General features: G+C 34.0%; 1 protein-coding gene across 1 annotated transcript; it reads left to right on the top strand.

Annotated features, from left to right (window-relative positions):
- Positions 1 to 64,334: 64,334 nt before the first annotated feature.
- Positions 64,335 to 129,804, top strand: LOC110374308 (octopamine receptor beta-3R). Its single transcript, XM_021331971.3, has 4 exons — positions 64,335 to 64,561; positions 119,871 to 120,980; positions 128,098 to 128,209; positions 128,515 to 129,804. The coding sequence occupies exons 2-4, from the start codon at positions 120,137 to 120,139 to the stop codon at positions 128,729 to 128,731; spliced, it is 1,173 nt and encodes a 390-aa protein (XP_021187646.3). The 5' UTR covers positions 64,335 to 64,561; positions 119,871 to 120,136; the 3' UTR covers positions 128,732 to 129,804.
- The last annotated feature ends 14,375 nt before the right edge of the window (positions 129,805 to 144,179 follow it).

Below are 144,179 nucleotides of genomic sequence, written 5' to 3'. Positions count from 1 at the left end.
ACAAACGTGTTTATAACATCATTCGATCACAATATAATGGGATAATGGGCCAATTATGCTGAAGTGATATAATAGCTGAGATTTAGCTTGAATGACTACAAATAGACTAACCGTTTTAGATACTGAAAGGCATTTCAAGCGTTATAAAATATATTTAAAAAACGACATAAAATGTGTATTTAGGAATGTTTTCAAGGCTGTATAAAAGCCTGAAATAGCCTTTAAAGAATCATGTTTTACAATTTGTGTCCTACAAGAAGAATAGAGTTTTTCAGGAACATTCTTCTTATAGAAAAAGAAAATAAAGGTTATTTGTGCATAACGTATTTCTTTTTGTAATGTTATTTTTTCCATATTCACGAAGACAGCCAAAATACAATCATCTTCCCAGCCAGAACACGCGATTATAAGATTTGTACAGAACGGCTACCGAGTGAAATAAATGAAGGTTAAAGCTGTAGTTACAGTATTTCTTCTAGCCTACTATGTTATAAGCCATAGAACTTTCAAGCGTGGCTGGACGTGTCTGTCATGAAGAACTCGCAGAGTTAACTATTTTCTTTTTTCTGTTTTAAGAAGTAATTGTCAGTAATTTGTGAACTTTATTGATCAGCCTAATGTTCTGTTTCTAAACTTTAACCGTCTTACCACAAAAACTTTTAAACGTCAGTTTATGCCTTGTCTAAAAAAATGTCAAATTATGACGTTGACATATGGTTCATTTTGCAGCCAATATTTTATTAGACAAGTGTAAAACAGGGTTTAAAGTTTTTGTAGTAAGGCCCTAAGTGTTATTTTTTGCATCAAATTTTAAGTGGTACTGTTCTATATACCCGTGTCAAAAAAGCTTTTTTCACCAAAATACAATTATTGTGAATATCTTATCGAATAATCACTTCAATTGAAAACAATAAAGAATATCTTGGCAGTCTAGTATTCACAAGAAAGTAATAAATATAGGTAATTTTGATGCTAATTATCTGGATCCCTCTTAAAATGTTCAAAACAAATTATCACACATTACGAGTTTCCACAAATTCGAAACCATATTTATCACACCGTGTTCTCGTTATACTTACGTTCTAAATAACATCATGTATAATAATTTAAAGGAGGAATCTAAATTACAGTACATTGGTATAATAATTTTGCCAGAACTCCGAGGGTAGTGAGATATGGTAGGTGCGAGGAAGATTAATGTTAAGATTTATATCATTGGAGGGCTGAAAATTTGCATTTACGGTGTTTTCTCGTAATTAGTTTTGGGGATTTGGTGACACAATTATGTAATCGTAAATCATTTAATTTTCAGCGAGTTTACCTTCTCGTATATCTGTGATGGAAACGATAACCTTAATTTTGATGGGACTCTCTTGTAATGATTTATTTAAGTAGGAAAGTTTTTGAATTTTTTGAAGACGTTTTTATTTCGTTGTGAATATATCATAGTCTTACTAAGTACAAGAATGTTAAACATAAGTTCGACATTTTTTCAGAGATGACAACTTGTTTGTAGTAGAACCACAGGAGTCAAAGCATAATTAACTGTCATTTGTATAATTTGGTACCACATAACTACTCCACTGGTCCCTGAGGTATCTGATTTTATTCTTGAGGTACTTATAATATAAAACATAGTCAATCGTTGTTTCTGGAAGACGATCTTTACCAAGAAGGAAGCAACCCACATGTAAGTAAACACTCAAGCGAACCATATGAGGTTCAAGTTGCAACATTACAACAAATTACTGGAAGCAAACAGGTACGCCTCTTCAATTACTCTGAATAACGACTTAATGTACGCAGCTCTTGATGTTAAGTTATACTAGCAGATCCCTGCGGCTTCACTCGCGTCTCGAAGGAAATTCTTCTCGAATTCGGATAAAAATAACCTGTGTCATAAAAGGTGTAGTTGTAGTTATAAGGTTGGAAGGGTCGGAAATTATTTCATCAATAGAAACCTACGTTATTTGGAAGAGCCTGGTATGAATGTTTTCCTTCAGGACGTGGTTAACACCTTGCAATACAGCTAGAAGCTAATGTTGTGTAGTTTTATCAATATCCGTTAAGAAGTTTAGCGTGAAAGAGGGACAAACATCCACACATCCAAACTCGGGTTTTATAATTAGTGTGTCATGATACTTCGTGTTTGTATGTTCTCGTTGGAGTTTGCATTTAATCATTTTGAGTGATGTCAAAGGTGAGTGGCCTGTTTTGAACTGTTGTTTTTGGAAGAACCTATAATATTGCATCCTTTCAAATCTTGCCTTTAATAGTACGAAGAATATTACGGTAATATAATACAGGGTGTTTGGCGCATGGACCGACACAATTTTTTGGGGGATTCGTGAGGCCATGTACTAGTTTTCACTCATAGACCCAATGTCCTATATGTCACTGTATTCGAGATACGATTTTTTTTGTTTGTTTTTAAAAATTACCGGAACTATCACCTTTAAAACGCTATAACTTTTCAGTCTGTTGTCGAATTTACACCAAATCACTTTCATTGCGTTCTCTGATGTATTATTATTCCAAATAAAACATAAATTCATAGCACTAGATGGAAAAAAAATACTTGTTGAGCTTCCAAAGTCTTAAAAATGAAAAAACGTATGAAAAATGTCAAATTCAAAATTAATTATAAAAAAAAGTAAAAGCTTTTATGAACTTCATTTAATAAAAAAAAAATGCCTACTTAATACCCTTTCCAACGATATGCCACATGGGTGTGAAATCATTAATAATGTCGTCACAAACCTAAAGGTACACATTAACCAGTGCCAGGGTAATGAAAACACAAAAATGTTTTAAAATGTTTTAATTAAATTTAAGTTATAAATTATGTTCAAAATGACTGCCTCTGTTGCGAATGCATGCACGGCATCTTTTTCTAATTTCTACAGTCGTCGTCCTCAGTCGCATTTCTGCTTTCATAATTTCAAAGGCGCAATTTATTCTTTCGATTAAAATTTCTCTTGTGGGTACTTCAGTCGCATACACAATTTCTTTTGCACGGCCCCAGACATAAAAATCCAAGGGCGTCAGGTCTGGTGAACGTGCAGGCCAAGGAATTGGGCCGCCTCTTCCGATCCATGAATTTGGAAAACAGTTGTCCAAATGTTCTCGCACGTCTCGCTGGTAATGTGCTGGACAGCCATCATTTTGGAAAATAATTGGTTCTCCATCTAATACTGGTAATACCAATTCAGGTAAATCTTCGAGTAAAAATTCAAATAATTTTCTCCGGTCAGGCGCTCTGGTAAGAAATGTGGACCGATCAGGTGTCTTCCAATAACCCCGCCCAAACGTTTACACTAAACTTAGTTTGAAAGGAACTTTGTCTTTTCTTGCGGGGATTTTGTCTTTTGCGCCAATGGTGAAGGTTGTGGAGATTCACAATTCCCTCGTGATTAAAATTGGATTCATCAGTCCACAAAATTCTTTTAAAAATTTGTATCATCTACGTCCGTATGCATCATAAATCGGCAAAAATCGAGCCGTCTCCTGTGATCATCATCTATGAGACCTAGAACAATCCATTAAAGACTGGTAAAAATTCACTTTTTGAATGGCAAAAACTAACATAAATTTAAAAGATAAAATTAGAAAAATAAAAGTTACTAGGTATTTATTTGAAAAACGAACCAGTAAAGCTACAAGGATATTTGTAAACGTTTAAAATAAGTGTATGGTTAAAACCATTTTAAAATACAAGTTTTTTGGGTGCAAAATTTCAGCACAATAAGGTCGAAGATAACTGGTTCAAAATTTAGTTTTACGATTTCGCCTGATAAAATAAATAAAGTACTTAACGTACCTTGAACAGAAGTGTAGTGATACGCATGCTTTCCATTTTCCCGAAGAACTGACCAAACTTTCCAAACCGACAAGTGAAGTCTTTCAGCTACAACTCGAATACTTGTCGTTGGATCCTCATCAAAAGCTTGCAAAATGCTTTCATCAATTACAACATTATGTTGCCTCACATTAACGCGAGGCTCTTGGAAATTTATGTTTCCAGTCTCCCTCAGACGTCGATAGGTTGTAGCAAACGTCTCGTGGTGTGGTATACGCCGGTTAGGATAACGCTGCTGGTAAATTCTACGCGCTTCACGAGCGTTACAATTAGCGCTGCCATATGCCAACAACATGTCAGCATACTCTTCGTTGCTGAAGTTAGGCATTGTAACAAGCACGGTGAATACACCAACAGTTTAACAGAAAAGTTCAACAAACAAAACTTAACAAAAACAAACTTTAACAAAAAACAACGAAATAGGAAAACGTGAAATACACGGACACTTCCGATAGCAGAGATAGTCAAATCTCGACTAAACAAGGATCACATAACAAACTCCAACCCAATGATAGACAAAGACAAGAGATATTTTTCATGCGTAAGAAAGAGACAGGCAGTTTACCTGCCAATTACCTGCTTACCATTGTTCTATCAAACGGGTTCGTTGTTAGAGACGTTAGAGTGCGTGTTCGTTCCTGCTCTGATTTTGACGACATTATTAATGATTTCACACCCATGTGGCATATCGTTGGAAAGGGTATTAAGTAGGCAATTTTTTTTTATTAAACGAAGTTCATAAAAGCTTTTACTTTTTTTTATAATTAATTTTGAATTTGACATTTTTCATACGTTTTTTCATTTTTAAGAGTTTGGAAGCTCAACAAGTATTTTTTTTCCATCTAGTGCTATGAATTTATGTTTTATTTGGAATAATAATACATCAGAGAACGCAATGAAAGTGATTTGGTGTAAATTCGACAACAGACTGAAAAGTTATAGCGTTTTAAAGGTGATAGTTCCGGTAATTTTTAAAAACAAACAAAAAAAATCGTATCTCGAATACAGTGACATATAGGACATTGGGTCTATGAGTGAAAACTAGTACATGGCCTCACGAATCCCCCAAAAATTTTTGTCGGTCCATGCGCCAAACACCCTGTATAAATCCAATTAACACGGCAATAAGACTGGAAATGGAAGTTCAAGTTATATGGTGTATAGTGCGATAACTCCATTAGTTAGGCATTATCCATCATTTTGTGCTATTACATTAATCACGAAGATATCTGCTGCGAACGTCTGGGAAGGAACTTCGTCTCGTAAACAGACCGACTGTTTCGGTACTTTGCTGTAGATATTTACGAGGAAAGAAAGCTATATAGCTATAAGCTGCATTATTTTTTGTTAATTTTGGGTTAGGTTCTTTTTAATTAAAAAGACTTACTTACTGGTGTTGGTTTACAAAGTATTGTGTTAGACTTATATTCACTTTCGTCATTTATTTATTAAACGTGCATGGTTTTACACTGTGGGATTTTTGTTTTCCTAATGGAATTGAGATCCGGGGACCACTAGAACCTCTCGACAGCAATCTTTATGGCGGCTTAGAACATCATACGAGTTGCTACGCAGAAACCGTTTTCAGCAGGTGAGAGGCACAATGCGCGCTCCCATATTCGGAGGTTCGCTGCGAACCGCCATTGAGTTTAGCTAAAACTGTAGGTAAAACCTCACATGACAAAGACGGAGTTTCAAAACAGCTATAAAAACAAGAAGTCCAAAATTATGACAAACACAAACTTGGAGACGAGCGTATTAGGAAGTTCATCTGTTACTTTGTAAACATACTTGCGTGGGTAATATAGTTATCACCTTTGACATACGACTCCTTGAAATTAACTATGTAGAGTTGATTTTGTGAGTTTTGATGTATCTTAGAAGTTTTGAAGTCTTGTTTTGAAGGTCTAAAGGTCTAAGGAATAAATCTATGTCTTTTTATAACAAGATATGTAACTTGCTATACAAAAGTGTCTCGCTAGGTACCTAATTACCGAAGGAGTCTTGGACCAAAACTCAAAAACCACCTACCATAAGCAGAACTTATAGAGGTAGATAGGACAATAAGAAACAAAAGATATAATTCTTTTCATTTCAAATTCCTCATTAACTCAAACCTATTCTTTAACTCAAATCTAATATATAAAATAAGTCGTGTTTTCCTTCCTGACGCTATAACTCCAGAACGCACGAACCGATTTCCACGGTTTTGCATTCGTTCATTCAGTTCATTCAAAATCGCATTTTATCGCATGTTAAATTAAGTAAATACTGTACAAATGTTAGAATTAAGTCATGCATAAATAACATCCAATCATAAAAAAATATTCAGCACTGTTAACGCTTCAATCCAATGCTTATATTGTCACTAATTTCTAAGAGCTTTAAAAATTTTAGATGAAATCCTTATGGCCGAAGCCTGCTGGGCCTACGTGGTTGTTCGAAAGAGTAACGGGCCCGCGGCCCTGGTGCATACAGGGCTCCCGAAGGAACATGATATAAGAATCTGACACTTGCTCACTGTTGCATCCACAGCGGGACGAGTCATTTGGTAAATTCCCATCAAACGAAAGGAAAATGAGAGCTTTACCATTGCCACAGCTGCTCTTTTCTCATCTAAATTCATATTATGTACAAAGGTAGAAATTACCTACAAAAACCAATAAACATTATAAGCACACTTGAATACATAAATACCGTGAAAGAAAGCGAATAAACAAATAAAACTTCAAAGAAAAACGTAAGACCACATAGAGTACCAGTTTCGACATAATATATGAAAAACCAAATTCTCAAAACTTGGATGTAAACGCAAAATATCGTATGTCAAAAAGCGAGTTACGAATGTTCTTCGGTAAAACAAACGATTTCAGATTACCTTGTGTAACTTGACTTGAGAGAATATTAAAGAGACAGTATTGTAAATGTTCTTTGATTATAAGGTAAAATGATAGTTACAACCTGAGAGCCTAGAGAATTTAACAAACTGGAGACGCCATTGTCATACTTAATCAAAGAAACGTATGTGCACTCTGTATACCCAACATTAGATAGTTAATTCAATAGTTCCCACACTTCTTTATAAATAATACAAAAACAATTATCATTAATTTAGTTACTTTTTAAATTGGAAAGTGTCACGAACGAATACAAAACATATTTCAGGATAGTTCGAATCCCCAAATTGTTCTCTAAAGTACATTAAACCTTAAAACCAGACTCCTAGAGTTTTAATTACAGTTTAAACCAGTTGGAAGGCTGCGTTTGGCTATTGCAGCAGCAATCCAAAACCGCACCCAATTTAGTGTTAACAAATTGAACGTAGTAAATACGAAGAGGTATAAAACGTAACTATATATTAAAAAGTTTCAGATGCGGTATATTTCCGAAGCTAAAAATATCAGTACGGGTAAATCCCCTCTAGCTTGGGGAAGTAAATATCCAGCAGGTCTTTTTTCTATCACCAGATCATTCATTCATTCATCTACCAGATCTACATATTATAATCACTTCTAAAGTGTAGTGACTACTGCAATTTTCCATTGTCAGGGTATTAAAAGCCCCCCGGATTACTTACAATGCCTTTTTTTTTCAAAATTAAAACCTTCCAAATGAATGCCTTTCGCTCTGTAGATAACATTCAGGGTATTTTTGTACGCAGGTGTAAGATAAGCCACGAAATCGTACTTGGGACTCACGTTTAAGCTTCACGTATCTAGAATACTGATGAGATGCCTACCTGGCTTCTTTTCAGTGAAGCTTGCGATCTCAATGCGGGTTAGTACCTAAAAGCTTAGAACTCTTTGTAGATGCTTAACGCTTTGGAACTAATTCGATATATTTTTTGGGACTTCAGGTGAAGTTATTTGGGGTCGAATAAAAATGCTGCAGTGCAGTTTTAAATAGACTTGTAAAAAAGTATTTTTAGTTCTCTGTAAATTTTGAGTATTTTTAGTGACTGTAAGGATGAGTAAAAATTCAAATACGGCAGAAATATAGTTTCCCTAAATATTGCCTAGGTAGACCCAACGAATAATGAGTCAATTTCCATATAATCCAATTTGAAATCCATTTATTTCTCAACGACTTTCAATAAAATTATCACGTCCATAATTTCGTTAATTCTGGCAAATGTCAAGGCTTCTCCTTATTGGGATGCGGCTTCTATCGGCAGCCATTTTTAAAGCTATAATGACCTCCACTGGCGGGAAAACTTCCATATTTTTAGAGATCCATATTTTACTGAAAGATTTTAGGTAACGTTTGAAGACCAATGAATTATCGTCGAAAATAAAAAAAAATCATTTTGACAATTAAATATTGTTCAAAAGGGGATGGACTCATTTCTGATACTATGAATCCAGTTTTAACGAGAAAGAGAGTAACTTATGTAGTTCCTCGTAGTTCCAATCGAGTCCCGAGAGAGAACTACTTTCCACACCCAGATAAAAAGTGGCCTATATTATTTTTCTTGCTCTAGGCTATCTGTGCGCCAATTTTAATTTAAATTGGTTCACTTTTCTGCTGACAATACCAAAAATATTAAAATTGGTCACGGGTAGAAGTTATCATGAAAAGTCTGCAGTGAAACCAATTAAAGTAATAAGTCCAGTTTGATATTACTTACTCATCAAATCTTCGTTCCGAAACTTAAATGTCAGCATTTTCGAAGAGTTATACAAAAAATATCCTTTCGCCTAAAAAACCTCTTAGTTAGCTTTTTGAAACTCAATCAAAGATATCAAATTTCATGCATGAAGTTTTTATAGGGTACTAGCATATAACAGTGCATGTTATCCAAGTTAGAAAGTGAGTCCTAAAAGCGAACATAAAGGGTAGATGGGAGTTCCTTCCCACGTGGTTGGAATATAAAAAGGAGATTTTTGGCAAAGACAGAAAAATTGCCTCTTAATATTTCATGTCAAGGTACGGAACCACTCCGAAAGTGGCACCGACAGTCCTACCCATAATTTTAATTGAACCCTTTTGAAATCGTAATGCAAATGTAATATGCCTTTTAAAAAGAAACCGAACGGTTTGCATCGGAAAATTAAGAGGCGAGTGGGACTTTTTTCTGTTTTATTTTAAAGAGAAAAAGAAAATCCCGTCCTTTGCAGGAGTTCAAAGTTGTGATAACTTTACTGAAATGGAGTTTTGATTTCTTTTTTTTCTCTTCCTTGATTTGAAATTATTCTGAATTGGTTTCGATGCTAAGGTTGAGGTTTTATGTTTTGAATACGTCTTAATTATGACAGTCTGATATTACTAGTCTTTTATATACTTAGTCGCCATTACTCAGCAGATCAGGAAGAATTTTAATATTACATAATTTTTTTTCGGAATTTTAGTAATTTAATTTTAGTAAACTAATGAAAATAGTCATAATAGTGTACTAAGTTTATAACTTCCTGAGTACCCTTTTATAAATACTTATCATTCTTATCAACTCGCTACTGGATTGAGTCGGCCATATTTCACTTTCCACGTTTAACCATTCGCTCGATAAATGGCGTTGATCGTGTATCTACATCGCGCTATGGTTTCGTTACAAGGAGTGAGTGTTAACATTAGCAGTCTCGATTTCATCAGTTGAATTTTACAAGAATAAATTAGCAGTTATTTTTGGGGAATCGTGAAGAGTAAAATCTTCATGATTTTTATTTTTATTAGTCCGTAAATTAAGAAAATTATGTAAAATTATTTATTAAACAGTACTTCATTCATTTTGAAATATTTATACTTTTACATAATTGTGTTTGTTGTACATTAAAAAAAAAAAAACCTTTTAAATTCAAATGTCTTGACAACTCTAGTTTGTCCCAGCAACTTTTCTGGATTCCTAGAAACCCTTATATTTTCTGTTTTAGTAAACCTTAGTTTCCATTCGAGAGCTCTCAAATATTTCGAGACCTGTGATGAATTAGTCGTTGCCATAGTAACGGGTCAAAATTAAAATACGAGTAATACCAATTCGTGGTAATTAATTTATTAAAACATTTAATGTTTTATTGTTTTTCAGAAAGTGTTAATTTGAGAAATAACGTAAACAAACAAAATAGTACGTAATAAAAAATATGTATTTTATGTCATTGTATCTTTATTTTTTTTTTCATTGAAATGCACTTCTATAAAACCATAAATCCACTGAATGAAATCCTATATCAAAATAATTAAGAAATAAATAAACTTGATATAATAAGCTGTAGTTCAAATGAGAGGTTATATTTTCATTTTATTTCGCCTTTGACTGGTCAATTTAGGTGGCAAACAAGCTATCCAGTCAAGTTTACCTCTATCGTAGGAAATAGCGCTCGGAATCAAATAAATAATGTTCTTTTCAATGTAATGTGCAGAAAAAAAACGTCATGAATATTAAAACAAAAGTATTTACATTCAAAATACATTAACGGTTTTCATTGAAAATCTTTGGCAGTTGTTGTCGGTAGTCAAAAGCCAGAAAGTCTGACAACCAGTCTTACCAAAGGGTGTTGCAGAACGATTTAAATTCACAACACATATGTTTGTCCATAGGTTGTTTAAGTTGGTACAGTTCGATTTATTTTTAACTAGCTTCCGCCCGCGGAATCGCCCGCGTAGAGTTCGGTTATATCGCGTTTCCTAGAAAATTCTTCAAAAGTACGGGATAAAAGCTATCCTGTGTTTTTTTTCAAGGTCAATTTAACTCTATCTCTGTACCAAATTTTATTAAAGTCAGTTCAGTGGTTTAGACGTGAAAGCGTAACAGACAGACAGACAGACAGAGTGACTTTCGCATTTATAATATTAGTAGGAATTTAGCTGTTTGCATGTTGGTCATTTGACTCCATATTTTAAAGATGTATCTTTAGATTAAAAAAGTCATCAGTAATGACTGTGTTATGAAAAGTTGAATTTAAACACTGATAATGTCCTTTTTACATCACGAAAAGTATACGTAACACGGAGTATTTTTTCAACGTTTTTCATCGCTTTGATGAGACGGAGTCGAACGGTAAAAGTGAAGACACTGCAAACAGACGAGTTTTATTTTTTGTTTGCGATGAATAGGGAAGTAGCTTTTTACCAATAGCGTTAAGGTCCGTTCACATTAAGATTTCTTTAAATAATGCAAAGTATCATTTTAATTAAGAAATCACATAAATATTATAGGTAACAAATTGATATCTGCTTAGATAAAACTAAAAAAACTATGCTTCATTTTTCGAAAAGAATAAAAAAATATAATGCAAGAAAATTCAAATTTCAAATTTTAATTCAAATATTTTGAATTTTTACTTGTTTAGTACTTACTTATGAATGCAGTGCGACGAGATACGAGAGAATTTAAAAATTATACAGAGACATACTTAAAATCAATCATCAAAGAGCAAAACCGGTACTACATGCTATTCTTAGTTTAACAAAATATTCAGTGTACCTAGCTCTTTAAACTTGAAAGCAAAGCGTGGTTCTAAAAAGAGGTGCTCTGAATAAGTTCAATTTCTACCACTGAGCACTACTTTTGCAAACTGTATTTTTTTTTGCAGACGCTCCTTGTGCGCACTCTGTAAACGCGAGATAATAATGTTATGCTGATTTTTATAGTACTTTTATTGACTCTTTATTAATTTTAGTTAAATTATTTATATCGTTTGTTGCATAATTCAAAATGTACACTAGAAATGGCTAAGTGTTGATAAATCACAAATGGCTTTGAACTTATTTACTTAACTTTTTCTAACAATATTTTTCATGATTAATATCATATCTATACATATGCATTACAAGTTTGGGATCAATAATATCCACATTCAACTTAATGTTAATTTATAACAACCAAACTTTGCCCAGGTAACTGGGTTGAGAAGGTCAGGCTGGGCAGTCGCTTCTTGTAAAGCACTGGCACTCAGCTACATCCGGTTAGACTGGAAGCCGACCCCAAGATAGTTGGGAAAAAAGGCTCGGAGGATAAACCAAACTATTTGCCAGATAAAAAACAATAAACAAACAAAAATAAGTTTTTCAAACCACGCATGATAAATACGGCTTTATTTCTAACAGTTTCTCCAACTCTACGTAACTTAATATTAGTTTAACTAAGATTATTCTAGTTAAAGTTACTTACTAACATGCAAATGGACAAACAATCCCATCCGACGTGCGAGATAAACCTAATGAAGTTTTTCAATTAGATTAATTCAATTAGAATAGTAAGTTAAACCTTAACTTACTATTCACAAGAAGTAGTCAAACATTCTAACCCGTATATATGTAGACACCGCAGCTTAAGACAAAGTTGTAAAAAACCGAGGAAGCTCCACTGTATGAAAGTGGCGTTCACGGCCGATTTCGGCCGATTCTGTTCTGTTCTCACTTAAGGAGATCAGCCAGCTGCGCAGGACATATTATAGTCCACGAGCATTTGCGCAGACACAGTTGCACTCCCTATTCCCTCACTCTCATGACCCGATGGAAAGAGATCAGGCGCAGGACCGCCATTTACGTGCTCTCCGATGCACGAGTGAATCAATCACCAACTTCCAGACTACGGGCTGCTTTGTAAAAGTTCAACAAAACCCACAAAGCGATTTCGGCCCGACACGAATCGAACACGAGACCTCGGGCACAGCAGCCGCGCTTGCGACCACTAGACCAACGAAACAGTCTGTAACTGTATGAAATATACATATGAGAAAAACCATTATGGGCAAGCTACTTTCGACCCTTTGAAGTTTTGAACATATATTACAAACATTATGAATTCTGATCTATGTGTAGGACGATAAAACTAACACTTTAGTTGTAAAGTACTGATTATCTTCTAAAGTCTGATCAAAATTCTTAAAGATTATCTTCCTAACTTATTTCCCAAGCACTAATGATGTAACTCAAAATAAAACGGTTTTTAAATCGGTTTTTCTAAAGAATGCACTCTAAAACCCGGACATACTTGAACCTTTACACAATCGGAAACAGCAAAGGACTTTCTTTGTAAACTTTTACAGCAATAGTCTAGACTTCCGATACGATACTATAAATGAAACTGTTTGCACAACTCTATTGATAAATAGTATCTACTGCGATTTAATTAAATTGGAAAAATACTTTATGAAAGAACATTTCGAATGGAGACTTTTTGCTTTACAATAGGTTGGCTGTTACCCCCGTTTATGATTTGTTTTTAATTTTGTACCAAGTCTACAGCCTCGAAACTCAACATTCGTAGTTCTTGGTTCGATCTTTGGTGTTTCAGTTCTTCCTGTAGAATAACATTCTAATGACATATCTGACCTACATTAACATTCCAAGACTGGTACATTTGCTGCAATGAAACATAGTTTTCTAAATAAACTGTAGTTACTCTACTCGCAAGACAAAAAATAAAATGTTTCCTTTACTTCAAGGTTCAAAGTAAAACTTCTCAAATGTTATTCAAAGAATATTCTCAACTATTTCGTTCTTTACGAAGTAGGTTCTCTTTACAGTCGGTATCTACTGAAAGTTCTGGGATCTAGCAATCACTTCAGATATTTTAACTTCGAAACATTTTAAGTAAATTGAGGAGAATCAGCTTGTGTGGAACAGACTTTTGAATGTAGGTATCTACTCCATTTTAACTTTGACTTTGACATCATATTTTTATCCTATATACCTAGTTTTTTCTTTGCAAAGCAGTGGGACAGCATAGGCTAATAAAAATAATCTAATTCTAATTAACAGGCAGCGTTATCGTATATAAAATACCTGTGTTATAAAACAAAGAAGAAAATCTTTGCTTATGTTGGTAGTTTAGATACTTACGTAAATCATTGACTATGCAAATTAAATTCGATATTATCAGGCTGTATTTTTTTTAAGAAATTACTTTAAAAAGTGAAAAAAAATCTTTAAAAACCATTAAGCAATGCTTTTTACACTCCCAGTTCACCAACATAGATATTTGAGCACTTACACGACGTTTTTAAAAGCCCACAAAACAATTTACGATTTAATTCGAATAAAAATAAACAACCGTAGTGGATATAAATTATGTTCGCTATCTTTCTGTCCTTGGCGGGGCTTATCTTTATTCCAAGACATTAACTCATGCTCAGATAAAAATATGAGCATCGGATGTAAGGGAAGGCGCACATTAACGATTTACTCACGGAAAAAATCGGTTTTATGAAGTAAAAGTACAGGAAGAAAAATACTTGTGGCTAATGTGTGGTCTTCCTGTACTTTACAACTTGACTAAAACTTAGATAAGTTACTTAACATCTTAATTGAACTTTATTTGGTAAATGTTGTATTGTATAATTGTCTTGACTGATTTCTCAAACTTTTACCTAGCTATATTCAATAAACGATATCTTATATTGAGCTTTTACAACTGTTTTCGACTCTAAAATAAACGTGTTTGATTAAAAATGGAAATGGTCAGCCAATGATTTTGTCTAACACAACTATCTCCTCTATTTTCTGAAGCAAAATCTTTCTTTTGTACAGTCACTTATCCAAAAATGCAGATCGGTACATCGTCAGCATTTGCTCCTAATCTCAGCAGACGCACACTTTCAGGGGTAGTTTCAAGCCCATCTGATATAAATAACATTTTTTTCTTCCTTTTTCCATCGCATTCGTTCAGATCTTTACTAGTCTACAAGCGATTTAGGGTTTAGTAAGCGATTTTATTATAGAGAATATGACAGAAAGGAAAGCTTTTTTTTGATTATTTACTATAACCAAGTTTTTTAAAGCCCGTTGTAATACATGTTTATAATTGTATTGAATAACAAGAAACCTGTTGGTAATATATAAATACTAGGTGTTCCCCGCGGTCCCACCTGCTTTCCGAGAGTTCCACATCCCTGCTATTGGATAAAATTTCAAAATCGTTTTTCAAACTGCAAACTGTCTGTGCACCAATTTCAAGTAGTTCTGGAGAGTAAGCACGACGGACAGACAAACCAAGTTACCTACATTTCTTGTAAAATAATAGTTATTGCATGTGATCAAAAATAAATAAGTCTAAGAGTACGATATGGTAGTGACATCTGTTACCGTAACTATGAACTACGACTTTCCATGTTTCAGTTTTGATAAAACCTCCTTTGACTGGGTGAGGCATTGATTCCGTAAAAGTCTCCTAGATGGCAGTAAATAACATTAACAAAGAATATTTTTTTTATATACAGCGGCTAACGAATTTCCTACTGTAGAGGTTTGTGTCAGACTTAAATGTATAGATAAGCCCTAATTTTACACTCAAGTCGAAATAAAATAGCAGGCATTCTTTCGAGTCAATCTTGAGGTGATGCAGAAGTGTCTGCATTTATTGCCAAACCATAAATATTCAAAAGACTTCTAGATAAACTTTGCAAAGTAAACAGCAAACTTTTGCGGTTGCAAAGTAAACTTATAATGAGCAGGAAGACTTTCTTTCTTAAATCCGATAAATACACATATGTACTCCAATTTAACATAACCTTTATTTACAACGTATACTAACATTTAAATACCTAATTAAGATTTTAAAAGGTCAAAAACAACAAAATTGATTCACATGTGTTACATTTCCACACAATGCCAGTACCTACTGGGTAAAACAGAAAGATCTGTCCACTACCTTTTGTGTTACCAAGATACTGTTTAAAAGCAAATTAGTACGAGTTCCATGTCACTTCAGATGCCACACACTATAAAATACATACACACTTTTTTTCACTTTTTCTTACCCAGCGGATACAAGTCATTCTGAACTTGCCACCAAGGAATATAGGGGTAATTATTAAAACCATCGAAAAACCAACCCAAAATAATACCCCAATGTGGGTAATTATATTCATAGTACTGACCAAACCAAATCCAAGCATAACTAAATATCCAATCATTGTAATAACGGTTATCAGTGAATACCAGAATTCTGTCTTCGTTATAACGTATTTCAAAACATCCAAGGCCAGTTATGTAGTCATCGTCAAATAAGCCTCCGCCATTCTGAACCCCAGCATAATTATTCACATTTTTAAAACAAATGAATTTGCCCCAGTATTTAGGCAGATACTTCGAACAGTCTACTATTTGGGTTCTGTAAGCTCGGCTGTAAAATATTTTGTAATTTTCTTTAATGTGTTGAAGATATTCATAGCCCGATCCGGCAAACCATAGACTGTGGCGCAGTGGTCGGTGTTTCCACATTAAAAATGTTCTGAAGGCATAATGATGCCTAGTGGGACGGTAGGACATTATATAAATCATGTCTAAACTATGAATTATGATGATGTCGTGCCGTGGCGAGTGTACACCTCTAGGACCATGCCAATGTTCAGGGTTCAAACTCTTGGGAAATAATCTGGTCAATCTCCAGACCCTGTACCTATAGGGCGTATTTTCTTGTCCTTTCCTTCCCAACGCCCAAATGCGAAGATCTCTTTGCCTATTAAACCAAGGATCGAGATAATTAGCAGCTGTGATAAGGGTCCTTCGATTTAGTATCGCAGCAGTACCAAGACACTTCATATCTGAAAAAAATGATTAAATACTTGTTATTTTCATTTCAATCAACTTCGATATTATTGGCAGTACCTATTTTAGGTTCTTTAATAATTTTATTATTATTTGTAATAACAGTGCAAGAACGTAGCTAACATAAAATTTTAGCTACCTATAGGTGCTCTTAATTACACTGAACGTAGTTTTAACACGTTTATGAATCCTAACTATTTGTGTATTTTTTTTCTATCACGTTTTAACGTAAAAATATTATATAATTGAAAATGTCCATTATCAAGCGAAATGTAAAATAAGACACTTATATGAGCTCTAGTACAGATTTGATACATAAACCAATTATATTTTTATCGTGTCTTGTCCTCTGACAATGATGATGTTTAGGGTTCCGTACCCAAAGGGTAAAACGGGACCCTATTGTTTTCGCTCCTCTGTTCGTCCGTCCGTCTGTCACCAGGCTGTATCTCATGAATCGTGATAGTGAGAAACTTGAAATTTTCACAGATGATGTATTTCTGTTGCCGCTTTAAAAACAAATACTGAAAACTCGAATAGAATAACTATTTTGGGGGGCTCCCATACAACAAACGCGATTTTTTGCTCATTTTCTAAATAATCCGTAATATATCGCACTGGGCCGTTTATTTTTAAATTGATTAGCACACTGATAAGTTAATTTTACTCGTACGAGGGCTATAATGTAATAAAATATATTACCTATAGATATTCCAGCAATAACGTTTAGTCTTCTTCTCATCCTGATCTCAGTCCAGTCCCAATAGTAAAAGAAGAACGCCCACACCTCTCTATGAACACACTGCCATCTGAAGAAACTTGTTCGCGGTGCTTTATCAGTTCTGACATATACCTCTGTTGATGTTCCGAGATCCCAGAACCCAGATACTTCAACCGCAATACAGCAGAACGCCCAAAAGAGTAACAAACACTTCATCGTAAAGTTTTTTGACTGCCTCGTTGGTCCAGTTATCGATAGCGTGACTGCTGTGCCCGAGGTCTCGGGTTCGATCAACGGGATAGGCCGAAATCGCTTTGCTAGTTTTTAAAACTTTCCTAAAGTAGCACGGACTCTGGGAGTTGGCGTTGTTACACCCCCGTGCCTGGGAGGGCACGTAAAGCGAGCGTCCCCCAATGCTACTCAATAGGAGTCGTTGTCACATCTCCACGTCAGAGGCCTTGAGGCGGATTTGAGAAAGCTCTGACACCAGGGCTTGCTAGGTGATTAAACCTGTGGCTCACTCGATACGAAGAAGAAGAAGATCGTAAAGTTTTTAACCTCGTACATAAGCTAAGCCAAGTTTTACACTGATCCAACGCATAATGAAAAGGACCGTCTTATATAGACAATATGTTTACAAATACCAGTAAATAATTTACACATTAAATTTTCGTCAGTGTAAATATTGTTTAATACACGAACCGAACACCGTCTAGCCGAATGCTTTTCTCATCTTACATTGTTACATGAAACGGATGTCCGGATAACAAAAACAAAGGAAGTTTCAGATACCTGAATTGTTGCTTTTGGTAGAGGATATGGTTAAAATAAAAATTACACATCATCGTCAATCGATCATAAGGTTATGCAACGCTTAGCGCGGTCGGTTCATGGATGGGCACTATCCATGTCATGTTTCGAAAGGCCCTGTGAATTGTGTTCGGCTATAATTTTTTAGAAATCTGACAACGAGTCTTACTTTCTAACATGCTAAAAAAGACTCTGAAGTGCTCAGAAACCTCGACAAAATATGATATACATACAATGTATATTTAAAAAATATTTTTTGTTAATGTTATTTACTGCCATCTAGGAGGCCTTTACGGAATCAATGCCTCGCCCAGTCAAAGGAGGTTTTATAATACCCTTGAAACTTGGGAATTCGTAGTTTATGACTAAGGCAACAGATGACACTACCATATCGTACTCTGGAATTAAGTATACTCTTTACTATTTATCACCGAATAGAATAGAAAACTATTTTTCTGTATTCCGTGTTCTTTAGGATAGTAGATAGGTTAAATCATTAAAAATATTTAAATGTTACATAATTTTTAGTTAGTACTTGGTTTGATAAATTGGACTTTTTTAAATTCTTACCTTACGCTGAGTGTAGCATGACGGAATATCATACTCTAATGCCCGTTTTCACCAACAATCTCTTAATCTAAGTGCCACTTAGAATAAGGGCTCTCCCAATTTTGACATAAACAACTAGGTATAAGGGACACCTAAACTTTGGTGAAAAAGAAATTCTTATTAAGTGTTCCGTAAATGCTCTTAGGGGTGAAAATGGGCATAACTGACTCAAACCCACCATGTTCCTTCTGGTCCCATTCTTGTATGAAGGCAGCGACTTTGTAAACAATACCGTAACCATTGAAAACCATTGTGGAACCATTGAATGGCCAAGAGTACCAATTTCAAGATGACAAATGACCTACCTACATTTAAAAAATCATAGTTCAATTTACATCTACACATTTACTCCCTAATCAGTCCCAAGTCCCCAGCCAGTTAGTTCTGCGGCAAACAGTATTCGTTAACAACTAAAAATGGAGGTAGTTTAGCGTATCCCACACCGGGATAAAATATAATCTATATTTCTCGGGTAGCCTGTAGCATTCCAACAGTGAAATTCTTTTTCAAATCGGTTCAGTAGCTTCGGAGCCTTTAGACGAAAAACAAATTGTCTTTCTTCTTTATCATATTAGTATACATAGATTTAGTCCCCATTCAGTCCCAAGTCCCTCAGCCAGTTAGTTCTGCAGCAAACAGTATTCGTTACCAACTAAAAATGGGGGTAGTTTAGCGCATAATGCTTGGTACTTTAATCTCGCTGCAACAAAACGCCGGAAACACAATAGTAATACTGTAGCTACCACTATAATATACAAGCGTAGCTGTATTTAATAACCTGCAAAGGCACTGTGTAATGGAAATTGTAATAAAAGGCTGCTGTAAATATTAAATTGCTCTGGTATTTAGTTTTTGTTTTAAATAACATTGGTGATTTGATTTTGCTGGCAGAACACATTAAGAAGTAGGTAAATAAATATAAATGGTAGTTTTCTACACACATTTGAATACAAATGAAACAGCTTCTCTAATGAAGCCACAATCAAGTCATTAAAATTAAAAATATAAACTTCCATATACACATTACGCTCCTTAATAAAAAGGATTCGCAGAAGTCGCGGTTTCATTGTTAAAGTCATTGTCCACATTCATTATTATCGTATGCACTAATGAGGCTATGATTTTGATCCACCCACAATTGAGAAGAATGACTGAAACAAACAAGAATCAGTAATTTGATACAACAAAACAAAAGCTGCGAAAACAAATGAATATGCCTTCAAAACAAAACAATGTCTCCTTTTATTTAAAAAAGTCCAAACAAAAAGTATTAATTAACTACCTATCAATCCTGCTCTATTTGACAGCGCAAAAGTATCTCAATTCGAACGTTCGATCAACGTTGAATCGCGACAAGCTAGTTTTAATCAACGAAATGGACTCGATACTGTACAACAGCCGATTGATAACTAACATAACATTTATATGTACTGCCTTTGCACTGAAGGCAAGTATTCGAAGCAGGAAATTGATAGCATTCTCGTTTGTTAAAGTGGCAAACTTTTTTAAGCAATCTTTGCTACCTTCCACGAGTGGTAGGTACCACCCACCCACGTCTTTCAAGAATTTCTCCGCCTCATGGTTATTTAACAATCTAACAGGCTATCTTACAATGAAAAGATTTTCGAAAACGGTGAAGTAGTTCCTGAGATAAGCGCGTTCAAAAGAACGTACTTATTTGGCTTTATGAATCTCATCTCAAGTCTTAAATTCAGATTGATTGTGTACATCTTTCTGACCTGCACAGTCAAGGATCGAAATAAACAATACGAAATTGCTTTTCGAGACTTGAATACAAATATCTTTATTCTACTTAAATCAATAGGTACGAATCAAATAAGAATAAAATGGGACGACCCTATATTTTAGGACCTACTAGTCAGCAGTCACATGGGAAATTCATGACGCCCCTGGACAAAAAAGTAGGATGTAGCTTTTTTTCGAGAGATGTGCTATCACTGAAGTAATGTTTTATAACCAGTCCAGTCATTCCTGCGATTATAATCATCGGCAGGGATATTGAGCCCTGACCTTCACCAGCGCAGAAGCGATTTATTGGTTTATTGCCTAATGGGTACAGTGCGCAAAGCGATCCCCACTCTTCCGCCGAGAGATCAATATCCGTGCCGCTGACTATACCGTCTACAAACAAACTCTTCAGCTTTATAATATTCATATCTATAGATTACAATATCAGTGTATATAGATAGATATTCATCTCAAGTGTCCCTGTCAATCTCATTAAGGAATTCCGCTGAAAGTCATTGACACCAGAAAGCCTGTGTTGCATAAACCAACAAGGTTCTGCGTCTAAATTAAGGTTTATGCTAATTCCCCTTTTAGTCTCGTCCCTACATCGATTTGTGTAATGGAAATATCGCAGGTCAGACGGGCTTCTAGTGGCCCTGGCTATTTCAGTTTTAGCCGACCGAAACTGTCCTAGATAAGAGTTTGTTTTGGTCGCTGAATAAAGCGAGTTTAGTAAAAATATCTTAGAATTTTGGAATTTGTCATGTTATTATTTTTTAAGAGTACAAGACAAAAGTAAATGAACAGGATCTTATCAATAAACTTTATTGAATGTTTATTAATGGGGCGAAAGTTTTGAGTTGAATTAAGGAAGGTTTTATTACTATTTGTATTGTTTACTATTATTTCCTTTATCAAATACTAGCCGTTTTCCCGCGGTTTCACCCGCGTCCCGTGGGAGCTACTTTCCATACCGGGATAAAATATAGCCTATGTTACTCGCAGATAATATAGCTTTCCAATGGTGAAAGAATATTTAAAATCGGTCCAGTAGTTTTTGAGTTTATCCATTACAATCAAACAAACAAACAAACAAACAAAGATTTCCTCTTTATAATATTGGTATAGATTTCTTTGGTAGAAGAATTACCTATAGGTAGTACAAGTTATTCAAAAATCTAAGTTCAAATGGCTCATCAAACAGCTGTCAAATTAACAACGAGGAATGAATTGGTTTTGTCGACTATTTATGTAACATCAAAAATATAGTAAATCTTGCAGTAATCTATACTTTTTTATTTACCTTTATAAGTCCTACCTATACCTTACTCAGCCTCAGATAAGTCCTAATGTAATTGAAATTCTAATACTACCTACATGATTAACATTTTGTGGAAAGGCAAGTTTTCAAGCACAAAGGATCCTTCCTATTTATCTTCAGGTCATTTCTATGTCATTAGGCTGATTACTCCTTTGTGGGATTCAAAAGCCACAATTACCTCTAGAAACCCTGTAAGATAAGATGGAGACTGAAATGATTAAAATTAATGTACCTATGTTTGATAAACCTGGATAAACCGGTGTTTGAAAAACTCATAAAAAGACAGCTGTATACTGATAATGAGTTTATTTTACTCTGATATAAAAAAAATCATAATAACCAAAATAATATTTTAGCAAATAATTTTAGGATTCCTTTATGATTTTTTATAAAGATTTAATATAAAAGAATGGCTGTTCAGAATCTAATATCCATCTGTTATTAAATAAATATAAATTACATCAAAGTAGAAGTCATAACGTCTTCAGAGGACTGACGAAGTTGGTGCGATTTAGCATTGCAGGTTGAGGTATTGGAGACAAGGGCCCGATGACTATTTGAATGCTGCGTCACCGTAGCTAACGGATTTTATAACTCGACGACTATTGATCTTTTGCGTTGATAAAATGGAGGACTCAGTTCTAAATAATTTCAGTTTTAAATACCTAATTAGTTTATTTAACGTGTGCTGGGTTAAATTGTTATATGGATTTGAAGACAGAACATTATCCTAACATCCATTCGTTCGTAGCTCCAAAAACGATTACAACACATCATAGTTAAAATTCTCATTAACTTAAAAATTTACAAACTGTTCAACGCAGAACTACTTGACTTGAAACTAGAATAAAACAACTCGACGTAAAATTTACAGAGGAATTTGTATTTTAAAAAGAAGGACATAAAGTCGAATTTTGCTTGCGCTGTGATGACGAACAGATGCTTCTGCGGGCTTTCTCGCTCAAATTTAGGTCACTAACGTTGAACGGCAGATGGGACAGGTCAGTAGAAGTTAGATGTTTACGACAAATTATAGTTCTATATAATCTAGTATACCTACCTAATACGGTGATAACCATGACTACGTAAAGACCACAGGGGATTAATGATGAAAGATTAAGGATCACCTTGCAACATGAACACTTCGGCGCGATAGTCAGTGGAAGGGTGACCATTTATATTACGGTACGTTTTCTCTGTGTTTCGGAAGGCACGTTAAATTGGTGGGTAAATAATTGAGCCTATGATCGATTGAGTCGTGTGGTTGTTACTTAACCACGGGCCTTTAAACAAAGTCTAGACCATTTCAAAGAAACAAACGTACACACACTTGAAAAACTTACGCCTCTTTGACGCAATCGGGAAAGAAGCATTACAAATAAACTTACTTTTTAGTCAGGATGAAACATACCGTATTCTAGTCGCATATCGGGCAAATGGCGTTGACTCACAATCCCAGAGTCCCGAGACAATAATAAATAAGGATTAAAGGTGTTATCCCATAAAGTCGTGATTAGGAACCATTCTCCGTGTCCACCATAATTCCAGCTTTGTGACAACAGACACATAAAATATCTTTCTTTGTGGTGTTTCTTTTGGATGCCATTTCACTCCGAAATTGTGGTGTATTCTTGCATCCACACTAACATACTTAAAGGATAAATCTCCGTTAGTATTGCATTTAAAAATGTTCCGATATCTTTAGGTTTACATTACAGTTACACACTACATCGCCGTACTGGTTTACACGAAACCACGAAAATATGAAGATTGGTGGAACGTTTCACTCAGCATGCAGTAAACATAATCTCGAAAATCCTACCTAATAATATGAATGCGAATGTAGGTAACCCTCACTATCTGTTGCGCTTATACTCCAAAAAAATAGTAGACGGATAGGCTAAAGCTAGTAATACTTTTTATCCCGGTGCAAGTAGTTTCCTTAAAACACGGGTGGAACCGCGGGGAACAGCTAGCGATAAAACAATTCAGTCCACATGAGTGTCAATGAAATTCATTTGTCGGTCCTTAAAGTACATCTCAATTTATTTTTGGATAGGCGTTAATTGAAAATGTCCGGTGCTGGGCGACACTTAACCACTACAGTTGGCATTTTAATTGATTTTCAATAAATTAAATTATTCCATTTTTTTATATAATATTAATAGGTACTCGTATATAGGTGTTTCATAAAGGTTAATTTTGTTGGCAAGGAACTGCATTAGTCATTTGTAACGCGTCTCTAATTTATCCTTTATTCCAATCAAAATTTTTCAAAAATGAATTGTGGAATTGTAACAACCATGGGGAATTTATTTATTTATTCATCTCCAAGTTACTATGCCTTTACAGACTTAAATCTAATGCGACTTAGTACCTACTTACAATTATGGAATGTTTGAATACAAATAAAAACTATATTTGAATCTCTATGTGGTTTAATCCTACAAGTATTAAAAAGATATCCTGCCTGTATCACATTATGTAAGTTAAGTGGATTAGTAAGGAAAAAGCTATTGCAAAAGGGTTTGAATAGTTTATTTCATTGGTCTTGTAGCGGTGAAAAGTGAATGAAAATGGATTTTGGTTACCGAATAAATTATTATATTGTAAAACTTGTCATCTATCTATATACCTAAGTATCAGTAAGCACTCGGTATACAATTTAAAAAACAAAGTAAAGGTAAAAAATATTGCGCGACTATAATCTGCACAAAGAACATAAAACTCGTATTTTATGTTCTTTGCGTTATAATGAGAAAAACAAAAGATACGTGAATTATTGTCACATTCTTTTTAGCTACAAATGGCTTAACCCGGCGAGAGTGTGACATAACAAACTAACGGCGAATTTCACCAACATACAGTCGGTTATGGAATCGGGCGGTTTAACCGCAATTTTTTTGATGTTATTTTTAACAATATCTTTTCAAAAAGCTACTTTTTTTGGGTCCACTTTGCTATCATTAAGCAATGAATAGATTTGTGTTTGGGTCAGATACTTAATTGTAACACTAATGACTATGTAACACTAATAAAAATGTAAAAATAAAATTAGAGTGCTATATAATTTGGAGACTATTAGTCTATACTTTCAATCTATAATTTAAAAATAATAGCTCTTAAACAAAATACTTAAGGTCAATGAAGGGTATTCACGTTGATATTTTCTTTTTTAGGGTTTCCTTTGTCATGGTTTATTTTTGTATTCGTAGGTAATTAATTAGAATTGTAATAATAACACATGTTTCAGTCAAATATGTCAATCCTCTCTTAAATGGTAACCATGTTTGGAAACGTCAAAGTATCAAGTTCAGTTGAGATCACTCAAAAAACAAATATTTATTTTTATGACCTCAAGAGCTTACAAAAAGTTGTATCTACAGACCCTTAAGTCCCCTTTTGTGGTTTAGTTTAGAAAATGCTAGCAACGAGGAATATCATTTTCCAAAGGCAAGGTTTTATAGTCAATAGATTGAAATATTGAAATCGCTACCCAATGTTTTATATTCAACGCATATTTTATTTAAGTTGTCATAATTTTTCACTTTCACATTTCGGGCTGCTTTATGAAAAATTACTTGAAACTCACTAAGCGATTTCAGCTATTCCCAGTTATCAAAGCCGAGACCTCGTACTCAGTAGTCGCGCTAGGTAACCATTAAACCAACCAAGAATGTGAAGCAAAGTTTTTATTTACGTACCATCATCATCTCCCGAGCCTTTTCCAAACTATGTTGGGGTCGGCTTCCAGCCTAACCGGACGCAGCTGAGTACCAGTGTATTAGAAGGAGAGACTGATTTTTTATTTACGCACCTAACTACCGGAACTTTAAATCTTTATATTTATATTGAACCTTCAATGACAATCAATGTGTTCACATTTAGAAACGCTGAATAATAAATGTGATACCATCGCATTGAATACCATTTGTTGATGATAGGTACATAATTATTAGTTGGTCGGTCGATATGTCAATCATATTTCATGAAGTGTAAACTATTGATTTACACACTCATCGTAAAATACAAGAGTTATTAAATGAAACGATCGTTTATCTATAAGTACTGTGTGTACCATAACATGTGTTCTTAAAATTTTGCTTTAGATTTTTTCCTTTCTTGTCCAACTAATAAGGGTTGTGTTTCTTTGCTGCACACCTAAACAGCTGAACCATTTATCATAAAATCTGACAGAGTGACAGATTCTGCAACAGGCACAGTAAAGTAAAAATGGGGTATATAGGACGTGGGTAAAACCACACACAAGAGGCTAGCGAAACTTTATAATGACCAAAATATTTGCAACAATAAATTGTCACGTAATTACCAATTTTATGAAACACAGAAATGTTTACAGGAACGGAACAGAATTTTATAAATATTTTTGTGCTATAATCATAATTAAAATGTCGACAACATTAAATATACTGGCTCCTTTATTACGGGATCAACGTTCGATAACGAAGACCTTTTAATTATTTATAAAATGTTTGTTCTCAGCACCGCGGTATTTTCAAAATATTTTAATTTGTTGTACCTAATTAAGGTATAAAATAATGATGATATTTATAAATTGAACATTGTATTTATAAAGGTATAACAATTCTAGTTTGTATCAAAACTAAAGTGGAAGCCGACCCCAACATAGTTGATCAAAACTAAAGTATGGATGTGCGTCTATATGAGTATGGATGTTTATTACTCTTTCATTCAAAATTACCTAACCGGATTTTGGTAACATTTGACAATGTTATAGCTCAAATCATCATCAGAATAACACATAAAGCCAATTTTTATCTGAATGCAGGTAGCAGTTCAATCGAGGCATTGATAAAACCACGGGCAACAGCTAGTTCAAACTGCCCACTTTATAGTTAAACAAACAGCTAATCAAAATGCTTGAACAGAAGAGATCTCGATAGAATAATCCTCACTAAAGTGTGCGAGTATAGAGACGATAAAGGTGGTGAATGTGAACGGCGCACTCCACAGAATTGAATCGACAATACGTGTAATCTGCGGCGACGTACCAACTAGGTCACTGCACAGAGATTAGATAGGATACTTAGGAAGTGTATCCTGCCTAAAAGTATGAGAACGCGCGAAGGAATCATGCAATAAAAGGTTTTGGATGCTAATTAAACTAGATTTATTGTGGTAATATTTAAAAGTGCGAATGGTCGCTACAAGTTCCACGGAGTAGAGAGAGTTAGCACAGATTAAAAAGTCTATAGTTGGAAGGCGCATAATTTGTAGTTCCACAGATTATAAAAATATTTAAGAAAAAACAAATGAAGTTTTGAAAAAAGAATATGCTGTTTGAAATTGAAATGGAAGGTGAATTGTTTGTCAAATAACTTTTCTCCTCTGAAGTCAACCATTTGTTGTTTTGTATGTGCTGTAGTGTTTTGTTCGTATTCTAAAACCTTATCTTTATACAGACACATTTTTATAATTCAAACAATCTTTACAAGTAGGCGGGTTTAATCATATGTGAAAAATTTTCGTGGCTGATTGACGAGACTGTGGTTAACGAAAATCGCTGAATAATAAAATTACGTTTGCGAAACATAATTTTTCTAAGATTTCTGATGGTCTGATAAAATATTTTGATTTGCAGCAGTATTTTTCTGCAATCTTTGTCTGGAGGTTTTTTCTTAAATATTTAATTTTCTTCTTCATACGCAGCAATGCAACTACAGTAAAAATACTGTCTACAACTTTCAACTCCTAATACTGAGACTTCCAGTTTTCCAATATTCCATCTCATAAATTTCAACATACCAATATGCGTCTATAAAAACTACACATAAAATACTGTCAAACTACCCAATCACATCCTAAACATAGGCTTACATTCAACCCTTTATAACGGCAATAAACTGTCCTACTCTTTGGCAGTGCACAGCGGGCCTCAGAAATCAATACGCGGGTAAATGACCGTGCTCAGCCCGGGGTGCAAGAATAATGCCAAGGCCACCATAGCTGTGTATCACGATCATGGCACAACGACCAACACAGTGCTACCCAACTCCCATAGCCACGTTTAAGCCTCGCACACATACAAAGAAAATGTTACTTGAACTTGCAAGATGACAAGACACGTTGCTGAATCGCGAAAATTTGCGTTGGTGAAAGTTTTGTATGTGTTAGTGTGGTTGTGAAGATTGAAGGGAGTGCGTTTATGCTTTAGGGAAAACTTAGTTGCAGGAGTCGCGACGTTGCGTCTAGCATATGACCTTGGGAATTATTTTTGATTTCGCCGTTCCGGTACGTAGGTCACGTATTGAAAGAAGGTCTTTTCAGTTATTTACGATTGTTTTCTTGCCAAGGTTTCTGTCAAGAGTCAAGGTGGACTACAGATTAGTTGGGTGTTATAGGAAAGTTTTATTTATGACGTATCGTCTCGATGGCGCCTGTTTTGTTTTTGATAAATATTGCAACGTCTGTTTTTCGTTCGACTGGGAAAATAGAATCTATTTTTCTAAGATAGAATCTATCTGTATCTTGTTGTTAGTAGTTGTGCGTTGGTTATCGTTCTAAGCAATGATTAATAGAGACATAATATCGACCTAGTTTTTTTGCCACTTTAATGTAGTTATAGTAGCTTATTTTATCAGTGCTCCCAAAGAAATTTAGTCATCATCAACATCCAGCCACTTAAAAAGGCTCATCACTTTTTGTGCATAATATATTTTGGAATTTTGTAGTGACGTTTAATTCTTTCATTTGAAAAAGAAAATACACAAAACTTCTAGGATAAACAGTTTCTCTAGAAAACAGTATTTCCTTCAGACTAGAACTTCGACCATTGTCTGTCTGTTTATCTAGTAGAACAAAAGAAAGTTTCTTTTTCACGCGCGAAGTAGCTGACTACTAATTAATTAATTTCTTCTGCGCTGAGCGCACTTTATTTTACTCTTTAAAATGAATAATAATTTCTTTAAGGTAGGTTATGAACAATTTTTTTTTGCATCAGGATGGAAAATAAAGCTGCCTCAAAGCTCAGTTTCTAAGAATATAATAATTGTGTTTGTAAGGGTTACCCAAAGGTTATTTTTAGAAGTAGGTACTACTATTGTTTACAGGATAAAGGCGAATGGTACCTTTCTTAGAATAGAATAATACATCCAGAATCAGATATCTATTGTTCCAATTGGAATATGATTTGAGTCTATTATTAGACACAGGTCTAGTTTTTGAAATACTTTCACACGCATCATCATCATCATCATCTCAGCCATAGGACGTCCACTGCTGAACATAGGCCTCCCCCTTAGATCTCCACAGATACCTGTTGTAGGCGACCTGCATCCAGCTTTCACACACGTTTCATTAAAATTTTGTTTAGAATTAAGTTTATGTGGCTCTATGTAAACCGCAGAAACTACTTCTCGCAAATAGATAAAAACTACTGCATATTATTCTCATACTTACATACAAGCTGTATTGCTTCCGAGTTTCATCAAAATACATCCAGTCGTTTAAGCGTGAAAGAGAAACACCATACAAACCACCTATTGTAATTATAACATTTATAGTGATTTTTTCTTCAGATTTTTAAAAGGTCGTTGTCCATTATAAATAATAAATAAATAAATTATTTATATGCACCGCATTGATAGCCTTTGGGAAAACAGGTTTCAATATTATAGTCTTATGTTTCTAGTGAATTATTTTACTACATCCATTGAATGTTAATGCAAAGTGTGTTATGATTACTTTATGGTCACAAAGTTGCATTGCTCAAAGAGGCTTAGAAATATTGGAATAATATTTCTGTATAATAATTAGATTGCAATAATGTTCAATGCTATTTTAAGTATTGCTTAAATACTGGCCATTCTATACTTGTTGTGGTTGCGTGTTCGAAAGATTTACCGCGGCCCTGCTAAAAAACTGTGCTTAGACGTACCCATATTGGGAGCTTCTCTCATCTCACGATTTTCCACCTCAAGAACAAGGTCTCTATATAAAACGCAATTCATAATACATGTGAATCAATTAGTACCATGAAGTAGATTTCCCACATAAATCACAACAAAAATTCTGGCTTTTTAAAAGGCATCTCTTTTGCATCACATTTTCATTTACAAACAACTGTGGCAGCAAACATTTATACCGGTACACAAATATTTGTTCAATCGGGAATCGAAGCCACGAAACGCAGCTGAAAAGTCAACCGTTACCTATGCTAAATATTTGACAATATATGCGGTTGGTGGCATTCAGGGTCAAACGTTAAAAAGGTAATGGTTTATTTCCTAACAGTAATTACTTTAGAATACTATGTATTTTTTATTCCTTTACTTCAGGCAACTGGGGTCCATAGAAACATACGTACATCATATGTACAAAACAATAACTTTTTTGGTTTCTTGTTCCATATTCATCTAACAGCACTCAGACAGGAATAAAATCGTAAAGGACTGAGATCTATTGATTAGGTACAATGTCAGCAATAAAATAATTATGTTTAACTAATAAGAACAAAGTAAGGACACAATGTTTGTTTTTCATAAATTCAGTTTGAATTACATTAGTAACGCGTGGTAGGCAGATTTTGTTAAATTAACTCATTTACAGGTTGTTCATTTTGAGACAAAAAATTCTAAATGAAAATCCTGGCAGATGATGTTCGTACAGTTAACGTTGCATATAAATTTTTATTTAATTCAATAGAAGAACCCAAATTAAACATTAGGTCTAAAAAAAAACATATATTCGAACTAATTCTTAGTAATGCTTCGTTGCTTAGCAAATTCACTGAAAATAGGACTTCTTTTTACACTCTTGGAAATTAATATTGGCACGCACTTTTGAAACAGCTTGTATACAGTTAGTAAGTTAATATCAAGTTACTAGAAATGGGTAATCTACTTAATAAACAGAGTAAGTTAGTTAGTAGCTTTTGTTGTAACTTGCTCATATTGTACTAGGTACAGATATATAAGTTTTGTCTCAATTAACTTTCTAGTTCGTGCGTAACTATGTAAGTCTGGACAACTAATAAAGAAAAGTATGGAAACATAGGATTACTGGCAACTTAATCATTTTATTTTGTGTTGTAATCAGCCAGAAATATTGACTAAGGAGAATTTTGTATTAAGTTTTAATTTATATGTATAGGAAGTATTATGTATCACAAGTACACAGACTAGCTGTTTCTCGTGGTTTCTATCAAATAAAGTCGTCTCAAGGAAATATCTCCCCATACCCAGGCAAAATATAGCCTATATTACTCGGAGATAGTCTAGCTTTATATTTATAGTCCATTTTTTTAATTTTTACAGTAGTTTCGGAGCCTTTATGGTAGAAACATCTTTCCTCTTTGTTACACAGAAACCTATAAAATTATATATTAAGTGAAAAAAAAAAAAAACAATTTCAGATAACCCCCTGTTAATATTTTTACTTTCCTTTGTTTCTTTATTATTTGGAGCAGGACAAGCTAAGTATCTTTTTGCAGACATTCAAGGTTTTCGTAATCAGGCGTCATGCTGTGCCCTCTTTCTTTTATCCTAGATTTCGCCTTCATATTTTATCCATTTGCCCATTTCCGTACTATCAAGGACTTTTGGATATATATTTTTTTCTGTAACCATTTGTTCTGTCATAACCTTGTTCTCAATACACCATAATGCTTTTGATAGCCTATGTTTGCGAAAGAAAATCTGTGTTTTTTCAGCCGGAACTAATAACTTTTTTTTCTGGACTTTAGTATGTATATAGAATAGAATTCTTATGTAGATAATCTTTATTCTGAGACGGATCTTTTAGACTTTTATTTTATGTAAGGAAAAGGAATAAAGCTGTAGACCGAAGTTGAGATTTTTTAAAATTCAAAAATGTCTTTGAGGTGCTCCGATATTATCTTTCCGCAAGATTATTAAGTTTCAATACAATGTAGTTTTTTCTTCAAAAGAACCTAATTCACGGTTTCATTCACCAAAGATCTCTTATCCTTTCAATATTGCTTCTTTCTAATACTTCTCTCACACTTCCCAAGCGTGGGACTCGTAAACAAACTATAAAGGAAAGTACAATATCCAAAACAAGTTTCCCAAAAACACTCACTCCGAAAAAATGTATTGGCGAAAGTCCTGATTGGCTCTGCGTACAAAAACACATATTACGTCTATACTCAAGGTAAATAATTAACTCTCTGATGGAGGCAAGCATATACAGGTAAATATGCTACCTACTAAGAAAAACTTGTGCGTCTACCGGTGTTAATTTCGTTCGGACCCTCACTTAATCACGATTCGGTAAGTAAGAAAATTAGTTTGTGCAAAAAGTTTTTATTGTGTTCCAAATAGCTGAATGGAATTTTGAGTTTGGTAGCTTCTCGAAGGTTGGATTTAGTAGACTTTAGTCTCTCAAAATATTTAGCTTTGAATTAGTTCCGTACTTCTTAATCATCTTCCAGTTCAACTGTTTTTCAAAAGAATTGGAATGTCACATTTGTTTAAAATTATTCCACTGATATTTGGCAAGTTAATGAAGGTCATAAAGTTGGGCATAAAATAATCATATCTGACTAACCATTTATTACTCGTAAGACCTAGTACTCGTTTTTGTCCTATTTCTTAAATAAAAATATCATTTTACATAGGCAAGTCAAAACCTCTTTTCCGCGGTTTCATATGTTTTATCGCTAAAACGAAATAAAGAATAAGAAAAAATGATATTTTTGCAATTCTACGGACAAATACATGTTTGTATATAAAAACTATAAGGTCTATTTTAGTCAAAACCACAAAAATAATTAAGCAGGAGTCTAACACGAGGCAAATAAAACCACTGGGAGTTGCTATTACTCATAAAATGTCAATAGAAAATATCAAGTGTTTATTTATCATTAAATTACGTGAATTTCAGCCACTTAGGGCCTTACTACAAAAACTTTAAACCCTGTTTTACACTTGTCTAATAAAATTTTGGCTGCAAAATGAACCATATGTCAACGTCATAATTTGACATTTTTTTAGACAAGGCATAAACTGACGTTTAAAAGTTTTTGTGGTAAGACGGTAATTGTTTACACGAGCATCAGTATTTTAGAAGGAAAACCTCATTAAAACATCTTTGCTGTTATAAGATGCTTGCCAAAAATATCACGGGTTAGAGCCTTCTTAATGAGGGAAAATTCTAAATAAAGTCCGTGTTTTAAATATAATTTTGTTTTATCATATGATTTAACACATCTTTTGAAATGAATTCTATTTACTAATTTGCGTTCGTAACTGCAGAATTCAAATAGTGATTTCTAAGTTGCGGTTTCACCAGGTCACTCCCAGAAGCCGAGTAAAATGTCCTTTCCCGTTCAGTGCCACATTAAAATCGGTTCAGTAGTTTTAGCCTGAAAGCACGACAGTTTCATATCTATGGTGGTAATGAATGAGCCTGACCAAATAAAAAAAAAACTATATTTACAAAATAACTGTCAACTTATCAACGTTCTGTTCTATTAAAAGGATAGCAATAACATCTTTCTCTATTTCTTCGTAATATTCAAGCAGAAATGCGACAAAGAATTTCAGGAATGAAACAATATAGTCTTTTATTGGTTAAGCGAAGTTTTATTTGTTTCTAACTTATTAATATACTGACAGCTATTTTATATCAGTTACCCATAAATATAGAGCATGTAATATTCTAGGAATGAAAAAAAAAAAGTGTCATGCAGTATTTTATTTTTTATACCATGGTACAGAACGATTTTTGTGGTTTGCAAAAATATAGATTCTGCGATAGTTTAGAATTGGTCAATACGTCGAGTACTTTAGAGTCGTTTTAAAACATGGTCAACTCATGTCAGTTCATTGTTATACACTGGACGTAGGGCTCTCTAAACTGAGCTGGAGCGTCAGCTCTGAATTCCCTCTTCTTTTCTACCTCGAAATAGCCAAATAAATTAGACTTAAAAGTTCATCGAAAAAAGGGCTGTTAGATGCATACACATTTTATTTCCGTTCCATTTTCCGAGGAGAATTTTGTCACGGACTTTTTCCACGATTTAAAGTGTTTCACGATTCTGAAAGCTGCCGCTATGCCTAGAAACGCCTCTGAATCGATTTCGTTTCAGAATATTTAGGTGCACTGAATGCTCCTGCATAGCTTGAGTTCCATGGGAAAAGAGTGGTGACATTGGGGTCTGATTCCATACAAAATCCTCGGCCATTTAAATCTACTTTTTGAAATAATACAACAGTTGCTGGACGAATTGTTCAACATGAGCTGTTTTGATCCTTATAACAACAAGTAAGAATCTCTTCCTAAAATTAGACTTTTTTACGAAACCTTAGCTTTTAAGGTGTAGTTGAAAAACCTATTTATTTCAGTATTCAGTAATGGCAGCCTAGTGACTACTTCAAATCACATAGTCTAAGGTTATGTGAGTAAATAATTTATTTATTTTACTATCCCTCTGAAATTTCACCAAATATTTTAGACAGACAACGTATGTAGATGTCGTGTGGAGACCAGGTTAGGCCCCGACCTTTTCAGCCGGTTCGTGTATTAAATATTCTAGTTCGACACATAGGGTGAAGATTTTCACAAACTAACGTGGCGACTCTGTGTATTAAAAATAGAACTAGCTCGCTTGTCCTGTATTCTTATACCTGTAAATTCATAATATTTTAAGGTGTGTCTCAATTGTCAGTTCTAGTTTTTTTTTTAATTGGCTATGTTGTACTCCCCCACAACTTTCTGTCTTTCTCTAAGGGTAAAAAAAAAACAAAATCAAATACAGAATGTCAAGCAAAATCTATATTCATTCGACATAAATATCAAACTTTTCCCCATAGAGCTCAAATCACACGTTATATCTTCACGTGACGCCATCTTGGCTGTGCAGACGACTCGGCGCCAATATGCCTTGCCAAGTCTCGAAGCTGTTATGAACCATGACCTTCAAGGTCTTGGCTCGAAACCTGACCTTGGCGTCTTGGCGAGTCGAACGTGTAATCTGAATGTGTTATACAGAAGTTTTGTCAATGAAAAAAGATTAATGGAGGGTGATTCGATATTTTTCGGGATGATAGCGTTGTTTTAGGTTAAGAGTTATTTGTTTGAATGGTGTTATATTTTTTTGAGAACACATAATATATGTTTCTGTTAAGACACGTCACATTTTTTGTTGGCTTACTGACTAAAACCCATCATTGTTCTTCTTAAACCTTGTATATATTAGGGTCGCGGTAACCGTATCTGGGGTTTTCTGACACTCTTCGAAGGAGTCAAATTATCCTTGCTGCAATTTATACTAGTCAGAGGCCAGACAGTCCGACAATCAGTCTAAAGGCGTTCGGTATTGCCAAGGTAACTTGAATGAGGAGCTCAGATAGGCGATTGCTCCATGTAAAACACTGGTACTCAGCTCCCTCCGATAAAATTATAAGCCGATTCAGATGTAGTTACTAAATGGCTGATACAACCAACATGAAAGAAAACGCCAATATAGGCAAAGAAAAAAAATCTATTTAAAACCGCAAACACGAGTAACCTACATTTCCGAATGAAATAAATTAAATGAACCACGGTCTTCACTCTGACTGCAAATTGCAATAAACTAAATGCATTGATAAGTTTTATTTCTTCAAGTCGAAGTTGAAATGCTACTGCAGTATATTTAATTGACGGTATCTAACTTGTTTGAAAGGAACTACAGATAATTTCATTGGTCTATCGAAGAAAATCTTCGATTTGGAATGTAAATGTCATTATTTTACAGCTTCTGGGACTTGACTTGGAATGATTTCATTTAACTCAACTCCTAACTTAAGAGTACTAGCACACAGCAAACTTTTAGTCAGGCGATGGTTTGATCGACTATTCATAAGTATTTAGATGAACGGTAGTGCGCACATTACAATGATCAGGTATTAGGTAAGGTGTCTGACCGACTAAAAAGTTTGATTTCATTCAAGGTTAGCTTCAAAATAAATAGTCAGCCAACCATCGAGCCAATTATAGCGTATCGCTTAATTATTTTAACTGTTTTCTTCCATTCAGAGAGAACTACATATTTAGTATTCCAACAGCTTCCCACTAAAAGTTCTCAAAGTAACAAATTCTCGCCATTCCAGGAAATAAACTATTTGACTATTTTGCAAACTGCTTTGAAACTACGCAAATGGGATATTTAGAATGAATTGAAAGTATTTAAAAACATGTGACGGCAAAAAGGGAACTGAAATTTTCACACTGTGTGGTACAGACCAGGAAATAAACTCTTTTGCAAAAAAAACGGGCACCTATGCGGAATCTTAGTTTTCAGGACTTTACGTGTATTTCAAAGGGTTTTAATGATTGTAGTATGTTTCTAGCATCAAAAGAGTTAGCCGAGCATGCGTGAGAGTGTATTCTAAATTTGAATTTTGTACAATTCCTAAGAAATTGGTTAAACCTTGTTTTGGACTAATCGCTAGCAGAAAGTTCGTCAGTGTTTTGAAAAGTTTTCGAAGCATTTTCAGGAAAATGATAATGTAGTTTTAATTAATGATTAATGTACTTTTTTGTTAGATCAAAACACTTTTGAAAAGCTATGCGTATTTGATAAAATTTTCACCTGCTCTAAATGGGCTATACTTATGATTGATGGCAATGTTAAGAGTTTCGGTATTTTAGTGTAAAGTGTTCTATTGTTTCGATATTGTACCCACGTGTTTTAAAATATAGCTTTTTCATAATTAAACACTATTTAAAAGAGTATCAGTACTTTGAGCTGCGACAAAACCAATTTAAAGTAAGCAGTGCCAATCATAACTCGTCTCCTATCAGACTTTGACATTTTTAAAAGTCTTGAAATTCTACAAAAAAACAGAAAATAGCGCATAGGTAGACTGTGAGCACGAGGTCTTAAGGTATCGTAATCAATGATTTTTAAACAACCTCGTCTCTTGGGAAACTCCGTAGACCTCTGAAGATTTATGAGTCTGAGCGTTCAAATAGCGTGTTTTCATCCCACGGACATTTTATTAAATAAACTTGCCTACAATGAGATTTTCTGGCATCTACAGCACTTTCCTGCTTAAATAATAAAAATAATTGGCTATCTGCTCATTTCTTAAGAAACATACGTTTGGCCAATAATTTTGAATGCTTGACTCCCTTTCAGTTAAATCGCCGTTTAGTAATTCGATACCTATGGAGTTATCGAGAGCTTCAATGCGGCAATAATTTGACTTTTTAGATAACTTTAACCCTCCTCATCATTTTTCATATGGTTAATTTTAACATCTATCACAAAATTTGGTATTTTTTAAATGTCAAAGTCCGATAGGAGACGAGTAGTGATCGGCACTGCTTACTTTAAATTGGTTTTGTCGCAGCCAAAGGTACTGATACTCTTCTAAATAGTGTTTATTTATGAAAAAGCGATATCTTAAAACACGTGGGTACAATGTCTAAACAACAGAACGCTTAACACTAAAATACCGAAACTCTTAATATTGCCATCAATCATCGGTATAGCCCATTTAGAGCAGGTGAAGATTTTATCAAATACGCATAGATTTTAAAAAATGTTTTGATCTAACAAAAAAGTACATTAATCATTAATTAAAACTGCATTATCATTTTCCTGAAAATCTATTCGAAAACTTTTCAAAACACCGACGAACTTTCTGCTAGCAATTAGTCCAAAACAAGGTTTAACCAATTTCTTAGCAATTGTACAAAATTCAAAGGATGATGGGCAATTTTGTATGAACCCTGGCCTGATAACCAATAAAGTTCTAATGTATATTAGATTATTGCTTATACCCTACAGTTACTGAAATAAAACAGTTCATGTCAAGAATCGACCGGAAATAAGTACACTCGGGCACAAAAGAGTTATACTTTATGCACCCATTTTTTTTTGTTAAAATAAAATCTATAATAGAAAAAATCATTGTATGATGTATTTTAGTCAACTTATCACTTATTTAAATAAGCCTAGGGTAGACTATCAATAAAAATCGGTCTTAATTGTTTTAATAGCAAAACAAAACTTAAAAACGTTTACTTTTATCACCGTATACTATTTTCATTATTGGAGATAGCATTTCCTCGTTCTGCGGCACCAGGATAGTCGGCCCTGGGTTGTCGAATTATTAGAAAAGTAGCGACCCACCCCAGCTTCGCACGGGAAAACAGTATTTCCTCACTATTTAACGGATGTTACTACACATACAAACCTTCCTCTTCAATCACTCTATCTTTGAATATAATAATATACTAAAAAACCGCATCAAAATCCGTTGCGTAGTTTGGAAGAATTGCTTGCAAATGGACATAGGGATATAAGGACTGACAAAGCGACTTTGTTTTATGCTATGTAGTGATACACAAATAGTAACCAACCGGGTGGTCAGGTCCACAAGGATACATGAGGGGTTTTATCAGTAGAATAAAGTTATTTAAGTTGTTTGTCAGCTTTCACAGAGTTCTCATCATATGGCACAACAGGCTTATTAGCCAGGACAGTCGAAAGTCATTGGTGATGATAGATTGATGCCAGCACACCTCCAATTCCACAGGATTATATTTCGAAGCAAGATGTATCCTGGCCATTAGATGATGTCTGTGCAAGTACTCACGATAAGTATTTGCATTAAATGGGCTACGAACTTGGCTGAACTGATTTGAAAATCTTTCAGTGGTGGAAAAGCTGCGTTATTTATAATAAGAAGCTTTATATACCATACGTGCCAAAGTGGTTTAATTCCATAGGCAGTCGTAGGCTTACAGGACTGATATCTTTTTTCCCCAGTGGTTAACAATGTTCCACCCATAACAAAAATTGAAGTTTAGGGTATAAGCTATCATTTGATGTGCAAATGGTTTTCATTGGTTATGCCGGTTAGACTCACTGGACCGGCGGAATACGTACACCTTACGTTATGAATACTACCTGTTATTTTTTTATTTTTTTAATATGGACACATGCACCTTCCGTGACACGTCCTGACTGATATTGATAATAATATAATGCACTTCAACATCCCTCCCATACGCAATGGAATGGTTCAAGGTCATGGGCTGTCCTATGCTATCAAGTGTCATAGCTTCGTTCTCCGGTGGTTTACAATGTTTTGCCCATAATAAAAAATGAAGCTTAGGGTTTAAGCTATTATTTGATATGCAAAGGGTTTTCATTGGTTATGCCGATTAGACTCACCAGAACGACGGAATACGTACACTATACGTTGTAAATACTACCTGCTAAATAATCTTTTTTTTTTTCAATAAACTTGGAAAATATGGGCACAGACACCTTCTGTGAATCGTCCTGACTAATATGGACAATAATATAATGCACTTGAACATCTCTCCCATACAAGATGAATTGGTTCAAGTACATAGGCTGTCCTACGCTATCAAGTGTTATATCTTCGTTCTCCGGTGGTTTACAATATTTTGCCCATAATAAAAAATGAAGCTTAGGGTATAAGCTATCATTTGATATGCAAATGGTTTTCATTGGTTATGCCGTTTAGACTCACCAGAACGGCGGAATACGTACACTATACGTTGTAAATACTACCTGCTAAATAATCTTTTTTTTTGCAATAAACTTGGAAAATATGGGCACAGACACCTTCTGTGAATCGTCCTGACTAATATGGACAATAATATAATGCACTTGAACATCTCTCCCATACAAGATGAATTGGTTCAAGTACATAGGCTGTCCTATGCTATCAAGTGTTATATCTTCGTTCTCCGGTGGTTTACAATATTTTGCCCATAATAAAAAATGAAGCTTAGGGTATAAGCTATCATTTGATATGCAAATGGTTTTCATTGGTTATGCCGTTTAGACTCACCAGAACGGCGGAATACGTACAATATACGTTGTAAATACTACCTGCTAAATAATCTTTTTTTTGAATAAACTTGGAAAATATGGGCACAGACACCTTCTGTGACTCGTTCTGACAATTATTGACAATAATAATGCACTTAAACATCCCTCCCATACGCAATGAAGTGGTTCAAGTCCATGGGCTGTCCTATGCTATCAGGTGTCATATCTTCGTTCTCCGGTGGTTCACAATGTTTTGTCCATAATAAAAAATGAAGCTTAGAGTATAAGCTATCATTTGATATGCGTATCGTTTTTATTGGATATACCGGCCAATTTTACCCATCATCCTTTAGAATACACTCTCACGCATGCTCGACTAACTCTTTTGATGCTAGAAACATACTACAATTATTAAAACCCTTTGAAATACACGTAAAGTCCTGTAAACTAAGATTTCGCATAGGTGCCCGTTTTTTTTGCAAAAGAGTGTATATCAATATTTGAATAAGGAAACATTTTTGCGAAAATCGAACATTTTTGATCATTCGTTAATTTTCAGTAAAACATTAACGTACCTACATAACAACTGGCCATCAGTCAGACCAAGTGACCTATTTAACATTACAAACTACAAAAACTTTTCAGTATTACAATTTGTTCCTGAAAACGTCTATATTTCAAGTCGTGACCGCAACAGCGGTGGCGTTCTGAAGGCATTGACGAGCCACAAACAAAGGGAACTCAGTTTTCAATTAAACAGACTTAATTTATGTACTACAGCCAACCATTATTCTGATTAAGTTATATTTCTTGTAGGATGTCTTTGAATTTTGAGAAGATAGGTATTCTCGTAGTCTTTAGTAATGTCAGCAAACGATTGTCAACTACCAAATCAAACGATGACACGTCAAAGTGACAGATTTTTGACACTTAAAATGTGTCGTGTGTAAGAAAACCGAATGGTAAAGCCACTGGTGTGAAAGTGCTGTTAAGTGCCAAAGTCAAAATCAGTGATTATCATAATAACAACGTTTCTTACTCAGCACTTGAACAGTTTGCAAATAGCCGCAATTCGTGGGCGATATAAAGTTTTGGTGATTAGGTATTAAGACTTACGATAAAAGTCTTACTTCCTATAATAAAGAGTATTTAATCTCCAATATTTCAGTACAAAGATAACACATAGAAACAAAACGACAATCCACATTACTTAATCCCCGAACGCATATTTAATTTAAAGATTAACAGACGAAATATTTCATATAGACGAGCGTGAACCCCTACGGAACCCTCATTACTAAGCAGCTTGTGGCTCAAATTAATTTATGTCACGTAGAACGGAACGTTCCTACTACTTGACAAGTAAAAACAGCGTAAGTGACGTTTTATTCGAATGTAGTTACGTCTTTCTTGTGCCTGACCCCGGAATGGTCCTTGAATGTAATAGAAAGGTGCAAATGTGTTTTATTTACGGAATCCCGAAATAAAACTTTATGGGTATGTGTCCTTCTTGACTTTAACCTCCGATTACTCACGGCCAGTTTCTTCATCAAAAGCTAAAGTTAAAGTAATGTCTAAAGTTAAACTAACGGTCAAATTCGTTTTTTCAAGGCTAAAGTGACAGCAAAATTCATAGAAAAATTGAATTTAACCGTTACTTTAACTTTAGACATAACTTTGACTTTTAGTTTGGCTTTAACTTTTGATGAAGAAACTGGCTGTAAGAATAACTCTCATTTCAAACAAACGAGTTGCGCAGTTTGGCAAAACAAGTGACTGTGCGATACCTACAACTAAAAAGTATATGTGGAAATATTAATACCATCAAAACAAATACTATATTTATTTGAAAACAAAATACTCATACTGCTGAATTTTGCTACTGAAATAAAATATTAAAAAACACCAATAGAATAGTTGGAAATTTTAATTATGTTCCAACATGGAAACGAAATATTTCAACATTTTGCCATTTATTTGTTTAGTTGCTGTTTTGGGTTGCTACAAAAACAAGGAAAAAATAAATTGAATATTGGGATCGAAAATATATTATTCCCTGGAAACCCACATTTTGAGAGTTAATGTCGGATGTCGGTTTATAAACATCATCCAGCTAAATAATAATTAATCTTTTACATTAGTTTTCTTTTGAAAAGTGACGAGACATGAACTTTTTTCAGATTTATAATGTACCTAATAGCTAAAGGTGCCAAATAATATAATTAGCGTGGGTTAGTGTTTTAAAATTATCATAAAATAACTAAAAAGCAAAAAGTTGGAGACACATTAAAACTAAAACAACCGTTTCTAAGTTCCCGTTATAAGAAAAGTAAACGCGTAAAAATTTTAACTTTTAAACACAAACGCCTACTCACCGACAAGTTATTTCAAGATGATAAACTTTCTGCGTTAATAGAACGTTCTATTATATAAATTCTATGTCAAGTATTACTGGTTTATATAAACTTTGTAACTAGAACAAGGCATTGCTTGCGACTTTGTCTACGTGGATTATCACTTGTGCTAGGCTAACTTTCTATCTATATCACCTAAGTATGCTAATAGGACAGTGCTAAATATTTTCTGTTTTGTTGGACTCATTTATCTCAAAAACTGCTAGTCCGATTGGAAAAAATATTTCATTATCAGATAGCCTGTTTATTGAGGAAGGTTATAGGCTACTTTTCAAGAGTTCCTACAGAACAGAGATGAAACTGAAACCGTGAATTAATTAATAGCTGTATATCCATAGTAACTGCTTCCCATAGAACAAAAGAACTACGGATTTCAGGGCGTTCTAGACTAGAAACACCATTATTAATCGCAATCAGTTCAGTCATTTCACTACAAAAGATAGACAAACCAACTTACTTTCCCATTTATGTTTCTAAGTAAGGATTTAAACCCGTCTTTTGTATACTGAACAAGGAAAATAAGTTGCGGAGTAATCTCGTCTTTATTATCACGGTTTATTATCGCGTCAAGTTTATTATTATTTAAAGGCGTAGAAAATGTTCTTTTGTGGTTCGCTATTGTGAAATTTGAGTGGCAATGCTTGTTTAGTATCATGATTTTTTGCATTCAACTGTTCAAATTGAGATATATCTTTCTTAATTCAGTTCTTTCTTTTTTATATATATTATATATTTCCTGCTTTGATCAAAATGAATATTCCATACTTCTTATTCGAATAATCACTACATTATTATAAAACAAAATCCTTCACCGCTTCTTTCTGACTCATAGCCAAATAGGCGTATTAAAAACTGCTACATGGAGACGCCTAAAGACTCCGAAACCATAGAAACTAATTTCAAAAATTCTTAAATTTTTTGGAAGCTACTGTATAAAGTTCCCCAGAGACGCAGGCAAAACCGTGGGAAACAGCCACTAATTTATAATCCCAATTCTAAACTTGTACAGCTACAATAAATAAATATTACCCTCACAGCTGTATAGAGGTCTATCATGATACTTGTTATGGCTCAAACAATTTAACCTAAAACACCCGTTTCCATACTAATAAGGTTACGGAGGTCAGATGTAGCAACCCCTGTGTAAAATATTAATATTTAGCCACATTTGATGAAGCTTATAAACCCTGAATTTATTCATAGTAGCTCTTAAAATGACAGAAACAAAATGTATGTGTAATATTGCAAAAAAATACTTTTCTTATTGCAACTCTTCGCTTTCAATTGACTAACCATCTAAATAAAATTAGGTTCTATTAATACTCTAAAACTCAAAGAAAATAACATTTCACTAGTTCATAAGTAATTAGTGAAACTTCAATAAAAATATAAAATATAGGTAACCAAAATCAACGTCTTTCTAATCCAGGTACAACTTTTGAATCAAACACGATAGCTATAAAATATTTTCGAACTACCCACAAGTTGTAAGGAAAATATTACAATTATAATACTGTTAAACAAACTTTGTAGGTATTAACTAATTACATAATCTTAAGACGAACCCAAGTTTAGAACAATTTTCCATCGTAGTTGTTTGGTATTACGACTGAACGTTTTATAAAATGTGTATTTTTACTAAATGCCTTCATACTCATATAATAAAGGTTAAGTAGGTCCCTTATAGGCTCCGAAATATACTATCTCTATTATACCGATATGAAAAAATATTTTACTGTTGGAAAGCTACACGCTTCCTGAGTAACATAAGCTATATTATAATTCATTGACCTCTTCTTTCATGTCCGCTCTCACGCTCTCATATTATCCCAGGATCTAAAGTATACCTAAACTGATTTCAATAATAACCTATCGTTGAGTATAAAAAACTAACCCGAATAAAAACCTTGTAATATGCAAAAGACCACTGCGTATTTTCCTGGTCTTTTGTCGCAAAAATTTTGTCATGTTTGAAGTTCATTCAAGAAGAAATTTATGAACGAAATTTATGAACGAAAATCTCGACGTTTCGACATGTCATTATTGCTGAAAGCAAATACGTACAGAGTGCCCAGTGTATCTTGGACCGGCGTCGGAATATGGTAGTCAATGTGAAATGTATTGAATTTGACACATGGCTTTCAGTGTTGGTTTTTCCTGCTTCTTTTTCATTTTAAGTAAGTTGGGTTACATTCTTCGGGTTTTAATAGGGTCTTTTAAATATGAATATTGAATATTATGAAGTTAAAAAGTTTATCTATTTGCTCGCAGGAACAGAGACACTAAAGAACTACTGGTCCGATTAAAGAATATTAAATTGCTAAACACTATTTATTGAGGAAGAGCGAAAGCTAGTTTATTTATATAACTGACAAAAATACAGAGAACCCGACAGCAAAGAGAGAAAATGAAAAGCATTCCTTAAACCAACTCCGTCAAGAAGAAATCTACTAAAGTGACAAGTCATGTTAATGAATGACAAACAAAGCCGAAAAATGACTGCAGAGCTTAAGTTTATTATCAAAAGTGAGTTCACTTGAGCAGCAAGAGTATAAAAATAAAGTGTGGAAAGTCATTTGGGGAAAGAAATGGGGACTAGACGGGGAAGAATTGTATGTCATTGACCTTGCCGCATCTCTTTTGTGACTTCCCGGTTAAAACATTGTTTTTGTTTTAACTTGAGGCCACATTGAATGAAATAATGTTGGGTAAGGTTTTGTACTGAGTTCAACTCTTTTTTAGGAAATAAAACCTGCAACGAAAATAAGGTAGAAATATGTATATTTAATGTGTAATTCCTTGTAAGTTACTAAGACACATCGTATTAATGCCTTATCAAGATTCTTCTAATTGCTATGTAAGCTATGTAATTGTGGTAGTCTAGCAAACCAAAAACGGTTGGTAAATTGCAAAAGACAATATTGCTCAAAAAACATGTTTGTACACGCTCCATCAAGTCAACGTATTATGTGATCAAATAATAAGAATATTTAGGATGTTGCAGTCACTAAAGTAATAAACCTTTTTGTAGCCTTGGGAGTATTTCAGTATCACATGGATCAAAGTGTCTTGTTATACTGGTTGGTAATGTTGGTATATAGTCCACAGCGAACTGCTCAAAAGACAAAGGGCGGTAAAGGAAATTTTATCAGAACAAAAGAATAAGCAATTTCAGATAACGACCGAATGAAATATGCATTGGCAGTTCTAATGAATGGCTCTTTTAATTCTCTTCTTTAGGGTCGTGGCAATTTTTAACTGACTTAAAAAAGAGGTTCTCAGTTTGAGCTGCACGGATACATGTTTGTGCGCGATTATCTCACGTTTGGCTAAAACGATTTTGATGCGGTTTCAGCATAGTATTTGTCAGACATAGGAGAAGATGTGATTCTTTTTTGACTTTTCTTATATGTACATAAATATCATATCTATTCATCATATATGTTCATATATGTACGTAAATATTTTTTGAATTCTGAAAAAAAACAAAATCAGGGAAAATAAAATCATTACTACGTGAGTGGGGTCCGTAATTATGCGATGCTATAGCACTTAATGCCACAACCAATAGCTTCAAAGTTCTATTCACAAACCTTCATAAAAAAAAAACAAACAAAACATTTTCTAAACGAGTGACATAACGTGAATGAAATTCAAAATTTTATTTAAAATTAACGAGAAAGCGCTTGTGGGCGCAAGAGTAGTCATTACCACTCCAGTTTATATCTAATGAGAATATTTCATGTGGCCGCTGTGTAATCATGACATTTTCTATTAAAATGTACTAAGTTTCACGTCAAATGTGGGAGGGCGTTTGATGTCCCGTTTTGGCTCAAATTACATGTTAACTTCATTTTATTTGGGATGATGTTTTAGGTCTTAACAGTCAGTAAGAAGTTAATTATAATATGCTAAAAATAATTGCAAAGTAAAACAGAGTTTTTATTTTAAAAAATACTTCCAATATCTACTTCCGACTTCTAGCAATAATTATTAAGTATACATTCGATCATTAATCCTATCTACATAAAATGATATAAGCTTATTAAGTATTCTGTTTGTACATGCAGAAAATTATGATAATTTATTCGTATTTAGCCGTATTCACCACACGCTCGTTAAATAAGAGTGAAACAACTTTACAGTAACCCGCATGGATTCCAGTCCGGCAACAAAACGAATAAATCTTCCAACTTCTCTAAATATCCACACAATAATTTCCCATTTCACCATTGTAATCCTAATTGAAAAACTTACTTTCCCAAAGGTCAAAACAAACGCAAAAATGTTCTCCTCTCGATCTGTTTTAATTAATGAACAAAAACTTTTTTACACTTTCTCCCTTATTTTGTTTATCGTTCGTATTTAGTATTCTGTAAAAGGTTGGGAATGTTCCAAATTAAATGTTCTTTTTCAACGATTTTATTTTGTTTTTCTTCTTTTTGTTGAACGACCAATTGGCGTTTGACAACTTCTTGACTGTTTGTCGACTTTATTATCGCTTATTTTCTGACTGTTTTTAAGTGAATTCAAGCTGACTAGTCATTAATGAAAATTTATTATACTTAACTACTAATCATACACGCGTGTGACGTTTATTTAATTATATTTCTGATAAGCAATCACTCATATGTAATTTTATATGACTGGAAAATAGACACCCGCATTGCATGACAGACCTTTAAATAAACGCATTCCACAAGTATCATCAAAATCAAATAAACATAACAAAAACGCATCTCCATATTCCATTATCGAAAGCGAAACAAATTCAATCACACATCACTAAAATTCGTAACGAACTGCCAATACAATATTCCTTTTGACGGGTCAATAATTTACGCGTACATACGCCAAGTTTGTCCATTGTCATGATTCTGCAATAACATGCTCTGAGCACAAAGCTTACCGTTTAACAATTGACAGTACGTATTGTCTGTTATCGTTCCATGTGACTGTTTCGTGTTTATGCTCTCCTGGTATCTGAGGTTCATTTGAACTCTGTCTCTGACTGAATTGGTATTGTAGTTTAATGGGAGATGTCTGTCTGTACGTTTGTCAGGCCTTTGAATGATTTTAAATCAATTTAGTGAGATACTGGTAAAAATTATGACGTATTTACACTGACCTCTATATCGTATTTACAACTAACATCAGCTTAAAAGTGATAATTTTTTGCTTTTCTGGCATCTCACTCTTCTTGTGATAAGTACAATGTTTTTTTATTAAAAAATAAATTATGTCACAAAACAATGAAAAAGTTCATTCAAATAGCACGTATTTAAAATTAAAATACAGGGCCCCGATTCTCCTAAGTTAATAATGTCAAAATCTAATAGAAATCGAATCGCAATAGCAGTTTTAACCATATCGGGCATTCTGCTACTAATAAAAGACCAATCGTATTCGATTGACATTTGATTGGTGTGCGATTGGTCTGCTATTTTGATGATTTTGGTCTATACGGTAGTTTGCTGTACAATCATTTTGCAATCGTAAATCATTTGCAGACAAAATGATTCATTATTGAATGACAGAAAAGGATAAAAACGTTTATTTCAAAGAAAAAATAGCGGAATGCCACATACGCTTCAATAGTAATCGAGTCGGGATTGGATCTCAGTCGAATCGAGTCGAACGTCAATCGAAGGTCGCTTAAGTAAAATTAGGAGAATCGGGCCCCTGGCAGCAAAAATGCAGTGAACCGATGGAACTACAGATAACACAATAGGGCTTCGGGTTGTTTGAAATTCGAATAAATTTCATTCATTGTCTGTATCACGTTTAATCTCATTTAAATATCTTCATTATTATGTGATCCTAGTACTTGCCTACACTTATGATGCCATCGACTGGACCAATAATACATTGGTTTGAAAAGGAACGGCAGTGGATGTTTTAATGATATTTATATGAAATCCTTTCAGAAGTATTATTCAGTAAATTCTCTTCAGAAATTACCATTCCTTCATATGAAATATTTGCTCTTCTATATTCATACAGCTGAACTAGAAGCCTTGGAGTTCACGAATCACCTTAAGCAGTATGCATTGGACAAACAGCTTCGACGGCGCTTGCATTATTTGACTATCTCGCAAGTCCTACTATTTCATGGCCTCCTGGTACTGAATAGACGTTCAATTTCTTCCTAGTATGTAGAATTAGATAAAATGTTATGATAAAAAATATATAGCTACGACACCTATAAAAAAATTATATGTTATTAATGATAACACCTATTTTTTTCCAATTTTTATAATTTTATTTAATATTTAACTTACATAATAATTATATTCCGTAGTATATTAATGTAATAAATATACAAACTATATTTTTAATATTTAATAACATTCGAATTCGGATTTTTTGCTCTTGATGGAAAATATTTTGAGGAAATGTCGAATTAAAAATTCCAAAATAACCAATCGATATTTGTAGCTGTAAACTGTCTGTTGAATAAGAAATAATATTATCTCTACTGGATCTATACTTAGTGTCGTCTATATGAAAAGCGTAAACTCAAAATGTGGTTTCTACGAACAGAACTAAATTATACGATTCAGAAGTTAGTGTATGATACAATTGTGTCGCTATTGTTTCATTTGCTATTCCCAGAAGATATTATGCACTTTAGTTGAAATTTATATAACCAGGTTTCTATTATAAGTAAATATGTACTTTACGATCGAGTTGCACATAGTGAGCGCCTCAATTTGCTTTTGAGCTTCCTTCATTGTTCAGTCTGATGTGCTTATCTAAAGAACTACTGATTCTATTTGAAAATAATATTTCTGTATTCGATAGCCACTATATTAAGAAAAGCTACTCTTTTATCCGTATGCGCAAAGTATAACCAGCTTTCATGTATTAGTTGCACCTGGTTATACTTGTACGTCGATTCTATAAAATTCAGACAACAACTCGCATTTCACTTCGCTATTCACTCTCACTTCGCATTCGGTTCTAAACGTTCTAAAAGTCATCTCATACTTTATCTGTCAAAATCTCGAGTTTAAATTAGTTCAACTCGCAAACACGCTCGCAAGAGTAGCGCTAGTGTAGTTTGAGAATACCAATCACGAAACTCACGACGGATTCAGATGCGAATTGAAGAATGAAGTCTTACAGAATCACACCATTGGAGTCAACCATAACATAGTTGGAAAAAGTGAAGACAGATGATGAAAAATAAATAAAAAACCAACCAACCAACATTGAATCTATCTCAATAATTGGCCTTTTAAACCCAGGGTTTTCAAAGAAACATTCATAGCAAGTTTAAACAAAACATTGGATGCTACGTTCACTCATCATTCAAGACGAAACGGTTAGCATAGCGGCTGAGAGATGGGATTCCGAATAGGATCTATGTACATACGTATATTTGTGTTCCAGAGAGGCTGTTGTTTGGAGATTGACTATTTGGTATATGATATTTGGTTTTGAAAACAAGACGTTTGATTTCATATCTATCTCCTCTAAGATTTTTTCTGCTTTTTTGTCATCATTCATTTCATTATTGTAAAGGATTGTTTTAATAGTAAAAGCTATAAGTAATGGACACACTCAGAGACTTTTAATGGTTATTTAAGCCGTTCCTTAGTCCAGAATTTCTATGAGAATCTGTCCCTAAGGTTAAGTCTTTTATTTTAAATGCTTAGCATGTGAGCCGATCAAAACGTGGCAATTTTGTCGGCCTATTGGAGTCTTTTGATGCCATATACCTATTAGTTAAACATTCCATAAAAACTTTTGGCATATTTGTTCACATTTTGAGCTGTATGCCTCAAGAAAAATAGTATATCCAAAGAAAATCCAGCTTCACAGAAACGCAGAGCAGTCAATGCATTACAAGTATGGAGCAAACAACCGCATTGTTTGTATCACTGTGTGTACATAAACTGCTTCATGCGTATGCTGCCCTAGTATTTACTGCTGTTTACCGGCTCTGGGTTTGTTTAGCCAGTGTGTCATATGTACTGGCCGGTTTCGATTTTGTATTTAGTTACGCACGTGTTAGTTACACGTGTCATGATATTTATTGAAATAATGTTAATATTGTTAACTAGCTGATTCCCGCGGTACTGCCCGCGTCCCGACGGAGCTACTGCTAGGATCCGGATGATAAGTAGCTTATGTCCTTTCTGGGGCTCTAGACTAGACAATCTGTGTGGCAATTTAAAAAAGTTCAGTAGTTTTTGGCATTATAGCGCGGAAGGTAGACTTGCAGAGTTAGCCAACTAATGTTTCATACTATTTTAGATCTTTTTAAATAATTAATCTATACTGAAAATGTTCACTGTATAAAATAAACATCATGCTTACGTACAACGGTATAACAGATCTATTACTAGCGTGTGTTGTTTTAAAGAAACTTTAAACTAAGCTCCACTGAATTGTCAAGACTATTATACTTCTCGGCTCTGATAAACAGAGTATAAAGACACGTCTCACTGTAAGCGATAACCAGTATAAATAAAGTACATGTCGTCATTGGTCAGTTGGTCTGGCCGTATTCACGGACGAAATCTCAAACGTCATAGCTACCAAGCCACTGACATTATTATGTTAGGTCAACTGAATTTCTCAAGTTCATGAAACACAGATAGATATAAAACTAGCTACAGCCTCTGCGTTCACCCTCATCCCGAGGGAGCTACTTTCCGCACTTGGACAACACAACTCATTCTGTCAATATTTTTAGAGTAATTTTTTGAGGGATAAGTGAAGGAAAACTGATCTGTTGAAGCAAAAATGCTTAGTTTTGATCAGGATAAGTTTAAATCGCTTCCACTAAGACCTAGCCTTTACAGGAGGTGTGAAGCTAAAACAATGGTGTCTAGCCTGCATTCAAGTACAGCGTTAAACGCCTCATAAATCTAAAGTTTTGTTCAAATTTCTTAAAGTTCAGCTAAGCAGACGTCGAGCGTAATGTTTTCGTATTTAATTTAACTGCAAGTTTAAAATTTATCGCCCCTTAATAAACGCTAAGAAGGTTAGTGACTTTGACGTCTTGAAGCATTTTGTTCGTAATTTGTATGAAGTAAGTGTTATATAAAAAGTGTGATGCAACGCAGTAACGCTAAAATATGAGAGCCTTTACGTCGCATTAAAAAGAGTAATTACAAAAAGTTTTTTTTAGGGTGAGTTTAGACCAAACAAATAAAGAAACTCCATACAACAAGAGGATTCTTTGCCTATCAAATTATCATCTGCCTAGCCTCTTCCGAATTATGTTGGGCTCAGTTTCCAGTGTAATCGGATATAACTGCATACCAATAATTTACATAGACTGCCTATCTGAGCTCTTCAACCTAGTTACCCGTGCAACCCAATATTTCTTGCTAAGACCGATTGTTAGACTAGCTGGCTTTTGAATAAGCTGAAACTTAGGGAAGGAGATGGGATAGTTTTCCTTATTGACTGTGACTTTTGCATTTATTCTATGAGGTTTAAACCTAAACACCTTTTCCAAGTCTTCTTTACCTTAGTATCCCTCCTTTTAGCCAAAAAAGTTTGACCATTTTTCGTGGATGATCAACCGGCATTCACTGCTTTCCGGCAACCTTGACCAGATGGCTCAGTGTATTAAAATTGTATGGTTTTATTTAGATACAGCACCCAAGTTATCAAGAAACTGACCTTAAAAACATTGATGCCATAGTAGGTATAGCAAAGTTCTAACTTTAATTACAGAACGGACTTAAAGCTTTACTTAGACCGAAGTAGCCGCTCAAGTTACTATTAAGTCCAAGTTTCTCAAGTAACCGCTGATAGAACTTAAAACTCACGAAGAGTTTTTGCTCGCTCGATTGAGTATTTATTTTCGATGGAAATGTAAAGTTTTGCGAAAATATGCTGCTATTCCTATAAATAAAATAAAATATCAAAGTAATGTTACAAAATTTCAAATAGTCAAGAATTAGTACACAGTAATGAACATATTGTTTTCCCTCATTTTTTGACGGCAACTATAATTACAATTTCGACTGAAAAAAAATACATCAACGGTTTTTGAACCTACAAAATCTCAGTAAAATATCTAAACTGACGATTTAATGGTACTTTAAAGTTTCCTCACCTTAAAAACCATACCCCAATTCAAACATAAATACTGTTTCTGTGAATCAAAGTACACTTATCACGTTCGAATAGGTGTTGAAACAAAGCATTTGACAAGCTACCGTGTACATACAGCTTATTAACGATTGTCCAAACGTATGTACTGAATACAAAGCTAAAACCAATATAACGTTGGACTGCACTGAACACATATTGACTGTATTAATGTTAGTTAGTGTTTTGTCCTGTTTTGGAGTTTATAATGATGTCGGTAAGGGGTATATTTATCAGGTTATTTTTGACAGTTGGAATTATTGATTATATTTATTTATTTAACAGTTTATGTGCACAGTTACACAAAGAAAACGGACAAGAAGAAAAATTACAAAGACACAGTTTATTTCATAAGAAACCTCTTCCAGCAGGCCCGTTATGCGAGATATTATTAATTAGGTATGTGTATTCGATTTGCTTCTCTGAGCCTCTCTGAGAAAATTCTGACATCTGACACACCTCTATGATTTGCCGTAAACGTTATTTTGTACTTATCTAACTGTACTAATAACATAAATTGCAGAGTAAGTATATTTGTTTGCTTGATCGTGCTAATTGCAGAAACTTAGATCGATTAAAAATATAATTTGAGTGTTAGATGGCCCATTTATCAGGGAGGACCATTTACCATTTATAAGTAGCCTTTATTATCCGGTGCTTAGTACTTGCCATGGGATGTGGATAAAATTGCTGGTCGCATCTATTTATGAATAGAACTTAAAAACAAAACGAGAGATAAACAAAAGAAAAACCAACGATATTGAATACCGCCATAGATCTTACTAAACGACCCTTAATTTAATCAACTAAACCGAATAAATTATGCAAAGCCATAAATTAACAAGTACTGAGGTCAAAGACAGATTACAATTCGCCCTTTTAAAAACATTTCGTTGATTTAGTTAAAACTATAGTTATAACATTGAAAAACTCATGTCTATGTTAAAACCCCGGTGACCGATCGATCATAAGGTTAAGCAACGCTTGGTGCAGTCGGTCCGTAGTTGAGTGACCATGTCATGACGAGTTCTTATATGTTTCGAAAGGCACGACAAACTGGTGGGTTCCGGGTGTCATTTGAATATCTTTGCCAGTAATTAAGGGAATTAAGAAGGCAAAAAGTCTGATAACCAGCCTAACCATAGGGTATTATGTAGCCATGGAAGAGGTCAGATAGATAGATGCTCCTTCTAAAACACAAGTACTCAGATGCATCACGTTAAACTGGAAGCCGACCTCACTGTAGTTGGGAAAAGGCTAGACAGATGATATACCTAAAACGTTGAAAATTAGCACTCAATCATTTATTAGCTAAAGCTGGCGCTCCAGTTGGAGCTACTGAATAATTTATAGCTGCAAATATCGTGGCGTACGCGACGATATAGCTACGTAATGGAGATTGGATGGTACACATTAGCACGATAGCGAGATATCTTGTTTTTGGTGTAATTGTAGCGTTGTTTGGCACGGAATCTCTAGGCTTTGAAGCTGGTTTATTATTTATACTAGTGCATTTTATTATTCTGGTAAATAAAGCAAAATACAAAGACTATCAAATATAAAATCATAATTACAACGTTCCTGTCAAAATATGTTTTCAATTTAGATTAAAAGTGGATGATAAAAAAAAACTGTTAAATCCACATTACTCTTTCAGATTATTCAAGAAAGGTTCTGTAAGTCCATAACTTTTTAATTGAATGATCATCGCTTTTAAATTCTCAAACTTTTAGGGTTTTTGTTTTAAAATTGTTGATGCAGTTAAAATGGGGATTTGGTGGAATTCACTTTGGGCTTTCTCAAATAAATGGACTTAAGATTACCCACACACTGAAGACTAAATAGTCGGCCGACAGTTGGCTCTATAGTTGGCAATTTTTTTTTAAACATATCTTGATTCCAATAAAAGTTTTCAGTCGGTCTGACACTGGCAAAACCATGTTTGTAATGTGCGAACTAATGTTTATCGTCAAACTGATTTAAGAGGCCAAACAAAATATCGGCCGACTAAAAGTTTGCCGTGTGCTGGTACTCTAAGGCTGCTGGCAGATGTCATTTGTTTTAAAGAACGTGAAACGCATAATAATAGAATAGCCTGAGTGATCGCATCATTCTTTGAACCTTTGATTTAGTTTAGTCATTCTAGAAAATAATACCTATTGCATTTGATAGCTTTATAAATGATTGCCTATAAATATAGTTCCTAAGATGTACAGAACAATTTATTACTAACGATCTTTAGTATTTCAACAAAATGCTTACTAAGTTTTATAATAAGACGTATATAATTCAGTAAAGGTTTTTAGCATATAGATTGAAAGGCTACGGCTAGGTTTCTTAATTTAAATGCCAAGCAATATGGATCTCACTTATTTCCGTCAACTGAAAAAACCTTCATAAAAAAAATAATCTTGAGAAACAAATCCACAAACACACAGAGAGATTACAAATACTCTGATTGTGCAACCTCCAGTTGGAGCTAAAATGAAAATTATTTCAGTATCTCCAAACCCATCTGACATTACCCTTAGACCCGTCAAATAAAACAACTTAATTTCGCAGGCTTGTGGTGACTAGAATTTAAATGGCCGACGATTTATTTTAACTGATATTTTTTTTTAACTTTCGTTATTATTCAAATTTTGGACATTCAAATTTAAATCTAACTCTTAACGATGAACTCAGCGATAGTTTTGAAAAGAATGGGATTACGGAAAGTAAATTGCTCATAATTTTGTTCATGAAAACTATGAAACCAGGATCGGTATCTTTTAAATTTATTTAATTAAAACTTCTTTTATAGTTTTAGAGTTTAATCAAAATCACTAAGCTTTTTATTTTAGCTTTTGTGTTTTTTTAAGGTGTAAATGAGAATATGAAGCAGTGAATTATATTTACTTTTTAGAGATATTGTAAAAAAACATTCAGCCTTCGTAAATGTGAATAATAAGATAAATGGTTGATATAAAAAGTAATGTTCTGATTTAATTTCATCTGGCTTATGGACACTATTTTTTTTCGTACCTAGGTTAGGGCCCACTATTTGGAACTTTGGAACTAGTGCCTCAATGTTAATTGGACCCTTTATTTGTAGATGAGAAATCGATAAATGACTCCCATCTCGCTGTGGGTGAACAGTGTTAGACATTCATGGCCTTACTACAAAAACTTTAAACCCTGTTTTACACTTGTCTAAAAAAATTTTGGTTGCAAAATGAACCATATGTCAACGTCATAATTTGACATTTTTTTAGACAAGGCATAAACTGACGTTTAAAAGTGTTTGTGGTAAGACGGTTACTGACTAAAATCCACTATGTTCCTTCTGGAGCCCTTTGTGTACCAGGGCCGCGGTACCTCTTTCGAAATACAAAATAAGAATTACAAAAGCCTATCTATAAATAATAACTTTTGAATTACACTTATGTAGTTGACTGACATCAATTTTTTTAAGTCTCCTACCATTTCGTCAATAAACTTGTCTTTCACTCCTAGCACAATGTCTATCAACCCTTCGCTTCCAATAAATCAAGTCGGTTCTAAGACCTGCCCATCGAAACCTTTAAGTAGTTCTATATCCTCGGAGTACAATGTACTACCCTTATCATTTGTCCGTCCGTCTGTCACTCGCTGTTTGCTCTTCGTAGGTAGATTATGCGGAGTAAAAAATTGAACGGACGTGACTTTGCGATTCTTGTGTGTTAGTGTGGTTATTTTAACACAATTTATTTACTTACGAGATTTGGTTTTGGTAGCTAGATTATGGTAGCTTGTAATGCCTTGTTATGCCATGAGGCAATCCCATCAATCATCAGTAGGAAGATAGCTTAGTCTCTCACTCTAAACCTACCGGAGAAATTTAGATTAAACTTGACAGTAATTCAGCCTAAATATCAATATTTTTAAATGTGTTGTGATTACATTGTGATACATACACATTATTTTATTTACCTCTACATCACGTATTTTATTAAATCAAAAGTTAATGATTATATCATTACTTTACGTGTTTAATTAAAAGTCTTCATAAAACCCATGAATGAAAACGAAAGTCATAAAAACAGAATGAAAATGACTTCTATTTCATTCAATTTGGGTATTTACAGTAGTGATGGAGTCATTATACTCATGTGAAAGTTATTCTTACATGTATTATGTTACCAAGTAAGGGTGAGTCGGCAGTTTTTTTGTGTGTCAAGTAAAACAGCGTATATTAAATGAGGTGGATGATTAAATAGTTTATAAAGGTGTAAGTCTATTGAAACTACTATCAAAAAGGCCATGATAATGTGGTATAATAATTTGTAAAGGTTATTTAAATAAATATTGGTCTATGTTGGTCATCCATCAACCATACCTAATGTTTGTCACTTCACTAGGTAGGCTAGGCAGAAACCTAATGATTACAAGAGATAAACAGTCCAACCACGTATATTTTTCACTGTAAATGCAAATACTTTTCGGCGCCAATCCAGTGACATGTCGGAATAAATAAAAACGTGTCCACATTAATATCATGCATTATTCAACAGCTTCCAGTTTTACTTATTAAATTAACGGAGAAAACAACGCTTTTTTGTATAAGCTAATTGTATTTTTTTTTTCTGAGAATGGCAGATCAAACTCATCTTCTTCATTTACTTATTTATTTCTTTTATGCAACACAGATGCTGAATGCCCATGACCGGGATGGTTGGCGTTCCTTGGGGAAGACCTACGTTCAACAGTGGACGACAATTGGCTAGTATGATGATGATGACGCAACACAGACGTGTACAACGTTTTATACTAAGGCAAACTAAGCTTGAAGCTTAGAGTGACAAATTCTTATACATAATGTATTTTTTATATTTTGTTCAAGTAAACATTAGATATGAGGCGTGATCTTATCATTCGCGCTAATAACTTCCTCAACGGAATTTTGATGGATTTGTTTAACTCCGAAAGTTGTATTTCGATGACTTTCAAATGCAATAAAAAAAATGTTACGATTAACATTAAATCGACTGAAATGATTTTCTTGTTGAATTAAAAAAAACCTGTACAAACAATTATATGATCTTTCAAAGTTAAGGAAAATGACTTCTACGATAGCTATAATAATAATATAATTTTTCTCTGAACCTTATTATTCTTGGCCCGCGAATATTAAACTTTCCTTCCAATACTTAAAAAGTATGCAAATACTTAGAAATAAAACCCCCGAAAACTCATAAATTTGCCTATCAACATTAAAAACTGTCGCAAAAGGAAAATATTTTCATGAAGAAAATTTTTATACAGAACAGAAATCTTTACTAATATTACTAAGAAAAGTGAGTTTGTATATTTTTAGAGTTAAACGACTAAATCGATGGTGATGCTATTTTGTAAAGAGGTAAGTGGTTGTACTAAAGAACCGGTTTAAAGAAAGATTTGGGGAACACTTACTTATCTCAGAATGCGGGTGAAACCGCGAGAAACAACTGTAGTTTCATAAAGAAAATCTTTTTGTTTAAAATAAAAGAGCAGTCGAGAATAATGGGGCGCTTATTTGAGAACTGATTGTCCCATTTTACATACAAATTCTATGCATTAGTCGCTTATATTGCAATGCAGGCTTCATCAAACAATTTAGTGTTTTAATAAAAAATGCAAATCTTTGTGACATGGATATAGACGAGGTGAGAGACACACAGACTCGCAGAATGGCTAACAATTCAAGACGTGCTTTTACACACTGGAGGATTATTATATTAGTAAGGTAAGGTAGTTGACTAGCGGGTGAAGAGCCAACATCTCAAATATACAGGCAAGTACCAGTGCAACTTTTCTAACCCAACATAGTTGTGAAAAGGCCCAGGAGATGATGAAGGTAAGGTAGTTTCCAATTGTTCCTATCACTCGTATGCGCGCGACACCGCCACCGAAAGTAAAAACTGAGCGATAATGTCAGAAAGAGCACTTGTATGAAAACGCTCTTAGACAAACAATATTAAAATCTCTATTATTATTTTTATTAACAAACAGAAACGTTACGTTTCTTTACATTTTTAAACAACGTCACAACATAGTGAAATGTTATAATAAAAAAGATATATCGACGATTTAAGAAACAAAATATTCAATCAATATATAAAATAATGTATTAATTGACGTGTAATGAATACATATTAAACAGGTACCTATGTGTAGGTATTTAATGTTATGCATACAATGCACGGAGGACAAAGTAAATAGATACAATGGCTTTCTACAGTTTCATATAGCTAATCATTTATTTAATGAACACATCATTAATGAGGTCTCAGTTACCAATCAATGCTGTCATAATTATTTTCAAGATATATTTTTAAATTGAGACTTGAATGTATTGTTCAGAAAACCGATGTTTTCAATATATTGTAAACTTTGAACTGACAGTTAAACAATGGTTTAAAAATCCCTTAATTATTTGGGGAGTATTATTTTTAGTAACTGATTTTCTTTTATTCGTTTATTTTATTTTAACTTATTATTTTCAACTAGTTAATAATGTATAGTACCGTATATATTACTGAAATTAAATAAAAAGTATTCTGTCATCTTTATCACAATATCAATAAAGATTCACCAATAGAAATCATTCGCTCCAAAACAAAGAAAGACCTAAGCCACTATCATTTTAATTTTCCAAATAATAAATTGAGCCGTTCTAATAAAACTTAGTGAATTGAACCTGATTTATATGACAAACGGACGTCCAATTTCGCTAAATTATTAAGAGCTTAATTGAATTAAGTCCATAAAATATGAGGTAGACAGCGGCTATTTTAGGAAAATCGATTTTCATGACGAATGTGTGTAATTAGTGACCATTATTCTTACACTAGCTGATCCTCATTGTTTTAGCCGCGTTATACAGGAACTACTTCCCACAGCAGGGTAAACGGTTAGCTAAATATTGATTTCAGTTTTTCATCCTTTCAGTAGTTTTGTTTCATCAAGAAGTAACAAACAAAAATTTTTGCCTAAAAATATTTATTTTATAATATTAGTAGTATGTTTTGTATATAGTATTTTATTTTAAATATTGTATATTGTATTTTTATTTAGTAAAGTAGTTTAAGTTTGTAAATACTGAAAATAAACAAATATATCTAAATACTCTAGTCCCCTAGAAATAAACTTTTCCCTTAAATAAAAGCAAACCAACTGCAGTGCTTTTTAAGCTTGTTTTCTATGAATTCCCGTAAAAACTTTTAACTGAATGGCCGTTGGATGTCGAATAAAAAACGAAAGTTTATGAATCCTTTTCGTGGAAAAAGTTAGAGATACTCGTCCTTTTCACTGCCGAATGTTGGTAAATAGAAAATGTAAAACGTGGAACGAATACTGACAGTAATAAACTTTAAAAGTACGCGCACAGTACAAACTTTTAGTCGACCGATAGTTGTTTTGGGCTCATAAATAAGTATGGAGATGAATGGAAGTGCGCAAATTACAAGGATCAGGTTTTTGGACGGTATCAGATGGACTAAAAACTTAGATTGAATTCACGACTTCCTAAAAAAATATATTTTTCAACCACCGGCCAACAGTCGGCCGACTTTTTAGTCTGTATTGTGCGCGTAGGCTACATGAAAATTTTAAAGTTACACTGGTAGGACCTAAAAATTTTATACATAATACCTTGAAGGCTTTTGAAAGTTTTCGAAAAGTTTTAGGAACCTCTACTTTCAAAGTACATGATATCCTTCTCATTTACTAAAATTAAGAGTTGGTAAGGTTGAAAATTTCTTACTCACTCACTCCCACGCAATAATATAACACGTGCTTACTTACAGCATTTATTTTTGACTAGCTTCCGCTCTTGGTTTCATCCGCGTCCCGACGGAACTATTTCCTAGAAATGGATAGTAAAAAGTAGCCCAAATGTTATTCTGATATATAAGCTACTTACGTATGTTATTACCGAGTTCTATCGAAAACAATTCAGTACATAGATACATACATTATTTCTTTACAAACTTTTGTATAATATTAGTGAGATGCTTTTTGAAATGGTAGCAAAGTCTCAAGTAAAGATTCCCTATTGTGACGTCAATGCTTCCGACTAACTTAGGAACGAAACATCGAAACGAACTCTAAAGTTTACCAACTCTTTTGTGGACTGAAATACTCTGTATTATAAACACGGTAAAAGAATAATTTATAGTTAGGCCTATTTTCAGCTTATCTGTGCTTTTATACACTAATTATTATTATTATGAAGTTAAGAACGCCCTATCACAGAAACTCTAATGGAAAAATAGCATTTACCGAACTGAATAGACCTTATTAGTTTCTTTGCGCGTTTATTTGAAACCATTGGTGGAAGCTAATTGGTAAAAAAAGTGTTTTATTTCCTTTTTTGTAAATTTAGTAAATTTTTCGTCCGATTAGAATTTAATATATCATATCCTAAATATTTCTAATAGCCCAATTATAGGCGTTCGCATTACATTAGTTTCAATTACGAATTGTCGAGGATTAGGTGCTTCGGCTCATTATTAATTCAGCGCTAATCAGTTTGTACACATTAATTAGTATTAGTACACTGTTATTAGATTAATCTAGCGTAGTTAGAATTCGGTAGAACTCAGTATTTTAAAACCATTTACTAATTTAAATTAACACGGACAAATATATTGTCAAATGTTTATTTATTTATACATTTTTGTTCACACACGTTAAAAAAACACTACAAGAAAAAAGAATTTACAAAGGCAATGCTTACATATAGTGGTTTATAAATTGTAAGAAGAAAGATAGGATATTATCAAGCGTAGGCGCAGACAGACACATTCTGCATTCCTTTCACCAACTTTACCTTATAAGGTCCAATTAACGGCAATCCGACACAAACGGAGAGATCAAGAACCTATACCTACAGAATGTTACAAAAATACCTACAAGTAAAGAAGAAAGGAGATTAAATGGTTAATTTTTTTAAATACCTTTGTTACACTTATACTTTTTTGTTCATTTCACATTCTTCAAAGCAATGTGTATCAAGTAAAGGTAGCTCAAGCGACATGAATAATATTAACTCCATCGAGCCAAAGGTTATTTTGCGAGACAAGAGAATTTTCATATAATCCTTCGCGCTCACGATGCATGCCATAATAGAATATTGACATTGTTTTTACGATGTTGCTAAAGGACTTTATTATTTTTATTGAGTTTTTCGTCAAGGAAGATTTTTTTGTTACATCGGTGTTTAGAACATATTTAAAAACGTACTGCAAATAAAACATTCCATTTAGACGCAAGGGAGGACCAATATAAATACTGTGCGAATTAAATAATAAAACCAAGTAAATAGTGTGTGAATTTTCAGGCGGTTTTCATGAGTTGTTGTAGAATAGCATTTCCCGGGGGCAGCCACAACAATGAAATAGTAACAAAACAAACGCACATTACTCTGCATCATCATCGAATTTATCATAAAGAAGTTGTCACAATTCACAACATATTATGTCAAGCGTAACCCACTGTAATGAATGGTCACTGTCAAGTCTGAATCTATGCAATAGGCCTGTAATACATTGCTGTCTGCGAGTCAAAGCTGTAACTGTCTCATGTGCACGTAATTACACTAGCTGGTCATTGCTTTGATGTAGATATAGGAATGATAGGCTGGGTATAATCTGGAACTGATTCTCTTCTAAATTAACTGTATTTACTATTTGTTTCCGCCAGCATTTTTATATTCAGGACTCTGCGATTTAGTATGAATTAGAAGTCGAATATCGAATACGACCAATTTACAATTCGATGATTGCTTAGAAGTAAAGAATATATAAATATATTATTGCGCTTTAGCCATTAATATTTTTTAAATAATTAGATACCATGTTAATTAACATTGATACTAAAAGAGCATGAAAACTACAACGATAATTACTCATTTTTGTCTAGAATCATAACATCGCACTCTAAGTCAAAAGTTGACAAAAATAACACAAAACATTGTATATAAGAACTACCAATAAAAACAGATCGTGTAATAGACGGTGCTAACGTAGTCATCCGAAGTGACTGTTAAAGAAAATCTCTTAACATTTCAATTTGCACTTAGACAGTTTTATTTTGTTCAACAATTTTTAATTAAAATAATTCTGGAATATTCTCGATAGGACGGTGACTACAACGGAAACATTTGAAGAAGTGACGTCTGTTCTTTGTTAGTTTTTTTTATCGTTGAAGGTCACGTGCCCTTGAAAGGGTTAAATAGTAGGCTTTCATAATAGGTCGTGCAATATTTAGTAGGTACTGCCCACAAAACCTTTTTTGGCTCTGGATATAAAACTCCTATTTTTAAAGGCTCAGGTCTTTTGAAATCATTTTTTATCTACCTACGGTTGGAAACGATCAAAGAAAGGATGTGGCTACGTTATCTTACTTGTGAGATGAAGTCATATGGAAAATGTAGAAAGAGATAGCGTTGACCACAAATCAAATTAGAAAAATAATAATTAATAGGGATGCTGAATAAAAATAAAAGTCAAAATAATTCAACAATTCGTCGTAAGCTAAGCAAAACCTATTGGACACGTATTTATTGTAAGACTTATTTTCTCCTAAAAGCTTACGAATTTTACACAAATTTTAACATTTAAAACCACCGCGACTTATAAGTTGAAAAAGTAACAAACATACATACAAACGTTTTACTAATATTTAATGAGAAGTATGATAAGTCCGATCTAACTATCGGCTGACCGAAAATTTAGTGTGACTTCTAACATCCTCTTACATACCATACACACAAGTATATTTACATACAAATCCTTGCACTTACTTCAACATTCATCTTCCAGTGCCAAATTCCTCCCAAACTGCGCCAAGATGCCAAACACAACCTCTTCATGGAGTATATGGGTCAATGTCAAGATTTTAACTTTGACTTTTATATGAAAACCTTCAGCGATAGTGAATTGCACATGTCGTTGTAATATTTTTGGAATTCCGTATGCAATTGCCAATATAACGATATAACACAGCATTTTTTTGTCACAGGGAGGAAAATATATTCTGCATGGTCTGTCATCATCTATAGTGTTTCATCATCGTCATCTTCTAAACCTTTCCGTTTCGTTATCAACTTCTCCCAAGTCTTTACCCAGCTATGTTGGGGTCGGCTTCCAGTCTAAGCGAATGCAGATGAGTACCAGTGTATAACAATGAGCGACTGCCTATCTGCAACAGTTTCATGTAAGTTAAAGATCATTTAAAATATATCTATTTCAGATACCTAATTTCTTGTCAATGCAAACTTTTGTAATAAAAATATAAGTAAAAATTAACCCTTCATGTGTGAGTCCACTTGACACTCAACTACTTTATACAAGGTTGCTATATGACTACTTTTTACATGGAAATGTGAATGCAATATTAAAAGCACCATTGAGCTAATGATAGTGCCAATAGCCTTCTATCGATTCTCTGTTGGAAGTTTGTAATGTTTTGCTGATTGGATAAAGGTTAAAATATATTTTTATATATTGATTAGCATATACAGCCTCTAAATATATATTACTTTGGCTTGAGACCATAATTCTACTAATATTGTAAAAGCGAAAGTTTGTATGTATGGATAGATAGATAGATGTATGAATGTTACTGTTTTATGCAAAAGTTACTGAATGTATTTAAATGAAACTTAGTAGTAGTATAGCTTATATACCAGTATAGCACATAAGCTATTTTAAAGTATAGGAACGATAAGTATTCCCGTTCGAGAAACGGGTGAAACCGCTGATAAAAGCTAGAATGCAATATTTTGTAATTCTATCGCTGAAAAAGGTTAGATCAAATACAATACGACGATAAGTTTTTTCTCCGAAAGTAAAATTATTATTTTTTGCTGTTCAAACTGGACGCTGAAAATAGTAGAACCTAAGCATCACCCCTTATTACCAATTCCTATTCTAACATTTTAGCAAGCTGGCAGCTATAAACATAATTCCGCCATCCCAACATTCACCCTCATAAATACGCCCAAAAATATCACAACGAACAATTCTGACCACAAAATATGATAATGCTGAATAATGCGCTTAAAACATCTAAAATCCCCCCTTTGTTTTAAAATTTCACAAAACCGCACGACCGCCCGGGTCATCAATCCGCACAAACCATGTATTAAAACCAAAATACCCTCAAACGAACCCTCTTTCCGTTATCAATTTACATAAAAACCTTTTCACACCTCCCATACAAGAATCAAGTAAAGTCACACACACAAACAACAAAAAAAAAAGAAAAATTTCCTGCCGTTTAAAATGGCAACAATGATTTTAGTTCAAGCCTTCACCAAACAGTCTACTCTTATTTGAGATACCGTATTTAGTGAGAAGGACAGACACATAAAAACAATGCCGCGAGAACGGGACGCATGATATAAGATGTCGTAGCTTCGTAGCCACGGGCTGAAAGCTACGGCAGTCCGTTCGTAGACTCCTCTCGTAGCGCGCCTACGTGGTCGAGCAAGTTTCGTAGCATTCAAACAGTATATAGAAAGGAATTATGTATGTGTGCGTAGTAAGCGTTGAGTTTTTCACTGTGTGTAAAATTGTTATGTAAAAAGTGGATAAGTTTTTGTCTGATAGTTCAACGTACAATATAATTGTGAAAGCGAATGGTAGCGGCTTGTACGGATTGGACGATGGTATGATTATTTTTTTTTCTATATTAAAATCATTTTCTGTATTAAAAAAAAACATATTCCTCTGTAGTATTTTAAATGAACAGCTTATGTGAAAAGTAAATGATTGTGGTGAAACTTTCCGTGTACCGACAAAATTAAATTGGTTTCGACTTTACGTTTTATGCCGAAAGTTTTATTGATATTTTAAATTACAAGTGTAACTTTCTGCCGGTTGTTTTTATGAAAAATATTGGTGAGAACTTTTTTAATTACAGTTCTCATGCTGATGTAAAATACATAAGCCCAATTTTTTTCATATCGGTACAATGGGGCTCTATTAAAAATATTGTAACATTACTAACGTGTTTATTATTCACGTATTAACTATAAGCTTATCTATTTACTTTTACTCTGCAAAAGATGTTACTTCTTAAAAATAAATTTTTGTTTCAAAAGGTAGGCTGTTTTTGAACTATTATTTGACAGTTTTTTTTTAGTTGCAGTACCTATACAATTTTAATATTAAATCATTAAATAGTCTTTGAAATATATATATATATCTAAATACCTAAGCAAATTTTGGCTTAGAAAATTAAAAATTTTACATAGCCGGACTCAGAATAAATAATGAAGACTTTAAGATCTGACGTGACAGAAATAATTAATTATAGCTAAAAACTTTGTATGATAAATATTTCATTTGTCTTGCATTTTTGTTACTATTTAAATTACATCTTCATAACATGCCACGTTGATCGGTTTTCATTTGTAACGGCAATTATTTTGTCCCGTACACACGAGGCTAGATTTTCAATAGATGGTTTTCTAATGAATTCTCCTGATGGCTGACCAGAGTTGGTAACATGCTAGTTAAGTTAACTTAATGCAGGATTATATTAAGCCACGACTAGAGTGCAATGACAGGTGGCAAAATGCGTGTATCCTACTTACTAGTCAAATATAAATTAGCATCGCCGGCCACTTAAAGCTAACACGCAAACCACAATAGTAAAATGAGTGGTGTGGTATTACTACTAAATCTTAAAAATTGAAACTATCCGGCTTGTGAGCCAGCTTATAACTTTACTAGCATAGAAATGAAGATAGTTTTGTCTACAAGGAGCCAGAAGTTTTCGTTTGAGACACTCCTACTAACACTAGCTTGCTATCCTAACATGAACAACTAGCCCCGTGTATTCCGCGCATTATCTCGCTCGAACAAATAGCAACTATTAACAAAACAACATCAAGAAGATTCCTTGTTTGTATAAACATTAACCTGGAAATTAATTAAACCAACTCCTTTGTCTAAATCCAATTTAAATTCTCGTTTCTTGTTGTTTAAGATCAATTTCTTTATTTATTTAACCATTTATGTACACAGTAAAGACACGCGAAAGAAGAGGTAACATAGTAGTAGAAGTAACATAAAATAGTACAAAGGTACTGCTTATTTCTACAGAAATCTCTTCCAGCAGACCCGTAGTAGGAGAGTTAGAATATAGAGATATTCTTTTTTATTTGAAGAACCTTTTTTCGGTAAATGTTGGCAATTAGTCATACTTAGCTGTTTCTAAAATAGAACTCATAGGATTTAAAAAAAAGTTGCATTTAAAAATCTACGAGTATTTTAAGAGTTGGAATCGATTTTATAACTACATGTATCTACAATGTTGGCAAAGTTCAGAACAAAGAGATAATTATCTTAATATATTATTATAGAAACATATTTTCAATGAAATATAATCAAAATTACTGTATACGTTTTGTGTACGTTGTATAAAAGGTAAATAATGTACCTTTTTTATTTCCTATATTTAATTAGATAATTACCGTTTGTATTTTTTTGTTCGAACAGCTACTTAGTAATAATTGATCAATACAAAGTTACACAAGAAGGAAGAAGAAAATTACTTCACTTGAAACATTCTAAATACTTATGCTAATTTAGTTTGAAATACAACGCCATTCCATTAAAGGTTAAACGGAAAACAATAATTTATGTCATTTCTACTTCCGAAACAAAATAATTTAAACCATTTAAGCTATAAACGACGGGTTAAAATTATAATTTATTGGTTACCTCGAAATTAATACATTGTTCCTACATGCATATATTCTTACTTAGGTATGTGTAGGTATAGGAAAGTGGATATGGTTAATATCTAGATTTCATTTAAAGCATAATATATCTTTGATCATAGTAATAATCAAAACGTACCTATCAGTCAGTTAGAAACTTTTCTCATTTGATACCACAATACAAATACTAGAATACCAGTATTCTAGAGGTATAATCGAAACACTTCCTAGAAAGCTGTAAGTACGTCTTATTGAGTATTTTAATGGGTTTGTATGTGCCTTATAGTTACCGAGATTTTACATAGATGTTATTGAATCTCTACAAGGCAACAATTTTAGTATCCTCACTACATATTTTTTTAGTTTTGTATTTTTTGACATTTCTCATCTGCTTATACTTCTTCCACCTTTGGTGAGGCCTGCTTTAAGTTCAATTTAGATACAGTTAAACGGAATTATAAACATGGAAAGCCTTTTTGCCTTATTTGGGCTCATAGATGAACAAGATAATTTTTCCCTAATAATATTTCTCAAAAAAGTCGGTTAATGAAATATCTTTACTTCACAATGAAACAAAACATTCCTCTAAAAATACCCAAAAAGACAATAATCCGTTATGAACCCTCGTCGATATTCGATACATTATTTACTGAGACGCTAATTAAGAGATATTGTTATGTGCGCGTTAATGAGTGACCCTTATCAACGTTATTAGATACCGCGGAAATGATATCAGCATTACTTGAAACGAAATATCATTGTTGTTACTCGTATTTCTCACAATATTATGTTATTGTTTATGAACATAAATTTATATTTTTGTACCTCACAATATAAATATGGATACCTACTCCTTTTTTTGCCAAATACTACCAGTAAATTAAGGTTTTGTAAATTACTACGAATGTTTGCATTACGCTTTTGAATTTGGTGTTTGATAAAAGATTTATAAACAACTAGCCGTTTTCCCGCGGTTTCACTCGCGTCCCTGGGAGCTACTGCCCGCACCGGGATAAAATATCGCCTATGTTACACGCAAATAATATAGCTTCCTAATGGTGAAAGAATATTTAAAATCGGTCCAGTGGTTTTTGTGTTTATCCATTACAACCAAACAAACAAAGTTTTCCTGTTTATAATATAGTATAGATTGAACTTCCAAAATAAAGTGGGATTTCCACCGTAAAATCTAATGGAAAATCTTGGCAATTATTTTTTTATAAAATATCCCTAGTTGTAAGATTCAAAATTTCACAAAATCCAACATACATTCCCATATATCCTAAACCCACATTACAGGTTTAAAGTTGAACTTTCCCTCATTTCTTGCCGCAGAACGGATATAGGAACGTCGTCCAATATCGAAGCGATATTAACTGCTTTGCTGGTGAGAATTCCCACCTACGTATACAGGAGTTTCGGAAAGATATTTTTCATATTTTTGTGTGATTTTGAAAAGGTCACACTATTTTTCATGTCAACTTTTTCCTTTGCGTGAAAACTATTGACTTTGTGACTGTACCTAAATAGGTTGACTGCTAAACATATAGGTATCAATTAAAATTAATTATATATTTTTTTAAAGATTCACATTGATTTCTTTCATTTCAATTCATATTACATTTAAAAAGACACTACTTTTTTATCTCGCTAAAGCATTTGCTAACTCGGATATCTACCTAAATGAAAAAATTGCTACCGCAAAAAAGATAAAAAAAATATAACCAAAAGCGAGTGTAAACGATATTTATTTTAAAACGTTCACCCTGTATATGTGCTAAGCTATTCAGTGTAGAGAGGTTGTCAATGTAGAATATGAAATGGCGCGGTGAGCCATCGATTGTAAGCCGTTCACGATGACAGATACCTATTACGATATACGATGTTATATTATTTTAATACTAAGATTTACTGGTAGGTATATCTCAGAGCATTGTGATTTCTCTCGCTGATTCAAGTCAACTTGAGAAGCATATAAATGCTTAATCTTTTAATTAATATTTCTATTTATACAAAATGTAAATGATACAGGCACCAAAAGGTTTTAATTAAGTTGTCCATATAAAGAAACACGTCTATTTCGTGAAATTATCGAACATATCATGAGGTGGCTAAATCTATATGGTGGCTATCAAATACTTAAGAAAGCATCAAAAATAATTTCTTTAAACATTATCTACACCTACCTATACATAACAAAACAACATCAGTAACAATTCATAAAAATATTTTCGTTTATTTAAATAATTTACATTTCAACCAAGCAGATTTACAATCGTTGCATAAATTAAAATAAAATTGTATTATTTCAATTCGCAGTGAAAACTAAATACAAAAGGTATTCCTACAAAATTAAATATTACCTCAGCCGTTAACAGTTGCTAAGCGTTGGGTCATTTTAAAATAATTAAATTGTTTGCAAACAATAGAATTTTATGCCCCGAAAACGAGTTTGCTGGGATATTATACAAATCGTTTTATGCTATTTAGTTTAATATTGGGTAAACTTAATTATATTTGTCGTTTCAAACACAAAAATTATATCTAAATTCCTTAAAATGATCTCTTCTGTGAAGTCAAAAATCCAACTGGATTTAAGTACTAATCTAGGCTTCTTTGTACACTAGCTGCTCTCCGCAGTCACATTGCAGAGGCAGAGGAACTATTTCCCGCTACTGGATAAAAAAATCCTCTCTCTCACGCCCTAGCCCTAGACTATCATGTGTGTGGTCATTTAAATTGGTTCAGTATTTTTGGCGTGAAAGCGACGGACAAACATAGTTACTTTCGTATTTATAATACAAGTAGGGATAAGGAAAGATTGACAAGAGAAAGCGTGCTTAATCCCAATAGACGTTCCTACGTATTCACGAAGGAATTATTTCTGTTTCAAATAGATCTCATTTTGTAGCCGAGTACTGCTCATCCCTATGATAAATTAAGCGTTAACATAGACATAGTAATATACGTCACGGTTACAAATTACTCTACTATTCTACAAATACAGCGCACTATTACGGTATGGTCTGTTTGTCTTTAAGGAGTGTTGAGTATGAGCTAGTAAACAGGCTAGCTTATAGATAATTTAAAATAAAATAAAAATAATGAGGAAGACACTGTGATGCTAGATTGGCTATTTGCCATAATTGTGGGAAATTTTGAGTTTTATAAATATTAAAGTAACTAATAACCATCTCTCGCGTTTTTATCAGGTGGACGTTTTTACAATACTTATAAGACGGTTTAAATAATTTGTCCAAAAAAACAATATTTTATACAGTTCTCTCGATTTCTAACAAATTATTTGCAAAAACTACTGTATTTTACATTTTACGTACTACCCACACTAAAGAGACAAAGACACATTCGCATTTGTTAGACACAAAACTTTTGTCGAGAGAATCTATATCTATCTATATCTATACATATAATAAATCTGTAAAAAAACTGTGTCTGTACATTGAATATATTTAAAAAATAATAATTGGGTGGGGTTTAGAAACAGTAATGGAGCACAAATCCAAAAAAAAAATTCTGTCTGTATGTCTGTATGTCTGTATGTCTGTTTGTTTGTACACGCTAATCTTCGGAACTACTGAACGGATTTCAATGATTTTTTCTTTGTTGTATCAGTATTAAGCCTGGTCAACATATAGGCTATAATTTATCTTCGAAACTTGAAGACCTGACGCAGAACACCAACAGACCAACAAAACTATAAGAGATACAAAAATGGTGCCATGACAAAAATTGTTTCATATGATGAGCATTTTCAGCTGAGATAATAAATTTTAAGATCTGGAACACCTGATGTGGAACCCCAAGAGCCCAGCTTCTCTGTACCATATACAGGTATGACGTTTTAGCAAAAGTTGTTCAATTTGATAAGCACTTTCTATTGAATTATACAAATTGAAGATCTAAAACCCCTAATGTGGAACTCCAGGGGCCCAGCTAGACTATAGCATATAGAGGTGTGACGTTTTAGCAAAAGTTGTTCAATCTGATAAGCACTCTCTGTTGACTTATAAAAATTGAAGATGCAAAACACCTGATGTGGAACGCCAGGAGCCCAGCTAGACATGGAGTTAGCATATAAAGATATGACGTTTTAGTAAAAGTGGTTCAACCTGATAAGCACTCTCTATTGACGTATATATGTCACCGTAAGATTACAAACATCGTTAGATTACAATCTATCTCGAGAGATTGTAAACTGTCGAATTATTGTGAACCGTAACATCTGATTGCAATTTAACGCATTATTTTTCGCTGTATTGTAATCTATCGATGAGAAATTGTCAAATTGTCAACTGTCCGAAAGCTCTCCCTGATTGGTCAGTCTTTTTGTAAGATCGACCAATAATCCGTTCTGTTTCCATGGAGTTCCCGTAGAGTAAGGAATGAAATAGAGGTGTCAGTTAAATAAAATAAATGCTCTTCAAAAATTCTTCAAGTATTTATTATTTAGTACGAGTATGTAATTAATATTCCTGACATATGGAGAGAACAAATTGTAACGAAATATTTATTCTTCAAACACAAATTGAAATTGGAAACATATTGATTTCTGACACTTACGCGAATATTAGACATTTAAATAAAACTACTTTTACGGATTTTATCGCGGTTATATTATATTATTTAATCCCGACGTTTAAAACCGACCGCGATAAAATCCGTAAAAGTAGTTTTATTTAAATGAAATTGGAAAATTATAAGAAACAAAATAATTAGGTAGTTTGTCTTCAAACACAAATTCATTCCTAACTCTACGGGAACTCCATGGCAACAGAACGGCTGGTCGTGATTGGTCGATCTTACAAAAAGACTGACCAATCAGGGAGAGCTTTCGGACAGTTGACAATTTGACAATTTCTCATCGATAGATTATAATATAGCGAAAAATAATGCGTTAAATTGCAATCAGATGTTACAGTTCACAATAATTCGACAGTTTACAATCTCTCGAGATAGATTGTAATCTAACGATGTTTGTAATCTTACGGTGACATATACATCGAAGATCTGGAACACCTGATGTGGAACTTCAGGAGCAATACTACACTTGAAATGTATAGAAATAGAAATGGTGTATCAAAAAAAGTAATTAGTCCGTCTTTTAGATAATCCTAAAATAATGGACACGTATTTTTTCTTTTCTCCTTCTCACAAACAAATAATAACGAAGATATAACACGCTTGAATTTTGTGTTAAGTCACTGCTTAGTACAAATTTTACATACCTAGACGTGGCGTCACGAGCCCCTGCTCTCCGAATTTGTTGCGTTATATCTCATTATTATTTTGTATGTCTCTTCCAGACCTCGGGACTACAGAGTTCCGAATTTTTGGGAGGCAAACGTGGGGCCGAAGCCAACACTCTGAAGCCCTTTTGAGACAACTTTAATGAAATGGTGAAACAAAACCGACGATTATTCTTTTATACACTATAGAAATTAACCCAAGGACAATCCCCGGTGGACGTCGTTAAAAAAAAGACAATCCCCGGTTCTGTGCTATACCATTGCTAACTAAACTACTTGGGCTATTGTGATGGGATGCTAATGGACTAGGAACGGGGAAACTACGGGAACTATGGCACCTGCCGATGACAATGTATTAGATACATGTAAAAATGGTGAAATGGTAAAAATGGCAGGTGGAGACTCGCCAGCTCACTTACTGGGCCCCCGGGAATCAGTCACTGAATAGCAACAGGAGGGCAACAGGGACATGAGCGGCTGAAGTGTGAGGATACCTCGGCGGATTTTAAACGCAGATTACTCGCTCCCTGTGGGTCACTTACCACGAGGCACCTATCCTCCGAGCAGGGCTACTAACCCTGCTCTAGCGACTCCACTCTGGACGGCCAAGCCAAGCCAGAGGCGTGAGACCTACCCCCGTCATGGTTCACTCCGACCGGCCGGAGATAGGGGACAGTATACTCTCCCTGGAGAACTCAGTATATATGCCCGGGGTCGCTACTCCCCGTTATCAGCCTCAGATGTCCTGCGGTGCTTATATCTCATTATTATTATCGTTATTATCTCAAGAGCCTTTGTCCCAATTATGTTAGAGTCGACTTCCAGTCACGATGCAACTGAGTACCAGTGTTTTACAAGGAGCGACTGCCTATCTGAGCTCCACAACCCAGTTACCCGTTCAACCCAATACCCCTTGGTAGAACTGGTCAGACTTACTGGCATCTGACTACCCATAACGACTGCCAAGAATGTTCAATGACAGCCGGAACCTACAGTTTAACATCCCCTCCAAATAACGGTCATTGGTATCCAAAATATACGTAGAAAGCACATACGAACTTAGAAAAGTTGCATTGGCAGGTACTTGCCAGACCTGGAATCAAAGACGTACGCTCATACTTGAGAGATTGGTTCTCTACCCACTAAACCACCACGACTTCCACTAAGTCATCACGACTTTGTCATCTCAGTAACATTTAATGTTTTTTAACGTATTAATACGTGTAACATTTTATGTTTCTAATGGCTATGCGTATTTCGTTGTTTTCAAGTCAACGGGCCCTTAAAATTCAATATCACACGGTTCAGATCATTGATTTTGCTGACCCCGTAGTCGCTGGCATAAGGGACTTTATCCGCGTACGAAGTCGCGGGCAGAAGCTAGTATTAAATATTAATTGAAATACTCTTGAGGCTTGACAAGTTGAGAGAACAGTTTGTATATTGTTTTTAGGGTTCCGTACCTCAAAAGGAAAAAACGGAACCCTTATAGGATCACTTTGTTGTCCGTCTGTCTGTCTGTCTGTCTGTCTGTCTGTCTGTCTGTCTGTCTGTCTGTCTGTCAAGACCCTTTATCTCAAGAACGCGTGGACGTATCAAGCTGAAATTCACATGAAATACTCAGGTCTATTGCCTCTTTAAGCTGTGAAAATATCAAACTTCTAAGCCAAGCCAATCAAAAGATACAGCCGATTATGTCGATATTTTCAACAAATTTTCGACACTCGCAAAGGAATCAAAACCTACAGGATACTTCCCGTAAACTCAGAGTCTTGAAATTTGGCATGAAGCATTGTCATATAATGCAAATACAGGAAAAATTCCGAAAATCTCATTTTTTTAGTTATATAACATTAAAAAAATATTTTAATAAAATGAAACTTACTACCTTATTTCTCATGAACGAATAAAGGTATCAAATTGAAATTTATACCAAATACTTAGGTCTATTGTCCCTTTAGGTAGTGAAAAAATCAAACTTCTAAGTTAACGCGATCAAAAGATACAGCAGTTATACCGACACCTTAGACGAATTTCCGTCACACGCTAGGGAATCAAAACCTACAAGGTACTTCCCGAGAACTCAGAATCTTGAAATTCGGCAAGAAGCAACGTTATAAAGTACAGATAAAGGAAAAATTGCGAAAATGATAAATTTGAAGTTACATAAAACATTAAAACATCAGGTGTAAACATCAAATATTTTCCTCATTTCAATGGAGAATTTAAACGACCAAGTTTGACGGATTTGAGAAATCATTTCTTTGTAGTGAAAGAGTATACTCGCCTTTTATTTCCATTGTCATCAGGTCAGGATCTGATGATGGAAATCCTGAGAAATCGAGGGCAACTATCAGAAATTGTAGGCATGCATAGGATTAAAACTTGATTCTCAGATGTATGTCTGGTGATACTATCAAACAGTGAAGGTTTAGAGCTTACCTGATGATGGAGACGTGAGAAAGTCGAGAGTACTCCTCAACGGCATGTTTTAGTTACGTCGTGTTTGGGCTCATATTTATTTATTTATTTATCTACATACATTTACCATTACAGGTTACCCCAATGCGATTAGGTCTAGAAGTCGGTGTCTAGAGGATGCATCTATATTTATTTAACTACCGAGATCTAGACCGATGCATATAAACAGTTTTCTTGTTGTTTTTTTTTTGTAAAAAGTTTTTATTTTTAACTTTTGTGAAAAGTTCTCGTCAATACGAATAAAATAAGCCCAAACACGTGGTAGTTGCAACATACCGTTCAGGAGTTCCCTCGACTCTCTGTAGTCTCCATAATCAAATCAGCTCCAAACCTTTACTGTTTACCAGTACCCTCAAAAATATAGTCACATGTCTGGTTTTGATTCGATGCATGCCTACAATATTCAAGAGTTGCCCTCGATATCTCAGGGTTTCCAGATCCTCATCAGATCCTGGTCATCCGAATTGGCATCTTCCTTCTTTATGAAAAGTCTTTAACAATAAAAAATAGCATTGCAACCTCTACAATCCTCTGAAACTGCTTGTCTTTTATATTTTTCAAACGATCCTGGACATTCGTCTCCATGGAATTTTAATAAAATATTTATATTCAAAGAAACGTCATACCATTCTCCACGATTTAAAACTACTTTGATTCATGTCCGCCACTTTTTACAAAGCGGGTCAGATATGCCCAATGACCTTTAAGACATAATTAGTTATTTTCAATCAGATTTCTGAATGATGACTATAAAATGTTGTATATAAATAACTTTAATAAAATAACTTTTACAAGGTACTGGCCTACTATTTTATTTATATTATAAAATAAAAAATATTAACTATTTTGACTCTCACGAAATTACCGTAACTATGATTGTTCTAAACTGAACGGTTGGTGCGAGACTCACTTTTTATCTATACAGGATTTGTACGGAACCCTCGGTGCGCGAGTCCGACTCGCACTTGGCCGGTTTATTTTTATTCAAATAAAGCCGTCACTCTTTCACTCAGTCGGGTCGAGTTATATTGCGACAGTGACTTGACGTTCATTGCAAACCTTTTCTATTAAATACATCGTCAAAAATATATTGCATTCTTCAAAAATATATCTAGCTTTCATTATTTGATTTTTGACAACTTAGAAATCTAGTGATCAAACACTATGAAGTATTAAATGCATAGGAGTATCTAACAGTGCATACCATTTAAAAAACTACATATGTACAAGCTCATTAATACAAACCACATAGAAAAGGGTTAGCCCTTTAGCCCTAATGGGAAACATTTTATCCGAGTGCACGGAGTAATCTGGAGCGAGAAACAATGTATGTTTTCCCACATACTAAAACATACAAGCACAAAACAAACGCAGCATAACTAAACAAATCTAAACGCACTCGGGGACTTATGTAAGCGCTCGCTACAACAATACAGATCTAAGAATGCAAAATGTACTCAGTGTGCCGCACTATACTTTCACGGTACACAATGCTAAGCAAACATTTCCCGGGGAAATGTAGCGAGAGATAGTATCTACGTATTTTTGAAATAAGTCAGCCGGCAAGTCCAGTGGCCACTGAATAATATAAATAGAAGTTTCGCAGAATAAGTCTTTAGTAAAGCAGAGAATTTATAGAACGGAGTGAAATATAGAGTACTTGGTTGTGCCAGTGGTTTCAACCATGTTTAGTGGGATCTACTTCTTGGACTCCTAGTCTATAACCTTCCTCGATAAATGTGCTTTCTTATACTGCAGTAATTTTTCAAATTAGTTCAGTAGGTTTGTAGCATCTAAAGCTGTAAACAAACCAATAAAAAAAGGGGGTTTAATTTAGATATACATGGAAAGGCTTGACATGAATATAATATTTATAAACACATTTAATTAATTATGCTTGCATTTTGCCATTGAGTGCCTCGTTAGTTCTAGTCTAGGTGAGCTCTTCTATTCAGAAAAATGCTTATCAAGTTTTGCTTACAAATTCTGTGAACTGGATTTCCAGGTCGTTTTGCAATAACCAGCCTTCTAACCTATTGATGGTAAATGCAATTCATACTCGGAAATTGAGCGAACTAACGAGGAACGTTACAAGAAATTATTTCACATAAAAAGCTTTTCTTAGTGGAGTTTTATACCTACCATACTAGCTGTTACTTGTGGTCTCGCCTATCTCCTGGGAGAACCACATCCCACGACCGGGTAAAATATAACCTATCTCTTTATTTAGCTTCTAGAAATCTTCACTATCTGTGCACCAAATTTCACTTAAACTCGCAAAAAAGTTATTCAGGACTAGTTTATATAATATCTACGGTATTAAATCAGCTACAATGACCATTATTTACAAGCCTTTTAACCCAGAAATCTACTTACTTATTATAGTAGACCACATTCTCTATTTTTTACACCTTTAAGCTTCTAAAAACAATTCTTCAATCTCAATTAGCAACACCAAATAAATTTTAAGCAAGAAATTACTTAATTGAGCACGAATTAATAGCTGACAAGTACAAGACAAGCGGTAATAACTGCAAATGAATATTAAACAGTTTAACGCGGTTGGTTAAAAATAACAACAATGTCTAATTGCCGTGTAATGTTTTAAAAAGATTATATTTCAGTTAAGTGTTTTAACCTGAATTGGAAATTGGGATATTTTTAAGTAGCTTAAGTTTCTATTGGAAATTATTTTTAAGGTGGGAGACCGACACAAATTGATTTTAGAGCTGCTTGCTGATTTTAAATAAAACATGAGTAAATATATGAAGTTAAGATGGTAATTATGGCTACCTACATGAATAAACTAGCCCGTTTCCTCGGCTTCACCCGCATCCCGTGAGAACTTCTGCTTTAAAAGCTTTAAAATTGCGAAAGAATATATCAAATCGGTTCAGTAGTTTCGGCGACTACAAACAAACAAACAAACTAAAAAAAAATATTCGTAATACATTAGTACTGATAAATAGCCAGAAATTAAGAACTTACTACATGGCAGATAGACTTACACACGGATTGTATTATTAAAGACAAAATTTTATCTAACTTCAAAATAAATGAACCACAACGAGGTCCCTATTTATCAATAAAACCATGAATCCAACACAAAACTTTTGTACCTATATTTATTGATACAAAAAAAATATAATACATTTGGGAACATAAATTGGACAGCAAAAATGTGAGATACCAAAAAACGCTCGGCTTGTCATCGGCTTGATTTACAAGATAAATATAACGCAGAAAAACCTTAAAGAACTTGTAGGCCTTCAAATAAACATGAATATGTTTTCTTTTTATATAAGAGAATTTATTTGTTCTGTCACTTTTTACTTACGAAGAAAATATTCCAAAACTTTTTTTCTCGTGATTTGTTGAGGCGAAGGTAACATCTGTTTTAGAAACCCTTACTTTTTACAGTACAAATACGAAAATAACACTGCCTGTTTGTCAATCTGTCGAGCTTTTACACCAAAACTACTGAACCGATTTCAATTGGTTACCAGATGGTATAGGGCCAGGGAAAGGACATAGGCTCTGTATTCAGGTGCATGAAGTATTTCCCTCGGGATGCGGGTGAAAACGTTGAGAAACAGCCAGTAAAGTATGTGAAAAAAACTTTCATTGCTTACACGCGTATGCTAAAAACTTTCTAGTTAGTTCAATAACATCACCTACCTACAGACACCTAAGACTCAACATAGTTGTGAATTCTCAGTTCTGTAATTTGGCTTCCACGTGTCACAAGGAACATTCAAACTTGAGTTCCTAAACTATTCCTCAAAGATATACCTACGTAGAATAATTGAAATAGAAATTAATGTACTTTAGTACCTAAGTAGTTCCCTTTGTGAAAGTTTACGTATTATAATAAACTGCTCGTCCGTTGTTGATGTAATTTTGTATATTCTAAATCGCCGTATGGCAATCATTTGCTTTTAAATAACAACTGCAATAATAAACATTGTTTATAAACCTTAGCATATCGAATTAAAAAAATTGAAATGTAAGTAGGTAAACCTTACCAACCCAGGCATCGAACCTCAGTAGGTACTCATCATTTGATAAGAAAGCTAATAAAACCATATGTCACGACAGTAAGTATTAAATTAGACTAGAACACGTAAACACATAACAAATTACTACTAAATCTAAGCAATTAAAACGAAATATGTTATTATGAAATACATTAATATGCCGTGCAAACGGTAACAAGGGAATTACTATCTCTATTATAAATCAAGACTGAGGTTTATTAAATATACCCTGTAGTGTGTTAGGTAATAAAATATTATACAATTTGTGGAACATATTAATTTGGAATGGTTCTGTATATTATTTTTGTGTCTCATGAGACTAAGGTTTTCACACATAACACGCTTCACTGCGTTTGGTCGTGTGCCGTATGTCATGTTTTTTTAATTTTCTAAAACTTTACCAGACTTTCAAAATATGAAAATGGTGTTAATATTTTAAAGTGATAGGGCATTGGTATTCGTTTCGTGTTTTTTTTTGGAAAAGTGTTACTTACCTACACTCCCAAAATTTTAAATTTTGATGTTAAAATTAGTATAGCAAGAATTTTATGCTTATTCAGAAATAACCACAATTTAGGCACATTTCTAAGTAACCTGAGAACTGATCCTAACCTAGCTGGTAAAAGGTTATATTTTTATAATGTAGGTCAGGCCCATAAATTGTCTTTCATGCAGCTTAAAATAAACAACAGGCAGTGTGGTTGATGGTATATGTACATAAACATAACATAAACGTTAAGTGAAATAAACTGATAATATTTTTACATGTATCGAGAACATTATAACTCATTATAATTTTAGTTTATTCAGAGTCATTACTTTAAAAACAAAAAAACTAGTTAGCACGATAAATCTCACGTAACGAACTGAAAACAGAAACTAACTGTACCCTGAATTGAATTTTCATTAAGCCTTTAAAAACTCTTACATAGAATACTATATTTAAAGTAAAAAAAAGTCCATTGCGACTCTAACCCTTCCTTTATATCTCTTATCCATATGAACCATGTAGGCAAAAAACCCATCCCATTCAACATAAAAAATATACCCGCACAGAATAAATTATTATGATCAACACAACAAAACAAATTATGAAAGGGATTTTGTATGCCATTTGTGTAACCCTAAATCGGAACGGTTTTCGTGTGCCGACACAATAACCTGAACCGTAACGCATGGAATTATCGTATTTAACATAGGTATGGTATATCAACTGATATATAAAAGGGATCTCTGATATTCATACAATACCTCGAAAAATAACAATGGTATTGATTAGCTCATGTTTGGGCAAAGACCTCTCATATATAAAGAATGTTATGAGCATTGATAACCACGTGAAGAGTTCTCAATCTTCATAGGTTGTATTCATTTGTTCGTGATATTTTCTATCTCTATAATGCAAGATAAACATGTAACACTTCACATAATTATAGGTTTGTAAAAGTCACAAATTTGTCATCATAAATTCGTACTTGGTTTTGATCCAACTGTTTGTTTAAGTAAATTATTGAATTTTTTCTCAGACTATCTAGTACTTCATTTAAATCGGATCAGTAGTATAAGCGTGAAAATACGACAAATAAACAGAAATATTTTCATAGTTATTAGTAACAAAATAAGAATTTATTTAGGAGGTAATTCGAGGAAAGTTTTTGATATCGAATCAAGAAGGTTCGTTAGTTTTTTTTTTTTATGGGCGGATTGCGTGATAGCAAAAGAAGGAAAATTCATCAAAACTGAATGAAGGTGAAAAAGGTGAGATGATGAGATGAGAAATAACGGTATTTGGAGGTAAGTTTCCTTTTATTTATGAGGAAAACAATGCAATCGTTATACCCACAGCCATGAAGGTACTTGCACACCATAGTTACACAAAATAAGACAATATATACCTACTGCTGGTTTCGTTACATGCTGCAAAAACCCGTTAATAGTGTGAAAGCACTACGGCTTATTTTTGTCACTAATTGTAGTAACTAACATCCAATTAACCTTTTACAATATCAAAATATATATTTACTGTTTGAGATATCTTCAAACAGTTGATAAAAACCTAATTGTTTGAACTATGTCTGCACAACTGAGCACATCTTTATGTACTATTATTTCCTTCAATTATTTTAGGTATAGTCAATAAATAAAATACTAGTATGTATGTAAATATAAAGGTTCTTACGCCACAATGATTTACGTAGTACTTACAATGTTTAATGGATCGTTACTTTTTTTATTGAAAAAAAGTGGGAGTTCACAATTATGAGCACACAGAAATAGGTGCGTATTATTGGATATACATAATTTTAATCACAAAACATATAATATCTTATTTTATTCACAAAATATTTACCTACATATAATTTAATTACGTCTTTAGATTATTCCTTATTTGGTAAATGATCTAAAAATATCTTTCTAAGACATACACATCTTTATCTATATATACCTACTTATATACCAAAATATGTTTTTGGTGACTTTGACTCACTATTTAAAGACATGCATAGTCTTACATTATAAAAAAAACCATTAACCATGCAATAATACGTAACAATTCAAACAACACAGTTTGACGTACAATTTCAACCTTTTTCATACACAAACGTTGTACTCATACTTATATCTTCATTTCTTTGTGGCAAGCGAAAAATCGATCGGCCCCATCTAAAATGGGACCCAAGGGTCCGTACTAGAGCTACAAAAGAAACGTTGTGTTGATAAATAATTCATAAATTCTTAAAGAAATATCACTGTAATAGGATGGGTTATATTGTTGTTCTGCAATACTAACGTTGATTTCTATGGTGGAACCGTCATATGTTATCCCTTAATGTATCAGGAAGTTTTATCCTTCAACGCTTTCACATTAGTGGATTTTTCGCTCTATTTTTCGGCGCGAAAACGAAACAGCAGTTTTTATAGGTGTATTTTTGACATCACGAGCCACATTTCCTGGTTCATACGGGGGGCCATTCCTCCCGTAAAATCTGCCAGTGTGAAAAACCTGTTAGGAACGTTTGGGCGTTGCATCTATACCAGCGATAAGAAACAATTGACAACTACTGGCACGAAACAATGCCCCTGGAACCGCGCGACAGATTTTGTTGCTCGGAATGCATGGCGTGTGATACAAAAATCCACTAGTATAAAAGCGCTGTTAGGTAGATATCATAATAGTCACTCTTTCATAAACTTATCTAGAATTTACACTAGGTATATGTAAGTACTCCAGTTTGAGTTGCGTGTAAATCACTGACAACATGTGGACGGGCTTGCTTACAGATATATTACTTAACTCACTGGAGCGTGGTAGTGTGTGTTCCGCCTTAAGTACCAAAAGCACATTGACCTACTATCCCCAAAGACTCACTTGGGGACTTTAAAGGCCTCATATTCATGAGATCCGAGCCCTGTCAAGGCCCCAGTACACGTTGGCCCAAGTACGGCCAATACACGCCATCACCAATGTGTACACGGGGTATTGGTGCAGGTTGGCGGATATTTGTCAAGGTTGGCGCGCATTCGGCGAGTTGTCGGTTTTTTGGGCACACATCAAAGGAATCTTGGCCCAGCTTGGCGTGTGGTGTTTACACATTCGGCCAATGTTTAGTTCGTCACCGACCGCTGAGGATAGTACACTTTTGTGTTGCGTGTAAAAATAAATATAGTAGTAAATATAGCAGTGTAGTATAATATAAATATATATAGTAGTGTAGTATAATAAAAATATGTATAGTAGTGTACAAATAAATAGCCGAAGCCTTAATTACTTCGACGTCCATCGCAAGTGGCTTGCCAGGCAGCAATGAGCCATGCGCCAATGTGTAAACACTATTTGATCGTGGTCTACATTTGTGCATTGCACAGCTTGGCCCAACACAGGCCAACGTGTACTGGGGCCTTCAGGCTGCGAAAAGAACTCCGTTTGCTCATGAATAAAGGCCCGTTTGAAGCCGAAAATAGTTCAAAATGAGTAAAATAATATTACTGTTGGATATTGCGATTATGAAATTGTATTTCTGTTACATTATTAATATGTTTTTTTAGATAGTTACTGCACTACTCTACTGGACAAACTTATGTAACCATATGCAGTGCCTATCTAAAACTTGCCATAAAAAAAAAAACAATAATTGCCGTTAATTTAATTTGTAGACGCTACGTATGACAAACTAAATGACTTAGCTTTTTTGAACGCACTAATAATGTTAGATAGCCCATTTAATCTAATTTAGCCCGCCTTTTACTAAAGGGAAACTAGTAAATTAATATTCTAAGCTAACTAGAGTTGTGAAGTTTATCGCGCAAATCGATCGGGTCGCGAAGTTCAGTCGTGCTTATTGCGGTCAAGTGTTGACACAGCTGAGCGAATTTATTTTAGTCAAATCTCAAGTATCCGTCTGTAGATAATTTTATGAAATATTTTTTTCTCGCATTGATTTGAATTGGATTTTATTTTTCAAATTTATTACTAAAAATGAGGTCTGCAAGGCAGAAGAGAGAGATTCTTCAGAGATAATGCTTAAAACTTCCCATGAGACTCTCAATTACACATTACAACATTAGTAAGAAAGATATTTTATGGATGGCAAACCATTGTTATTGGCTTTTTAGAAGAATATTATTTACCTTATATTTTTAACACAGCTTCATTTACTACATTCTATATTATTATGTATTATTTATGTACCTATATATTGAGGCTTTACATGGCACGTCACAAGTAACTAAAGCTAGCACTCTACACAACCCATAGGATTCCTGCATCTCGGTGTAATTGGATTAAAGCGTTAGACTGTATTTGCACCTTGTACAGTACAGAATGCTGCATGGCAGTCAGTTTAGATATGTGGAGTTGCAGTGGCTTTGTGCGTCTAAAGTGACTTTCAAAGGGGCTAGCAGAAGAGTAGAAATAACCAAGTAAATTATTTATACAGATTTTACTATCCCGCAGTTTTCTTAAGTGTCTCGAAAGTCTGTTTAAGTCATAGCAATTACTCACTCGATAAAAAAATACCTATTCCTGTATTCCAGGCCTCCATTTTCAATTCAAAATATGTAATACCCAACTACACCAATTAATGAAAACAAACACTTAAAGCAAACCCAACAAAGCTCCTATGAATTACCTTCATCAATTAATTCCATGAAATCTGAAATTCAATTAAACGGAATCCTCTATTCGTACCTATTCGGCTCGTGCCCAAAAACTTTACGACACTAAACGTGTACAGTAAACTATCAAAAACCGCAAAACGAGGCCATTTCGATAATTAAATCCGGAACCCAATGATCCGATTTTAATAACACTCGTACACTAGACAAGTCTATTGCAGAAGGTCAACATAGTTCAGAACAAAAGAGAATCATCAAACTGCCTAACATTTTAACAACAGCTGGACTTATGGAATCGGCTTCTAGTCTAGCCAGAGAAAGGAGTCTGAAGATAAGAGATTTACACAAGACTTGATTTTTTTGTAAGTAAATTAATAATAAGGACTCTTGGTTGCTTTGTGTAAGTGCGCGATTTAGCGCGACGCGATGTTAAAAAAACCTATTTTATTTTATCAAAGAACCGTTGTAATATCTTAACTATTATTGCTATTATATCTGAACCTTCTGTTTTAATTTTACTGAGTCTAACGGTTACCGCTCCCGTGACATTTCGGTCACGCGAGCCTAAGTAAAAATTATTGCCAATTTAGCATTTTTTTATCCTTAATCGTTTAATACTGTTATAGAAATAATAATCTAGCGTGGGCAGCTGGCTTTTAATATAACAGTTTAGGATATAAATAGTTAGGTTCATGTCCAATTAGGTTTTTCAAGCATAGTCTGACCACGACCTAAAATACATTATACCTTTAGCCTTAGGTGGGCAGAAAGGGTAAATTGTTATATTTTTAATCCATTGAATGGATAATCGATATTTTCTTTATTATACATAGAATAACATTCGTGAAATAAAATCCTAGCCAAATATTTCTTTTTACATGGATGAAATCTTTTATCTACCTGTTTTAATGGCTTTTCTATCAATAATTTTACTGTAACACTATATTGTATAACTGTTGAAGTTAATTGCTGCAGCCATTTTAATACAAAAGGATAGCAAATAAACAAAATACAGTATCGTATTAAAGCATTAGGATTTTGGTTCCAAAAGATTATGTGACACAAAATGGAAATCTGATACACCGGAATGATACAAAATATGGAATTGGGTCAAAGTTAATTTTGTCGTATATTTGTTAAATTCCGTGACACCTATATACGAACGATAAGTTAATGCTGCGGATAAAATGAAATGTACAATAATTCCAATCAAAATGCTGCCGTTTTACATTTGAATGTAAAATGGCTCCTTAATCCAAGATGGCGCGTAAATACCAAAGGGCAAAAATAGACGTTTTAAAGATAACAAGGGTTGAAGATTTCCCCTTAAAGAGTTAGCAAACAAACCCTTCCCAAACAAAGCGAACCTTTTAAAAAACACAAACAAACTAAAAGTTTTAGACAACTGTAAGTCTTAGTTAAAAGTTCGAAGTCACAAGTTTATATCTATCGAAAATGTTTCTAAGTAGATTTGAGCGGTTGGCTTTCATGCATTTTAGATTTGAAAGTACCCGTCAAATGTGAAGTGGACAAGTTTTATTGAGATCTTTCCAGTTTATTGAATGTGGACAGATTTTCGTTGTTGCAAGTGAAATGTTTTTGTATGGAGTGAAATTGTAAGAATTTAAGCGTCTCGATTATGATACTTCAGCAATGACTCATTTAATTGAGCACTCGTGGTCGCCACTTTTGACACAAGTATACAATAATTTATTTGTGTAATTAAACAATAAATTATGAGGTAAACTAAAATTGAGCATTAAATTACTGTAACTTATCCCGATAAAAACTTTCACATAACTTTCATGTGTTCTAAAATTATTTATGGTTTGCCTTGCATTTCGATATTTTAAACAAACTTTGTAGAAAATATACTGAGCACATTACTCATGAAATTTCGAATATATTGTAATTATTACAAACAGCCAGCTCCACGGAACTTTCAGAACGGAAAACTGCTAAATGTAACGAAATTTGTTTACCAAAATGTTGAAACAAAAGTTATAGTTTTAATGCATTTAACAGTACAGTAACTTTGCTCATACAATTTTATGTTTATTGGGTGCACAGTTGGCGTTAGGATTTTCAATTCCGCCTTTAATAAAACGTTCGTAAACTAAACTGAATTATATGAAAGGCTTGATTATGAAAGTTCCGTGTGGTTTTAACGGGTGGAAAATTTTATTAAAACAATGCATTTGAAAGCTTGTAGAACACTGGTAGTCAGCTGCATCCGGTTAGATTGGAAACTGACTTCAACATAGTTAGGAAAAGGCTTGGCTTTGACTTATAAAGTATTGGAGAGGAACTAGTGGCTAAGTAACAACCGTAAGATAAATCCTTTTTGAGTCATTTGTTTAATTCATTCGGACTTCTTCTAATAATAGATTTCTTAATTTTCTTATGTATACAAAAGCGATCCCCAAAAATTCATGTATCCAAGTGAGCGAAAAAAATATTCAAAGATTATATTCTTCGCTGTGAAATTCGCAGACATAATGAAATGAACTTATAATACCAAATAAGCCAGTGTCATACCATCACGTTGTATTAAACCCTCGGGAATAACCCAACTCTAACGTTAGTACGTACAGTTCTGCACAAAAGTGTTTTTACTACCTAACTGTGGCGTAAAAAAAGTTCTCACACCCAAAGATGTGCCAATTTTTTTAATGTTCAGTTTTTGAATAATTGACAATATTAGTGTTTAGTTTACACTATTATTTAGGCTTGTGCGGATATTTATCACCAATTACGGTAAACAAAGGTATTGACGCTGGAAAAAAATACAGCCTTTCTGTGAAATAAGTGAAGTGAAACCACGGGTAACAGCTTGTAGTCTTATACCTACATATTTTTTTTTTATATATAGGTACATTTACCTACTTTATGTTTCTACTAATTACTAAAAGCTGTCGTATCTGATTTAGATAGAAAAGCTTTAAATGTTTTAATCCTCTAAGTGGGTTTATGGTTTCATTCATTATGAAACTAAAAAAAGTAAGTCTTGATTGTCTTTGCTTTTGTTATTTGATTAAAACCAAACCTATTAGCTAATGCGTCAATTAAAATAATAATGGTTCATTTATTTTTTATGTCTGTGGGATTTTAGTGGTTTTGATTTTAACTTTCTCGACATTAATAAGGTTTAATTTCTTTAATGATATGAGAATTGTATATTTCTTCTTTATTTTGCGTTACAGTTTTTTTTCTAAATTTATTACCATAACTTACATGTTCTGTTATGAACTATACTCTGTGTGTAGTTCATTTTTTAACTAAGTAATATTTCATATATTGCTATCTTATAATTAAAAAAAAACCTATTCCGATTACAAGTTTAATTACAACTGTAACTTTTTTTAAATTTTACTGTAAATATTATGTGATATAACATTCACTGTAATTTTTTGTTCACCAACATTATCTCATAATATCGCGACTGTAAAACTATAAACAAACATAACGAATTTTACTCTAACTAAGTGCTTAAAACCCAGCTGATCCTTTCCAACCTTCTTAATAGGCAGTAATAAATTAAAACACACTAAAGGTAGATCATTACTACTAAGGAGGGCAGACGTGTTTAATAGCCTGAATTCTGAAGATAAGCACTTTCAGCGAATTTCAGATACCGAAGCAACTTCAGATACCTGAAACTAGATAAATGTCGTAGACTAAATTAATGTGGAAGATTTTAAGTAGATAGAGTTTGTTATAATGTTATTGTCTGCAGTGAAATTGTATGGATTGCGTTTTTGTTCGTGACTATCTTCGAATTTGTCTACGTGGTCTTCAGACGTAGATTAAGATACTTTGATCTTGTTATCAAGTGAGCTGCAGGTTTGCTCACATGATAGGGCATCGTGTGAATTGACAATTATAGTTTTTAACGTGAAACCAATGTGCACCAACTTTCAGGCTCGATGCTGATTTTTGAAGGTTTCCTAAAACTCCTGAAACGACCCAGACATCTAACCTGAGACTTCGATCATAATCTGTAAATATGGCTTAGTATCACGATTAAATTTTAGTTTTACTTGTGTTTGTGACTGTACTTTGGGTTAAAATTAAAATATTTGAAATATAAAGAAAGGCACTAACCTCTTGGCTCGACGAGTCGACATATGGAATGCTAATGAAGGCGTGTGTTAAATATAAATTATTAATTCAATCGATAAAATTCTTGTTATTTCTGTTCGAATTGGTTGTTTGATGTCTTCTGATGTAAATTACTTGAAGTAACTAAATAAAACGTCAAAGAACGAATAATTTTCCTTATAAATTTCCTTAATTAAATGTAATTGATCAAAATTGGGTTTCTAATCATGAAAAAAAAAACTGACAACTTTATACTATTAACTATATACTGTGAAAGTGTAAACAGACATACAAACAGACAGAAATTACATCGCATCAATTTAAAATTGATATTATACCAAAGTGTAACAAACAGTCAAAAATAACGACATAAATCACATCATATTATTTTAAAAGCTCATCTTGTATCGAAAAAGTTCAATCAAAATACAGAACTGAACAAATGCGATAATTTATTAAACAGAAGTGAACATCACAGTATGCAGACATTAAATCAACAAAGATCCGCCCAGTTTGCATAGAATTTAACTTAATTAACACTGAAGCAAATCAGTTTATACTAAGCTAATCGTATGACGTCATATGCTAACAATTTCTCTCAATTAGTATCTAGTGAGCAATCTGTTCAGACTGTATTAGCTTTATGTGTTTTAGCTTCATAAAAATGCTTCTAACATATATTTTTATCTTTAAACGAATGCCTATGTTAATACTTAACTATCTGAAGGTATTTATCTAATATACACAGAAACTCGCCTAAAGATAAAAAATATAATAAAAAAATCTTGGGGTGGGTTGCACTATTAACGTAACTATAACAATAACCAGCCGTCATGTCGCCGATTTCAGCAATAGGCGGCAATTTCCAGGCTGTTACAATTTAGCTATCGTTAAAGTTAAATAGTGTAATCCACCCTTAATTTGTAACATAACACCACTTTGTATTTTAATTTTGATTTCACCACTCAAGATAATGATTGACAAAAAAGCAAATACTAAAAAGCGTCAATACGTAACATTTTTCCTTTAAAAACAATATTTTTTCCTGCCACAAATCTTGTAAGCGTACAGAGCGGAGTGAGCGAGAGTGTTGACGAGGCAAGGCGAGGTGAGGCGAGGCACGTGAGAGCCTCAATTACACTCTTGTGCTCCTGCCTCGCTTTCACTCCACAACACTAAAGTAGCATAACATAAAATTCTAGATAGGTACTTGTTTTACAAGTATTACACTGGCATATACATTGAGGTATTGTAAAATAGAAACTACCTTTAGTAACGGTATCAATCAGATAAATTATGGGAGATTATTTTTCTGATGATTTAACATTTTCTCTGCAAGCTTTTCTTTAATAAATTGGGCTACATAATAAAAGCGTATTTTTTGACAAAAGTTACAAAATGTTGCGCTTTAATCTTTCAACACCACAAAATGCGCAAAAATCTATATACCTAGTGCTATTACTAAGTCAGGGGTAACAAATGTAGGGCACGCCACCATCGTGGCGGTAAGTCCCCTCTTTGAGGAGTGGCTCGGGAGGAGTCACGGCGCCCTCACGTACCGCATGACGCAGGTCCTCACCGGACACGGTTGTTTCGGGAGGTACCTGCACCGCATCGGTCGTGAGGAGGCGCCCGGGTGTCACCATTGTGCGGACAGCCCCGAGGACACGGTGGACCACACAGTCCAGGTGTGCCCCGCATGGGAGGGGCACCGCCGGGTCCTCGTCGAGGCTTTGGGCGGCGGCGACCTCTCGCGTCCGGCCCTGGTTCAGGCCATGGTCCGGGGCGAGAGGGAATGGGATGCCGTCGCCTCCTTCTGCGAAGCGGTCATGCTCGAGAAGGAGGAGGCGGAACGCCAGAGAGTTCGCACCTCTCATCCCGGCCGCCGCGCTGGACCAGGTAGACACCATGGGCGCCGGGTGTCGCGAGATGACTCCCGGCCACCGTAGGCGTGGGTCTGTGGGCGGTGAGTTCGGGTGGCTCATCGTCCCTCTGTCTTTCTAGACGACAGACCCGTGTCGACGGCGCGCGTTGTTCCACGCGCTCCTCAAAGAGATGTCAGCAACCCCAGCGGGGCCCAGCAGGGCCAAGGCCTGCCGGGGCTGCGGGTTGTTCGAAAGAGATACCGCGGCCCTGGTACATAAAAGGCCTATGCCATAAAAGGCGGAACACGACGATTTTAGTCAGTAAGAGTCTGACACTCCCTCACCGCTGCTAACCCACAGCGGGAGGGGTCATTTGATGATTTTACGTCGATAAAAAAAAAAAAGGGGTAACAAATGTTTTGTGCAGTTGACAGCTGTCAATGTTCAAGGGAAAATGGCACTTTTTGCACTGATTGACAGAAATGTCACCTGCACCAAAAAACGGTTAGACCATAAAAGGTTTAAGATTGACACTGTCGTATTGACACGAGGAAAAATAATAAAAAATGTCACCAAATTGTTCGTGTCAGTAACTAAGTGATACATTGACGAGCAAATTGGAGTCGACGCCTGTGAAAAGATTGAGGGAACAGCAATGTAAATAAATATTTAAATATGTTGTGATTGATGAATAAATTATCTTGGGCGTTGCTTTTACTTTTCTGCGTAAAAATAGAATTGCCTTTTAAGAATAAGAATATTTTCGTTCCCCATGGATTTGTTTTGTGGATCATTATTATGACAAATCCATGGGGATTAATATTTTAATAATTTTTGCCTTCGATCCTATCAAAACTTACCACCCTACGTGGCTGTGGAATTTTTCTAAAGAGTTTCCTGCGGTCCTGGTACATAGAGGACTTCTAGTTAGACAGTAAAATAAAAGTCTGACACTTAAGTTACCTACCTACCTACCACCACTGTTGCTGTCGAAACCAATTTGAAGAAAATATACCATCTATTTTGTTGCAATCATTTTGATGGGCAGTACTTATAATCACCAAATTAATTTATTTCCTCGACACAATGTATATGTTATGGACCAAGTGATAAATTGGGCAGTATACATAATGCCCGGTCATTATGAATAATGCCCAATATGAGAGTGCAATTTGATAATAATTACTCAAACAATCAAATTGACCGGGCACTATACATATTGCCCGTGACCTTTTGGGCAAAGTAATACAAACATATTTAATTTCATTTTTTTACTGTTATTGACATTTAACTTAAAATGTACTAAATATAACACATCCCATATCAATTGACAGAGCATAGAAGTAAGCATGCAACATGCAGCAAGCATGGCTTCTGTCACGGCTCCGGCGGTCCCATGCGAGCTTATCGTCGCAGATTGTTTTCACGCTCACCACCGCAGCTTCGGCTTGCTGGCCGGCCCAGCCGGCCAGCCTCAGCCGCGGCGGCGAGCGCTTCAACTACCTGCGCCTCAGCTCGCAGGCCGCCTCGCCCCTCCGCGCCTACGCGGTTTTGAATTGCACTCTAGGGGTAGGGCAGACAAGACTACGTGGAGTCGGTTTTGCAGCGATTCGTTTTCGTCACTAAGTTCAGCTTTTAATACAATGTTTTGAATCCAAATTAAATTCTACCATAAAAAAAACGAGCCTAGAAAAATACTATAATTTCCCATTATAATAGAACATATAATTTAAAACAATAATCATAAAATATGTAGCAAGTAACAGTAGAACAACTGCCACCCTCGCAACACATAAAATATAGCTTTATTATCAAATTGCCCAACTATCATGTAGCAATATAATAATGCCCGTGCAATGTGATAAATAATGAAGTTAAGATAGTTATTAATCACTTGGCCCGATAAAGCTAGACATTATTCATAATGCTCGGGCATTATAAATAATGCCCGAATTAATCACATGGCCCATAACATATACACTACTTCCACAGTACATAAAATTAAATTATAAATTTAAAAAAACCCCCGACCCAAAAAAAGTACGCAATAATTATGACAAAAGGTTAAAAACGCTTAACCCTAAAAAAGCAAAAAAAATAACTTTTAACACTACGTAAACTAAATTTTGTCGTGTCGGGGGACCGCTCTAATTCATTACTTTAGATACGTGTTTTTTTAAAACGAATGTTTTAATTAGGTAGGTATCATTTGATTTATGTAAGTATTTATGAAGGTAAAAAGCGGTCCCCCGACACGTCAAAATTTAGTTTACGTAGTGTTAAAAGTTATTTTTTTTGCTTTTTTAGGGTTAAGCGTTTTAACCTTTTGTCATAATTATTGCGTACTTTTTGGTCGGGGTTTTTAAATTTATAATTTAATTTTATTTCATGCTTTTTAAAGGAGCTCCTTAATTTTTCCTTCTTTCATTTAATTTATTTTATCTTAAGATGGGGTCGCTATATGCGATCTCGGCCAAAGGAAGCTGTTTAACAATCCTCATGACAAACTGGCTCTGGGAGAATTGCACAGATTGAGAAACAGTAAAGATTAACCTTTGGACATTCTAGATTTTCAGCAAAAATGAAATCGGTTTATCCGTTTCATTCGGGCATTCCAGGGTTTCATCCGTCACATCCCATTTCCAGCATCAGGTTCTCGTCAATCAGAAACATGAAGAGAACTCGTCAATACAAATTCAACGAGCCCAAACTCGATGGGTTTACTAAAAGGCAGTTCAGGGTTACGTCTCCTACCTTCGTGCCCTAACAGCAGACCAGCTCAGTGGTTCCAAAAGACATTAGTGTTTCAAATTTCAGATCCCACATATACTTGCAAGTAAACTGAGCGTGTAACTTTCCTATCACATCCAGCAAACGAGCTGATGACCTTGAAGACCTGAACCGATTTCCACCAAACATAGCTAAGAACACTCCCGACTGACATACCTTTTAAACAAAAAAAACCGCATTACAATCGGATCATCCGTTTGGGAGCTACGATGCCACATACACACACACACACACACACACACACACACACACACACACACACACACACAGACACGTCAAACTTATAACACCCCGTCGTTTTTGCGTCGGGGGTTAAAAACAGTACATTTATATTCTGAACACAAGTTATTTACGATGCGGTGATAAAAGTTCTGTATACTAACAACACAATATCCGTGTTAAACTCCAGAGGATTACAACTACAAACTTTGTGTTAACACAACACCTTTATAAGCTTAAACTTGTTGACTTTGCAAGCTCTTGCTGGGTACAGGTGCTTCAAATTGTTAGAAAATGTACTAGCTACTAGAAAAAAAGTTCTAGAAGTAATTTTTAACTTTTCACACTTTCTTTACCAATTTAGAACTCTTTTTAAAGTCTTGACTGATTAGAAAATAATAGATTAAGTGTTAAAGGATTAAAAAGAATGAAAAATAAATAATGCTAACGTAAAAAGCAGTTTGAACAGCCCCCACATAATATTTTTCTGCATTTAAATGATTGTCTAAAACCCTTCATACGCGAGTCCGACTTGCCTTTAGCCAGTTTTTGAACTTAACCATCCCATCATCCTCCGAGCCTTTTCCCAATCACGTTGGGGTCGGCTTCCAGTCTAACCGGATTCAGCTGAGTACCAGTGCTTTACAAGAAGCGACTGCCTATCTGACCTCCTCAACCCAGTAACCCGGGCAACCCGATACCCCTTGGTTAGACTGGTGTCAGACTTTCTGGCTTCTGACTACCCGTAACGACTGCCAAGGATGTTCACTGACAGCCGGGACCTACAGTTTAACGTGCCATCCGAAACACAGTCAATGGTGTCTAAGATATACTTAGAAAGTACATACAAACTTAGAAAAGTTGCATTGGTACTTGCCTGACCTGGGATCGACCCCGCGCCCTCATACTTGAGGTTGGTCCTTTACCCACTAGGCCACCACGACTTTTTTTTTTGAACTTAACCATAGCGCATAATATATTCTAGAAACTGCAACTACTAGAGATGCAACATAATTTACATCGACAGCATGAATCTTAATGGCTTGACGCAGCTTGCAGCTGAACTTTGGCTCGATTGAGAGTCTGCTAGTCTGTTTGAAGCAATTCTAAGTAAGGCTTGCAAATTGTTGCTCTATGTTTGCGAATCAGATTTACTGAGAACACAGATTTATAATATTCCATGTTTGTTTATTTATTGGAGTGAAAAACATGTATTTACAACGGGAAATGTCAGAATGACGATAAAATTGTAGAACTTCCTCATATTGAGACCAATTCCAATTCATTAGTTTTCCTCTCACGCTCGATATCGTCTGAGACTTTAAATACCCGAAATTAATATTTCACAAATACAAAGTAATCCAAACCGTATTAATTTCCTTTTCGTAACGCGAAAATCGAGTACCATTAAATTAAATTTCTATACTTCATCAAAATAGGTGCACCCGACTCATTCACACTTGGCTACTCTCGAACATAATAAATCATAACCTTTTACCCCTCTCCAGACCGCGTGACAAGCCAATATAGCGCTTATGATAAGGGGATAAGGTGTATTAATTTTACCTGGCATCAAGTCGTATGACAGATGTCATGGGAGAAAATTAGCGTGATTTGGGGCAAAGCTTTTTAAGGGGAACCGCACTTTCGGGCTTTAGCTAAAATGAGAGAGTATTTTTAGTTCACAAAAGAGGGGTCAGGGATTGAAGAGATCAGAGGGTTTCTTTGTAGAAAAGTGTCAAATTTTCTCTAATATTGATGGATATAAAGATGAAAGTGTATAGCATATAGGTATGATCACTTAGATATATTAAATTGGTTATATATTTTCACGAGTTGTACATGGAATTTAATAAACTTTTTAAATCATAAAGAGTGAAAGTCATCTGCTTTGTTTTGTTCTCAAAATTGTGAAAATAAATTAAGACATCTGAAAAACATAGACAAATATTTGCTAAAAATATATCCTAATCCACTGAGCATAAAACATTTATGTCAGACAAATCAACGTAGACAGTTAAGGTGTAATTCAAACATAATGCGCGCGAAAATCCACCCGAGGCTACAGAAAATCGTCTAAAAACATAACCGTATTTTCGTAGAGTTAGGAAAAATAACGATGAAAATTCAAAGCTTGGAAAGGCCCACGTTTATTAAGATAATTTCGGAAATAATAATTATGTGCCCACATTATCGTAGACAGAATATTTTGTTATTGTAGAATAGCTGCTTTTAATATACACTTATTCAACTATTGAACTGTTGAAATTTTGAATAAAACTTACTAATCACAGTAGGTACAAACATAACGCATTACACCTATTTTCAAACAGAGAAGTATCGAATAATTAATATCACCATTAAGTATAGCATTTACACCGCATTTCAATTAACATAATCCCCGTTCATCCGTTTTGATGGATTCCATTTCAATTTGTTGGGATAAACAGTATAATATAATTGCTTGGGTATCTTCACACCTCTGAGCGGTATCTTCGGCAAACTGAAGATGGATAACACATGTTCTGTGAAACGCTTTCAAGAATATAATACAATCCGTATGGATTTGAATGAGGCTTACCCAATTCAATAGTTCACTTGAAATAAGGGTAAGCAATACCGACTACTGATGATGGATACTGATGTGTATCAAAGCCAAATCTTACATGATGACAGGTTCCCTATATAGTCAAAAATAAAGCAGAACTTACATAAATCCTTTACTCAGCACTAGCAAAAAATACACGAGATATTGTAATAACAAAAAACTATATTAACTACATATATAGGTATTTTGGGTACTACATAACTTGTATTGAAATGATCATTAAGATAATCATTTCCTAGTGGATACGTCTACGAGTATACAACAAATGATAAAAATACTATGTGTGATTTCGATAAAACATTACCACTCATTAACGGTACCAATACTTTTTGTCTTAAAGTATTGGTACCTATCATAATTCTCCTATAAACTATACCTTCCACATGAACTTCTGAACTTATTCCCCCTAACACAACCGTAACTTTGTCATTCTCCAAAAAATGTCTTCCGACCGTAATTTATTCGAGCGCTATACAAAAATAACGACCCATTTCAGGTTGTCGATCTCTGACAGATGAAGGTATAACATCTTTGGCAGACACTTCGCTTGAGTCCCCTGATACCCGAGGAAGACGGACAAAAAGTATTATAACTCCTGGAGGTGTGATTTGTAGTTGATTTGTTTTGGCACGAGATTTACTGTCTGAACTGGGATTTGTAGTGTTGTTTTGTTTTATTCTCTCAGGTTTATTCGTCTTATCCAGTCTTATCAAAAATGTATTTCAGTGGTCATTAATTACATATTGTTTTATGTTCTTACATTTCTGCGAATCCGGCTTCCATTGCAAAGACTGTATTCAAATTATTGCCTGTTTTAATCTCTTAACGTTTAATAAATAATACTCCTAATGAAATTCAGCATTTTCATCGGTTTTCCTCTCAAGTAAATCAGCTGCATCGACTAAACCCTTTTGTTCATCTTTCACTTTTTTCTCATTTCAGAGTTCAATATTGTTGCTTGTAATGAAATTCTCAAATATACTCTTCAGAATTAATGGCCAGATAAATTCTAAGCGAAAAGAATAAAATTCCCCGGCGTTTCGTAATTTTCTCCGATTGTTTACTTGTTCAATAAAAATGTGTAATGAAGATCGTTGCCCGGGGGAAAAGTAATATCTTTGTTAGATTAAAATCGAAGATTAATTCGGGTGAAGAGATTCGGCGTATTTTTTATTTCTTACAGTTTAGCTAAAGCTTAGATGAGAATCACTATCCGTATTGGTAGATTTTTTTCCTTTTGTGTTGATTGTTTTTTTTTATATGTTTCGGAATTTTATCCGATGATTGTATATTTACATGTTTCGAAAATAAACACCACAGAAAAATCTAAAAATCTCTCATTTTTGTTATCATACTGTATCTCTATATATTTTTAAGTAAAACAGAGCTTTGTTTCACTCGCTTTAAATTACCGGTAAATATTCGCCCATACAATTGAAAGCAATTTGTCGACAATGAAATATGATGAAAAGGAATTCCTTTTCGCGCAAAAACAAGTTTCCAATAGCTCGGTAATAAACAGTTCACTTTGTTTTACAATGAAAACTACTATGGCGTTAAATGGGTCTATACGTAACAGCAAGCTTCGTGGAACCTTTACCATTGCTTTTACAATACATATTGCTGCATATTGCTGTATATTGCTGTAAGTAATTCATGAAAATAAAAAATGTAACTTTAAATAAAAAAAGTCGTGGTGGGTGGAGAACCAAGCTTTCAATTATGAGGGCGCGGGTTCGATTCCAGGTCAGGCAAGTACCAATGCAACTTTTCTACGTTTGTATGTACTTTCTAAGTATATCTTAGACACCATTGGCTGTGTTTCGGATGGCACGTTAAACTGTAGGTCCCGGCTGTCAATGAACATCCTTGACAGTCGTTACGGGTAGTCAGAAGCCAGTAAGTCTGACACCAGTCTAACCAAGGGGTTGTTGTTGGGTTGCCCGGGTAACTGGGTTGAGGAGGTCAGATAGGCAGTCGCTTCTTGTAAAGCACTGGTACCCAGCTGAATCCGGTTAGACTGGAAGCCGACCCCAACGTAGTTTGGGAAAAAAGGCTCGGAGGATGATATGTTTCGGAATTTTATCCGATGATTGTATATTTACATGTTTCGAAAATAAACACCACAGAAAAATCTAAAAATCTCTCATTTTTGTTATCATACTGTATCTCTGTATATTTTGAAGTAAAACAGAGCTTTGTTTCACTCGCTTAAAATTACCAGTAAATATTCGCCCATACAATTGAAAGCAATTTGTCGACAATGAAATATGATGAAAAGGAATTCCTTTTCGCGCAAAAACAAGTTTCCAATAGCTCGGTAATAAGCAGTTCACTTTGTTTTACAATGAAAACTACTATGGCGTTAAATGGGTCTATACGTAACAGCAAGCTTCGTGGAATCTTTACCATTGCTTTTACAATACATATTGCTGCATATTGCTGTAAGTAATTCATGAAAATAAAAAATGTAACTTTAAATAAAAAATAAAAAAAGTCGTGGTGGGTAAAGAACCAAGCTTTCAATTATGAGGGCACGGGTTCGATTCCAGGTCAGGCAAGTACCAATGCAACTTTTCTACGTTTGTATGTACTTTCTAAGTATATCTTAGACACCAATGACTGTGTTTCGGATGGCACGTTAAACTGTAGGTCCCGGCTGTCAATGAACATCCTTGACAGTCGTTACGGGTAGTCAGAAGCCAGTAAGTCTGACACAAGTCTATCCAAGGGGTTGTTGTTGGGTTGCCCGGGTAACGGGTTGAGGAGGTCAGATAGGCAGTCGCTTCTTGTAAAGCACTGGTACCCAGCTGAATGTGGTTAGACTGGAAGCCGACCCCAACATAGTTGGGAAAAAGGCTCGGAGGATGAAAAAATGTAATTTTCATTGCAGAAAGAGAGACAGAGGTGAACTCTCTATTCGGCGACAAGTGAAATTTCTATATAAACGACATATTGGTAAACCTGATAATATACGGACATGCGTTCCTTATTTGAAATTCTTACTGGGTATAATCCCCTGGGTCATACCATATGTGGCTTGGAAAAAAACTTGAACACACGTTCTCAGGGTTCCGTAGTTTGGCAAAAAAATACACGTAAATAACGATTTTCCTGTTCTGTTTTCTCTCGTTAGGAGAATTACGTAATTTTTGTATGGGTTTTTGTTTTATTTAGTTACTGAACATATTTAAATAAATTCTTCTTAGTTTCAATGATTTTTGATCAATTGTTACATTCTAAACGCATTTTAGCTGATAAATATATTGTCATATACAAAGAAGGTCAGGAAGGACAATCTTTATGAATGTGGTTTTCCGATATTGTCTACGGAACCCCTAAATAAAGAATAATTCAGCTTTTTCTCACGCAAATGGCGGATCAAAACATGTTATTTATATCTTATTATAATACAAATGTACAGGTGGTAATTTGTTTCTTTTATTATTTTGTTTGTTTCACCTGTTTGCGGCAGAATTATTTCAACGTGTTTCAGATGTTTTGAAATTGTTAAGAGATTTTATTACTAAGCTTTATGACATGACATACTTATCCTTATTCAGAGATAACTTAGTATTACTTTTCTTATTCTATTTACTTGTGTACTTAGGTACTATTTTACCCTACATGTATTCTTGGAATTCAAGGTTTTCCTAGATTTTCTCTCTTACACTGAGGGACGAAATAATCTGATTACAATTTCACTTTTAATCTATAAGTAGTAAAAAGTTTAGCTAAATACATTATTTTCGGAAACTACTGTTTGAATGTGAAAGGAAAGTGATAAGCTATTTTAACTAAGTGCGTAAAGTTGTATCTACGGGGGAAAACTAGTATAATAAACGTAAACGAATTACCGCAATTCGTGCCATTTTAAAGTTCCATCCCATCATTTTATTACGGTTATATCCAGTTTTATTCCCTGCTTCCCAAAGATATAAAATTGTTACTATCCAATTTCTAAATCAGTATCAATATTCGTGGATTTTCTCGTCATCACGAGTTGATGACTCATAAAATTGATGTGCCAATAATAATGTTATCTTTATCGTTTGGATTCTCGTTACGGGGCTGTTATAGCGTCCCATGAGTACTTTTGAGATAACATAACGTATGATTGGCTTGAAAGGGGTAAGCAGAAGTTTTAGCAGGATTTAGTTATGAAAATAAAATTATTATGATACCAAAATATATAGGTATTACAAACATATTCAAGAGTTGTGTATTAGCATTAGTTTTCTAAAATGCATGAGCATCATTGGACGTAACTGACAGAGACAATCAGACCATTTTCTGACTAACATAACACCGCTAATTTACGTAGAAAGCACACTACCTGGGAATGTCAATATCATGCCAAAACGTTAGCATGACTGTGAGAATACCATCAGCCAATGCCAATATCAATTTGAGAGATATCTAACTACAGCAGTCAAATCTGTTTAGTACTTAAGAGAATTTAACGCGAGCTTAGATCCGGATAATAGTCGCTTGAACACACAAAGGCGGATAATTGATCACTTAAGGCGCATCTATACTAGAAGCAAGCATGAACGGGTTTCCTCGATCGCGGCTTTCTAGAAGCACTTATTATATTGAATGATCGATGAAGAAGTTTTTAAAACGACGGTTTAGTCGCAAGCAAGGTCGTGATCGACTAGCGGTTTTCATAGTTTGTTGATTCGAGCTAAGTAAAAAATAAGCTTTAAAGAAAGGATGCTTTGTGCAAAGGGATGTGTGATCATTTTTATTTTACTTGATTCGTTTAAAATATATTTTAGTGGATTAACAACAGAGTTGCACAATTACTATATGTATTTAAAAGCCGTGGTATAAGACTTCTGCCTCGATCACCGACTTTGGGCCTCACATGACTATCACCCCATTTCGGTCGATCCATTCATCATTTTTTTCTTTTTATTTCTGGGTAAGCGCACCTTATTGCTCTATCTATAATATTATTTTCTAATTATATCATCTTACACACAATCCATCCATCGCCTCTTTTCACTTCATTGTACTTTGGTCAATCGAGTATACATAACATACATTAAAACACAGGGTGTATTCCAACTTCCTTACCACATCTAGCATCTCCTTAACATTACTCGACAATACTGTGTACTTACTAACCGCAACAGATATATTGATAACTATCACATTATCAACACAGCTGGAAATGCCTGCTATTATGTGCATTGTTCCTGTCATACACATTGATTGTTTGATGACGTAGCACAAAGGCGACGCTGTTTGTCCGCGATTGACTGATGTTTGGATAATTATATACATTTGTGTGCAACTAATGGTTGGAATTAGGTGTTTGTGGCTTGCCATTGAAGTGATTGAGGGATTGTTATTATAATTTGTTTAAGTCAAGTGCATTGTTTTCCGCTTTAAGAAAATCATACTCGAGAAATCCTGGAAACTCATGCAGATAAGCTGCGAATAATATACTTCCTATAAGTTTTGAATTAACATATCAAATTGGAAAGCTGATTTCAATATGTATTGTGATACAAAATTACCTTGAAATTCTAATAATAAAGACTGTTATTTCCGACTTGCTACCATGTCCGTGAACCTATGTAAATATTAAATAAGTACATAGTAACCAATACAAACCATTTCTGACGTACATGTGTAAGTAAACACAATAGGCCTAAATACACTTAAATTAATATCGATTGACAAGTTTAATACATTAAAGCTTTTCCGCAGTCACTGTAAACTGTTTTGTAATTAAATTGGTGACCCGCCTCATTCGGCTACCGGACTTAAGCCAGTATTACTGGTACTTGATGACCGGAATTAAGACAGAATAAATTGTTTTCCAAGTTGCTGAAAATAAGGGATTTAACGACAGTAAATTATGATAATTATAAAGGTGCTCAACGCTGTGCCATTTGATGGGGCAATCATTTTTAGTGATGATAAAATTTATTTAATGCTAAGCCTGCAATTCAAAGTTTATTCACACAATCAAAATGCGAAACTGAAATCTCTTATATTCTTAATTTTTCTGTCCCAATCCGTCGTATTAAGTGTACAAGAACCAGAGACCTGGCTAAAATCGAACAGTGTTAATACAAAGAAGTTAAACAAATGTTTGGCAGGTGTTAAAACATATTATTACGCTCTGGTTCTAAGCACAGTTATATCAAAACTCTGCTTAACTATTTTGCTTGTAACACCATTGTTGTTTATTGACCAAAAATACTCGCAAATATTTATATTAATAAGTTTCTTCTAATCAATGAATGTTAGGTCAAGTGCACGCCTCATTAGCGACTCAATGTCACGCGAATAATTTGCGCGCCGAACTTAGTTATCGTAGGGTGTATTATCCTGTTTTATATACAAACTAAGACGTAGTATTTAATGGGTTTATTGGACGCAATAAGGCATTAAACCTTTTATTATAATATGTGTTGTATCGGTTTGGCAAAGTTGTGTTAAAAAAATATAGCTTCATACTGAAGTTGAATATGTTGAAATTAATTGTTGTAACTGGCTGATTCTGCGATTCATACGTTCATTCTCCTTTATATATTTTATGAGCTCATATGTATTTTTACGACTCGAAGGTCGAAATTACAATTCTGGTAACAAATCGGATTACTTTTAGGATATTGCTTTTGTTATATTTTTATATTCGGTAATTTACTGTATTTTTGTAACACCTCGTAAGTGTATCAGTTTAAAATACACTATTATGTTTTATGGGGAAGTCCCGTCTCAAAATAGCAATGTTCCATTCTCGTTCCACTCTATCAAGTCAAAACTAAACTGAAAGGAATTTCATTAGCCTCAGCTTGTTACTGCAATAATAAATCAGTTCATATTATACGACAAACTTTCAGCTGTATAGCTAGCTACTAATCTTGGGCTCGGCTAGAAATTAGGTCAGTTTCTCATGAGGCAGTAAAGACTGAACCAAAGTTCGGTTTAGTATATTTAGAGCTAGACTAAGAGCATTCTGCCGTAGCCGTAAGAAGAATGGGTACTTCTTTACGCTACTATGCTAATCTTTACTACTCTAATACTACATTTTAATAAAAATACTACAAGAGCAACTCAGAAATTTTCCGAAGTGCTTGTGCCTGTGCACTCTCTATTATCTCACTTTCATAGTCCAATGGGAAGGCAATGCGACATGGACCGGAGAGGGATCAATGTACGTGAACCTTTTGTGAAAGTATTTTAATACCCACAAGCAATTTCGGCCCGACTTGTGAATCAAATCCGAGACCTTGAAAGCAGCTCTCGCTCTTAGCGACCACCACACCAATGAGACAGCTACCAGATTCCTGATCATACAAACCCAATAAAAATAAAACATCTACAAAAAACAAACCGTTTTGTTATTGCCCAAAATCACAAACCAGAGCTCAGTCACTTAGCAAAACTCGCAAATTCGTAATTGACGTTTACCGGCTTATGATTGGTCAGGATTTTGACGACCTCAATCAGTGGCCGCTGTTGACATTACGAATATGACCGCAGGTTTGATTTCCGAGTTGAACGCGTTTTGGTCACAGTCAAAGCTGATTAAATGGTATTCAAACCACTGAAGTTTGATTTAAATACCTATAAGTATACATCATAATTGTAAACATATGATATTGATTTCGATTTTTGCGTATTTGAATGTTCAAAAACTTATGAGATCATTTTTAGGCCTTCAACTACTTAATCTAGGGTATAATCCAGTTACTTGAATATTTTAATTAACTCATTTATTTCCTTAAATTGTGTAACGCAAAAAGATATCTTGTAAGTGAAGTGAAACACATTTCGGTAAACAAAATTAGTCTTATGTTTACAAAATTAAATGGAAGCGCAAAATTTCTTAAAATTAATTAATTAAGCACACTTCCTAACATAATTATTGAAAGTAATTAGCTTACACGACGAACGAAATTCCATAACAAAGAAATTAAATTAAAACAGACTCGCGTAATGTCTGTGCCAAACTAAGTTACCTTTGTTCGAAATAACTCATTAAGTTACAGAATATTTCAGGATAGTAGGTAACTAAGAAATTGGATCAAATTATAAATTGAGTTGGCTTTCTGTAGGTACTTGTACTTGATCTTTATTGACAAGATAAATGAAGTTAATTCATAAACAAACTACAGAGACAAAGTCATCTCTGAGGCTTTGGACTTAAAATCACGTTAGAAATTTTGAATGTAAAGAATAGAATTGAATATTGAATTGGTTCTAACTTTAAAATTGGACTGTAGAGGATTTTTTAATAAATTATAATGCATTGATGTTATTTATGTAAATAAATATAAAGGCGTAGGTACCTATATTTTAACTTTGCTGTGTTTTCACCTAATTTACTTTTTTATCTATACGACAGCTAAACAGTCAACTGAATACATACTAATACAGATGCATCTAACCTATTATGCAGACATTATCTCTTTCATTACCATCCATCTATGTGTAAATAAATACACTTACACATACCACAAATCACAAACAAAATAGGACCTTCTTCCGACCCCATAAAGCAAAATTTCAAAAGCCTTATCACCTACCACAGCGAGACCAAAATAAGTGGCCCACATCACTCGCTGGTGAAATATGTCGGAAATTGTCTTACGCGATACCTGGTGAATATGTATCGTTGGGGTTTTGTTTATCGGGAGAGAGATTTAATTTATCATAGAAGGAAAAAACAAAAAGGTTAACATTATATTTTTACCTATTGATGTCTAAAGTTAAACAGCTAGTAATAAAACTTCCCAAAAAATTTTGCCTGCAGTGTAATCTGAAATTCATTTTATGTTTATGTATAAAAAAAGGAATCCGAAATGTAATGTTCATTTAAACCAATTGTCATTGTGTCAATTAATCAACTACCATACTTATATCTTTTTAATCAAATATTAAATATCAGGTCTCATTTCTCACATGCTAATGTATGAAGTTATACAAGTTTGAAGGGTATAAGAACAAAGTACTATTACAAATCAATAGAAGAACCATTACGTAGACAAGTGATTATGGGTTTGCGTAGATAATTATGTTAACTACTAGCTTAATATTTAAGGCCAAACACGTTGGTACACAATCTTAAAACCTAACAAAGGACATAGGTACGCTTCTTTTTATCCAGATGCAGGAAGTAATTAAATAGTAAAACCTCGAGGAACAACTAATAACCACAAATACCCAATAACCATTAACAACTTCCGAAAACAGAAAAAAAACTCGGAAACAATATGAAAACAACGCGATCGCATGCCACGAACTTACACAAAGTCATCAAAAGAATAAAAAAAAACTTGTAGAAAAATATCGGCCCCCATAAGAAGCAAGGTTAGTAAAATTACCCACGGCCTAACACGCTATAGTTACCCTTGGCCAAAATGACCTTGGCGGCCAAGGTCAAAGGTGCAATTGATCTATTTCTGATGGCTATTTTAATGGGAAACATTGTCGGAATCTAAGTTAATGGCTTACTTTTGTATTTTTATTGGGTTTTGAATGTCTTATTCTTTCGTTTTGAGGGTATAAGCTCTTTAGTGATGGTCTTTTGTGTGTTTGAGTTGATTTGTTAAATTTCGTTTTCAATACACAAGTGGTAGTGGTTTAGTAATCCTGAAAGTATTTGTGTACTTTATCTAATTGTGTTTTTATTTAACTTTACCTATTTATTTTATGAAATGAAATGAAATCGTTTATTTTGCAAGTTGGACATTACTATTATGAGATACATGACATATTAAACATTCTCTTTTAAAGCTATTTCAATTAACTGTTTTATAAATGTCTAAATAACTACCTAACAAAACAAATATTTCCTCTCGCTGCGAACATGACAAAATTATCACTACGCTTACAAATAACAGCCGTCCATTAGTACATTATTATATTATTTACTGTTACAAAGCCAATAACTGTTATCATTTCAATTAAGCAAATAGCGAGTAACCAAACAATTCGGTTGGTTTTCGGTTCGACGATATTTTAATTTATTGTTTACGGAAAAACGGTTTTGTTTTCGAATTTTACAACGGTAATCGACATTCGAAAGTTTTTGCTTTTGTTGCAGTCAAGTATGCAAATAAATTTGTTAAAAAAATACCGTGTAAAAGTCCATACACACTGCAGACACAGTGCAGTTGGATCGGGTTCTTGATAAATACGGAAATGTATTGGAGATGCACATAACAACGATCATCTATTTGACCATGTAAAAACTTTGATTACATTCAAGATTTTCATTTTTTTTAAGTCATCGTGCAACCGGTCGGCCGACTGTTTAGTCTGCAGTATGCGGGTAGGCTAAATGTGGTATAAAATGCTTTTGTTTACTACATATTAATAAACCATTTATAAAAAGTGTCAGGTCGTAATTGTTAGGAAAATCATACATAATAAATCATACCTTCACGTGTTTGAAGAATCCATATTTTGGCTATTAGTTTTTTACTGACATGCCTGTTATTATTCCTCAAACTATAATAAATAAATGATTGAATACATTCTTTAATGGTTTATTTATCAATGTTCCGGTTGGACTTGATGCTGACCTCGTGTATAATTGGAAAATGACTTGGCAGATAATTAAATATAATGGAATTAGTTAAATATTTCAACGCATCAATTACTGAGATCTAAACTTTCCCATGTATTCCCTAATTCAAATTGATGCTTTCCGTGAAAATGAACAGATAAACTTACTTATACATTTTTAACATGAAGCAACTTTGTTCACCTTATAAGAAGGTAGGGTAATGCATAAAATATGAAGGAACTGGGAACAGGGCCGAGTTTGCGAGCCAAGTTTTAAATTACAATGACGTATTGTGTTTGTAGAAGCAAATGCAACTGGGAAAGAAAGATAGAATTTATGGAATAATTATCCACTGCAGTTTAATATTATAAGGAGGTAAATTCTGTAGAGATTCAAAGGTTTATCTTTATAGTTTTGCTTGATAAATGGGTTAGAAGAAATATATTTTTTCAAATCGGTCCGAAATATGCGCATACAGACAAACTGTCCAGCTTCATAATATTACTGTACATTTTTCGCGCCTAATTTTCTTTCAAAAATATAAAACTAACTAGATTAGATAAATATCGTCACTATCTCAAAAAATGCAATTTGAGATAACCATCATAGATTTTTAAATTAAAAAACATAGACTGTTATTTTCAAACAGAAATAATATTTGCAATATAACGGTTTTATAATCTTGAGGGAGCGGAGAAAAAGCCTATAATCTTCACACTCCATTTCCCTCGGCGGAAATTCAAGCGGCTACAGCGCTTTATGCAGCAAGCTTCAGCCACAATATTTTCATAATAATATTGGCAAAATTAAAATTTTAATATTTGCAGTACATTTTTTAAATTTATTGACGAAAATATTTCGTGAAAAATTTTGATGTAATAATTTTTCAAAAGATAATATAGATAGCATGTAATATTTAATGCAGGTTTATCGATACCGATTGTATACAATAAAATTCGTTTATATAATGAAAACAATATAATACTTTTTAACTGACTTCCTAAAAAGAGGAGGTTCTCAATCCGGATATTTTTAGTTCACAGTTTATTCATAGTTGATTAATTACTGCAAGCCTAACTTTGACGTCGCTAATTGCCACAGTTAGACCGGTCTAAAAACAATTTGGTTTACGTTGGGTAAACTGTTGACAACCTGTTCAAAATAGCAGCCACTTTAAAAATAGTCACAGTAAACAATTGTTATTTTACCAGCAGTTTATTTTTAGATAAAAACTTCAATGTTGATTGACGTCTGGAAAATACGTCAATCAATTAATCTTTTAGCCTACGTCATGAAAGAAAGCCGTTACTTAAGAAACTATTTTTAACTATCTACTTTCTATTTCTGTACTTTGAATTACCGTTTTGTTATTTCCTACTTGGTTTCAATTTACTACTTTGACTTAACCAAAAAGAAGATCCTAGAATACGAGGCTACGAGTCAAAATAAACGTTATCTGTTTACAATGCAATTTTCTTCCTCTATTTACCTACTACACATTTAAATATGATTATTGCAACATGCAGATGCTTGCGTGGCAGTGTGAGATTCAGTTATTTCAATTTTTTTTTTTTTTTTAATAGAATAAGTTTTTATAATATCCACGGAGCATGGTTTTGCGTTGCGTGCTAGAAAGTTTGGCGAATCGGTTTATTTTAAAACACTTTCGTTAATGTTAATAGAGGATTAGGTTTAATTTATAACTATTTTTCTACACGACTTCTAACTTCAATGTTGTTTCAAATATGGATAAGTTACTTCCGCCATCAATTATTCAATCATTTACTAATCCCTTGTTTTCGTCCGTCAGTTAATTACAGGAAAGTTCCTAAAACAATTTTAAAACAAGCACCAATTTAAAAATCGAACACGACCACTTAAAACAAACGAAAACAAATTTCAAAGACAAGACAAAACTACAAAAACAAATGACGATTTAGGTCATTTACAACGACAATTTAAACATCCGTTCTTCTTAAAACCACTGTTTAGTTTGAAAAGAGAACGTCGAAATTAATAGTAAACTTTTGTTTAAAGAAAACTGACGTTTATATCGTCGGTGAATCCAGCCTAATTCAAATTAAATTACTCGTTCCAATTTGAAAGTTGAATTCTAAACAAACGAGAGAGAAACTCTATCTTTATCAAATAGATTGGTCCGAGAAATAATTGGCGGTTACGTAGCAATGGATAACAAGGGACCACTAACGGTTACCCTATATTTATTTGTTTGTTAGGTTAACCTTTAATTAACTGAACTGGGTTTAACTGATGAATACCGTTTGTGATTAGTGAGAAGCGTTTCGGAGCCTTTGTTGACGTTTTGTTACAATGATGGTTACTTTTGAAATATGGTTCGTTTCAGGTTTTTATTTAACTCTGCTTGTGTTATTTAACTTGTTTTGAATGCATTAGGTTTTTAGAAAGAATTTCATCGTCATAAACGTAACAATACTTACAAGTCTTGGAAAACACAATTACATAATTGAGAAACAAACATTTTACAGTTTTGTTATAATTTCTACTGGGTACCTCAATGGTGACAACAACCTCGTCCTGCAATTGGATAAAAAGTAGACTAAAATACACATTAAAACATATGATAGCTCCCAATGGAAATTTTACAAAAAACTCAGACAAAAAAATTAAATGTTCTGATCAAAAAGGCTCGTCAAAAACCATTGTTCGATCCAATTAAAGAAAAAGCCAAATGACAGTGATTTTAATCAAAAATGGCGGTAATAGGCCCAATTAACAGCCTTTGTGGGACACAATTTTCATTTTCATTTCGTTCTCTGTAATTCGCTAAAGAATACCCGCGACTTTGCTCGCAAAATGTCGAATTACACGCACTATGGATGCTCCACGTTTATACAGATATCATTATTATTTTTTTATAAGAAAGACTCAACCTATTTTAGTCAATGGTAAGATAAATATTATCTTTATTCTTTTTATTCTAGTCCGTTAAATAGTTCCCTCGAACCACGAGTGAAACCGCTGGTATCAGCTAGGTCTATGATAATAATAAACCATAAAATATTCCACTAGGAAGTTCAAACAAAACCCAGATATGCCTTTAAGATCTAATTCATTAGTGAAGCTAATTAGCGTGACCTATTATCATTTACGCGTTCCTGTAACTTAGTGCTTCAACGAACGTAAACCCTTTGTACTTTTCTTTAAAACCCTTCAAAGGAAATGCGTGGATTAAAATCCTGCGCAAAGTATTTTCTTTTATATGATAAAGGAAAAACAGATGCATACAAATACTTACTTATTGTATACGAGTCACGATTCCTTATGAACTTTAATACTTACAATAACAAAAAAAAAACTACCGCCTGACTTGAGAACCTCCTCCTTTTTGGGAAGTCGGTTAAAAAACGGAACATCGCGTCGTAATTATTTACTGCACTTTTATATTTTACTAATATTTATTGGCAAAAATAATTAAATTAACATTGGCAGTAGGTACTCAATAGAAATAAGTTCAAAACCTTTTTTTTTCTTATATACGATTGCCATTATCCTGAGTACTTTTAATGCATCAAAGTAGACAAAAAGCCGACCAAAAGTAAGGGCAAACTCCCAAAAAGAATAATCAAAAAGTTAATTTCCGAACAGAAAAAAGATTTTAGCCTTTCGAAAAGCGACAATTATTCTTAACTTTCGAAATTCATTATTTCACCGTAAATCGTTCAAAATGACTAACACCTGCCACCTCGGTCGAAATCATAAAAAGAATATTATAACCAAAAAGAATTCACAACGTATTTCAATAAAAAAATACCAGATTTCCTTCCGAAACGTTCCTTGGAAAAATAAGTTATTGTAACGTCACGGGTCGCCATTTTGGTAGAAACGCGAGAATTACCAAGTTTACTTAAAAAGTTACGGTAGAAAGTTCTCCGTGGCCGATGGCGTCGAGATTGGTCGAACAAATACGAATAATTAAGGGGAATGAACGTCGCTACATTGCTTTGTTCAGAGGATTCGAAACAATGGAGCAACGTACATAGCATTGAGCATTTATACTTGTCTGTGTTTGTGAACGTGGCCATTCATATGCAGAGGGCTGTTTCATAATAGGTTTATAGTTTGATCAACGTTAATAGAGTTAATACTTCAAATGTCTTAGAATTATGATGATAAAAGTAATTACACATTTTTGAACTACTTAAAACACTTCTTCCTCTTTATAAGACTTTGATAGGTACTTATCCAGATTTACCAAACGAACCATAAAAATACAATTAATTCAATTTAAACTTTAATCATTACTTTGTAACTCGAACCAAACTTCGTTAATCACAATGAGATAATTCCCGAAATCAAAGTTCTGAATCACTTTAATCATGGTTCGCTACCTCTTAAGGTTTATTCGATAAAATATTCAATCAAGTCTATGGCCTTAGGAATGCATGGTAGCAATGTCCTTGTGTGCATTTCTGTGAAAAATCGATATTGTTGTGGTATTTTAAAGCCATGAAATCAGTCTAGTTCAATAGCTATGACGTCATGAAGCTTTACGGCTTTCAGACACGGTATTGTTGTGCTTTTGTTTTAGTTTATGGAAGCACGAAGTTCGCTTCTCAAATGAGGTGGAATTTTCATTTTTAGAAATTATTTTTTAACTGAATGTAAAACATAATAATATTATAATTAAATCGAAAAAAGTATGAAAAAGAGAAAATATTATTTATAAATTGAAGGCCACAAAAAACACTGAAGATTCTTATTCTTATTGTCATTCATATCAACTTCCACAGCCACATCAACTGACTATATACAGAGCATTTGTAGGTACAAAGCATTTAGGCATGAAACAAAAGACGTCAAACAACATAGGCCAACATTAAATCCCGCCTATTTGTCCCGGGAGACTGATTTCGTTAGGCATTTGTTTGTCCCTAAAACAAAGCTACACTTTTTGTTGACGCTCCAAAATGGCTATTTGTATACAATTTTGATTTATAAGCAGTTGTCTCTAAATATAGAACTGAAACATTTCCAAACTTGTGACCATCTGGTCTTGGTTTAATACAAAACATAAACCAATTAATCTAAGTCTTAACTTAGCAAAGTTTTGTAAGCGGAGAGTCGTGGAATATTTCTAGTTAAAATATCATTATTGTACAATTGTTTTATTTCGTTCGTAAGACAATATTTTGAAATTTTCAGTACTCTGTTTATTTATATAAATAAGAACAAGTAATAAAAGCGAGACTTCTAAAATTCATTAATTCCCTAAAAAAATAAACTTTAAGGAATTTAATATTTTGAGTGGGAGTTCCTATTGTAAACTATATATTTCATAATTGTTCCTATTAAAATATACGCAAGATAATTTTAGATTTCAAGGGATTTTCCAAAAAAAGTGTCAATGTTATTTTATTGTTTTGATTGGCTATTCCAAATCGGTAAAAGGACCAGGAAAGGTTACGTCATACCTACCCTAAGTCCACACGGACAAAGTCGCAAGCAAAAATACCCACATAATCTACAGTTACACGAGAAAAGTCTTTATTAAATCCGATACTGGGAACGGTCGAAGTGTAGATAGGAATATCGGAAACTATTGGGTTTTCGCATCCCTAATTGAAACCGCAAAACTGTGCGCGTGTATTACATAGACGGCTATTTTGATACAATCCGTTATGAACGAGACATGGGTGCATTTTTTTGCTGTTATTTTTTTTCATGAAGGTAGCTGTACTTTTCATCGTTACATTTTTTTTTTTGTTGAACTGATGCAGTTTTAGTAAGTTAGTTTCTAACATTCACTAAATAAATTGCAATATTAGGAGTTCCGACTAATAAGGTAGAAGAAGATAGCAATATGAACCTGTTTTTGAACCATTCTAAACATCAAAATATTTATACGTACTATTAAAATAAACTTCACCCACTCACTTTCCCAGAGAACGGATAATATTTCTTAGAAATTCTACAATATTCATTAAATCGCCTTGTTTTTCCGCAAAAGGTTGGAAAATTAAGCAAAATTTACGTTACATAGTTGTAACATAACATCACACCTCTTGTTTCTTGAAGAGAAGAAAAAATATCGGCAAATGAAAAACTTAATATACCGGAAAATCCCATTTCATAATACTGGCAGTCAGGTAAAAAACTCATGTTACTCTGAATAATTATATTCACTAGTTCTGTTTGTTTCTATTTATAGTGTAACAAAAATATATTTACTTTTTGATCTAAAATATTACTCAATTCAATTACATACCTTTGTTTGCTTTACAATTTCATCACATTTAAAGTACTCAGGTAACATTGTTATACGTATAGAATTTTTATTTATTATTTTAGACCCTCGTAAAAAAGAGTATTTACAATGCAACACTTATACGATGAGTTTGCACCATTTAACTACAACGATAACCAAAACACTTTCAGTTGTTACATTGCTAATTTGAGCAATGAGCGACAAGTAGGTGCACGGCTGGTTATCATTATAGTTAAATGGTGCAACTCACCCTTACATTTTCCGTGTATGTGAACAGACTTTAAACAAAACACTGATTTAGCCACTGGAACAAAAAGACTTAAGCGACAAAATCCAAAGCATACCCAAACATTCAACATCGACATCTGAAACTAAAAGGTCAATGCAATCCAGACCTTGATCCCCGGACCTCTGTAATCCACAAAATAAATTTAAGTTTTCAGTCCATTTAGTGTTGGGCAGTTGAGCCTTAGATAAGTCCTTTTATGTTTGTTAAAGTTCAGGTCACCTTGGAGCTAGTGAGCTGGTATTTGGCCAGAGACAATAGCTTTATTTGGGAATTCCTAGATCTACTGTTTGTTAGCTTCCTATAAATGTTTGCTCTTTGGTGTCATTTTTCCGCAAATGTTAATTGGTTCTATCAATAACTCGCGTTATTAATTTATGAATTTAAATCTGTTATTTTACATGAATATTTGTGGGCAAGAATTTTTATACAAATCAAATCATTTTTCAATCCTAATTTGTGGGTGTGTGTATTTTTTTTTGTAGTTATCTTTGTATTCAAAATACAAAACATCTGTTACTCAAATCGACGTAACTAAAACCACTTACAAACACAAAGAAATCCAATCCTACGTGTCGTAATATAATGCTGAAATAAGATTATTTTATTTCTCATTCAATCAATCTCATTAAATACGTTTCGGTTCACTTGTATTAAGTGTTGCTAGGAAAAAGTAATGAATATTTTCATTTTTGTTCGTGTGTATTTTTCTACTTAAATATACCTTTTTCTACTTAAATATATTCTGTAGAATGCTCTATCTTATCAAAATAATGCTTCTTATAAACCTATATTTCCTTTAGGGACACCTTATAACTGTCATAACTTCGAATAATAATAATTATTCAAGGCGCTTAGCGTATTGAAAATGCGTTATTTCTATACATTCCGATAAACCTATAGCTAAGCGTAAATACAAAAGCAAAGTTGTAATATAAGCCGACCCTACCAGTTCTCATCAAAAACTTGGCACACAAACAATAACAAAGAAAACAGCGTTTACGTAACAAAACATCAGTTTTCTAATTCAAGAAACATTTTATCAAACAGCTGCGTCGCCACTGTAATTTCTCTCGTATTTATATTTAGGCTTTAGCACACAGTACGTGCCCAATGTATTTGGTATTACTGTCATACAAATCCTTATTTATTTCATAAGGAAAAATGGCAGAAAACACAGTTTCTTGCCACGATTTTCTTAAGTTCCTAAGATAAACGTTTTCCGTGATTAATCTCGTGATGGGCCTGATTCTGATGGTGTAAATTAAAGGTCCTTGGGGACGGCGGTAAGGGAATGTTGTGGCAACGGCTTAATTGCTAATAGACGGAAAACATGGGCCAAAGTTTTTAAGTGTTGTTTGTAGGTAAACGATGGGTTGGAGTTTATTGCGTAGGCATGAAACCTTTTTGAGGAAATAAGTAACAGACGTGACTGTTTTACTCATGTTTTCGACAAATAGGGTTAGCAGCAAGTTAAATCAAATTCGACGTCGTGTTTTCTTTTCGTCTTAAGGTTCGTCATTCAAAATCATATTCTTCTGTTATGTCATTAAGCAATCATTTCATCTGTTGATGAAAGAATGCAGACATCTTGTCGTAACATTTATTGAAAAAGTCTTATTCATCAACAAATCGATCATTAACTTCTCGTAAACTTAAACTTAGCAACTCAGAAAACTTGGACTTGATAATCTTTGCACTTGAAGCAAAGTCACAAAATTATCCGAAAACTGCTCGCTACATGATGAAAATAGACAAACCGAACATAATTGGCACTGAAATTGCAAGTTTTCCAACATTTATATTTTTTCAAGCTCATTGAAGCTATAATGAAAGCCAAGTCTGGCGAAACGCCATTTAGCGTAACGATTCAAACCGTTTGCCTAAGGTTTGCGCCAGTCGTTCCAAAGACGTCTTTTTGCAGGCATTACGGGCAAACTTTTCGCTGTAAATGCATTTTATTGCAGCGGGAAATTCGTCTTTTGCATTCTGAAATAGTAAAACAGTTCTACCGTCATTTGCTACATAAAAGAGCTTATCTGTTTCTGAGAGAAATGTTTCATAATTTCCCAAGGGAGTCGTGTGATGAAATAATTTTGAGGAATATTGATAAAAGGTTTTATTGCTAGACTTATTAAAGGAACATCTTTGTACCATTAATTATGCTTATAAAAACTATTGTTAAGAAGAAAGTAACATATATTTTTTTTACAAAATAATCTGGGAAAAAAATAATTAGGTACTACTTATTTCGTAATAATAGGTGAATGTGACTTTTCAATTATAACTTAAGTAAGTTTTTTTTTTTCAAGGATACCCCAATTTTAAATATTTTATACCTTAAGTAGGTAACTTAAGGTAGCTCAGCAAATAATTTCAACAAAAAAATATAAAAGGAAAGAGTATCTCATCAAGAATTCTACAAAATGGCCGAATCGCATTGCACCGAGCAGCTAAATAAATAAATTCGACGCATTGCGCTATACATCTCACTGAACCACGTGCGATTAACGATACAATATTATATATACGTATTTCTACAGAATATATACGTGCATTTTTCTAGCCTTCAACTTGTAGTAAAGTTTCTTACTTCATTTTATGGCATACTTGAACTAACAGATTTGTTTAACTTGAGAAATGGTTGTTCTGAACTTGCTAAGGAATTTTTCATAGCTCAAGAATGCTTGCCCTGATCAAGTAATTTTTCAGTAAGTAAATTTTGCAAATAGGTTCTTCTTTCACTTTAAGTAAACGACTTTATTTTATTTTCTTTACTTTATTGTAGTTTAAAAATTAAAGAATACGAAATAAGGGCTAAGAGCGATCCTGACTCAGTTGGGAAAATATGTGGTAAGCGATAAAAGATTCATGACAATTTTTTTTTAAGGAATAGGTACCTAAACAAAATATAAAAGAAACATTACGCTACTGCGGTATATTGCTGACTTAAAATAAATGCAATTGCGATTTTCTTTGTTTCTAACGCTCGTAATGATGTGGGTAAAATCTGCTATCGTACAAAACCGAGATTGATTTCTCATCCACTTGCCAACCTCTGCTGTGTCTGACAGGGATTGCGTAGGTGGCTCACACAATGGACTGAGACATCAAGTGGGAACTAATGACTTCTAAAAACAACTCGAGATCTTGAACAATGAAAATATTTCTTCACACAAACATCGCCTCTGTATCTCAATTTCAATAATATTTTTTCGTATAGACAAAATAGTTTTAAATGCAGTATTATCATTGGCTGTTGGCAAACTGACAAACAAATGTCTTCAAAGATAACGAAGAGACTCTCAATTAAGACAATAAAAATATGGCTAAAGGAAAGCCTTCTCAACCCAAGAGCCTTTCCATAAATTACCATAACCAAGAGCCCTCAACCAATTCTTTCCTATTTTCCCACATCAGCATACAATATCATAAAAATAATAAGTTCCAACTTAATGCCGCCATTCTCTTTCCCTAACGACGGTCAGAGGCGAACAAAAATAATATTACCTGATACCGCACTTGACTTCGAAAGGTCAAATCGGTGCCCTTGACCTTGAACGAATTGCCTCATAAAAATAACACTACATTTGGGATGATAAGATTTTAACCCTCCCCTGTTGCGCGTTGCCGATGCGGTCCATGGCAGCCTCTGGCAAGATGCCAAGACAACCTGCCAAGTGACGTCCAGATAATGACCTTGAGTTGTTTGCGATCGATAACGGAATTTGTAACCACGCGTTCGCACGGAATTCGATATTAGAAGTGATGAAAAATCGTAATAGGTTTGGGTTTAATATTTTTTCGATATAATTTTCTGGTCCTTCGAGATTTTACGGGGATAATGTAAAAATTATGAAGAATGAATATTAATGTATTTATAATCTGAAAATTAAATAATATTATGTAACAAAGATTTTTTAGGAATCGGCAATTTTAGAACAACGGTGAACAAGAGATTTAGATTAAATCTAAAAAGGCGAATACTTCAAAATCAAGGGCCCTTAAACGTGTTTCTATCATCGGCAGTCCTTGCCTTCAAATAATAGAAAAGAAAATACACCACAATTGTTTTATGTTCTACAAGTTTTAGTTCCCTTATTTTCGATAGAAACGATGGAAAAGCGCTGGCCTTTGCCCAGCAGTAGGAAAGGATAATCAGGCATAGGCAAGGATAAAGGTTGGCAATACTTGCTGCCACAATCCTATTTAATACTCATATTATTAACACAATAGCTTTAGCATTGACATAGGTAACTTTTTACCCAGCTGCGAAGGGTAGTTCCCTCAAAACATGGGCTACACTGCGAGGCACAGCTAGCATATATCTTTCAAAAAATCGTATTTTTATTAGAAAGTTAGTCTTCCTTCCATTTTGTGCACCTGACCCACAAAAGCTTACACGTGGCTCACTACAAGTACTCTCGAACTAAGGGCAAACGTGTGCATATTTAAATTTTACTACTACTCCCTACCTTTTGTAGTCACTTCGCATCTGGTGCAGTAATAAACGTAAAAGGTAAGCCGTCATTTGCATAATTTTATTGAATCGGAATATAATTTGATCAGGAGTTCAGTAATATGAAAGCGAAAAATGAAAATTCTGTAGGATCTTTATGTCATTTTTTATTTTCTTTAATCTAGCGGATGGTTGTATAGACTTAGTAAGTGAATTCTCAAATCCAAAATCCCAAGTTTATAAAAATAACCAGCTTTAAGATCCTAGCTGTGAAAAATAAAACAAACAAGCTAGACTTATTTTTGATACTTATTATTTGTACCATACGCGAGCTTATAATCGTTGCGCTTTATCCGAATGTGAAGTTCTTGTAACTATTCCAGCAGTAGCAGAATATAGCAATCCTACATTACAAACGTTGTTAAATACAAACGCAACAGCAAGACTGTAAGTCCCAGTACAGCTATTGTGATTGGCTTCTACACAAAACGAAATTGGATTTGCGTCGCATAAACGGCGCGACTAACCAATCGCACAGCGTTCCAGTATTGTTGTCAGCAAACCGTTTGATAGCAAATTAAATGGTTTTATTTTTCATCCAACTGCAAACAAAAGTTTTGAGTTGACACTTTTTTAAAGTTACCTTTCAGTTTGCCATAAAAATAAATGATGATACAGTTAGCTTTCAATTGCGAAAATATATCCGTCCCTTTCTGGACTAAGTCTACTTGCACGAACCACTGCTAAATACGGGGCAGATTCGGAAGTTCTAAAGTTAGTATATTTTCAAGTCGGACAGCAAACCTTATTTGGATATATCAAATAGATTCATGATCAATTCGTGATGACCATTGTGATTGTTTTTATAATGGTGTAGAACTCCTCGGACTAAAAGCGAGTTGTTATGCTAAGTAAAATGTTAACCCTAAAAGAAGTAGAAAAACATCTTGATACGGAAAAACCTTTCTACAGTATTAGGATTCCAGCTAAAGCTTTTTATACCTTTCGACTAGATAGCTCTGAACTAGTAGCAAAAATAAACTCAAAAGACTCAATAGAGCTCGGATTTAAGTCTCTTCGAAAGTCAGCAAACAGCTAAGACTACTAGAAACTCTTTGTCATTGAAACTTTCCTTTCAAAACGAAGTCAGAATTAAGACCTCTGTGAACATTCGAATGATTGTAGAACAATCTTAATTTATTTTATAATAGGACATGCTTTTGTGAATTTAAATGAAAATAGAGCAAGGTTTGGAACGTTGAAGCTTTGATTCAATAATGAAACGAATGAGATTGTCGAACTGAGTATAACTGCCTGTCTAGATCTCAAGGGAGTTGTAAAATTGGCAGACGGCACAATTAGGCTGGGGCTTTATGTGATAGAACTCGTCTCTCGAAGTACTTTATGTGCCTGTATAAAAGCCTTTACGCAGTGTTGCGTTGTGGTTTTAATGGTATGAGTGCTACAGTACGTGAAATATTTCAACAGTTTGCAGTTGAGTTTTTCTCAAAATTCAATGAATTTTATCAAATGATAAAGCTGCTGATTTATATTCGAAAGTAACGGTCTACGTATTTGTAAATTTTTAACAGTTTAAATGCTATACAATTAAAATGAAAACCATGATTTCTGCTTGTGCTATTAAAGCACAATATTTTTTGAATGAGTATGGTAAGATTCGCTAACATTCAGTAAACAGGCGACACGGTGGAACAGACCTAGTAGCTTATAAGCCTTTTGGAATAATAAGAGGGAGAAATCCAAACGATAAAAGGTCAAAGGCAATATAGGTTAAAGCAAACGATACATCTTAGTAAAAATAAGTTCTGTCTCCGTCACTAGGTCTACTTATTTTCGTCCAATAAACGGCTAGCTGTTTATTTTGGACCCCCTTATTATTTTTTTCCTTCCTCATTACATTTCTCTCTTCTAATGAGGGTTTTCTAAAATGGCGTCCACGAGGTGGCAGCACCGAGTCGTCAGGTCCAGGTAACTGTCAAAGTGCTTATCTTTACTATGAATAGTGAACGATTTTAGTGTTTTTTTTTTATTTTATAATTAAAGCACTGCATTATTGTTTTACTATTGCGGTTGAGTAAATAAAAAAAACTAAATCATATTGTGTTAACAAATTTTTCAACCAGCTTTTCCTTAGTACCAGTGACTTTTGCACCCTCTCTCTTAGCTCAATTTTTAGTTCGGAAACCTTATTCTGACCGTAGTCCATAATAAAATCAATAACACTTCCAATATAACAGAATTTCAATAAACAATAAGTTCGGACCCTACAATTCCACACTATTTGACAGCTGTTTGGACCAGACGCATACGTGGCGCCACCCTGTGGCAGAAAAAATTGAGAAGACCCTCATTACAGAAAAACACGTGTAAGAAACTACTGTTTCCACATCCCTGATTGAAAAGTTGATTACGATAGATTAGATAGATATTTCAAACAGTCTAAATTGATTGAGTTACGTATAATGGTTATCTATACCATGGTAAAAGTTTATAAAATGGACCAAAAATCAAGTAATTTAGAGGCGCTTTTCCATTTTATAAATGTTCATCTTTTATCATTATGACGATAATAACAATGGCCTAAAACGGCAATTTCTACAACCCAAATAACTTCATTTTCACATCTCATAGCGATACCGAAAGGTTAGAGTGGAAATGGTACATTTATCAAGAGTGAATTCAGAAAAGAACATCGACACATTTTATTAATAGCTTCACGCAATTACGTAGGAGCACCTACCTTACGGCCGAAGCCCCCAATTTCTTTGGAAGCCAAACATATACCTTTCTTTAGATAACAGGAAATATTGGTTTTCTGAAAACGTTTTCGGAATATCACTTTACTTTCGTTGTTTTATTACTAACTTTCTTATCTACCTGGATGATTTACTCGTGTCTGATAAAAACACGGGAAGGGAAGACGGAAAAAATAAGTACGGTTTGGTAGGTACCAACGAAGTTGAATGAACGAAAATTAAAGGAAAGAATATCATTTCATTTTTCCATATACTAATGAGTTTAAGGATTATAAAGAGGATCTTTATAAGCTAATCTCCGAGCAGACGGAAAGTTATAATTGAGAATTTTTTAAACAATTTTTTTATATGATTGAACGAAAGTTAAAAATAAGTTGCCACATCTAAACAAAATCCAGGAAAGATGTTACAACAATATAATTTTTAACCTATTAAAATAAAGTTTTGTTTTGTCCACAGATGGCGCTTTCAGGAGCGAGGTAGAAGCGCGCGGGCGCGGTACGGAGTCAGCGTTCTTTGGCGAGCTACACTCGACGCTGGCGCCCCCTGCCGCGCCCGACCACGACTGGCAACACACCCTCTCACTCATACTCAAAGGCCTCATCTTCACAACCATTATCATCGGAGCTCTCTTTGGCAACGCCCTCGTCATCATATCTGTCCACAGACACAGGAAACTTCGCGTCCTGACAAACTATTACGTAGTCAGTCTAGCTGTGGCTGACATGCTCGTCGCACTATGCGCGATGACCTTCAACGCTAGCGCCGAACTGACTGACACGTGGCTTTTCGGCCCTTTAGTCTGTGATATCTTCAATTCCCTCGACGTGTACTTCTCCAGTGCGTCGATACTTCACCTTTGCTGCATATCCGTTGACCGATACTACGCTATAGTCAGGCCTTTAGAATACCCAGTCACGATGACTCATAGAACTGTCTGTTTCATGCTGGCAAACGTATGGTTGTGGCCTGCTTTTATAAGTTTTGTGCCAATATTCATGGGCTGGTACACAACCGAACAGCATCGACAAGAGAGATTGCATCATCCGGATGTTTGTATGTTCAAAGTAAACATGGTCTACGCAATAGTGTCGTCGAGTGTTTCATTCTGGATACCCAGTTTGGTCATGATTTCTATGTACTGCCGGATATTTAGAGAAGCAATAAGACAAAGAGAAGCATTAACGAGAACATCATCGAACATTCTTCTGAATTCTGTCCATATGAAGCACACGTCGCATTCCGCGCACCACTCACACTATTTGCATCCTGAGAGAAGGCCTTCTGACATCAGTCCAAACTATAGTACGTTTACAGAAGTAGGGCCTGAAGAGACTGAATTTGGTGGGGAAGTCATGATGGCTATAGGGGACATTTGTCCAAGTAAGGAGGCTAGTCCGAGGAAGTCGGTCAATGTGAGCTGTGATACAGCTAGTTCTGGATATTGTTCTGGAGGATCGAATAAGAGGTCGTCGAGTGGACAGCCACCTCCTGGCTGGAGACCGAGTTGCTCATCCGCCGTTGCCACAAGGGACCTAGCGAAAGCAGCTACGGAATTAAACGCTCAAGGTTAGTTCAATTTATTTTTATTGAGTAGATATAGTAGTCCATTACTGTAATTTGACATAACAGTTATCTAATATACCTTTTTATACAAAACGGATTGTATTGTCCAATTATATAGCCTGAATGATATCTATTGAACGAGAAAGGGTCGGGACACATGCGCCTAAGCCAGGATCGGACCCTTTAAATCTTCAAGTATCATTGAAATACGAGTATTACCATGTCCTTGTTACAGTTTTCTCGTAAATCCAGGATTTATTAGGTTTTTACTCCGAAACAATAACATCTCATGGAAGAAATCAGTCGAAGATTTCAGTAAATCTTTGAAAATTGCCTACACAAAAGAAAAATATTGCTTAGTCCACGTCGGGAATAAATTGCGGCTCGCTTCTTATAAATCGAGTAAGATAAGCATCTTCAGGCTTTATTTTTCTTTTAGGTCGCCCGGCTGTCTAAGATTGGAGATAGTGTTTAAGCTATTAATACCCTAACATCTGATTTAAAACCGCGATTTTCGAAGTTAAGTGGCTCGTCTGAACTAATAAAGATAGCGAATCGGAACTAAGTGGATGTTCAGACATCTAAAGGTGGCAAAGTTAAATTTTACCGTTTGTCATGAAGATATGATCAGTTTTGGCAGTTCGCCGATATCGAGATACCCTTGTAATAGCTGAAAGTTCCAACTATGTGGACTGTGAATTTATAATAGAAATAGATTTTAGGTACTAAATCTGTCGTAAATAGATAGTCTATTTATTTATTTAATAAAATCTGGTAGACTTTGAGCTATATAACAACTTAACATAAGAAGAAGTCATATATGGCAGAAAGCCAATGAGAATGAGAGTCTTCGCTTATGGTTATGGCTAGAAATTACGTGAACACACATCATACGTTGAAAATAATTGGATATAATAATAAGGAATTAATTAAGTCACAGTTACGTCAATTAATGGCATCATGGTATAATGTGACGTCATGTGTACTGTATACTTTTGTGTATGTATATGCTAAATGAAAAACTGGTTGGCTATGACATGTCGTATTGTATCCCATTACTTTCATTTAAAAAATACTTTTTCTGCTACAATTTCTGTAAAACTTCACGAGTGTTATATACTTCTTGGAAAATAATAGAAGTTTGTTATAGAATGAGTCTTTAGAACTTTTTCATATTAACTTTTAAATATTAAAATGGTTAATGATTTCCTTTCTTGAATCAGTTATCACTCAAATGGTTACAATGAGAAAAATATTAGTAAAAGTAACTAGTTAAAATAGTCCAGATTTTAGAACAGCAATATTCACATCATATTTTAATATTCACATTAAAATTCCATTTTTCTAGCGGGCTCATTTCCTAAATATTTTGACAAAGTTTCAGTAAAAAATTACCTGTTCATACACGATAAGAAAACCGAAACCTTTTTACAGAAAAAAGGCTATATACTTTTTATTTATTTTTGGTTGGAAAAGCGATCCTAAAACAGCACACCTGTGGCACTTGACAGTGTCTTGTATTTCTTAAGACCCGTATCAAACCGATATTTTTTTCCACAAAAAAATATTCCTTATAAAAGTTTGCTCAAAGTCCCAAATCCAATGATCCTACTTGACCTCGCTCAATGATACTTACTTAGACGATTTTATTATACTTTCGTCCTTACTTTGGCCAAAGTTTTAAGTGTACATATACTGACACAGTTAAGTTATGATCTCAAGTTTGTTATATGTTTGAGTTCCGCTAATCCTTACCCATTTTGTGGGTCGCGAAACATTTATGTGTATCTTTATAAGTCTTTTCATTTATTTTCCCGTCTTCCCAGAAGACTGTTTTGACAAAATGACTGCCGCAATATTTTCGGTATTTCCTTGGAATATTTGCTACTTCTGTAGCAAAGCATTGTACCAAGCATTGTTTTTTGGTAGTTAAATTTATTTAATTTCTTTACATACTGTTTCTCTGTGCAAGTTTCTTATGTAGCCAATAGTACAGAGGTAAAGCTATATTATAGAAAAGGTAACTGAAATACCATAATCGTACAGAAATAATACTTCGATGCTCATCCACTGTAGTATAGTATTAGGTAGCTTATATACCGCTTCCTCTGCTCAGGTAAATAGTAAAAAGCCGCATTCAAATTGCGCCAACGCTTAGATGGAGGACTGACTTTTTTGACTTACTTTTAATTAATATAATGAGTAGATATGGAAATACATAAGGCTTTGGGCCTAAGGATTCAAACGCAACTAGAAATAGCAATTACTTGTTTATATATGACTTGGGTAGGCTAGTTTCTTGAAACCGATAAGATCGATCTATCTGCAGGGTAATAGAGGTACTCCGTAGATTGGTGAATTAGGGATGCCACGGAACTTTAAAGCCTCTAATATTCTTGGTGTTTATTAAAATACTTACCCAGAACAGCAATTTTTTCGGTGGTTTTAATATAAGTTCCACTATGCCGCAGTTATACTAACCTTCAAGAACCTCCTAGAATAAGAGAAAACTTCTAGTTTTATTATGTCAGCTACATAACTGTCACGAATTCTGACAGAGTAGCCAATACCCAGTCAGGAATATCCAGAAACCACCCAGAAACAAAAACGTTTCTGCCAAGTTTAATGTAGTATTATACTTAAAATCTCCATAATTACACGGAACTCAACAAACATGAAAGTTGTACCCATTTCCAGTCAACAAAAGCACAAAACCCAAAGAATTAACCCCAATGGGGTCTCTAAGACCCCTAAATTAATCCTTCTAAGACTGTTTGTTCAACCCTAAGCAGTTTCATCTGGCTTCGAAGATTGAGTTAATGCAATCAGATTTTGTATTTAATTGCTCAAGACAGAGGTTCGTTAGGCCTCGCTTCGTTCAGCAGAAAGTTCGAGAAACTCAGAAATACGATTAATCGTGTTTCGGTTATTGCGAATTGCGTGCTGTGTAATCGATTTTCGTGTTTCGTTATGATTGTCTTACTTGTTCTGTTATATCTTATTTGATTTAGCACTCGTTCTCTCGTTGTGAGCATCTTTGGGAAAGATATCCAACTTCATAATTTACTCCACAAATATGTAATTAGGTTTACTTATTTATTTTTTCCTGGTATGTTATTTATATAGCAAAAGGTGAAGCTTCCTTGTTCCTCCCACAGTCATTGATATTTATAACTCAAGTAGCATTGTCCTCTGCTTTTTCGGTTTGGTTATCCATGTTCTAGTCACATTTCTTCTCACCTGGGAATAACGAAAGCTTGCCACCTTTTTCGGACAAAGGCGTTCTAGGACTTCTAAAATGAAGAATACCGTAATGTTATAATTATTATTATCACTCGAAAGTATTCGTAAAGACATATGCTCACAGTCTCATAGAATACATTTCTTAATGCTCAAGGAATGTAGGCATTAAACGGCAGAATCGATATCCATATCCCTAAGCAACATACTCGACAATCCTGCACGGATTGCAAATTGCTTGGGTCGATCTCTAATTGGGTGCCATTCAACGACAAATGCATGCTGCTTAATATCTTCGTCGACAGTTCGTACTGAATAAAATTGGCTTCTTATAGCTTTAAATGCAGATGTGAATACATAAATATCAAATATAAAAATGCATTTTAGGTTAGAAGGGTAAAATTCAGGTTATGTAAAACATGGTTATTGATACCATATGATTCATCCAATTTTGAATGTTGACCATAATCTTTGTATATGTTAAATAATTCTTTTATACATTGTCATATCCTGGGAAATGTATACATTTCCTGGGCATTGCATGAAATTCCTATATCGTATTAGGAAATGTATAAGAACAATGATTATATTATTTTAATCATATATTGTAATTGAGTTTGAACGCGGCTATTTTAGGAACCCACGGACCGATTTAAAAATTGTTGAAATGTTAAATCATTTAATGAACGTTACCAAACAACCAAGGTATATCTGTAGGCATATATCTCAGAGAATCGTGAAGACGCTTGAAACTTAAGTAGCAAAATGGCCTAAGTATAATTAACACAAGGAAGTGATCATAATTATCCAAAAAACTTTCAAACTTTTCAAAACTTTGATCATCAGTGTCAACCCAAATCCCATTTCTTTAATTTACAACTTGCTTTAATTCCATCTTGAATTTCTGCGAAAGCTGTATTTTATAGAAGACAAATTAATAACTAATTTCTTGAAGGCAATTTGCTTGATAATAAATTGCATTATGAACATTAACGAGCATATTCAGAAGACATTAATTTGTGAAGGATGGATGTTAAAAGCATTATGTTGAGAGGCATTTAATAAAGTTAAGGGATCATTGAAATAACTTAATATTTACTAATATGATCTTGGATTTCAGACAAAGCAGAGTAAAATGTATGTAACTTTTTATGTTTCATCAGTTCAGTTCAGCATTTTACTGTGTGTTTGAAGGCCACTTCCAGTAACAGTACTCTCACTGGTACTGGAGTTGGCCTCCAAACACACAGTAAAATGCTATTTAATTATAAGAGCAATCCGATCTTTCTAGTATTCAGAATATTGGTGTTTTTCACCAATAAATTAATACGTGGTATCATTAAGTCGATGTTTTATACTGGGAAGTGTAATGGTCCTTTTTGGTACCTAACGGACAAGAGAATCATCCATGTTCAAAATTATAAAACCTCAACAAAACCTTAATCATCATCATCCTCCGAGCCTTTTCCCAACAATGTTGGGGACGGCTTCCAGTCTAACCGGATTCCGCTGAGTACCAGTGCTTTACAAGAAGCGACTGCCTATCTGACCTCCTCAACCCAGTTACCCGGGCAACTCGATACGCCTTGGTTAGACTGGTGTCAGACTTACTGGCTTCTGACTACCCGTAACGACTGCCAAGGATGTTCAATGACAGCCGGGACCTACAGTTTAACGTGCCATCCGAAACACTCAACAAAACCTTAATATGAAACAGAAATGATATATGACAAAAATTACCAGGCATCTCATACCATTCAAATGTCTAACAGAACAATGATTACTTTAAACACCTATGTAAATTGTACAATGTCATTTGGCACTTCAATCTATCTTTCACCACACATACATACACACGCACATACATACATACACACACACATATACACACAATTATATTACTCGAAAGCTTCGTTCATTTACCACGTCGTAATGTTCTACAACTTGAAACATACTTTATCTCGAAAGACATTAGTACCCGTACCAGGGTCTGCGAAGTAAAACGAGGCCATCCATCATATTTTTATCTTTCTCATTACTGCTAAGTGGAAACTTGTGGTATACTCGTACCTATTTAATTAAATGAGAGACAGCCACTATATTATCTGTAGCCTTATTACGTGTACTATTTTTATTAAGAGAATTTTTCCCACCCTGCAGCAGAAATTCACAACAAATTCGGAAATAAAAAGTAAATCCTTAAATATGCATCACCATATTATGTAATTAGAAGACTTTCTTCCTCATTCTACAATAGAACAAATGGAATGTACGCTATAATAATTACTAGGTCATGTCCATAAATTGACTGTCATAAGTACCGAAATTGCCAATGGAAACACGTGCACGTCAAAATTAAGGAATTGGAAAATCAACATTAAGAAATTGGGTTAAGATCATGGGAATGAATGACGAGTGAAACTGCCAAGACGCAATTGCTTTCCTTCGCTTTCCCATAGTCTGACAAGCAAACGCAAAATACAAACGCAAAATTCAATATTTTTTGTTATTATTTCTTGAAGCTGCACACAACCCATAATATTATCGTACAGTCGAGGAAGTTTCATTAAACTTTAATATAAAAAGAAAGATGGGTGGCGCAGAGAACTCATTTGGTATGCAACTCGCGTTACGAGTTGGAAACTTACGCGACCACCTGTTACGGAACATTGTTCTCAAGTTTTCCTGTTTTTGAAAGATATTGCGGTGTCGCCTATGTTGTTAAGAGGAAAGTTTTGCTCTTTTTGCGGTCGATATTAGTATTATTACACGGCCTGTATTCTATATAGACTGATAATTACCCCTCTAAGTCATCTTCAGATCAGTTTGACAGTACCTTATTATTGTAGGTATTGTCATCAAAACTACACACAGCTGCCAATTTTCATAACGTTACGATCCTTGAAAGACAGTTAAAACAGGTCGACCTAATAAAAGCGTGTTAAATACAGAATTCGTCAAATAACTTTACCGATCTCAAGACATCCATTTATTGCCTCACGTGCGATAGTGTTTTGTCAACATTATGCTGTACTATTAAGTATAGGTATTCCTTTCAAATGCTAATACCATCACGAAAAGTTCCAGCATTTACTAAGCGGCGATATCGTGCCCGTTGAGTCTAGGTTATATTTTAAACAACATAGCTAAATTACTCCACTACGCTCGTGATTGATTAAACTTTAAATTCTAGCCAAAACATAAATCTCCCAGCACCGTTATATTACACTTATCTTGTTTTACAAACTTGTAGTGTGTAAATAATAGCTAAACTTCTAGAAACTTTAAACTAAGAAAAGCTATGTGTTCACGCTAACTCGTTCTTAATTACCTGCCAATATTGTAGTTAAACTTAGAAGGATGTTTGTTGAACTACGTAAGAAAACACTAGATTGTCTAGTGTTACTATCAAATTGCACGCGTTGATTAGAAAAGTTTGCCGAAGCTAGTATGCAGTGAAGAGGTAATAAGTAACGTTGTTAGCTATGAAGGTGATGAGAAAGCTATCTGTGAAGTCAAATATTGGTAAACTTAGACAAAGTCTTAGAATATACTACCAATTTTTTTCTGCTGTGTTTTTGGAGTTTCCTTTTGGGTCGCAAAGCGCGACTGACCGTGCTACTAAAATGTTTTAAACAGAGTTACTGCCTATCTGACCTCTTCAACATAGTTATCCTGTCAATCCGATACCCTTTGCTAAGAAGGGTTGTCAGACTTTCTAGCTACCCGTAACGACTGCCAAAAACAATCAAATGACAGCCAAGACCTTTCCAAATGCGGAGAAATTTCATTATACAGATGATTACCTATCCACATATCCGCGCAAGGTGTTGCTTAATCTAATGATGTTATAATTATAACAATAATTTGTTATCAACAGGTGCTTCTTTAAGAGCGGCGGGCAAGTCTTGGCGAGCCGAGCATAAGGCGGCGCGCACACTCGGCATCATAGTTGGAGCGTTTTTGTTGTGTTGGCTGCCATTTTTTCTTTGGTAAGTAGTTTTTTTTACTTTTATGCCTTATTATTATACCATTGGTCTTATATCTATAAGCTATGTCCCTATATGAAGGTACATAATGAATCATCAAGCAACTTTCATTAGACAGAACCTAAACAAGTAGTACCTATGCAATAAATAATCGTTTACGAGATTTAAAGGCTTTTTTTATATTGTACAACCTTACATACATATGTACAAATAGTACAAACATCTTAAAGGCCTTTGAAAAACTAACACTAACTATCCCATCATTTGCATGTTCAACAGTCTATAAAAAAAACCTCTTTCATCAACAGGTACGTCACAACAAACTTATGTGGAGAGCCTTGCGAAACTCCATCAGTCGTCGTCGGCGTCCTATTCTGGATAGGCTACTTCAACTCGGCACTCAATCCTCTCATCTACGCGTATTTCAACCGCGACTTTCGAGACGCGTTCAAAAACACGCTCATGTGCGCACTGCCTTGCTGCTTCAGTTGCTGGAAGGACACAGGAACGGCACAGTTCGTGTAGTAATTACAGAGATGCGACTAAAAAGTCGCAGAATCGCATGAACGATTAGTGTCTAGTGTGTAGACTTAGAGCATCGAATATTGCTAACATTTTGTATTTATATGAATAAGCTTCAAATTGAGTTGTTTTGTAATCATTTCAAATGGTTGTATGTATGCAAAGTTCTATCAAAATTGAAATGGAAAATATTGTGTATTTAATTCCGCTTTTATAATAATGATTACGGCGATATTACCTAAGTGTTGTCGTTATTTGTATGTGTGTATGTACGCCATCTTTAATTAAGGCTTTGTATAAGAAATTGGTATATCAAGATGGTGACTGTAATACTAATTAAGTAGTTATTGTATGGTTTAACCACAGTCTGATTACTTTATATTGTTGATGTTCTTGGAAAACGTCTATTTATATCATGGAAATAAAATGTAACGAATATCATAAAATTCACCCTTCTAACTGCGCTGTTAAATTAATTTAGAAATATAGTTTCTTCCCATAAATAAGTTTGACAGCTCTATAAAGTAATAGGTCTGTGGCGAAACACATAAAAAGTCCTTCTCTAGGTAAAGTGGTAGTTCTAAATTTGGTAAAAAATGTGCGATTTTAAATCGTAAAGTGTCTAGTAGATCTTATTTTGACATAAGAAATTATTTAAGGTATATAGAAATGCGCTTTGCAGTATGTGAAAAGTTCGTAATACGGGTGCAATATAGATAAAATATATAGCCTGTAATTATTATAGTATTACTAATGTCGTAGCAATAATCTTCTATATTTTTTGGGTATGTATTGACCCCAACTACCGGAATTGAGGGGTACAAAATACCCCACGAAATTATTACGTTTGTAGATAATTTGCGATAGTAATTTAATGATAAATAGTTGCTCAAATTGTCCATTTGATGGCAATAAGCATTTACAGTGGCGGATTTACAAATCTGCCGCTAGTAGGCCATTCAATTTTTGCCGCCCCTAATGATTGCGGACTCAACGATATTTCTGTCAGTTACTAAATTATTTTTGCAACCCGCTACGTACCGAAGAGTTTAATGTTGACCAAACAAGCTTATTTGACAGCGCAGCGAGCGCGAAATTTTTTAGATTTGGAACAGTAAAGCACCAAAACGAGTTAAAAAAAGCGCCGTATAGCGAAAGGTCGCGAGCGTAGCGAGCGCGAAATTTTTTAGTTTTGGGACAAAAAAGTACCCAAACGAATAAAAAAAAACCGCCACATAGTGAAAAAGTCGCGAGCGTAGCGAGCGCGAAATTTTTTAGTTTTGGTACAGAAAAGTACCCAAACAAGTGTGAAAAACCACTGCAAAGAGAAGAAGCCGGGAGCTTAGCGAGCACGAAATTTTTGATTTTTGGGACGCAATGATACCTAAAGAAATTAGATAAAAGACAAGTGGTAGGCGCGAGCGCAGAAAGCGCGAAATTTTTGGGTCTTGGAACACAAAAATACTCAAACAAGTTTAAAAAAAAACCAGTGTGGACTAGTTTTTTTAGTTAGGGACCAGTTAGGGACACAAAAGTCCTCCACCTCCTAAACGGCTTAGAAATCGTCAGCGAAGAGCGTCAGTTGTTCTTGCTACTTCGGAGCTTTAACTTTTTGTTAGATTGAGGACCCAAAGAGCGCAGAATAAATCAGAAATTATGAAAAAACCGCGAGCGAAGCGAGCGGGTTTTTTTTATAACTTTGAGGAATTAAATTAAGTAATCAAAAGTAAAAAAGAAAGAAAAGGGTGGCAGGACCTTCCTGTGTTACGAGTTTTTCATTTTATTGAAACGCTATTAATAATTCATCATGATCACATAAATACCTAAGTATATATATCAGTGTGTTTATTAATCGTTTATATATATATATGGATTGTGTACTCGTATAATAATGAAAAAAACTGTCAAAAAAAAAATTGCAAAATTTGCCGCCCCTCTAAATCTGCCGCTCTAGGCACTGGCCTACTCGGCCTATTGGTAAATCCGCCACTGAGCATTTATTAAATGAAGCATTTAGATTTAATTAGGAATTTGATGTAAATGTAATAGTTGATATAATTGTTATTATTCTGATTGTACATACATAGCAACATAGTCTCCTTTATGCATTTCAGAGCTCTATATTTTCTACTAAACCAACGTATATTCGTCGCAATAAATTCCAGTTGTATAAAGTTCTGAGTTGAGTCCTTTAATAGGACTGGCTATCGAACCAACATTATCCACACATAATTTTTGAAAAAAAAATTATGCTTTCATTAGCCATTTTGACATTCCCTTGACACTTACAATTTCTGCATGAAACATCCCACAAATCTTCAATTTATAAGTATTAATCTCTCGTATCGTATCTTTCCCCCATTTAACACTAAATACTCCAAGATTGAAACTCGTCACTACTCTTGAAGACTTAGCGACTATAAATAAACATTCACAAGCAGCTTATCTTACTAATACTGTTTCCCTTCTATCGTAAAACCCCTATAAAGTTTATTATCTGCAATACCGGGGCTACAATCATTAAGATACGTGTATTTGTCATTAAAAGCCCGAATTATGCCGTAAATAACAACTATAAGCATTCTGTTTGAACGTCTATGGTTTTCAACATGCGACATTACGTGATGTCTATGGAAACCACACTAAATAAAACATAACCCCTCTTGGTGGTTGGGTAATAATATAGTTGACAACTTTTTGACTCTATAAAATTATATTAGCCGTCATAAAAGTTTTAGAAGAAGTTCTGACAAAGATCACGTGGTATGAAACAAAGAACTTTTGGCTCTTTCAAAAAATATAATAGTACTTACTGTTACATTGGCTCATTCAGTAGGTACTGATACATCATTTCAAATACGTAAATCCATTGTTACAAACAAAATGTCGACGCCACCGGTACAAAATTACGTCATCAAAATACTGCCTCCGTAAAACATTACCATTTTTAATCATATAAAACGATATACGGAAATGCAAAAAGAAACTCGAAACACGTTTCACGGAAGTTATTCAGCACGTAAATAAATATAAAAGTCATTTTTATACACCCATGGAAAAATCTAAGCGCCGCTTAAAATAATTGGGGCTTGTTCAACCGTTCCGATTCACGCACCGAGAGCGGGTGTGCCGTCTAAAAAAATCCGTTTCACGCGTGGCAGAGTTTCGACACGGTACCTAATAGCTCGTGAATATTTAGACGATATGTCAAATGATGTAGGAAGATTGTGTGTAAAACATAATGTCGTTCGATCACAGGGTGCACAATTTGGGGCAACGTCGCGTAAACATTGTTTTTATTTTGATGCTTAAGGATTTTGACACATAGCTACATAACATAGAATCTCGTCTTCCTACTATCTTATACTGTTTGGTAACTGGTTCCCTTAATAAAACTACAAAATACCTAATCAAATAATTTATTGAATTTCAACCGTACAGTAAAAACTAATGAAAATGGAGTTTTTGCAATTTCTGCTCTTATAAATACAGTGGGTGGTATGGCCTTCAAATCTATTCCATAGTTCATATATTCCAAGTTTTACAAATGAATCCATTACATGCATAATGATAACAATTTTCACAGCCCATAAGTCAATCTCTCCCTCACGTAACGTTCCGTTTTAGTTGAGCGATCCAACAATGAAACTCGGAACGCATCGCCGCGCCCCACCAATCGATGCGTAAATCGGAACGCAGCGGACTTCAATTGGCTAATGTACTGAACAGAAAACCTAACGGGTTGGAGTTTTTTAAAAGGACTATTTTTGGTGAAAAATAAACGTATATTTTTATAATGGGTGAATAACACTGCAAGAAGTCGTTTCTTTTAAACGACGTTTGTTTCTTATTGTGACCTTTGGAAAAAAATAAACTCGAAAGTCAAGTTGCTTGTAATGTCAAGACATTCCAAAATCGAATTATGGAAGAATGGCGTTCTTGTTTAAAAGAGCTATAAGCCCATTAGATTAGACTGGGGCTTTTATGTCGCAGCTCGTCTCCACAACAAGGGGAAGGGGGATGAAAAAACAAAAAGGTTGACAGACTAACTGGAAATTGCATAAGCAAATAAATAGATAAATAGATATTGACGCCATTTTTGTCGACTGACTTTAGATTCATCAATCGAGGAAAGCTATCAACACACTTGTCCCATAATCTTGAAGACCAATATTATGCCATGTTTGAGTCAATGTCCATTTTTCACTATGCCAATAAAAAAACAGTGTAAAATACATAAAAAGAAAATAATAAGTCAAAAAGTCTCTTACACTATACACTTCAATATGTCAAAGATTCCATTTTCGATGTCCCTATTAAAGCCAAAATGCAATATAGATTTTTCTTCACGAGCAAACTTCAATTATAGCCTAAGATTGGCACCGCGTCCGAAGAAAAGCATTATACTTATACACTATCGTATCTTACTAGGATCTTAAACCGTTATTGCAGAATGAGGGTGCGATGACACACCTGTGTCCAATGTCCATAGAATATAGTAGTTGTGTATTACCCTAGATGTAGACCTTACTTGAAAGAACCTGTACTATGTGTTTTTGGAACAATTAATTGAATAATCATTATTTGAAAAATGCTTTCAAAACGTGGTAGAAGGACGATGAAAAAAAGAATTCTAATGTTTTCAAAACTTCTTTTAAAACCATAAAATATAGCACCGTCAGTTGTTTCAGGTTAAAAAATGACAATGGCATAACAACTGTCATGATAAATTGTTCGCATATTTGGCGTAAGTCCCTAAGTTCAAACGATCACAATCCACTTATAGAAGTTCACCAAGAATTATTTAGTCTTAAAATGACCCCTATCATTGTTATTTTCAAATCAAAACACAAAATCTTTCCCTTGTAGAATTTTTCAAATAACATTATAAATTCAAATACCAAAGTTTTGAATTCCTTTAGTAAATTCTTGTTTCATATAATCGTAATTAAATAGTTAAAATATTCGAGTTTTGCATTGAAAGACACTGAAAAGCTTCGTGACCTAGATTATATTGTAGCTATCTAGATCAAGCGGTTGAAATGTCAAAGCAGTTTACTTTGAAATACTCATTATTTAATTAAAGAACTAACTATGCACATTGAAAAGTCGCCCGAGAGCACTTTGAACTTAAATATTCAAATCAATGTACAAGACAAACATAGACTTTGTTATTTTTTTATCCGAGAGAGATAATTTCGGCTTCCTAGCTTCGCTCTTTTCGGAAAAAAAAGAACCTTAAAAAGGAAATACATTTTATTTTAAAGCTTATGCGTGAAAATTAGTCACATATTTTTTACCTTTACTGTAAATAATTAATACCACCAAATCAAATAAAACCTATTGTACTATATTGGTCGGTTGCCAAAAGCAAGATAAACAAACCATGTATAAAATTAAAATATTTTATAAAACATCGCTAAAATTATTCTTAATTCCTACTTGTTATTAGAATAAAATGTTTAAGCACTCGTTTTGTATAATCTAGTCACTAATTAGATTGATTGTGATATTATTAGTAGGCGTAATAACAATATGACAGATTTAACTGTTAAAAAGTACTTAAGTAGGTACAGTCAACTTCAGGTCAGTGGTAATAGTTTTATAGGAAAATCGTACTTATTACTATTGCGTTAAGGTGCATGACAGTTACCACTGATGTGCGGTCTACTGTACATAAAATTGCAAAAAAATCGAACGCTTACGCAATATTTGCATATACATAAATATTGTATTTTATTAAGTAGATAATCGCTACTACCTAACATCCATGACAAAATCGAAATAAAGAAAACCATGTAACATTGCTTGATAAATTAAATTAATTCAGTTCCCTAAGCTACTGAAAACCGCATGAGCGAACTTGGTTGGTTGGCCCTTTGGTAAGAGGTATCTAAATAATCCCTTTGGATTTCACTGTCCTAATCATTGTGTGTATTAATTAGCCTATGAAATATATGTGTTACACCGTTAATATTGTTTTAGTAGAAATATGTTTATTTGTTGTTATTTTGTTAATTTCAGATATGTAATTATATTATGAAATATATAACTACCCCACTTATAACTTTTAGCTACAGTTAAACTTACTTATTAAGTATGTAAATCTGTCATAATTATTAAAATTACGCTTAGTCTTAGACTTATTTATGAGTTTTGAACCACAGATTCGTGTTTTTAGTTCGGCTAGTATTAGAGCCGAGGCTTATTTCATTATATTGTGGATTTAACTTTAGTCATAGTGGCGAAACGGTCGGTTACACCAAAGTTTTAGTGTTGAACTTCGTTTTATTGTACGTTTTATTCATTTATTGCTTTATACTTCTCAACATCTGCTGTCGGCTTTCAGTTTATTACATGAATATTTGAGATTTAAAGTTATTTCAAAATCTAAATCTACTATATCAATACTTGAAACAGTGAAAAGGACATTTTTTTTACTCATTATTAAGCAGCTATTTCTGAATTCACGAAGAACGTACGCTATATTTTATCTAATTGCGGGATTATTCGCAGGGGAAACTGGAAATAGCTAATATTTATATTTATAAATCGCTATATTCCAATGCATATACATTAAAATGCCAAACGAATACGTGACGCAATGACATGCAATATACGTTACGTGCCTGACTTTTACCATTCGAAATATTTTTCACCACGTTTGAATAATTCTCTGTATTGAGCAACGATGCACATGTGACCAATATCAATATATTCAGGATATTGCATTTCCTATCGTGTTTCGAACGGCACGATAAATTGGTGGCACTGCTGTCATCTGAACTTTGGCAGTCATTACGGGTAGTCAGAATCCAGAAAGTCTGACAACCAGTCTTACCAAAACTATCCGATTGCCCGGATAACTGGGTTGAGCAATTCAGACTGGCTGTCGCTGCACGTAATACACTGGTACTCAGCTGCATCCTGTTAGACTGGAAGCCGACGTCGCCATAGTAGGGAAAAGGCTAGACAGATGATGCTTGCACTTCCTATCGAAATTGAACCGATAATATACCTCAATTTATCGCTTGAAATGATATTAATGTAAACAGATTTGACGACTGAAACACAATACCCGTTAGTTTCAAAAGTTTAACGGTAGTCCCAGCTCAGTACAGTGAACAAGAAAATTCAATTAATACTAACGAAGTTCAACTATTAACTGCGGTTAAAGTTCTGATTAAAGATGAAGTTTGGTGCAACCGGCCTTTGTAGGAAATCCGCAAAAGGGGAAAACAAATACGTAATAAGTGTTAAAATAATAATTATTAAGTTGGTTTATGGTTGTATATAGAAAATAATTATTATTGAGAAAAATTGGTTGTAAACTACAGCTTTTCATAGAAAGCTTAGGTTAATTGTATTTATTGTAAAATGTATGGAGATAGGTATTATGAAGGCAAACGAAGGTGAAGTTTTTGCTATTAGAAATTGTACGTTTTGTAGCGTTGTACTATTTTTTACTAATAATATCGGGTATATCTATAAAATGTACCTTATTGCACGTGATAGAAATTTACTGCCAGTATTCAGTCAATTTTATTTTCAAACGCAAACTGAAAGCGTTATTCTAAATCTTGATTAAATAATGTGTCAATATTTCTTGAGATTAATGGTTTTAAAAGCCAGTAATTGAAAAATTTCATTACAATTAAGGTCGTACGTTGACGGCTCCTTGAATAAAAAATGAAATATGTAATTCATTCATACAGACTGTATTAATTTAACGAGTATTTTTGAGTTCAATTTCAATTTTTATTTGGATTTATGAAGTTCTTTACATTACTTTGCTAACTTTGTAAATACATTATTTTTATACATGTTTCTATGTGATGATCTCTTTATTCTAATGCATCAAACGCTTTCTATAAATTAATTAGCATAATTTGTAAATACTGTACATTGAAATAATAATAAAATAAATAAGAGCAATAATAGATGTAATCGGAAATAATAGTTGTGTGTACATTCAATAATAATGTTTTTATGTTAAAATAATAATTGAATATTGTTGCAACGTGTTAATGTCGTAAATTAGGTACTAGTTGTAAGTTAACGGTAATAAAAGTATAAAATGTGTTATTTTGTTTTATTGCTATATCTTATACGTCTTCAATGATTTCATTTAGGCCAAAAATAAATCGAAACTGCAGACTCATTTCCCGACCGGAACATAAAGACAAAAAGCTTGTATATTGCTGAATTTTTTTTTTAACATTAGTCTTCAACTATGCCATTATAGACTTTCTAAGTAATGGAGGAGTTTGGTATGACGTTTCATACACATTCATCAGACAAAGAAGGTCCACTAGCTACATCTATTTATATAAAAAAATAACAACGACGCATAAAAAAAAAGATCTTCCTCACAATTCCCATAAATAAGTGCACACTCGAATAGTATTACGGGTCAACAAAGCTGTCAAAACTCACAATAAGGTAAAACTGAACAAAATAAAACCAAGTGACTGGCTTTACTTCGAACCACTTAAGCTTGGACCCTTAAGGAAAATTCCTCGGCTGAACTCTGTAACCTGTCAATCTCAATAATTTTATAAGAGGGAATGAAGTACGCGAAATAAAAAATGATCCGCAATATTTTTAACTTACCTTACTGTATTGCGAAGTAAGGATTTTCAGAGTTCTTATGATAAATCTGTACTTCTTAATGTTAATTATATTATGCAAAAGTAATTTTGATGAGATGAGAGTATCAAATTATCGGATCACGTAGGTATAGTAATTCTCACAGGACGCGGATGAAGGTTGTACCTTCTGCAAGTGGCTTCATCTCATTTATACGTAGAATTAGAGAAATTATATTATTGTTCTTCGCATTAGAAATAGTGAAACAAAGTCTTAACCAAAAGTTATTTATAAACTTAACCCTAACAAATGAAATTAGTGTTTACAAGTTTCTAAGTAAGTCGCAACCAAACTAAGGTTGTTTTACATTGACTCATAATAAAGTTCAAAATAGTAACGTAAATGAGCAGACAAGCATTAACTTACAACATACGTCAACTTTAAGACGTTAAAGCTAAGTTAGTTTTAAGTAATTCAATTAGGTGTAAGAATTATGTGAGTGCAATAAAAACAGAATTTCAGACTAGTTTCGAATGAAAGTTCTTTATATGTACATTTGTATGTGCAATTATTTTATATTTTCTTTGTAAAAATATATCCACAAAAATCTATAAATTGTATTCCATTAATTGCACTCCATAAATTAGTAAAGAGAGAAAATTATTTACTTGTAGAGAACTCTCAACAATATTATTTTAACTAAGATTTCAAAGCTAACCTCAACCTTTTTGGTCAAGCTTAATAAGCAATGTCACGAAATTGTATTATGTTTGTCTCATTTGTATGCTGTCAGAGTGCCAAAATCCAGACTGAGAATAAACATTTACAGAGCAAAGGTTTAATTAAGTAGGTATATTAAATAAAAAAAAACTAATTGCTTTTGTTAACAAAGAAACCAAAACTTCTGTCTGGTTTCATAGTAGCACTGTCTGCTTTATTTTGTGCTACTTGTGGTGTATTGAGCAATTTTTTTGGTTTATGTCTTAAATACCCAAATAATTCAATAAGATGTAAAGTTCGTGAGTCAGATTGACTATAGTATCACATTCAGATATAGGCAGGTCCAAAACTGATCAATTACATATCGTTAAAATCATGTATTAATAAGAGAATAAAACTAATTTCGAAAAAGAGCGACTTTGTCTCACGTATAGGCGCAAACCCGATAGTTATTTAGTAGTGTGAAAGCGATATAATAAACAAAACACTCTGAACATTTTAACTATTTACTTTAATTTTTTCTATTGAAATTTCTTGAAGAGGTTTATACCTTTTCATCACGTTGAACAAATGACCATCACTACCTAGAATCTAGCTCTTAAGGTCTAACATTGTCTAACTCACGAACCTCTCTCATCTCTGACCTGTCTCATCTCTCGCTCATCTCAAGCTAGTCATTTAAGTTAACATCGGTTTAATCTTTGTGACTTTAAGTCGAAGTGAGCGTTAAGAGCGCTGGTTAATGGATACGAGTTTGTTTGTGTAAGGGTTAGGTACTACTTTATGAGAGGAGCGATTTATAAATACCTACTAGTGGCTCTCCCCGGCTTTTCACGTTCATAAAATTTGTACATAGCCTATTTTGCCTTCACAAGAGAGAATGGGAATTATGAAATCACGAATCTCATGAAATACAGTCGAGGCCGTATTGGGTTTATGGTATATATCCAAAAACAAAAGTAAGAAAGTAAATAACCTACATAAATAACCTACTAAATCTTTGTCAGTAGAAATATTTTCTATTTAAATAACTTGCCATTGCCAGTGTGAGATTAAAAGCCCAGATGCCAGTAATTTGTCACAAAGTTCTGACAAATAAAATTTATTTGAAGGTTTTTTGCTGTCTTTCAGTTGTGAAAAACTCATCTTATAATACTAAAGAGTACCTCTACTACAGAACCAACTTAAATGAATTTTGGTAAGCTATCTTATCTAAAGCCTGAGGCTCATCGGTACACAAGTGTTGGTACGCTGGTGGAACCGTTAGGTATATGATGCACAATTAATATTATTTAATCACATATTTTCTTTTACATGATGAATAACAATTTTGAATTGAAATTATAACCATTAGAATTTTTTTTATAAGTAAGATAGGATGTGTCGCTGTGAAGTTTGTTGCGCCACTTCGTCTTCCCAGTAACAAGACATATGAAGTGGTGAAGGGTGGGTGCGTTTGGAGCTGTCTCATGTAATTCTGACGTTCGAAACCTGACTACTTTGAATAAACGATTTTTGATTTGATTCGTTCGTTATAATCGCTATCAGTAAAACCCGACCCTACAGACAATTAGAAGATTGGAGTCATTAGAAGCCTACATATATTAATAGGCGTAAACTTGTCTCATTAATATGCTAATTAACAGTATACGAACACGTACTTACGTATCACTTCACTTAAGATACTGATTTTAGTTCTGATTTCAGTTTAGAATAGATACATGTTTGAATTGAATGAAAAGCGATGCTCATTTATTTGAGGCGTGTTAAGGTCTATTTTTAGATTCATTTGAACTGTATGAATTAAGACTATGTAACTGGAAATATTGGGTAAGTAGACTGGAAAGTTGGCTTAGATTTCCGAATCCAGCAAATAATTCATGCTTTTTAAACACGCTTATATTAGTTTCAGTTCCCGGTCTTCGATTAGGATCAAGTTTAAACATTATTTTATGTATGAACAGAATTGAAAGGCAAAATCTAATAACATAGATTTGAAGATAAATATGTATATTTATTTACCGAAAAAATACCTTTTGAATGAGTTATTCTCAACACAACAACTGTAATCAACTACGACCTAAATTATCACATTTTAAATCAAAAACGAAACTAAAGTACCTACGTACGTACAAAACGTTAGTTAAAACTGCAGCTGTTCTGTAATTACTTTCATAAAATAGCTCGACTGCACTTGTTATAAATAATGAACTCTACAGTTTCAGATGTTTCACGTTGTCACTGCTACGCTGAAAACCGAAGCCTTATTAAAACTCCCTGGTCATTATGGTGCCCTGGTAATATTATGCTGAAAGTCATTTTGCTGAAATGATTATTATAATATTTTTTACTGAGAAGCTTTTCCATTGTTTTTAAAGTAGCATTTCGCATCCTGAATCAGCTTTGCAATAGTAATATATAGAATGGAATGGTACTTGAACTATTTCGCGGGAATGAAAGAAATCATAAGATTCTTTAAGGAAAGCTTTAAAAAAATAAAAAATACCTAAAAATTCGGGTTTGTTTATTGTATGTTTTGTGATGGAACGGCTAAATAACTATTCATGATGAAATTATACACATACATTTTATTATAGATTACTGAAATCTATCAAAGACATAGTGATGATAACTTCTCTCTATATACCTGAATTTCTTTCAAGTACCCGGATAACCTACCTAATAAGGTGAATCAGCATTTTTTTTTCCAAAAAGCACATTCTCTTTCAATTCGGTCCAATATCGGCAATCGTTCCCAATGGATCCTCCGTACATCTTCCTAGATCGTAAAAATATATTGAAAAGAAAAGAGTTATAGGTGCCGATGTCACGGGTATCTCTACGCAGTATGTCACTACCACCTTTCAGGAAATTACAGATTTGCTAGTGATGGGTATTCGATTTATCGATACGATTTAAAGGAGCAGTGTTTATTCTGAGAATATTCAATTTAAAATTTAATCTAGTTCCGAATAATAAGACAAGTTCTTCACGGAATAGTGTATTTTTAAGTATACTTTTAAGCTTATTGCGACCCTACAATAAATATTTGGTAAATCATAAACGGTCCAATGCTTTATCTCTATTGTATTTAAAAAATGATCTTAAATGCATTTTGTCTTCAATTGATTCAAAAACATTCGTAATACAACATGATTTGCCACAATTTTGTCGAACATTATTTTTCGGCAAAATCGAAAGTGGAAAAATATTAGATTACTATCAATCCTTCAATATTTAGCTATCGTGACGTCATTCACTCACAAAACACTTTTATCATAGTATACATACATCCAATACACGTATGGACGTTTGCGTAACAAATGGTGTTCAAAATTTATTGGCGCTATACATTTACCTAGAATAACACGGTAGCTGCAGTATACAATGTATACATTAATAATGAAGACCTGCAGCTGTTTGGAGGAAATCATTTATCACTCTCCTAAACTGTATAGAGTGGATGTAAATACAATTAATGGTGCTAGCTTCTGACATTAGTTTCACACACGTTCCATAGAAATTACTCTGTGAACCCAAACATCGATAAATGGGCTTTCTAACGTTGAAAGTTTTTTTCAAATCCGACCAGAAGTTCCTGAGATTCCGCATGCAAAGAAACAAACTCAATAGCTTTACACTATTTGGTATCTGGATCCTGTAGATACAGGCTTATTGCAAACATAGAAAATAAGCAAATCTAGCGAGAGAAAAGAAAAGAGGTTGATGAAAAAAATCTTCCAAAGACTTTGGAAGAGTTTTTGATAGTAACTTAATATTTAAGAAAGTATTTTACCCTAACTGAGGCCCAATAAATATTTAAAATATTTTAGCAGATAACTTTTTCAGCCGTTAGCCACAAAATACCGAGGTAAAATTTGTTCTAATTATAAGATTTCATCTCACAATTTTCAGTCTTATCTTTTACAAAAAAGAATTAATCGAGAACTTTTCAAGAATAACAGAAATTCTTTAAAATAATACATTAATTGAAAATATTACTTTGAGTAGATTTTCTGTAATTTCTACTAATCTAGTTTTATTCAAGATTCATATTTACCAAATAGTACGTAAGTAAATCCTACGTTTGCGACGCGCTCTGCACAGGCCTCGTGTATACAGAAGGTATGAGCGTTAATCATCACGCTTGTTCAAGGCTGATTACCGATTGTAAACATTAAGTTCTGATTTCCTCAAAGATGTTTTCCTACACCGTTACCGTGCTGCAATGATACACGTAAAGCGTACATATTAAAAAATACATGGCAGTGGCTTGACTTGGAAGCAAACTTAACCACTCGTACTTGAGAGACCGATGCTTTAACCGATGTTGTAACAAAATGCAAATTAAGCTACTAATAAGCTATCAAAATTCCTAAAATAGAACAGAAAACTTTGCCTCTAAAACGTAGGCTCCAAGGGAATGTTCCATTCTTATGTCCCTTTAATCTTGCTAATGGTTTCAGTTATTTGGACACGAATCTGGGACATGCAAAGTAATTGTGTCATGTTCAGGCTATTTTTGATGTCGGTTGAAGATCAATTTCGGTACCTATACTCTTGTGGATAATAGTGTGAAGGTCTGTGAAAGGTAGATAGCCTTTAATGATAGTAGGATATCTACGGATCCTTGAATAATATATTACACAGTCCGTATAATATTCCTTGTACCAAGGAGGGTTAAATGGATCGCTAGACTTACTGACCGTTTACGCTTTTTTCCAAAACAGAATCACGCAAGTTGAGTTTTGTAGTGACTAGAAATGAAATGAATAAAATTTGTAAAAGCAAATGAACATAAAAAACAGTCAATATTTTTACAAGGTCAGCCTTATCACCATTTAAATGTCCTAACTTACGTAATCACCAACACACCTCGAAAGTAAAGAACTTAAAACTACGTAGTTCAACTGTCCAGAGGATACGAACTTAAGTAACGAAGTTGTCACCTCACAAAGTAGGGTAGAACTTTTACTTAATAGGTCACTTGTAAGTGTCACCTATATTAGTTCACCCTGTTTTGTCCTCCTTTGAGGACAGGGGGTAATTTATAGAGTGGAAGTATGGGACCTTTTGAGACACGCTTCCTTGGTGAATCAACGCTGTAAGTGAAACAGGCCATTGTCTAAACATTGCATGTAAACCGGTCTAAGCTGAATAAGCATTGCATGTAAACTGATATTACTTGAGTTTGATAAAGTTTATTTTATTTCGTAACATAATATCCACTAACATTATACACAAACGTAAATAACTATACCTACAAAAAAAGAACTAAATTAAAATTACGCATTGAAAACTCATCCACATCAGTGCCAGCGGGAATACAACAATTTTTTCCAATAAAATTCAGAAACAGTTCAAAAAACATGGACGGAACATTTCAAAAACTTCCTTACATGCATAATTTGAACTGTACGATTTTTATATAAAAGTTAAAGAACCTCTTTCCAAAATACAAACTACCGAATATACTATTACTACCAAGTAATAGTATTCTTTATATTAGTCTTTATGTAGATACCTATTTGTATATCAGTAAATCTCTACTTATTCCTTTCAATAAAATAATATTGAGGATTGAACTTCTGAATGGCTTCAAAGCATTTTTAGTATTGGGGGCCAAACTATATTGGTAAAATTGAAAATTTGTTAGTATCCAACATAAGTTGAACTAAAAATTTCGCTAAAACGAGAAAAATACGAGAATCGCTTCGGTATCGTTTTTGAGATACACAATAACAATTTTATTAGATACTAGTGATACAGATGTATTTGTATTGAAAATAAAAATGAATGCTCGCGTAATATTGATACTGAAATAAGAAAAGGGGCATAACCACAAAATAGAACCTTGTAAATGGCCTAAAATAAATTTTACGTGGCGCTTACATTTACGAGGGCTATCACAAATTTTCGCGAATTTAAACGTTTTATACGAGTTTTGATGCTTTGGATATAGTCACAATAAAAAAACAAAAATAAGATTCAGAAAGTTTGATCATTTATCTTGAAAGTGTATTAAATAAATATTTTAATTTGTCCACGTATATCAGTAAAATATTTGTCTCTGCAAAGGATGTTTCATAAAATGTTGCTTTTGGGTATCTTTTGATGCTTCGGTACTCCGAGGATATAGCAA

The sequence above is a fragment of the Helicoverpa armigera genome, chromosome 21 (assembly GCF_030705265.1).
Source record: "Helicoverpa armigera isolate CAAS_96S chromosome 21, ASM3070526v1, whole genome shotgun sequence".
Lineage (NCBI taxonomy): Eukaryota > Metazoa > Arthropoda > Insecta > Lepidoptera > Noctuidae > Helicoverpa > Helicoverpa armigera.
The sequence above is the reverse complement of the archived record's forward strand: the minus strand, read 5'-3'. Positions and strand labels throughout refer to the sequence as shown.

Coding starts and splice junctions, on each gene's coding strand:
- LOC110374308 (XM_021331971.3), top strand. CDS start 120,137: ATGCTCGTCGCACTATGCGCGATGACCTTCAACGCTAGCGCCGAACTG. Junction 120,981..128,097: donor TACGGAATTAAACGCTCAAG/GTTAGTTCAATT, acceptor TGTTATCAACAG/GTGCTTCTTTAAGAGCGGCG. Junction 128,210..128,514: donor TGGCTGCCATTTTTTCTTTG/GTAAGTAGTTTT, acceptor TTTCATCAACAG/GTACGTCACAACAAACTTAT.